The following is a 144,179-nucleotide window of genomic DNA, read 5'->3' on the forward strand; positions in this document are numbered from 1 at the left end:
ACTGTGTTTGAAATGAGACACCAGTCATTTAAGATACATTGTTAGATAGTAAGGAAGGCATCCTTGAAACTTTGGTAACCACAAAACGAACATCTGCGACAGATCCCCGAGAGAGAAGCATCTAATCACAACACTAAGAAATCCATCAAATAAAAGAGAATAAGAGAAGAAGGAGGAATAGAGATATAAAAGCACGCAGAAAGTAAAATGGCAGTCAGGACATATCTATCATTACCTTAAATGTACATAGACTGAAATGCAGCAGTTAAAAGATGCAGGGTGCCCGAATGGAGAAACAAGACCCATCTACACGCTGCCTACAAGAGACTCATTTCAGAACCAAATATATGCAGACCCAAAAGGAAGGAAAATCATGGTGACTAGCAAGGTGGCAACAAAAACAGATATTCAACACACAAGAGATTTCCACTAAAAATTTTAAAAATGACAACCTGAAACTACAGATAATTTTTTTTGAGAGGGCATATCTCATATTTCTCATCAAATGGATGTTAAAAACAATAAAATTCTGTATAGAGGACTCAATGCACAATCATTAATCAACACCAAGCCTAATTCTCAACAGTCTCCAGTCTTCTGAAGCATAACGAACAAGTTCTTACATGGTGAACAAGTTCTTACATGGTGAACAAGTTCTTACATGGTGAGCAGTGCACAGGCAGTCATATCACATAAAAGTCCATTTCGACCACGCATCATGAACTATAAACAATCAAGTCAGATATGATTATTCACTTGATTTCTATACTTGATATATATGTGAATCCCACATTTCTCCTTTATTATCATTATTTTTTTAATAAAATGCTGAATTGGTAGGTAGATACAAGATACAGGTAGAAAACATAAGTAAGTGTTGTAAGAGGGCAAATGTAGATAATCAGGTGTGTGCCTACAGACTAATTATTAATCCAAGCTAGACAAGGGCAATAAAACATCCACGGATGCAGAAGATTTCTCTCAGAACAGGGGGGTGAGGTTCTAAGCCTCACCTCTGTTGATCCCCAATTTCTCACCTGATGGCCCCCCTGCGACTGTGCCTGTCTTAGGTTGTTCCTCCCTTGAGGAATCTTACCCATCTCTGGCTAACCAGTCATCTTCCGGGGCCATACAGGGAAATGTAAAGTTGGTAAGTGAGAGGGAAGCCTTATTGTTTGAAAAGGTTAGCTTTTTAGATCTTTGCAGAGTCATGCACTGTGGCTTCTTTGCCCAGCATTTGTCTTAAGGTATCTTCACCACTTGGAAGAATTATGATACTCAGTAATTTTCTATATGAGGCACGAATTCTACTAAAGAGTTGTAATTAGGAAGGAAGAGGAAAAGCTATATGTCACAGGTGGAAGAAACTATGGGAAGATTGATGATTTCTTTGACATACCTTCTTGTAGAGTAACATAAGCATGTATAGGTTTTAAACTACTAATTAAATTGCGTACACACATCAACATAATAGGAATAAAGCTACATAACAAAAGCAGACCTACAATTACCAGCCATCTCCAGTGAAACCAAGAAAACCAGTTAGGTACCCTAGGCGTTTGTGAAAACTTATCAATGATATGATGGATATTCTCTAACTGAATTTGAATAGTTTGAGAAAAATCACACAAATTAAAACAACACATTCCTGGGAACTGTTCACATCATATATGTTCTTTGAACAGTAGATGGTCTATAGTCGCACGATTTTGGAGCACTGCAACTTGCACTTCTCCTAATTCTTGGTTGAGATCTGACAGTATACATACAGTCCAATTTTTGTTTTACTGTATGCACAGGCCAGCTTAGATATCTCCTTCTTCATTCCCATGGCAAGTCCAGGAACCGGTGGGATGGATGCAGCTACAACTGCAGCATCGCCTGGATCTTTGTTGAAGTATTTGATGAACATCTTCTGGAATGACTCTTCCAGAGGATGTTGATGTTGGAAGTTCTTCTTCATATTGTATCTTAATTCATTTTCTGGGTAGCCAAATTAGGCTTTGATCCACTGTATAAACACAAACAACCCCCTTGCCCACACTTTGATATGACCTTTATACCATTGTGAGGAACCTATTGGAGATCACCACACAGGAACTGCTTTTTATTTTTTTAACTGAAAGGAATATTATCAGAAAAATGTACTTCCATATCTGACCATCTGATACCCTTAAAAAGATGAAAATTAAGAATATGTAAAGCATGCATTAATCATTGATTTGAAGTTAGTTTTATCCTATCAGGGGGTAATCCCCTTTTTCTTTCTCTTTTATTTTGTAATCATTAATCTACAATTACATGAAGAATGTTATGTTTACAAGGCTCTCCCCTATACCAAGGCCCCCTCACAAACATCAGCAGAGCAAAATGTTGTAGAACCACTACTTGTCGTTTCTGTGTTACACAGCCCTCCCCTTTCTCCCAACCCCACACTATGCATGCTAATCATAATACCCTCTTTATTCTTCCCCCCACTTATCCTCCCTACACACCCATCCTCCGCAGTCCCTTTCCCTTTGGTAACCGTTAGTCCATTCTTGGGTTCTGTGATTCGGCTGCTGTTTCGTTCCTTCAGTTTTTCCTTTGTTCTTATCCTCCACAGATGAGTGAAATCATTTGGTATTTCTTTTTCTCCACTTGGCTTATTTCACGGAGCATAATACCCTCTACATCCATCCATGTTGTTGCAAATGGTAGTATTTGTTTTCTTCTTCTGGCTGAATAATATTCCATTATGTATATGTACATATACATTGTGTATATGTGTGTATTCTTTATCCATTCATCTACTGATGGAAACTTAGGTTGCTTCCAATTCTTGGCTATTGTAAATAGTGCTGCGACAAACATAGGGGTGCATCTGTCTTTCTCAAACTTGATTGCTGCGCTCTTAGGGTAAATTCCTAGGAGTGGAATTCCTGGGTCAAATGGTAAGTCTGTTTTGAGCATTTTGATGTACCTCCATACTGCTTTCCACAATGGTTGAACTAACTTACATTCCCACCAGCAGTGTAGGAGGGTTCCCCTTTCTCCACAGCCTCGCCAACATTTGTTGTTGTTTGTCTTTTGGATGGTAGCCATCCTTACTGGTGTTAGGTGATATCTCATTGTGGTCTTAATTTGCATTACTCGGATAATTAGCTATGTGGAGCATCTTTTCATGTGTCTGTTGGCCATCTGGATTTCTGTTTGGAGAACTGTCTGTTCAGTTCCTCTGCCCATTTTTTAATTGGGTTATTTGTTTCTTGTTTGTTGAGGTGGGAGGACTCTTTAAGTATTTTGGATGTCACGCCTTTATAGGATCTTTCGTTTAGAAATATATTCTCAAATGCTGTAGGGTACATTTTTGTTCTATTGATGGTGACTTTTACTGTACAGATTCTTTAAAGCTTGATATAGTCCCACTTGTTAATTTTTGCAGTTGTTTTCCTTGCCCGGGGAGATGTTCAAGAAGAGGTCACTCATGTTTATGACTAAGAGACTTTAGCCTATGTTTTTTTCTAGGAGTTTTATGCTTTCATGACTTACATTTAGGTCTTTGAATCATTTTGGATTTACTTTTGTGTATGGGGTTAGAAAATGGTCCAGTTTCATTCTCTTACCTGTAGCTGTCCAGTTTTGACATCATCATCTGTTGAAGAGACTGTCATTTCTCCATTGTATGTCCATGGCTCCTTTATCAAATATTAATTGACCATATATGTTTGGGTTAATGTCTGGAACCTCTAATCTGTTCCACTGGACTGTGGCTTTGTTCTTGTGCCAGTACCAAATTGTCTTGATTACTGTGGCTTTGTACTAGAGCTTGAAGTTGGGGAGTGAGATCCCAATGACTTTACTCTTCTCTCTCAGGATTGCTATGGCTATTCGGGGTCTTTGGTGTTTCCATATGAATTTTTGAACTATTTGTTCCAGTTTGTTGAAGAATGTTGCTGGTATTATGATAGGGATTGCATCAAATCTTTATATTGCTTTGGGCAGGATGGCCATTTTGATTATATTAATTCTTCCTAACCAAGAGCATGGGATGAGGTTCCATTTGTTAGTGACCCCTTTAATTTCTCTTCAGAGTGTCTTGTAATTTTCAGGGTATAGGTCTTTCACTTCTTTGGTTAGGTTTATTCCTAGGTATTTTATTCTTTTTGATGCAATTGTAAATGGAGGTTTTTTCCAGATTTCTCTTTCTATTGGTCATTCTTAGTGTATAGGAGAGCCACAGATTTCTATATGTTAATTTTGTATCCTGCAACATTTCTGTATTCTGACAACAGTTCTAGTAGTTCTGCTGTGGAGTCTTTAGGGTTTTTTATGTACAATATCATGTCATCTGCAATTAGTGACAGTTTAACTTCTTCTTTACCAATCTGAATTTCTTGTATTTCTTTGTTTTGTCTGATTGCCATGGCTAGGACCTCCAGTACTATGTTAAATAACAGTGGGGAGAGTGGGCATCCCTGTCTAGTTCCCGATCTCAGAGGAAAAGCTTTCAGCTTCTCGCTGTTCAGTATGATGTTGGCTGTGGTTTTACCATATATGGCCTTTATTGTGTTGAGGTACTTGCCCTCTATTCCCATTTTGCTGATAGTTTTTATCATGAATGGATGTTGAATTTTGTCGAATGCTTTTACTGCATCTATGGAGATGATTATGTGGTTTCTGTCCTTCTTTTTGTTGTGGTGGTGGATGATGTTGATGGATTTTCTAATATTGTACCAGCTTTGCCACCCTTGGATGAATACCACTTGGTCATGTTGTATGATCCTTTTGATATACTTTGAATTCGGTTTGCTACTCTTTTATTGAGTATTTTTGCATCTACATTCATCAGGTATATTGGTCTGTATTTTTCTCTTTTGGAGGGGTCTTTGCCGGGTTTTGGTATTAGTTTGATGTTGGCTTCATAGAATGAGTTTGGGAGTATTCCCTCGTCTTCTAATTTTTGGAAATCTTTAAGGAGAATAGGTATTATGTCTTATCTGTATGTCTGATAAAATTCCGAGGTAAATCCATCTAGCCCGGGGGGGGTTTTCTGGGGTAGTTTTCTGATTACTGTTTCAATTTCTTTGCTCTTAATTGGTTTGTTTAACTTCTGTTTTTCTTTCTTGGTCAGTCTTGGAAGGTTGTATTTTTCTAGGAAGTTGTCCATTTCTTCTAGGTTTTCCAGCTTGTTAGAATATAGGTTTTCATAGTAGTTCTTTAATAATTCTTTGTATTTCTGTGGAGTCTGTCGTGATATTTCCATTCTCGCTTCAGATTCCTTTGATGTGTGTTGATTATCTTTTTCTCTTTATAAGTTTGGCTAGAGGCTCATCTATATTTTTGTTTATTTTCTCGAAGTACCAGCTCTTGGTTTCATTGATTTTTTCTATTGTTTTATTCTTCTCAATTTTCTTTATTTCTTTTCTGTCCTTTATTATGTTCCGCCTTCTGCTGACATAAAGCCTCATTTGTTCTTCTTTTTCCAGTTTCTATAATTGTGATGTTACACTATTCACTTGGGTTTGCTCTTCCTTCCTTAAGTGTGCCTGGATGTACTTTCCTCTTAAGACTGCTTTCGCTGCGTCCCACAGAAGTTGGGGCTTTGTGTTGTTGGTGTCATTTGTTTCCATATATTCCTTGATCTCTATTTTAACTTGCTCGTTGATCCATTGATTATTTAGGAGCATGTTGTTAAGCCTCCATGTGTTTGTGAGCCTTTTTGTTTTCATTGTAGAATTTATTTCTGGTTTCATGCCTTTGTGGTCTGAAATGTTGGTTGGTAGAATTTCAATCTTTTGGAAATTACTGAGGTTCTTTTTGTGAGCTAGTATGTGGTCTATTCTGGAGAATGTTCCATGTGCACTTGAGAAGAATTTATATCCTGTTGCTTTTGGATGTAGAGTTCTATAGATGTCTGTTAGCTCCATCTCTTCTAGTGGGTTGTTCAGTGCCTCCATGTCCTTACTTATTTTCTGCCCAGTGGATCTATCCTTTGGGGTGAGTGGCCTGTGAAAGTCTCCTAAAATGAATGCATTGCATTCTATTTCCCCTGTAATTCTGTTAGTATTTGTTTCACATATGCTGGTGCTCCTGTGTTGGGTGCATATATATTTAGAATGGTTATATCCTCTTTTGGACTGAGCCCATTATTATTATGTAATTTCCTTCTTTATCTCTTGTTACTTTCTTTGTTTTGAAGTCTATTTTGTCTGATACTAGTATTGTAACCCCTGCTTTCTTCTCTCTGTTGTTTGCCTGAACTATGATTTTCCATCCCTTGACTTTTAGTCTGTGCATGTCTTTGGGTTTGAGGTGAGTTTCTTGTAAGCAGCATATAGATTGCTCTTGCTTTTTATCCATTCTATTACTCTGTCTTTTGAGTGGTGCATTCAGTCCATTTACATTTAGGGTGACTATTGAAAGATATGTACTTGTTGCCATTGCAGGATTTAGATTCATGGTTACCAAGTGTTCAAGGTTAGCCTCTTTAGTATCTTACTGCCTACCTTAGCTCGCTTATTGAGCTGTTATGTACACTGTCTGGAGATTCTTTTATTCTCTCCCTTCTTATTCCTCCTCCTCCATTCTTTATATGTTGGTTGTTTTATTCTCTGCTCTTTCATGTTTCCTTTAACTGCCTTTAGTGGGTAGTTGATTTTATTTTTTTGCCTTTAGTTAGTACTTGGTCTGCTTTCTTTGCTGTGATTTTACTTTCTCTGGTGACATCTGTTTAGTCCTAGGAGTGCTCCCATCTAGAACAGTCCCTCTAAAATGTGCTGTAGAGGTCGTTTATGTGAGGCAAATTCCCTCAACTTTTGCTTGTCTGGGAATTGTTTAATCCCTCCTTCATATTTAAATGATAATCTTGCTGGATACAGTATCTTTGGTTCAAGGCCCTTCTGTTTCATTGCATTAAGTATATCATGCCATTCTCTTCTGGCCTGTAAGGTTTCTGTTGAGAAGTCTGATGAAAGCCTGATGGGTTTTCCTTTATAAGTTACCTTTTCCTCTATAACTGCCTTTAAAACTCTTTCCTTGTCCTTGATCTTTGCCATTTTAATTATTATGTGTCTTGGTGTTGTCCTCCTTGGGTCCTTTCTGTTGGAAGTTCTGTGTATTTATGTGGTCTGTTTGACTACTTCCTCCTCCCGTTTGGGGAAGTTTTCAGCAATTATTTCTTCAAAGACACTTTCTATCCCTTTTTCTCTCTTCTTCTTCTTTTTGTACGTGTATAATACGGATATTGTTCCTTTTGGATTGGTCACACGGTTCCCTTAATATTGTTTCATTCCTGGAGATCCTTTTGTCTCTCTCTATGTCAGCTTCTATGCGTTCCTGTTCTCTGGTTTCTATTCCATCAATGGCCTCTTACACCTTATGCATTCTGCTTATAAATCCTTCCAGAGACTGTTTCACTTCTGTAATCTTCCGGGTGTCTGTAATCTCCTTTTGGACGTTTGTAATCTCCCCCTGGACTTCATCCCTTAGTTCTTGTATACTTCTCTGCATCTCTGTCAGTATGTTTACAATTATTTTAAAATTATTTTTCAGGAAGATTGGTTAGGTCTGTGTCCTTTTCAGGTGTTGTCTCTGTGATTTTTGTCTGCCTGTAGCTTTGCCTTTTCATGGTGATAGGAATAGTCTGCAGAGCTGGCATGAGTGACGGCTGGAAGAACTTCCCTTCTTGTTGGTTTGTGGCTTTCCTCTCCTGGAGAACAGTGACATCTAGTAGTTTGTGTGGGGCAGCTGCATGCAGACCGGGCTTCTGATTCATGCCCAGCTGCTATGGAGTTTATCTCTGCTGTTCCTTTGGGTGTAGCCTGCCTCAGACTGCTGCTCCGAAATGGTGGAGCTGCATTGGAGAGGGAACGGCTGGGAGGCTATTTATCTCCGTGAGGGGCCTCCCTGCTCCCTGCTGCCCAGGGTGTGAGAGTGCCCAGGGTTCCCCAGATTCCCTACTGCTAGATTAAGTGTCCCAGGATGCTTCCATCCAGCTTTGGGGTCCCTGCCCCTTTAAGACTTCCAAAAACCCCTCGCTTTTCTTTGTCCCCAGGGCGCTTGTTGCGGGGACCCGCTCACAGGTCTTACTGACCTGTTTCCCTATTATCCAGGACCCCATGCATGCACTGTGTCTGCGCTCTGGTGAGGATTGCTAGGGCTGGCTATTTAGCAGTACTGGGCTCCCTCCCCCTCCCCGCTCCAACTCCTCTCCTCCCACCGGGAGCTGGGGTGTGGGGCACTCGGGTCCCACCAGGCCACGACTTATATCTTACCCCCTCGGTGAGGCGCTGGTTTCTTGCAGGTGTGGATGTGTTCTGGCTGTTGTCCTGTGTCTTCTGGTCTCTTCTTTAGGAAGAATAGTCTTTGTTGTATTTTCAAAAATATATGTGGTTTTGGGAGGAGGTTTCCACTGCTCTACTCACGCCGCCATCTTGGCTCCTCTACAGACAATGTTTTATCTCACAGAAGTAACATCAAGTAAGAGAAACCATGGAAGAAACAGAATAGAGAGTCCAGATATATACGGTCAATCAATATGCAATAAAGGAACCACAGACATACAATTGGGTAATGACAGCCTCTTCAACAGCTGCTTTGGGAACAACTGGACAGCTATATGTGAGGGAATGAAATCAGATCACTCTGAAAGCCCATATACAAAAGTAAATTCGAAATGGATCAAAGACCTTAATGTAAGTCATGATACAAAAAACTCTTAGAGAAAATCATATGCAAAAAATTCCTGTACATAAACATGAGCGACATCTTCATGAACATATCTCCCTGGGCAAGAGAAAGGAAAGCAAAAATGAACAAGCAGGACTATATCAGGACACAAAGCTTCTGTACAGCAAAGGACAGCACAAGTAGAAATGGCATCCTACATTATGGGAAGATATATTCATAAATGACAGATCCAATAGAGGATTGACATCCAAAATATATAAAGAGCCCATGCACCAAAACAACCCAAAAGCAAATAAAACAATTAAAAAATGGACAGAGGTGCTGAACAGACAGTTCTCCAAGAAATTCAGAAGGCCAACAGAAACATGAAAATATGCTGCACATCGCTAGGCACCACAGAAATGCCAACTAAAGCCACAATAAGATAGCGGCTAACACCAGTTAAGGATCGCAGCCATCCAAAAGACAAACGGCGAGGTAGTGGAGAAAGGAGAACCCTCCTACACTGCTGGTGGTGGGACTGTAAATTAGTTCAACCATTGTGGAAAGCAGTATGGAGGTTCCTCAAAAACTCAAACTAGAAATAGCATTTGACCCAGGAATTCCACTCCTTGGAATATACACCAAGAATGCAGCAGCTCCGTTTGAAAAAGACACATGCACCCCAATGTTTGTCACAGCACTATTTACAATAGCCAAGAAATGGAAGCAACCCAGTGCCCATCAGTAGATGAATGGATAAAGAAGATGCGGTACACATACACAATGGAATATTATTCAGCCATAAGAAGAAATCAAATCCTACCATGTCGAACAACATGGATGGAGCTAGAGGGTATTATGCAAAGTGGAATAAGCCAGGCGGAGAAAGAGAAGTACTCAATGATTTCACTCATATGTGGAGTATATGAACAAAGAAGATACTGAAGGAACAAAACAGCAGCAGAATCACAAAACCCTAGAATGGACTAACAGTTATGAAAGTGAGAGGGACTGGGGAGAATGGTTGGGAAGGGATGGATGAGGGGGAAACAAAAAGAAAGGGGACATTACGATTAGCATGTGTTATTTGGGTACAGAGGTACGTGGAGGGCTGTGCAAAACAGAGAAGACAAGTAGTGATTCTACAGCATCTTCCTACGCTGAGGGACACTGAATGTAGTGGGGTTTGTGGGGGGGACTTGGTGATGGGGGGAGTCTAGTAACCATAATGTTGCTCATGTAATTGCAGATGAACGATACCAACAACAAAAAATTATCAACGTTGTGCTCATCAAATTTCTCTTACCGTATCTTTTTTCTGGAAAGACAATTCACAAGTTATCATGTCACTTTAGCTTTAAGTAACAGTACTTCCCTGATGAGATCAACTACTTTCTGACTACATGAACTGAGCAAAATAGTTCAAGTGCTCTCATTAGTAAGAAAACACATTTAAAAATACTTCAATACACACCTTTGCGTATCTGAGATACTAAAAATGATACAACTAATGTTAATACATCACATCCCTCAGACAGCTGCGGGAGAATTCTAAAACAGTAGGTGTAGAAACTAACAGTATCTACTGAGAACAAGGAAATACAATCCAGCAATGTCACTTTAGAATGCAAGCAGCAGAAATATACACATCCAGCATAAATCATAATAGCTGACAAAATTCTATGCTCGACCAAACCCTCCTCGTTTCCCACTAGACGTAAAGTGTTAGGCTCATCTGTTTGTGGGCTGTTCAGTTTTACCAAGAATCCTAAATCAATTTATCCAGAATCCAATCCTTGCTATCTCATCACCTGGTGCCAATGGAGTTCATTTCTTACACTCCCCACGTCCAAGGTGTCTGGTACTTATGTCAGCCAGAATCATACCCCTCCCCTTTCTTTTCTCAGTTCTTTATCATCTACTGTCCCCCTTCTGTAAATTAATTCCTACTACTGTGCTGCACAGTTCTATGCCATCTCCCCTCACCCCAACTCTGAGACCCCAATGCTCAGTCCCTTCTGAAGTGTCTTCTTTATCCTCTAACAGTATAATGACTCTAGTGAAGGAAAAAGATGGCAGAAAATTTAAGACAAAGTGTAATCCCCCTCCCCCAAAAACATAAACCGTGAAAAACCACCAGACTGAAAATGACCTAGAGTGCAGAACTACCTATATCTGGGGAAGAGAAGACATTACAGAAAGGGTAAAGTGGCAAAGCTGAGACCCAGCAGAACCTAAGACCTCCTCCCACACCAGCATACATGTGGGAGGAACAAGAACAGAGCAGGGAGAGGAAAGGAGCCCAAATCACTGAATATCTGCTTCAAGAGCACAAGCCCACATGACACGATACTCTGGTGATTAGTGGGGCTGGACAACAAAAATGCAGAGTGCTCCGGGTAGCTGAGATTCCAGCCAGTTGTGGAAAGCAGTCAGGACCTGCCAGCGCCTGACAAAACATCAAGGTGGGTAGTTTGAAAAGACTTTCCAGCAGTGAAGGCGTGCCAGGGGGGCAAGGGTAACGATGAGAAAGAGAGGTGACAGACACCTCCCCAATCTAAAGTAGGTCCCACAGGTCAGGAACTCTCGGTAGGCCCAGATGTTCCATCCGCCTTGCTTGCAACACAGCCCGGAATCTGTAGGTGGCCAGAAGACAACCCACTTGGCCCAGCACTAGTGTCAAGAGTTTTGGGCAAGGTAGGCAGTGAGGACGTCCACGTTTTCTCAGCTGTTTCAGCCCAACTGGGGAGATGCCTGTAGGAACCAGCCCTAGGAGCTCCTTCCTTCCCAGGGGATCCAGGTTCTGCATGCCTCTGCGCAGCAGTCCCTGCCATTGCTGCAGGCCAACTGGAGGTCAGCCCCACCCACAGTAACCCCAGCAGTGACTTGTGTGATCACAGAGGCATGGATGAAGCAAACTGCTCACACAATCAGACCACCACAAGCCATACAAAAAAGTGACCCCTGTCCACTGCACACCAAGAGCTGGGACTCCAGACAATGTTTTATCTCACAGAAGTAACAACAAGTAAGAGAAACCATGGAAGAAACAGAAGAGAGTCCAGATATTTATGGTCAATTAATACACGAGAAAGGAACCACGGACATACAATGGGGAAATGACAGCCTCTTCAACAGCTGCTGTTGGCAAAACTGGACAGATACATGTGCCACAATGAAACCGGACCACTGTGTAACCCCATACACAAAAGTAAATTCGAAATGGATCAAAGACCTGAATGTAAAGCATGATACCATAGAACTCTTGGAGAAAATCATATGCAAAAATCTCCTGGACATAAGCACAAATGACTTCTTCATGACCATATCTCCCTGGGCAAGGGAAACAAAAGCAAAAATGAACAAGCAGGACTACATCAGGCCGAAAACCTTCTGTACAGCAAAGGACAGCACCAATAGAAAAGGCATCCTACCTTATGGGAGGATATATTCATAAATGACAGATACGATAAAGGGTTGACATCCAAAATATATAAAGAGTTCATGCACCTCAACAAACAAGCAAATAATCCAATTAAAACATAGGCAGAGGAGCTGAACAGACAGTTCTCCACAGAAATTCAGATGGCCAAGAGACACATGAAAAGATGCTGTACATTGCTAGTCATGAGAAATGCAAATTAAAGCCACAATGAGATATAGGCTCACACCTGTTAAGGATCACAGCCATCCAAAAGACAAACGGAGACATAGTGGAGAAAGGAGAACTCTCCTACACTGCTGGTGGTGGGACTGTATATTAGTTCAACCGTTGTCAAAAGCAGTATTGAGGTTCCTCAAAAAAACTCAAGATAGTAATAACATTTGACCCAGGAATTCCACTCCTATGAATTTACCCTAAGAATGCAGAAGCCCAGTTTTAATGTCATACACACCGCTATGTTTATTACAGTACTATATGCAATAGCCAAGAAATGGAAGCAACCTAGAGTCCATCAGTAGATGAATGGATGAAGATGATGTGGTACATATACACAATGGAATATTATTCAGCCGTAAGAAGAAATCAAATCCTATCTTTGCCAACAACCTGGACGGTGCTAGAGGGTATATGCAAAGTGAAATAAACCAGGCATGGAAAGACAAGTACCAAATGATTTCACTCATATGCGGAGTATATGTACAAGCAAAGAACCGAAGGCACAAAATTCAGCAGACTCATATAACCCAAGAATGGACTAACACTTATGAAAAGGAAAGTGAGTGGGGTGATGGGTTGAAGGGAAGGATATGTTGAAAAGAAAGTGGTCGTTATTATTAGCACGTATTATGTTGGCAGGGGTGCACTGGGAGGGCTGCGCAACACAGAGAAGACAAGTAGTAATTCTACAGCATCTTACTATGCTGGACACTGACTGTAATGGGGCTCGTTGGGGGGACTTGGTGATAGAGGGCGTCTATTAAACATCAAGTCCCTCATAGTTGTAGATTAACGATACTAAAATTTAGAAAAAACATAGAATATAAATGTTTCACTTACAAAAAGGTACTAACAAAAAAACCAACCATACACTGTCATTTATCCGTAATGCGCTCACCCTGCCCTCTATAGAGATGGGATGTTCGTTCCATCAGGACAGAAAGGACACTGAGATTCTTTACCTTAAAAAAAAGATTTGTAGCCTTTTATGATTTATGTTTAACTGATTTGCTCTTTCATCTGTTAATTGTTAGTGGCTGCCTGCATTAGTGTGTTGTAATAATAGATGATCATAGAACAGAAATAAATGATATTGTGTAGACTGGACACCTATGCCATTTCTGCTGTCACTTAACAGGGTCCATCTATTTCTTGATCCTTAACTAGATCCATGGAATACACACTACACATACGGGCTTTTCATATTTCTGTGACTTACAATGAAGATCCTCTTCTCTATATTCCAACCTAAATTCCACCATCAATTAACCAAATATTAAGAAGCAGAAATGCTTCTGGCTTCGTGAGCTAGCACTATTTCACAAATAGCTTTGGCATAACACCAAGAAATCTGACTTTCAATTCTTCACGTTTAGAGTACAATTTCATTTCTACCTCATTAAGTCACAATTGAAAACAAAAAGGCTGAGTTCAACTTTTCACTTTAATAAAAACAGAATAAATCCAGCACATGCAGTGGTAGCACCTAAAACAAATACAATTAGCACTAATAATCTTACAGTGACATGAAGTCCAATGTCTCCATTTAGAAAGTTTAAATGTTTTACCAACAACATTTGTTTTTAGTTTGCTAAGTTTCACATTTGTTAAAAGTGAAAATATTCCTGGTGGACAGAACATTGGAAAATTCACTCATTATGGGACTACCAAAGATAACCATGTTTGAGGATTGCAAATATGCTAGTTACTAGAAACCAAACCAAACATATACCTTAACAAAACTAAGAGAACCTTTTGATAATGTGGATACTTCACACCAGTGTTCACAAATGTTTCATGAATATTTTAAGTATATCAAAACCTTGGCATATTTTAATTTCAAGTTGCCCATTTGTCCTTAAATATTGTCAAGAAATCATTGGCTAGCTACACTGCCAATGATTAATCTGAGTCAAGCTTAATAAAACTTAACATTAAAAGCTCATACTACCCTGAAACACATTTTCACATACAGTGACGTTCAACATTTAAGTGCCAGTGTTTTTCATACTGTCCTCTGGTCAAGTTTCTCTAAACTTTCTAAGAACACATTTAGGCTTACAAAAAATAAATTATGTTTCAAAATATTCAATGAATATTACACAAACTAGCAACAAAAAGTATCTAAAATCTATTGTGTGCAAATAGATTTCAACGACCACTCTGTGGTTCCAAATAACATTTTAGAATGTATAGTTAACAAGCTGCCTTCAACCATGTCCAAGAGACAGAATAAGATTGGAATTTTAGAACACGCACACAAGACACATATATAAAATTCTCTGACTGCAGTAAGAACTTTGTAGAAAGTTATGGTGAAAATGTACAAGAGTCTAAACCTCTACACTAAGTGTAATAGCACCATAACAAATGCCTATACTACTTATGTTTTACAAGGCACAATATGCTTGAAATCTCCTGCACTTTATGATGTTTTTGCATTATGCCATCATCAAGATTAACTGGTAAAGATTACTGCATTCCAGACACAAAATTAGCAGAGAGTTCAAAGTGGCAGAGGTATTTTTAGGGATGGACAATTGTCTTTGGCCAAGTTAGGAAAGAGGCTATAAATATAATGGAATTGTATGCAACTAAGAATACAACTGCAGTATAGAGAAATGACACCTTGTGCAGTAGAGTACATATTTTCATCCTCTTTGATCTCAAGGATTTGTTTATTACTCTAATCTACAAAGTCTACAAAAGTAAGCCATTTTAACATTTCAGTGCAGTTTTAACAGACTAATGTGAGTCTGTATTAAAGCCTGCTGTATAATCCTGCTTATATCCTCTTGACCAAGAAACATCAACACTAGCATGCGTTAAAGACTAAATTCTAACCCATAAAGAGGACTGGTAAATTGCCATGGGTCAGTCATCTACTATTTAAATTTCATGCATGGCCAGCATCAAAAACATCTAATTAAGATGAAATCCCCTCCAAGCACTTGTTATCAAACCTCTTCACTTTTCCTAATAGTATGCCCACATTTGCCTGACTTTACCCTAAACGTTACAAGAGGAGTTGTATTACTTGCAAAATGCTTGAAGAATGTTTTGAAATATATATGGATACATTTGTACTTGCCACCTCAACATAGCTGCAATGGCTCAAAAGTTCTAAATGCCAAACCAGAATAGAGTGAGCAAATCACTTAGTACAATTTGCCACATTTTGAACTAATTCAGCATTAAGATGTTTTTCTTCCCAGTCTTCCTTTATGAAAATGTCTCAACACAAGCTACTGCCCAAGTTTTTTCCTTTACATTTATATCAAATTGATGATTCCTGCTAAGTGACATCATTAGACCTGTGTGCCAAGGTTTGATTTTAGCCCAACTTCAGTATCTTTATTTGAACGATTGACATTTTGGGCATTAGTGAGCCAAAAGGACATCAAAACAGTAAGTTGTCCTAAGTTTAAGTCACAATTAACAAACGATCCTTAGTCAAAAAAGTATAAATGCAGTTTGGGGTGGGAATAAGCAGGAGGGGGGGTTAATCCAAGCTACATCAATTAAATCTTTAAATCAACTTTATTAATAGACTGTTGACTACTGTTTTCTTCTTGTGTCTTTGAGCTCCGTTGAATTTTCAGGACAATCACAGTTGGTAACTGGACAGCAGTTCTTAAAGCTACACGATATGTTCTGGCTAAGATACATGTGGTTTCCAGATGAGGTTGTTTACAAGGATGACTTTGTTGTAAAGCAGATTCAATTGCCCCAGCAGCTGACACCCTGGAAGCTGTAATTTCCTCCATGTCCATCACTAGTGTAGAAGCCTCCATAACCAGCTGTCAAGAGATATTAAAAAAAAATTCAGCCAGCACTTTTAAGTAAGTTTTCTTCTCAAGTACTTTAAATATAAACGTTGTAAAAGATAGCTACAGAATTGGATTTTGTGTTCTTTAGAAATTAAATTTCTCCACTAATTTATTCTTTGAAAAAAAGAAGTCTTTGCCAAAAATATGAAATGGAAAAAATTATGTTACCTCCACCAAATCCTCTGCTGCTGCTGTCACCACCTCCACCACTGTGGCTGCTGCTTGCATGACTACTACTAAAGGCAGAACTGGTGGAAACTCTACTTTGTTGATAGTCTCTGGCACCAAATCCTCCACTGAATCTACTATTAAAAGGAAGAATTCTTTTAATGAACAAGAAATTCAATAAAATGACAATTCCTGTCCATAGACCCACTATTTCTGATTTTTCAAACCAGTTTCCAATGTGGTCAATTCCTCAAATAGTGTTCCTGAAGACCTGAGCAGTTAACATCAACATTTTTGACTCCATTTCAGCCTTCCTAAGGCCATCCCTTATCCAAGTATGCGAATTGTGCACAGTATTTTACTTAACCCCCATAGAGAAAAATAAGAAGGCTGGAAACAATCCGTACCTCTTAGAATGTCCATGACTGCTGCCCTTACAGTGGTGTTCATGAGCCATGTTTCCCAACCAAGATGGCACTTCTTGTTTAGCTTCAACAAGTAGATCCAACAAATCCTTTGTGATATTTCTATTTCTTTCATTAAAGAATGAGGTGGCAAGGCCTACAAGAGTCCAAATATGTATATAATGCCTGGATTCCTGTGAAGTTGCTCAGTGTTTTTACTTATATGCAGAATAACCACAACTCAAAAATGTGACGTTATAATTCAAGTTAAACTGGAATACAAATAACTGTTATCTGACACCTGATTGATGTCATGTCCAACCTTCCCTTAAAAATAAAGGTTCTAGTATTTCAGATTCTGTGTCAAACTAAAACACTTTACCAAGGTTTCCTACACGTCCTGTACGACCAATCCGATGTACATATTCTTCAATATCACTTGGCAAGTCAAAATTGATTACATGTTTCACATTTGAAATGTCTAATCCTCTTGCTGCCACCTGAAAAATAACTTTTGTTAAAAGAAAGCAATAGTCAAACATGCATAACCCAAAAACAAAAATGTACTCACGGATGTAGCCACTAGAATCGGGCTTTTTCCTGAACGGAACTGGTGAAGGGCCTCCTCTCTATCCCTCTGTGATCGATCTCCATGAATACTGGTACAAGCATATCCTTCACAGGATAAGAAATCCTCGAGAGAACTGGCACGCTTCTTGGTCTGCACGAACACTAACGTCAGTGAATCCTTCCCTGAAAAATTGTATGTAAGATTTTGTTTACTAACAGCAACAGGTGTAATTACCTTTTCTAAATATTAACTGGCTTTCATTTTGTGCTAGGTAAACAAGCACATGGAGCTAATAAAAACTTAACACTTAAGAAGGTAAGTGAAAGACAAGGTAGAGGCTAAGGAGAGCCAAACTGGTCTTTCTTACACCTAGCTGACACTACTTATAATTCACCTTACCTGCTGCATTTAAGAGGTCAAGCAAAAATGACCGTTTGTCTGACTCTTCCACCCAAACTACCTTCTGCGTGATGCTTTCAGACGTAGAGCCAACTCTGCCTACCGTCAGGAAGATATAATCATCCAAGAAATCATGAGCAAGCCACTGAAAAAAGGGAAAAATAAAAGCCTGAAGTATTATTACTCTAACTTTTTAAGTGTCTGAAGACACTCAAGTACTTATTAACAAATACGTTCTAAAAAAGGAAGTTGTATTTTTTCTAAAAAAACAACACCTGTATTCCCTTAGGAAAGGTAGCACTGAACATCATGGTGTGGCGAATACCCTTCCGTGGCATACTGCCTTGTTCAACTATACGACGTATCTGAGGTTCAAATCCCATATCCAGCATTCTATCAGCTTCGTCCAACACTACGTATCTGTTACAAAAAAACACCCAATTTAGGATCTGATGAGAAACTTACAGTTGAATATAGTTGTGTCTTTAATTAAGCTTGATACATTTATCCAACACTCTTACTACACAAAGTAACACATGAAATACACTTAAGTCACACAAGCAAAGGAGATTATTACTTGACTCTGTACCAATACAGGCTAACTGTTATTTTTCAAAGACTATGTAGAAAGTTAAAATCATTCATGTTTTAATCTAAATACTAATAAATCACTACAAAATGACCACTAATATTAAAAAAGCTTCATCTCAGAGGAGGGGCCAAGATGGTGGCGACAGAAGGGCAGCAGAAATCTCCTCCCAAAACCATATATATTTTTGAAAATACAACAAATACAACTATTCCTAAAAGAGAGGCCAGAAGATACAGTACAACAAACAGTAAGGCTACATCTACAGCTGCGAGAACCGAGCGCCTCATGAAGGGGGTAAGATACAAGCTGAGGACCGGCAGGAGCTGAGCACTCCACCAACCCCCGCCCACCAGCGGGAGGAGAGGAGTTGGAGTGAGGAGGGTGAGGGAGCCCAGGTATGCTAAATACCAAGCCCTAGTCATCCTCACCGGGAGCACAGACACACAGTACATGGTGTGCTGGATATTAGGGAAACGCAACAGTAAAACATGTGAGCAGGTTGCCACTGCTGGTGCCCTAGGGACAAAAGAAAAGCGAGTGCTTTTTGAAAGACGTAAAGAGAAAGAGGCCTCACAGCATCCAGCCACACTCAGACCAGCAGCTGGGTATCCTGGGGAACTTCAGGCACCATAAACACTAACACTCTGAGCAGAAGTGCAGTTCTGAAGCCCCTCATGGTGGTTAAACAGCCTCCTGTCAATTACCCTTCCCGAGTGGTCCTGCCACAGCAGGGGAGCAGCCTGAGAGTAGCTGCGCCCACAGCAGCTGCCCAGGGCCTCCTCCACAGCCACCGGGGACAGACTCAGAGGCTCCACGGCATGTGGCAGCCCGGCACAGACAGAGGAAGCTGGGACAGGGTGTGAAGGGTAGCCGTTATCGCAGGAGAGCACACCCAGTGTGCCTGCCTCTCCCCGCAGGGCCCGGGGATGCCCCGATGGCTGCACCGCCTGCAGCAGCTCAGGAAATAAAACCAGAAGCTGCTCCTGGTGTGTGGGTAACCGGCACAGGCAGCGGAGAAGGGCAAGGTGACCAACAAGCAGGAGAGGACTTTGTGACACAAGCGCTACCTGCCTACAGCTTCCTCTACCGCCATGAAAAGGCGGAGGAATTTGGTGCAGTCCAGAATTACTCTTGGTGCCCGAGAGAGGGCCTGGAGAGATAGATTTAACCTAACTCCCTGAAAAAGAATTCAATATTAACGTCATAACCATGCTGATGGACCTGCAGAGAAATATGCAAGAGCTAAAGGATCAAGTTAGGAGGAAGAATACAGAAATAAAACAATCTCTGGAAGGACTTGAGAGCAGACTGGCTGGGGTGCCAGAGACCGTTAATGGAACAGAGAGCAGACAACAGAAACACAGAGAAGCTGAGGCAGAGAGAGATAAAAGGATCTCCAGGAATGAAAGACCATTCAGAGAACTGTGTGACCAAGCCAAATGGGACAATATCCACATTAAAGGGGTACCAAAAGAAGAAGAGAGGAAAAGGGACAGAAGGTGCCTTTGAAGAAATAACTGCTGAAAACATCCCAAAACTGGGGGAGGAAATAGTCTCTCAGACCTTGGAAGACCACAAGGGACCCAGGGAGGAGGACACCAAGACGCATAATTAAAATGGCATTGACCAAGGACAAGGCGAGAGTTTTAAAGGCAGCCAGAGAGAGAAAAAAGGTCACCTACAAAGGAAAACCATCAGGATATCATCAGACTTCTCAACAGAAACCTTACAGGCCAGAAGATAACAACATGATATATTTAATGCAATGATACAGAAGGGCCTAGAACAAGGAATACTGTATCAAGCACAATTATCATTTAAATATGAAGGATGCATTAAACAATTTCTGGAAAAGCAAAAGTTGAGGGAATTTGCCTCCCACAAACCACCTCTACAGGGTATTTTAGAGGGACTGCTCTAGATGGGAGCACTCCTAAGGCTAAATAGATGTCACCACAGAAAATAAAATCACAGCAAAGAAAGCACACCAACCAAACACTAACTAAACACAAAAAATAAAATCAACTACGCACAAAAGCAGTCAAAGGAAACACAAGGAGTACAGAATAAAACACCTAACATATAAAGAATGGAGGAGGAGGAATAAGAAGGGAGAGAAATCATCATCAGACTGTGTGTATAATAGCTTAATAAGGAAGTTTGTAAGACAGGTAGTAAAGACGCTACCCTTGAACATTTGGTAAACACAAATCTAAAGCCTGCAATGCCAATAAATACATATCTTTCAATATTCACCATAAATGTAAGCAGATTGAATAAACCAATCAAAGGACACAGAGTAACAGAATGGATAAAAAAGCAAGACCCATCTATATTCTGCTTAACAGACACACACCTCAAACCCAAAGACATACACAGACTAAAAGTCAAGAGATGGAAAAACATATTTTATGCAAACAACTGGGAGAAAAAAGCAGGTGTTGCAGTACTAGTATCAGACAAAATGGACTTCAAAACAGAGAAAGTAAAAAGCAATAAAGAAGGACATTATGTAATGAGAATGAGGTCATTCCAGCAAGAGGATATAACCATTATAAATATACATGCACCCAACACAGGCGTATCAGCATATGGGAAACAAATACTAACAGAACTAAAGGAGGAAAGAGAATGCAATGCATTCATTTTAGGAGACTTCAACAGACCACTTACTCCAAAGGACAGATCACCACCAGACAGAAACTAAGGACACAGAGGTACTGAACAACACACTAGAACAGAAGGACCTAACAGACTTCTATAGAACTCTACACCCATACACACTCTTCTCAAGTGCATATGAAGCATTGTCCAGAGTAGACCACGTATGAGGCCACAAAAAGAACCTCAGTAAATTCAAAAAGGTAGAGATTTTACCAACCAAATTCTCAGGCCGCAAAAGTGTAAAACTAGAAATAAATTGTACAAAGAAAGCAAAAAGGCTCACAAACACATGGAGGCTTAACAACGTGCTCCTAAATAATCAATGGATAATGACCAATTTAAAAGAGATCAGGCAATATTTGGAGACAAATGACAACACCACCACAAAGCCCCAACTTTTGCGGGACACAGCGAAGGCTGTTCTAAGAGGAAAGTATATAGAAATACAGGCCTATTTAAAGTAGGAAGAAAAATCCCAAATGAATAGTCTAAATTCACAATTATTGAAACTGGAAAAAGAACAAATGAGTCCAAAGTCAGCAAAACAAAGGACATAATAAAAATCAGAGTAGAAATAAATAAAATTGAGAAGAATAAAACAATAGAAAAAATCAATGAAATGAAGAGGTGGATCTTTCAGAAAATAAACGAAATAAGCCCCTAGTCCGACTTAGTAAGAGAAAAAGAAGATTCTACACACATCAACAGAATTAGAAATAGGAAAGGAAAAATCACGACGGACCCCACCGAAATACAAAGAATTATTAGAGAATACTATGAGAATCTGGATGCTAACAAGCTGGAAACCTCAAAGAAATGGACAACTTCCTAGAAAAATACAACCTTCCAAGACTGACCAAGAAAGAAAGAGAAAATCTAAAGACACCAATTACTAGCAACGAAGTTGCATCAGTAATCAAAAAACTACTCAAGAGAAAAACCCCCGGGCTAGGTGGATTTACCACAGAATTTTATCAGACATACACAGAAGACAGAATATCAATTTTCCTTAAAGTTTTCCAAAAAATAGAAGAGGCGGGCAAACTTCCAAACTCATTCTATGAAGCCAGCATCACTCTAATACCAAAACCAGGCAAAGACTCCACAGAAAATGAAAACTACAGACCAACATCCCTGACGAACATAGATGCAAAAATACTCAACAAAATATTAGCAAACAGAATTCAAAAAACATCAAGAGGATCATAAACCATGACCAAGTAGGATTCATCCCAGGGACGGAAGGATGGTACAACATTCGAAAATCCATCAACATCATCCACCACATCAACAAACAGAAAGACAAAAACCAGATGACCATCTCCACAGACACTGTGAAAGTGTTCAACAAAATTAAACATCCATTCTCGATAAAAACTCTCAACAATATGGCTAGAGAGGGCAAGTTCCTCAACATAATAAAGGCCATATATGACAAACCCACAGCCAACATCATACTTAACGGTGAGAAGCTGAAAGCTTTACTACTAAGATTGGGAACAAGACAGGGATGCCCACTCTCCCCATTGTTATTCGACATAGTACTGGAGGACCTAGCCACAGCAATTAGACAAAACAAAGAAATACAAGGAATCCAGATTGGTAAAGAAGAGGTCAGATCAAATTGTCCTGTTTGCAGATGACATGATATTGTACATAAAAACACTTAAATACTCCACCCCAAACCTACTAGAACCAATATCTGAATTCAGCAAAGTTACAGGATACAAAATTAATACACAGAAAATCTACTGCTTTCCTATACACTTACAATGAACTTGGAGACAGAGAAATCGGAAAAAAATTCTATTCACAATTGCATCAAAAAGAATAAAATACCTAGGTATAAAACCTAACCAAGGAAGTGAAAGACCTCTATTCTGAAAACTACAAGACACTCTTAAGAGAAACTGAGGTCACTAACAAATGGAAACTCATCCCATGCTCTTGCCCAGGTAGAATGAATATTGTCAAAACGGCCAAACTCATTAAAGCAGTCTACAAATTTAATGCACTCCATATCAAAATACCACAGCGTTCTTTAACAAACTGGAACAACTCTAAAATTCACATGGAACCCCCATTTCAGCAGTCCTGAAAAGGAAGAATAAAGTGGGGGGCATTTTGCTTCCCAACTTCAAGCTCTACTTCAAAGCCACAGTAATCAAGACAATTTGGTACTGTCACCACAACAGACCCACAGACCAGCGGAACCGGATAGAGACCTCTTCATGCACGTATCTCCCCAGGCAAGGGAAACAAAAGCAAAGATGAATAAGCGGGACTATACCAGGCTGAAAAGCTTCTGTACAGCAAAGGACACCATCAATAGAACAAAAAGGAATCCTACAGTATGGGAGAATATATTCATAAATGACAGATCCGATTAAAGGGTTGACATCCAAAATATATAAAGAGCGCGTGCACCTCAACAAACAAAAAGCAAATAATCTAATCCAAAAATGGTCAGAGGAGCTAAACTAGAGAGTTCTCCAAAGAAACGCAGATGGCCAACAGAGATATGAAAAGATGCTCCACATCACTAGTCATGAAAGAAATGCAAATGAAAACCGCAATGAGATATCACCTCACAGCGGTATGGATCGCCAGCATCGAAAAAACAAATGACAACAAATGTTGGCGAGGTTGTGGAGAAAGGGGAACCCTCCTACACAGCTGGTGGGAATGTAAATTAGGTTCAACCATGTGGAAAGCAGTACAGAGGTTCCTCAAAAAACTCAAAATAGAAATACCGTTTGACCCAATAATTCCACTCCTAGGAATTTACCCTAAGAATGCAGCAGCCCAGTTTGAAAAAGACATATGCACCCCTAAGTTTATCGCAGCACTATTCACAATAGCCAAGAAATGGAAGCAACCTAAGTGTCCATCAGGAGATGAATGGATAAAGAAGATAGTGGTACATATACACAATGGAATATTATCCAGCTGCAAAAAGAAAACAAATCCTATCATTTCCAACAGCATGGATGGAGCTAGAGTTTATTATGTTCAGAGGAATAAGCCAGGAGGAGAAAGACTAGTACAAAATCATCTCACTCGTATGTGGAGTAGAAGAGCTAAGAAGAAACTGAAGGAACAAAACAGCAGCAGACCCCAAGAACCCAAGAATGGACTAACAGTTACCAAAGGGAAAGGGACTGGGGAGGATGGGTGGGAAGGGAGGGATAAGGGGGTTAAAAAAGACAGGGGCATTATGATTTGCATGTATGATACGGGGAGTGGTGGCACGAGGAGGGCTTTGCAACAGAGAAGAGAAGTAGTGAGTCTACAGCATCTTAACATGCTGATGGAAACTGACTGTAATGAGGTTTTCGGCGGAGGCCTGGTGATGGGGGAAGTATAGGCAATATAATATTCCTCATGTAATTGTAGATTAACGATACCAAAAGAAAGCTACACCTCAGATACAGAAATTAACTTACTTGCAGAAGTCTAATCCAATTTTTCCTCTTTCCATCATATCCAGTAGACGCCCTGGAGTGGCAACTAACAAGTGACACCCACGTTCTAAATCTCGAATCTGCTGACCAATATCAGCACCACCATAAACCACACAAGGTCGAACTCTAGACCGGTATGAAAACTGTAAGCAAAGGATTCATTGGGTAGTCAGAAATGTATCACTAATTAAAAATAGCAACAATAAGTAAAATGCATATTTACTTTTCTGGCTTCCTCATAGATCTGTACAGCCAGTTCTCTTGTAGGAGCTAAAACTAAGGAAACTGGGTATTGTTTACGGCGTCCATACCTTCCATTTTCCTAAAAAGAAATTTTATGAATTAAACTTAAAGACCCAAAATTTGTTCATTCTTTAAAAAATTCTTGACATCAAAATTCCCTTTGTTACTTAAAAATTACATGCAAAACTGGCTTTCTGTTGGATTATCAGTCTGAAAACAAAATTTAAAAAATGAAAATAAAGTACACTTGGCATCACTTAGAAAGAAGGGTCCCAACAAATATTTTGGTAAGTCTTCCAATGAAAAAACTTCTTACAAGGATTTCTTTACCTTCACAGCCCTCAAAGCCTCGCCTGGACCATCTGCATAAATCTGACTTAAGATGGGTAAGAGAAATGCTGCTGTTTTTCCAGAGCCTGTAAGAAAAACATTTTATGAAGTATTCCAAACACCCTCTTGTGTTAAGAAAATTTTACTCTACGAAAATTTTACTCTATGCCTAATTTTCTGGAAAACATGGTATATTTACACAGCTAAGCAAAAAGTGCCAGCTGAGGAACTTCTGTGAACATTTTATACAATGCACTATTCAATTCTCTGCATTTTAATTTACACAGAAACAACCATTTTGCTTAATCCTGCATCCACTTCCACTTCAATACTTTTTTGGTATATACACTGTTGGAATGTGAAGCAGGAGTCAGCAATTCCGAAGAGTCCAAAAGAGGGTTCTCAGGGCCAGTATGTCTCTGCCATTGGAAAACTGTAGTTGTTTCAGGAAAACTCATTGAGAAAGCAGGCAGTGGCGTCAACCTAAAGGCCACAATTAGGTATAAAAGATGGGCAAGCATGGTGATATGATTGGGTTAGCCAAATATGAACACAGTGGACACAATCAGTGTGACAAATCAGACGAGGACGGTTGGTTAAAACCTCTCCACCAAGTGGACACCTGAAGCAGTTAGTTTGTGAAATGTGCATTAACTGTTATAAAACTTACTATACACATCGTATAATACATATATGACAGAGATTGAGAAAACTTACATCAACTTTAAATTCAAATGACTCAAAATTTGTAATACATCCAAACAGAAGTTTTAATACTGTTCTGCCATCTTTAACCCAACCTAAATTAAGAATAAATTACTATTCCTGCCCTCCTCCATTCCCCAATTCCCAAAATACTCTCTTCCTTTTCCCCAACCTAATTTTTATGGATCACAGGATCTTCCCTTGTTCTGTTGCAGCAGTATCAAACTGACAATTTGTTACAGACTTCCCCAAGATACCCTGATGAGACACACTGATTTCATCCAAAGGATCCAAAGACACAAGGTAAAAAGAGACATCACCAACTAGCCTTTACCTAGCTCAAAATCAAGCTAATAAACACAGTACTCAGGTACCCCTACACAATGTACTACTTTTAGCGCTAGTCTAGGTAAGATACTGACTTTTAAACTTCATCAAGTGAGCTTACCTGTTTGGGCACAAGCCATCAAGTCTCTTTTTTCTTTTATAATGGGAATGGCATGCTTTTGCACTGGAGTTGGACGAGTGTAACAAGTAAGCTCAATGTTCCCCATGATAATTTCTCCCATCTCAACATCACTGAACTGTAAAGAAATTTAACCAGATCAAATGTACATAAGATGAGAAATAACACTATCCATTGTAATTTGTTTGATAATACAAGAATGGAAGAAGCCAACTGAATGCCTACCTATTCATGACTAGATTACACCTGCTTTCATTTCAGGGAAAATCGTCATGTTATTTTTTAAGAAAGCGGACTAATGTACAAATAGTGTTGGTTCTTCATTAGACACATTTTTTATTTCAGGATTACTGATAATGGTAACATTAAAAAATATCAGTCTCTCCTTTTTCATAATCCAATGAAGTTTTCAGTAGTAACTTTAATAAAGAATTGTTAAAAAAGTAACACAAAGCAACTTACACTTTCAATATGTGGAGGACAGTTATTTCCAGTTGCCTCTACTGGTATATCATCATACTTCTCAAAGTTAATCCCAGCGTTTCTTCCAGAAAACAGTTCCCTGAAACCAAATTATTATAATGCATATTATACTAGCTAGTACGTTGTCATAACAATCAACACCTTTCATAAACTTACTGCTCCAAGCGTTCACTTGGTGGAAGTGGTTTTGACCAATCATCCTCATCTGATCTGTCACCCCAACGACTGTGTCCACTGCATTCAAATTTGCTAAAGCCAGTCCTTTCACGACTGCCAAAACCATCATAGCCACTTCGTCCACGATCATCAAACCTAACCACAAGCAATTTGCCAAAATATGTCATTTATCCAAAGCCATGTTATCATCTTTCTAGAAGTATATATTAGTTAAACATTTTGGTCACAAGGACATTTAAGATGCCAAAATTCAATATTAACATCTCAATTTGTGAAATAAGGTCTTCTACTTAACCAATGGTTATACATAATGGATACATTTTCAGCTTTAGAAAACCAGCATTGTTCTTTCCTTTTTCTACAATTGTGCGGCTTAGAACAAGTCTCACATGCTAAGAATTAAGTTCTACAATACATTTAACTACTATAAACTTTACATCTGAATTTTGAAACTGATAAACCCAAAAATGTAAGATCAGGAAGAAAAGAAGGAATCTTAGTCTTGTTTGTAAAAAATAATACAGGGGCAACCAGATATTAAATTCGTAAGATCAGTTTATCAAAATTGTGCAATCATAAAAAGTGTTTAAACCAACACAAAAAGCCATAAATGATTAAACAAATAAAAATAACACTATCAAATTGCATATTTCTAGTGCATGTAAATTAAAATATTAAATCAGTAAAGATCTTTGAGCTAACAATAGTAAACCAACATTTGCTTAAATTTGCAATAGAAGAATGGTCCATTAAGGATGACTAAAGATCAACAAAATAACACAATAATTTACCTTCCCGTTGATCTACATCCATGATCACTGAAGAAAATGGGCTTTTCTCTTGAATCTCGAGACCCAAAATTGCAGTAGGCATCCTTATCTTTACAACTCCAACCTGACCGGTGTCTATCATCTAATCCCCCCAAACAAACAAACAGAAAAAGAAAAAAAATATGACATAATTCTGATCTTTCCAAATAAGGAGGTTTTCACAGTCTTCTTTTTAAATTTCATCCCTGTAGGACACCAAGGGTCAATGGATTATTCATGAAAATCACTGGAAAAGAACTGAAAGATATAGGTAGTAGGTTTTCACCAGCAAATAGTCATGTTCTTGCCTTAAATCCTCTTTTCTAGGAGAAATTACTGAAGGGAAAAAGGAAACCTTATGGTCTTAACATCAATGTACTAAATGAACACCCCCTTTAAAATTAAGTTTACATGTAACGAAAGTATATTACTTTTACATTGACCATAAAACACACAGTTTATATTCCATTCAAGTGTCATGGTTTGCTATACTCCTAAAACCTAGGCTTATTCCGATAAGATTATTTTGAAAAGACCACAGATAATTCTTCTTAAAAGCTGAGACTGCTCTCTCAGAGAAATTTCAAGTGCCTCTCCCAAATCTTTACCTTCAGAAGTAAGCAAGTAGCTAGGGTAGCTCTACGGAAGCATTTTAGTTATGCCCACCCCTAAATACCTCACAAACCATAATACAAAAGTTGGTAAAATAAAAATACGTATTATTGCCAGACAATATACCCTTTCTGGAATTCCCAGTGTAACAAAAGGTTAATTAGCCTCAGGTCCTGTTAGTGGCCTAGGGAAACAAAAAAAAACGAATAGATACACTACGTGATTAGTAAGAAACAGGTCAGATATACTAGGACAAAAAATTTCAAATTTTATAATGGCTGAAGCACTAAATTCCAGGCACTGAATTATGCTTTGTCTACTTCTTATGGGCTCTCTGTAGAAAATAAGTGGCACTGTGAAAACAGGACTTAGTCAATTAGAAGACTTGGAGAAGGCAACTTGGTAGGAACTTTATCAGCAGCGATATAAATATGAGAAGTCAGTTGAACATCTTCAATACATAAGCACTGTTCTAGTTACTCTTACAAGAAATAAATTAAGTGAATGGAAATAGTGTAAAAGGAGTTTTAATATTTCTATTTGACTCGTAAAAGCAGTTTTGATATTTCTATTTGACTCCAGTGCACTTTTAAATGTCTTCAGACGTACCTATATATAAAATGAAGCTATCTGTATTCAAAAACTACCACTGGATTTTTTCAAATGATCCTCAACTTAAGGAATAAACCACAAAACATTTGCAGCAGGTAGAGTTTTCAGTAAGAACCCTAAATTTAGTAAACATGTCCATTTGTTAAAACTTTTAACACCCTCGGATCTTCCAGAAAGGTTCCTCAATCCATTCTCATGAAGATCTCCCTATTTTTGAATTTACCTTACATGCGGTATTGGTAAGCACCTCCCCAGTTCAGTATTAAAAAAACCAAAGTAACAATTGGTGTGAACGTTATTTGTATAGGTACACTTACATAAACTATTGTCAAATACTAGAATACAACAATGTTGGATCTAGCTTGGGGAGAACACAAATATGTCAAGGAAAAAAGGAGACTCCAGTTCCTCCCTTGCCTAATTTCCTAATTGGACATGTCTCTAAGGCTCATCTACAGACATTGAAAAGTTAAGAGTAAACTTACACCACAAGCTGATAAAGACGAGAATCAGACACTTTATTAAATTTGTAGCTCCACCATTTGCCAGATGGATGAGACACAGCCATTAGCAGGGTGATTGTTGAATTTTTAAGATCTGTTCCAAAAACTCCTGGAGGTACTGACAACTCCCTTTCAAAACACTTAATGTACTCTGGATGCTATGCCAGCAAGATACACTGAGGAGAACTCATTAACCCTTTTCATAACTCTGCAGTTACTTTGAAAAAAAACCCAGCATTAGCTGAGTTACCTTCTGGTAGACCTATACACACTTAAAAGTTTCATTCAGGAAAACCACAGACCTCAAGCTATAGTTTATCTTCTCCCTTCCTAAAACACCTCCCTACCCTTACTTATTTACCAGTCTTTATTCTTCCCTTTCAGCTTTAAATATTTTTCCTGATCTTTCCCTTCTTTCAAAAATTTCAGTCATACAAATCATTCTAACAATATATTTAATAAGCTTTCACCACTGTACATTAAAAAACAAACAGTAAAATATATTCGGGATTTTCATAACATTTTAAGCAAACCTTTCAAATGAAGCAGTTCAGGCAAAAAGCTAACATCAGAGAATCTATCCAACTTACTAAGTGTGCACAAGCTTGTACTCCTGCATTTAACTGTTCTACAGTAAACCTGTATAAGGTGGCTTAATACATGTGCAGTTTTAATATACATATTTAATAGAGACATACCCATTTTCAAATTAAAATCAATCATGTTGTCAATGTTTACAGATACAACCGCAGACTAGTGGGAACTGTTAACAGTAAAATTATACTAGTGAAAGTGGGTGAAAAGAAGTAACTCTGAATTACATAAAATTAGATGAACCTTTTCAAAGTTAGGAAATGCTTGTTCTTGAACAAGAGAAAATGTGTACAGACTTCCCAGGTACCTCATTTTCCCTAAGCTAACTCATCTCTAAACGTACAAAAAGTTGGATACAAAGTTGCTGTTAATCACCTACCTTTAGATGCTTCTCTGTTCCTTAAGTGAGGTGGTATATAACTCCGTTCTAAGAGAAAAAAAAATAAAAGCACATTATAACATCCAACACACAGCTTTTTACAAAAGCAAGCTTTAAAGCCTCCTCTAAACGTTGTTTTGCAGTAGGGAATAAATACCGAAAAATCAATTATTGCTTAAATAATATAATTTTTACCCTAAAATTGAAGGGTGGGAGACAAGCCTGGCAATCTTGGGAACATGGATTAAGAAAAAATTCCTCTTATCAAATTCAGTTCAGTTACTCATAGTTACTTAACAAACATTTAAATAGGGCCATCTCTTAGTTAACTTGCATGAATTATAACATATAGCATGTATGGCCATCACTGTAAAAGCCTAAGAAAATATCCTCAAAAAATACACCATCCAAAAAAAGATATTTCATGCAAACAATAGGGAGAAAAAAGCAGGTGTAGCCGTAATAGTATTAGACACAATAGAATTCAAAACAAAGAAAGTAAAAAGAGATAAACAAGGACATTACATAATGATAAAGGGCTCAGTCCACCATGAGGATATAACCTTTATAAATAGATATACACCCAACACAGGAGCACCAGCATATGTGCAACAAACACTAACAGAATTAAAGAGGAAATAGAATGCAATGTATTCATCTTAGGAGAATTCAACACACCATTCCCTCCAAAGGACAAATCCACCAGACAGAAAATAAGTAAGGACACAGAGGCGCTGAACAACACACTAGAACAGATGGACCTAATAGACATCTATAGAACTCTACACCCAAAAGCAGCAGGATACATATTCTTCTCAAGTGCACATGGAACATTCTCCAGAATAGACCACATACTAGGCCACAAAAAGAGCTTCAGAAAATTAAAAAAGATTGAAATTCTACCAACCAACTTTTCAGACCACAAAGGTATAAAACTAGAAATTGTAAAAAGAAGGCAAAAAGGCTCACAAACACATGGAGGCTTAACAACATGCTTCTAAATAGTCAATGGATCAACGACCAGATTAAAATGGAGATCCAGCAATATATGGAAATAAATGACAACAACACAAAAGCCCTATTTCTGTGGGACACGGCTAAAGCAGTCTTCAGATGAATGTACATAGCAACCCAGGCATACTTAAAGAAGGAAGAATAAACCAGAATAAATAGTCTAATGTCAAAATTATCAAAATTGGAAAAAGAAGAACAAAAGAGGCCTAAGTCAGCAGAAGGAGGGACATAATAAAGATCAGAGAAGAAATAAACAAAATTGAGAAGAATAAAACAATAGAAAAAAAATCAATGAAACTAAGCTAGTTCTTTGAGAAAATACACAAAATAGATAAGCCTCTAGCCAAATTTATTAAGAAAAAGAGAAACAACACACATCAACAGAATCAGAAACAAGAAAGGAAACATCACGATGGAACGAACAGAAATACAAAGAATTATTAGAGACTACTATAAAAACCTATATGCTGAGAAGCTGGAAAACCTAGAAGAAATGGCCAACTTCCTAGAAAAATACAACCTTCCAAGACTGACCAAGTAAGAAACACAAAATCTAAAGAAATCCTTTACCAGCAACGAAATTGAAGCAGTAATCAAAAACCTACCCAAGAAAAAAAAGACCCAGGCCAGATGGATTGATTTACTTCAGAATTTTATCAGACATAAAGAAAAGATATAATGCCCATTCTCCTTAAAGTTTTCCAAACAGTAAAACAGGAGGAAATACTCCCAAACTCATTCTATGAAGCCAATATCACCATAATACCAAAACCAGGCAAAGACTACACCAGAAAAGAAAATTACAGACCAATATCCCTGAAGAACGTAGATGAAAAAATACTCAATAAAATATTAACAAACTGAATTCAAAAATATATCAAGAGGATCATACGCCACAACCAAGTGGGATTCATCCCGGGGATGCAAGGCTTGTACAACATTCGAAAATCCATCAACATCATTCACCACATCAAAAAAAAAGAAAGGCAAAAACCACAAGAGCGTCTCCATAGATGCTGAAAAAGCTTTTGGCAAAATTCAACATCCATTCATGATAAAAACTCTCAGCTAAATGAGTATAGAGGGCATGTACCTCACATTAATAAAGGCCATATATGATAAACCCACAGCCAACATCATATTGAACAGCGAGAAGCTGAAAGCTTTTCCTCTGAGATCGGGAACAAGACAGGGACGCCCACTGTCCCCACTGTTATTTAACATAGTACTGGAGGTCCTAGACACGGCAATCAGACAAAACAAAGAAATACAAGGAATCCAGATTGGTAAAGAAGTAGTTAAACTGTCACTATTTGCAGATAACAGGATATTGTACATAAAAAACCCAAAAGACTCCACTCCAAAACTACTAGAACTGATACCAGAATTCAGCAAAGTTGCAGGATAAAAAATTAACACACAGAAATCTGTGGCTTTCCTATACACTAACAATGACCGAATAGAAAGAGAAATCAGGAAAACAATTCCATTCACAATTGCATCAAAAAGAATAAAATACCTAGGAATAAACCTAACCAAAGAAGTGAAAGACCTATACACTGAAAACTATAAGACACTCTTAAGAGAAATTAAAGAGGACACTAAAAATTGGAAACACATCCCATGCTCTTGGCTAGGAAGAATTAATATCGTCAAAATGGCCATCCTGCCCAAAGCAATACACAGATTTGATACAATCCCTATCAAATTACCAACAATATTCTTCAACAAACTGGAACAAATAGTTCAAAAGTTCATCTGGAAACACCAAAGACCCCGAATAGCGAAAGCAATCCTGAGAAAGAAGAATAAAGTGGGGGAGGGGTAACTCACTCCACAACTTCAAGCTCTCCTACAAAGCCATAGTAATCAAGACAATTTGGTACTGGCACAAGAACAGAGCCAAAGACCAGTGGAACAGACTAGAGACTCTAGACATTAACCCAAACATATATGGTCATTAATATTCGATAAAGGAGCCATGGGCATACAATCGGGAAATGACAATCTCTTCAACAGATGGTGCTGGCAAAACTGGACAGCTACATGTAAGAGAATGAAAGTGGATCACTATTTAACCCCATACACAAAAGTGAATTCAAAATAGATCAGAGACCTGAATGTAAGTCATGAAACCATAAAACTCTTGGAAAAAAACATAGGCAAAAATCTCTTAGATATAAAAATGAGTGACCTCTTCTTGAACATATCTCCCCAGGCAAGGAAAACAAAAGCAAAAATGAACAGGACTATATTAGGCTGAAAAGTTTGTGTACAGAAAAAGACACCATCAATAGAAAAAAAAGGTACCCTAGAGAATGGGATAATATATTTGTAAATTACAGATCAGATAAAGGATTTAGATTCAAAATATATAAAGAGCTCACCCACCTAAACAAACAAAAAACAAATAATCCCATCAAAAAATGGGCAGAGGAATTGAACAGACAGTTCTCCAAAAAAGAAATTCAGATTGCCAAGACACACATGAAAAGATGGTCCACATCGCTAATTATCATAGAAATGGAAATTAAAACCACAATGAGATATCACCTCAGACCAGTAAGGATGGCTACCATCCAAAAGACAAACAACAAATGTTGGCGAGGTTGTGGAGAAAGGTGAACTCTCCTACACTGCTGGTGGGAATGTAACTTAGTTCAACCATTGTGGAAAGCAGCATGGAGGTTCCTCAAAATGCTCAAAATAGACTTATCATTTGACCCAGGAATTCCACTTCTAGGAATTTACCCTAAAAATGCAGCACTCCACTTTGAAAAACACAGACACACCCCTATGTTTATCGCAGCATTATTTACAATAGCCAAGAAATGGAAGCAACCTAAGTGTCCATCAGTAGATGAATGGATAAAGAAGATGTGGTACATATACACAATGGAGTATTATTCAGCCATAAGGAGAAAACAAATCCTAAAATTTGCAACAACATGGATGGAGCTAGAGGGTATGATGCTCAGTGAAATAAGCCAAGAGGAGAAAGACAAGTACCAAATGATTTCACTCATATGTGGAGTATAAGAACAAAGGAAAAACTGAAGGAACAAAACAGCAGCAGAACCACAGAACCCAGGAATGGACTAACAGTTACCAAAGGGAGAGAGACTGGGGAGAACAGGAGGGTAGGGAGGGATAAGGGCGGGGAAGAAGATAGGGGGCATTATGATTAGCATGTATAATGTCCTGGGTGTGGGAAAGGGGAGGGCTGTGCAACACAGAGAAGACAAGCAATGATTCTACAACATCTTACCATGCTGATGGACAGTAACTGTAATGGGGTTTGTGGGGCGTACTTGGGGTAGGGGAGAGCCTAGTAAACATAATGCTCTTCATGTAACTGTAGATTCATGATAACAAAATTAAAATTAAAAAAATAAAAAAACATGCACCATCCTACTATGCTGATGGACAGTGATTGTAATATTGTATGTGGGGGGAACTTAATGATTGGGGGAGTCTAGTATACATAATGTTCCTCATGTAATTGTACATTAATGATACCAAACAAACAGACAAACAAAAAACACAGATCTGAGGGGAAAAAATGCACTAAATCAACTCCAATTACCCAAAATAAGGCTTTGTTTCTATTCTGGTAAATGAAGTCCAAGTTTAAATTAAAGAGCAGGGAAAGGAAAATGACAATAAGAACAGTGTGTGTTACCTCGATTGTTTGTAAGTGAACAGCCTGGTCTATCACCAAGGAATAAAAACACTTAAATCTACATAGTAGAAGAAGAAAGTCAGTTTTATACCTTAAAACTCAAATTTTAATCTCTAACTTTCCGACTGAATTAAGTATCCCAAACCGTTAGAATTAAATTATCCATATAATGGCAAATAACATTACCTGAACTAACCATATACTTAAAGAAGTTTTTTGAAGGGTATCCACTGCTTTCCTGCAAGCCTGAGACCAAGGTGAGATCAGTTGCCAAATGATAAACCACCACCAATTCCTCTCCCTACCCAAACAGTAATGTCTATGAAGTCCTCAAAACAGGAAATCAAGCCAACTCTGCTCCCCCAAAGAACAAAATATTTCAAGAGCTAACAAAAAGATGTAGAAACATTTTAAAGAATTTAATACAGCTGACATTTTATTTGTTTTATTTTGGTGTCATATAATTACATGAGCAACATGGTGGTTACTAGATTCCCAGCACCAAGTCCCCACCATACAGCTGACATTTTAAATTCTCACTACCACCTAACAACCCATACAGCCTAGTTCTATTTGTCTCAGATTCTTCATGGGAAATAAATGGCAGTAACTTTAACACATAAACAAATACAGGTTCTGAACAATATGGTAACAGTTCAGGTAATTTCACAGATAGAACATGTCTTCCACCTCCTTCCTGCTTGCCCAGGAAACAACAATAAAAATGTATTGGTACTACATTAATTTTCTTCTAAACCAAGTTACCACTCAAAAAGAACCACAAGTCTCTTACTGTCCAGGCCTGTCAAAGTAATTCATGTGGAAAACAGAAGGGAAAAAAGCTTCAATTAAAATTAGCAAAAACAATGACATGTGAACATTAAGCTAATGAAGATTTTAGAGAGAAAAAAATTACTTACTGCTTGTTGTAATTCCTCCTTCACTTTGATTATCAGAGGATTTCAGGTCTAGACCAGCAAACTGAAAGATAAGATATTAAAACTTCACATGCTGACACATGCATTACTACACTACTAAGGTAAAAATCAAGTATAGATAGCATTACAAACAAAATACAAATCTCAAGACTTACATTCCCTTTAACCCTATATATAGGCTAGCTGCCCTGTCTGCAGCTGTTAAAAATCTTAAGTATAGTTGATACACAATATACTACTGGTTGCAACTGTACAACATAGTGATTCAATACTTATACCCATTATGAACTACTCACCAAGAAAAATGTAGTTACTGTCACCAAAGATACTAAAAATTACTTATAAACCCTACAAAGGACAAATGCAAGAGGCAGGACGCCAGCACCCCACTACAGATAGTTCAAACACCTTCATTTAAAGCAATTTTCCCTGCAAAAATTTTCCTTACTAAAAGATCTTTAATTATCAAACTAAATCGTTAATCATTTCTCAAAGCCACTGGTTTTCTGCTTGGTATTCTTTTAAGCCTAAAAACATCTACCCAAAAAACGTTTAGCACAATTTGAAATCTCCTTAAATAACCCTATCTCAAGACTGATCAACTATTCAATTCGGTTAATCCCTAAGCAGAAACCCACCCCTCATCACCAACTGGCAGTTAAGCATTGTGGCACTTTACTAACACTGGATCATTCAACTGAAAAGCAGTTATTTCTCACATTGCAGGGATTCTAGTGTGGCACAACTGACATTTCATTCTTGTAAAAGTCTGTCTTCAATCTCAGTTCCTACCTGCCAACACACTGGTGAGATTTCAACACCATAGAAAATGGTTATTCCGCTTTGTTGCACTGTAACTAACCAAAGAAGCTTAATTAAGTTCTATTTAGAAGCAGAACAGTTATATACACCAAAAAAAAAAACCCACGAAGAGCAAACAGCATTGTCACCAAATGTTACTAAGACAATAACGTTTATAAACACTGGAGTAAAAGTTTAAGATAACGTTACCAAATTACACCAAGGGTCAACATTAAGGCATTAAATCTTAATTATCACAACTTTTCCTGGACGAATTTGTTTACTACTTAATTCTAATGAGCCACGGGGTGCAGTTTTTCGAGTTAAACAGATTCCATTTGCACAGGTAATTTTACAAGTCTGAATGCCTTTGCTCTAGATTTATTTTCAACTTTTGTGCTCTTTTAAACACGTCAAATCTCATAAAATTGCAGGCTTTTAACATAACGCATCATTAGCAGGAAAACATCCTCATAAAAGCAAGCGGTGAGATCTATCAAATCCCTTAAATATACATGTAACTAAAATTTAGGAACAATTAGTGTCATTAAGCTTCTTGCACAATTTAGTAGGAGTTCGTCAGTTTGTGTAAAAAGTTATGCTCTATAAATTCCTTCTACTAAATGTGGAAGACATAAGGTGAGCCTTGAAAGTGCAAAACGACTCATTTACTGTTTCTCTGGAGAAAATAGAGAAAAATGAAATAGAGTAGCTCTCCTGGCTACTCAGACTACGTATCCTTTCCCCCATTCCCAGTAGTTTGGCGAAAAATGTATTCTGCTTAATTAGGGAAATCCTTAGCTTTGACTATTTCAAGGTTTCTCTCCTTAGGCACAATAAAGTCAGTAACAAAAACCTTATCTACTCAGCTGATCTACTGTCCGAGTACTTTTCGTCTCATTAACCCCAAAGTTGAACGATTAACAGAAGAACATGAACACCACATTGTACCACACCCCAAATACGCACGGCCCACGGCTAAACAGTCATCCCGCGACTTCACTGATTTAGGAGAGGGAGCAGGGCAGTACTAGCTTCCTAACTTCCCAAGAGTCTTCCAGCCTGCGTCCAGCTTCCATTACCCCCAGTCACCGGTTAAGGGAGGCACACAGAGGCCATTGTTCCCTCCTCTAGTGACTCTTCCGGCTCTCTTGCATCACAAAACTTTCCACTACCAAAACGCGGCCTCGTTATCGGCAGCACCCGGCTATTACAAGGAGGCAGAAGGCCCGCGAGACAAAACTAAATAACCGTTTCATAGTTTATTTTGTAGTCAGTCATTCGGCGGCCCCGCTCCCACCGACCCAGATCGGGTGGGCCTGAGGCTTGTTACCCGACAACAGCGAGGCACAGCCAAACAGCCTAAACAAAGCGGCCGCCGCCATTACCGCTAAGAGACGGCCTCACTCCTTCCCGACGCTCTCACATTCCGCGGCCGCCAACTACTCTCATGCGCACACCAACGACACTTCCAAGCTTTAATCAAGGCCGACCAATGACAACCAAGCCTCTCGTACCCTTTCGCGTACTTCCATCCATTTACTAATTAGTTATCGCAGCACACGTGCACCTCTGGGAGACTGCACGCGCACACATACAGAAGCCGCCACTGTGGGCAGCCGGGTAAGATACCTGAGTCGAGCCTGACCCTAGTAACAGTGAAAGCCGGAAATACTGCCGCCGCCTCTGCACAAGCTTAATAGGGTTTTCTCACCGCCTAGACTCCCACTCACCTCAAGCCACAGTTTCCTTCAAGGCGTCTAGTTTCCATTACGCCATAGGCTACCTTAGGCAGGGAAGGGGGAGCACGCAAACAGCCCAGAAGGCACATTTCTCCTTACCTGCTGGTGGACCCGCTCAAGCTCACTCATGCCAGAAGCGAACCAAGAAACCGGAGCTTTCCACCTTCGGTCCAGCGTTGTCCGTTCTGTGTATTCCTCTTACGTTCTCCCGGCACCACCCCTCTTACGTATAAATGACTAAATCGCGTTAGGATCTTCTGGTTAATCGCGTTTCCCTAAAACTCTCAGAACTCGCGAGAGCTTTATTTCTTCTGTCCTTCGGCAACGTCTTGGACTTCTTGGGAGCTGAGAATAAGCCGTCATTCTTCGAACTATCGCGAGAGCTTAAACGTAGTGCCAAATCCCCTTTAACTCCTCTTCTCCTCCGTGTTTTCGTAGGTTTCCTTCTTTACTGAGCTAGCGCTCTTTTCCTTTTCCCTTCCAGTAGTCAGATTTCACACAAAATGTTTACGTTTTTACTAGCCCTCGCCTGCCTTTGGGAAGTTTTTCCTATGCAAGACTATTAAAATACCCATAGTACGCATTGTGTGAGGGGATCACCGGGAGAACAGTGTAGGACAGAGAAGGCACACAGTGAATCTGTGGCATCTTGCTGTGCTGATGGACAGTGACTGCACTGGGGTATGGGTGGTGACTTGATAATAGAGGTAAATGTAGTAACCACACTGTTTTTCATGTGAATGTGAAACCTAAGTAAGAGTGTCTATCAATAATACCTTAATAAAAAAATACAGAAAAAACACCCAAATAACGTTTGATTCATGTGACCTCAGGTGTCGTCGGGTGCGTGGCCAGTTTGTGCAGAAGTCAACAGTGGCTTGAGTAGAATACTCTGGGAGGGGAAAGAAAAGACGTTGTGGGTAGAGTCTGCAGAGGATGTTCAGGTTGAGGAACATCGGAGGGGGTATTCCAGCTGGCTGTGGGAAGCTGCCCGTCTGAATGGTTTAGGATGCTGGGGTCTTGGGCAGGAACCCAAGGCCTCTCTGCTTTCGCAGCGGCCGAGATGTAACCCATGCTCTGGGGGCCACCCGTTATTTGGTGAGGGGACAATGAAACTACTTTAAGGTGAATGACGATTAGGTAAAGTGCCATCCCATCTCCTCCTCTCCTTCCTCTTGGCAGGAGGCATTTCGTTTTTCTCCGGTGGTGTAGGCTCTGTAGCTTCTACTGCTGCACTGCTGTCCAAAGCCACTGGGTCCTGGAGGTTGTGGATGATACTCTTGGGGCCCAACGGCTTTAGTGCTGTTTGGATGGGCATAATCCACCTGCTGAAAGAACTGTGCTTGTCCACATAGGCTTGGAATGGAAGGAAGTGAGCAACTGTTGTCAGAAGAATCACTTCTCTCTTAGGTTCCTTAGTTCAGATTTAGCGCCATAGGCCCCTCAAATGAAAGAGAACATTCAAGTGAGCAGCAGCTTCTGTGTAAGAAATGCACTAACATTCCTCTTAGGGAAACAATTAAATATGCAAGGTTCTGCACCATCCTCCATGGGTGTCCTGCTGCTGGGATTCATATTACATTCTCAAAACATTTGTCACATAAAAGATATTTCTGCTTTTTCAGTTTTAAAACACTCAAATGTGACTGGATCAAGTTTCTTTACTGCTTTTTCAACTTCTAGCTGGAAAGCTAGCTTACATAAACGTTTTTTCAGCAAGTAAAAAACCAGGACACTTACCATTGTGAACTTAATGCATAAATATGATTAAAAGGTATGATATAAACTAAATTCCCTAATGCATTTCCTCCCCAAAATGATCTAACACAACAAAATAAAAGGAATATACATAAAAATTATTTAATATGTAAATGTCCACATATACAAATACAATGTGTTCATAATTGCTTATGTAAACAGAGCTAATGTTTTCCAAAATGGTGGAAATATGTATTTACAATTATATGGCATTCCTATTCCTAAAAATATCCTAATATGTTGAGACTAGTCAAAATACTTTGTATTTATATGAAAAGCAGAGTTCTGACAGAAAGGGTTTTTGCATTTTCACCCATGTGAAAGATTGTAAAGAACTAACTGTTCACTGCATTTCAGGACATAGGACATGCCTGACCCTTTGCTAACCGTGGCCAGTGGCACTTGTCAGTCATCGTGAAAACCAGATTACACAAATTTGCAAAATGCTTTCCTGAGAAACTAATCTTCCTAATATTAAGGACCTTTTTGAACTCTGAGATTGGTGAGTTCATGCTATGGAGCACTAGGGAGGTGTATTCGCATCATTTCCTTTTCATTTAGAGTAGCACAAAATGTGAGTCTGAGACTTAGAAGATGATGCAGGGGTTCTTGATGACGAAGCCGAAGAATGAGCTTCACAAACACTCAAGGAAGTAGAGCAAGGTACAGGCTTTTATTTAGAGATAAAGTGAAAGGACAGAGCTCTCGGCTCACACCAGGAGAGGACAAGAGAGTCCATAGTGGTGCATTGTCTAGGGGGTTTTATAGGCAGTTGAGGATTTTTCGAGAACATGAAAGAAACTTAGGGATGTGGGATTGCATCACCTGCCCTGTCCTAAAGGTGGGCTGGGACATAGTCTGATTGCTAGGGCTGATAGCAGAGTCCTGGGTTATGCTGATACCCTTGCAGAACACTCAAACATTCAAGGCCAAGTTGCTCCTGGCCATTTGACCTTTCACTGATCTCACTGAAGATGTCTGTATCTTTACCCTAGAGAATTAGTGTGATCTTGAATTTGCAAAGTGCTTAGCACAAACTTTCAGTAGGAACTTCTTTGCCCATTGTTACATGGCTCTGACTGTAAATATTCCACCCTGCTTTTCCCGGAGGCCCTCACCCTACTCTGACTACACCCACCATTCCTGTCTCAAAGCTATGTTTCTGACAGGTCTTATGTATGTATGTGAAAATTAGCCCTAACAACAGACATAAATGTGGGTCAAATTGCAGTATTTCCAGAATCTCTTGCCTGGCCTTTGTACATCTCCATATCAGTAGTGTTTCCAAGGGTGGAGAAAAGTAGTACATTTCCATATCAATAGCTGATTACAAGGTGGGGCGAGCAAGGGTATATACCTGGATTGGGAGGTTTGGTGGAGACCCTTTTTGCAGTTGAGTTCCCAGAGACATGGGTGAGCCAAAATGGATGATTGCTTATACGTGTTAGGAAAATAGATATGAGTGGGGTGGAAAGAGGAAAAAGTCCAGGAAAGCCCACTAAAAAAGACTCAGAGTTAATGAGTTGCTCACTTAAAGCTCAACAAGCCAGGAGTAACTTGGCCTGCAATGTTTGAATGTTACCGAGATAAAGGAACGTATGTCAGCCATAGCCCATGTCTTTATTCTGTTAAACATGCAGGCCCAGATCTTATTAACCTATCTATAAGCTGTTTTTTCTCCTTTAGCCCTTATCAAGTAATTTGAAACCTTCGCATCGAATTTAGCATGCAGGCCCAGCTGTAAACACCATAGTGAAATACAAGAAGGATTCCTTCTTAAAGATAAAATTGCATTTTACCATTCAGGAAAATAAGAAGTAAGATTCTTTATGTACTCTTTAGCAGACAATAACTTAGCCCAACTTGTGGAGCTGGGCAGGTAGTTTTAATTGATATGTTCTCAAACCAAGCTGCTCTCCTGGGAGGTGACCAGAGCAGTAAATTTCTTGTTTTAATTTTATTTATTTATTATTATTTTTTATTAAGGTATCATTGATATACATTCTTATGAAGCTTTCACATGAAAAACGTGGTTATTACATTCACTCTTATTGAGTCGACCCCCCTTATCCAATTGCAGTCACTGTGCCTCAATGTAGTAAGATGCCACAGACTCCCTATTTGTCTTCTTGAGCTACACTGTCTTCCCTGTGACTCCACACAGACACCATGTGCACCAATCATGATACAACACAATCAGCTTCTCTCTCCTTCCCCACCAACCCTTCCACACCCCTACCCTTTGGTAACTACTAGTCCCTTCTTGGAGTCTACAAGTATCCTGGTATTTTGTTCCTTCAGTTTTGCTTCATTGCTCTACTCCACAATTGAGGGAAATCATTTGGCACTTGTCTTTCTCTGTCTGACTTATTTCACTGAGCATTATACCTTCTAGCTCCATCCATGTTGTTGCAAATGGTAGGATTTGTTTGTTTCCTATAGCTGAATAATATTCCATTGTGTATATGTACCACCTCTTCTTTATCCATTCATCTACTGATGGACACTTAGTTTGCTTCCCTATCTTGACTACTGTAAATAGTGCTGCAATAAACATACGGGTGCATATCTTTTTGAATCTGAGATCCTCCATTCCTAGTGTAAATTTCTAGGAGTGGAATTCCTGGGTCAGATGGTATTTCTATTTTATGATTTTTGAGGAACCTCCATATTGCTTTCTACAATGGTTGAACTAGTTTACCTTCCTACCAGCACTCTAGGAGGGTTCCCTTTCTCCACATCCTCATCAGCATTTGTTGTTCCTAGTCTTTTTCCGCCCCTTTTGAAGATTCTGCTCTCCTATAAGAGAAGTGCATGATTCAATTAGCAGATGAAAGAAAAGGCCCAAATCGAGCCAGAAAGGAGTCCACAGCATTACCACCCACCTTCAGATGCACAGTGAGATAAATGCAGCACCTGATAGGGAGGGAAGGACCAGTGATGACAGAAGAGGGACAGGCTTTGCCATGGGTATAGTCCAGAGTTGGGAAGCTTGGTCTCCAGTGACCAGCTCAGTCACTGACTGAGTGTGACTTTGAAGCTCAGTTTCTATGGGATTCATTTTTTTTGCATCCTTTTAATATGGAGATGAGAATATAGATCTTTCTAGTTCTTTAATGAGTAGGATGAGTTGAGAGCAGAAAGAGGAAGGGGGGAAGTTCACTGTGAAGTGGAAAGTGCCCTACGTGCAATCTTTTATGATCACTAATAATGTATTACTTGGAATGGAACTACAAATCCAAATTAAGGGAGGAAAGATGGGAAGATGCAGATCCTTGTTCTTACGTCTTTAAAGATGACATTTCGATAAAGAGTAGTAGTTTGACTTCCCTTATAATCATAACAATAGTTATGGAAGTGATTGTTCGTCTAGAGGGACATTTCCAAAAGTGCAAGATACTCATTAAAGCAAGCCTTCCTTGGCCATATAAGTAATGCACATTGTAATGATCTTTGAAGACTGAATGAACATATTAAAGGTTCTGCAAAGCTCTGCAACAAAGAAATCCATCTGACATTGTTCAGTCCAGTAAATCCTCAGTTTATTAAGCATGGACCCTCCTCCTACCCCACCTAATCTTCTCTGTGTTGGCCAACTTAACTGGTGTGAGGTGATATCTCCTTGTGGTTTTAATTTGCATTTCCCTGATGATTAGTGACGTGGAGCACCTTTTCATGTGCCTTTTGGCCATCTGAATGTCTTCTTTGGAGAAGTGTCTGTTCATGTCCTATGCCTATTTTTTAATAGAGTTATTTGCTCTATTGGGTGTTTGAGGTGTGTGAGTTCTTCAATATTTTGGATATTAACCCATTGTCAGATATCTTTTACAAATATATTCTCTCATACGGTAGGATGTCTTTTTGTTCTATGGACAGTGTCCATTACTGTACAGAAGGTTTTTAGCTTGATGTAGTCCCAATTGTTAATTTTTGCTTTTGTTTTCCTTGCCTGAGGAAATGCTTTCAGGAAAAAGTTGTTTATATTTAAGAGATGTTTGCATATGTTTTCTTCTAAGAGTTTTATGGTTTCATGTCTTATATTCAGGTATTTGATCCATTTTGAGTTTTGTTTTGTGTATGGGGTTAGACAATAATCCAGTTTCATTCTCTTTCATGTAGCTGCCCACTTTTGTCAACACTAGCTGTTGAAGAGGCAGCCATTTCTTCTTTGTATATCCATGGTTCCTTTATCGTATATTAATTGACCATATTTGCTTGGTTTTGTATCTGGACTGCCTAGCCTGTTCCATTGGTCTATGTGTCTGTTTCTTATGCCAGGACCAAATTCTCTTGGTTACCATGGCTTTGTAATAGAGCTGGAAGTTGGGGAGCATAATTCCCCCAGCTTTATTCTTCCTTCTCAGGATTGCTTTGGGTATTCGGGGTCTTTTGTATTCCATATGAACTTTAGAACTATTTGCTCTAGCTCATTGTGGAATGCTTTTGCTATTTTGGTAGGGATGGCATTTAATCTGCAGATTGTTATAGGCCGGATGGCCATTTTGACTATTTTAATTCTATCCTTGAACACAGCATGTGCTTCCATTTATTGGTATCTTCTTTCATTTCTCTCAGGGGTGTCTTGTAGTTTTCATTGTGTATGTCTGTAAGTCCATGGGGAGGAAATCCCAGGGCAAAGTATCTCTAAAAACTGAGATCTAAGGGATAAATAAAGTTTAAAATCTGGTTATTGCTTACAAACTACAGTCCAGCACCATCTCTTTCCCTTGCTCTGGAAGAAGCAACCAAGCAAACTCTTTCCCCTAACCTCTCAGGTTCATACACTCATGGTTGCCCAGGTAATTACCCACTGACAAGGAGATGAATTTCTCTCCAGCCCTGAGGGTATTCGAATGCACCAAAGCCAGGTGAGACATTCTGGAAATATTACAATTTTACCCACAAGGTCTTCTCTTCCATGGATAGGTTTATTCCTAGGTATTTTTTCTTTTTGATACAGTTGTGAATGGAATTGTTTTCCTGATTTCTCTTTATGCCTGTTCATCACTAGTATATAGGAATGCAACAGATTTCTGTGTATTACTTTTGTATCCTTAAACTTTGAATTCAGGTATTACATTTAGTAATTATGGAGTGGATTCTTTAGGGTTTTTTATGTACAACATCATGTCATCTGCAAACAGTGACAGTTAAACTTCTTCCATACCAATATGGATGCCTTTTAATTCTGATTAAAAGGCATGTGGTCTGATTGCTGTTGCAATTTTTAAAAATTATGGAGATAAAAAGCTTACCTGTTAGCATGATGTGTAAGATAGTTGAAAAAATTTGCAATTGTTACCTTTAATGTAGGCTGGACTTATGATTTCCTTTTATTTAGAGTTCTTCAGAGAAACAGAAACAATATATATGAATGTATATATGTGTTTATGCAAGAGAATTACTATAAGGAATTACTTTACCCAAAATTATGGAGTTTGACAAGCCCTATTATCTGCATACAGCAAGGTGTAGACCCAGTGGCTCAATTCCCAGTATGAAAGCCAGCAGCCTTGATCTTGAGACCCAGGAAGACCTGATTTTCACTGTGATTCCAAAAGCCAAAAGGACTAGTGTCCTAGCTCAAACAGGTAGGAGGAATTCCATATTATCCTTTGTGCTCTATTCAGGTCTTCATTTGATTGGAAAACGTTATCTATCCTAGACAGAAAAATCTGCTTTACTCATTTTACCATTCAAATGTTGATCTTACCTAGAAATACCAGATAGTTGACCAAATATCTCAGTACACTGTGGCCCAGTCAGGTTTTACATGAAAACATTTTTCTATCAAATAGAATATGGCCAAAGTAGCAAGGTGTGACTTACAAGGATTGCTCTTTCAAGGAAGTTACTATGTTTTGAGGACACTTAGAAAAACCTTGTGGATTGCTCCATGTGGGTTGCAAGCAAGATCTTCTGTCAACAAATGTTGAACATCAACTTGACATCCATGTGATTGAACCTCCAAGAAGTGGCTCCTCCAACTCAGTGAAGGGTTTACATGACTACATCCCTGGCCAACAACCTAAAACTTCAAAGCCAGAAACTCCCAAGTAAACTACTCCCATATTCCTGTTTCAGAAACTCTGAGGATAATGTGGTATAATAAAACACTATTTATGAAGTATGAGCTTTAGATCATGGTTCTCAAAAATGCCTTGGGAGCTTAAAAAAATTGAGTTGACAGATAATCTGGCAATCACATTTTCTCATATTTTAAGAATAGGCCCTGGCATCTGAAAATTTTTTACATTTAGAGCTTTGAAAGCAAACTGCACCCAAACTCAGCCCTAAGTAACTTGAGGTTTAGTTTGTTTCAGGATGGGACTTTGTTATTTATTTTTTAAACTCAGAATTCTGATCTGCAGTCAGTGTTGGAAATCAGTTGAGCTAGATGGTCTCTATATAAAGTATTAGCTATTAAAGAGTTGGTGCTTAACATACCTGCTTGCACATAACAGGATTTTCTTGTTGGTGCTTATGAGAACCAAGAGTGAATTTGCTCTTCATTTTTGGGCACTTTAAAAAATGAAACTAGAAAAATAAATGTTTATGGACCAAATTTTCCACATACAGATTATAATTATTTTGACTGAAAAGAGTAAGTCCACCCTGGGTGAGAAAAACCATGATACAAAACTTACCTCTGAGATTTGTTATTATCGTAGGATGGTGAAATTTGTACTATGCAATGAACTTACTATGCAATGAATTCAAATCACTGCTGTATCACATATTACTGAGACCTTTATTCTCTTCAAGTCTAACTCTTACCTACAACTTGGAATAATTAAGCACCCACCCCCAAAATAAGGCTGCTTTGAGAACTGAGGTAATATACGTAAAGTGTTTACAGCAAATTGACATTTCAGAAATGCTCAAAGGCTCTTACCTATTCTTTTAATCTGGATTAGTGATAGTAATATACAGGATTAAAAAATTCCTTAAGTGTTGTCAATACCTGAGTCTTCCCTAACTATGCTTTCATTTCTGATTAATGTTCAATGGTTCACATTAACTAAGGGGCTTGCCTCTATTTAAACTCACTGGTTAACAAATTATTTCCTTTCACAAATAACCACTGATAGATGGGAAAGTTACCAGAAAAGACACATGGAAGACCTAGCTATTGGCATCCTAGAAGCTGCTTCCAGGATGGCTAGTGATTATTTGAAAGGCTAAATGCAATCAATTAAATATTCAGGTATGAAAAAAATTAGGGGAGACTAACAGGGTATTTCAAACTTTCTCTAAAAACAGTAGTAGTATTAAGACCCTTAGGGAAAAGGAAATGTTAGCTATTTGGCACTGTATTCCCCCGTGGTTATGATCTTGCAGGAGTAAATAAAATGATTGTCATAATGATGGAAAACAATACAAGGGATGAAATTTATTGTTTGCAGCTTCTGTAGAAATAAAACAGAAGTGTCTGTGTCTTCAAGCTAATTTTGTAGTAAAAATTTCGATAATGAAAAGATGTAGGAATTCATCTTAAGTACTGTGTAGGCTCTTAGAATATACTACTTCTTAACTCTCACACATTTGCTCATTTTACACATGATGAAAACAAAATATATAGGAGTCATATTACTTACCAGAGGTTAATAATGAGGTACTAGTAGAGCTCCTATGGCTGTGTTCTTATCAAATCACTATAAACTGACATTAAAATAAAGCTGTAAATTGTTGGTTTTTCTAGTTGTTTCCTGCCCCGGCCGGCAGGGAGTTCAACAAGGGCTCGAGGGGAAGTTAACCTGGATGAGGGACAAACCAGACACAAAGAAGGAGACCAAGTCGAAAGTCTGATCAAGGTCTCAAAGTTTATTCTTACAAGGTAGATTATATAGGAGCTAGGAGGGGGAAACAGCCCCAGCTGAAGTGGCAAGGATTATCTAGGTTGCTAGGATACCTAACTGAAGAATGTTCTCTGGAAAAGATCATGGGTGGGGGATTACTGAGGAAAGACAGAATGTTTTACTAAGGAGGAGATGTTATCACGGCAGCTGCTTAATCTCTATCCCAGCGGTCTAATCGGTCTAATCGCAAGCTGGGTCAACTGATCTTTTGTAAACAGGGCAGGCTTGAGAAAATAGAGACCTAGGCGAAAAGGGCGAGACCATTGTTTCTATGGCCTGTGGCTCCCGACAGTTTCCTGCTCATAATGACTCTACATGAGAGCAAGAACGCAAGCTAAGGACATTCTGAACGATATCCTGCATTTACTGAGAAAGCACTGTTAAATCATTTATTTTTATGTTCTTACAGAAGAATCAAAACATAGGACCAGTAAAGTTTAAGTGGATTAGCATGATGCTGTAGGGTATGGGAAAATTTCTTCTACCCTTTTAGACTTTTGGGCTAGGTTTGGGAAAGTGATATCCAGAGAAAACTGAAATCACAGTGAACTGTAATAATGCCTATCCATAATGATATGGGATATAAGAGCAAGCACTGATTCTGTCACATAGCCATAGCAAGTAATGCCTTTGCAATCCTTACTGATAAGTTCTATAATTAAACTGAATTGTATATTTACTTAATGTGATACCAGCATAGTTGATAAGATTTAACTACTTTATGTATATAGTACTAGAATTGATGAGATGTATTGGGAAACTGATTTGAAGTCCCTTTAGCATGTTAATATTACAGAAAATGACTGGCTGAGGAAGAAATGGTGTTAACTAGTCATCTATACTAAATAGTTTTACAAAAGTTCATCTGAAGATATACTTAGCAGGTCAAAGGAAAAATTAGTAATCAAATTAGTACAGAAATGTGAAAACCTATGTAATAGGATTAAAGGAAGCATTTATTTTTTAAAATCTACGTCCACCCATACTGGTTCCTTCAAATGTTAGGGATATCTATATTGATAATGTATTGCTGTATATGCTATACAAAAGCAAGACTAAATGTAGATGCTCAGCAAAATATAAATTGTTTTTATGTTGAACAGCTGGAGGGTGGGCTGTGTAGAAAAGGGTCTACCTCCTGCACAGTGGTAAGCCTCTAAGCCTCAGAATGTCTTCCCTGATAAAACCTGTCTTTGTTTTCCTGTTGTTTTGGGGTTTCAGCTGATACTTACCACAGTGAGATTTATTGAGGAGCCTACATTGCAGTATCAAGATTCATATCTAAAAGATTGAGCCAATAAAAACTCAGCATTAAAGTTTATGTGCACTTTCCTGTTAATACTCTATGCATTCTGTTACACATCATTGCTAGTGGAACTACTTAGCATTATCCATAACTTCATGGAGGGAGGGAAACTAGGAGCTTTGACCTAATTTTAACTCCCACAACTCTGCCTCATGTGTCTTTTCAGCTGGCTGATTTTATTCTAATCTGTAGCCTTTTATGTAAGTAGGTTACAAACAAGAACCAATTTCATAGCTCTTATTGAGTTAACATGACTCTTTCAAGAGAATTATCAAACCTTGGGGTCGTCTTGGGGGAAACCTGGGTCATTACAGGTACTTAAAATTCAATTTGAAATTCATAGAACTTCCAAATAAAGTAAAAGTAACTCATGGGTGAGCAGAAAGAGGAAAAATACTAATAAATACTGGGGAAAAACATATTCTGATATTCTAATTTAGTTATTTGAATATGTAGTTATGTTCCCTAATCACTGAAATTCAAATTGAAGTGCCTCCTGCTCTGTGTTTTTTTAACCAATATTAGGTTTAGATATTGTTATGATTCACTTTTAAAAATTAACCATGAAGAAATATTATTTGTGCAGTTCTAATTTTTGTATATAAGTAACTAAGGGAGAAGACTGAGAAATTAAATTTCGATTGACAAGTAAGCCAGTAAAAAACAGAAACTTTTTTACTTTCTTTTATTTTGGCATGATTAATCTAAAATTACATGAGGAACATTACGCTGACTAGACTCTCCCCATCACCAAGTCCGCCCACCCACATACCCTATTAAGACACTGTCCATCAGCATAGTAAGATGCTATAGAATCACTACTTGTCTTATCTGTGCACTATTTACAATAGCCAAGAAATGGAAGCAACCTAAGTGTCCATAAGTAGATGAATGGATAAAGAAGAGGTGGTACATATACACAATGGAATATTATTCAGCCATAAGAAGGAAACGAATCCTACCATTTGCAACAACATGGATGGAGCTAGAGGGTATAAGCTCAGTGAACTAAGCCAGGCGGAGAAAGACAAGTACCAAATGATTTCACTCATATGTGGAGTATAAGAACAAAGCAAAAACTGAAGGAACAAAACAACAGCAGAATCACAGAACCCAGGAATGAACTAACAGTTACCAAAGGGAAAGGGACTAGGGAGGATGGGTGGGAAGGGAGGGGTAAGGGGGAGTGGAGGGAAAGAAAGGGGGCCTTACGAATAGCATGTATAATGTGATGGTCAGGGCACGGGGAGGGCTGTTGAAACACAGAGAAGACAAGTAGTGAGTCTACAGCATCTTACTACGGTGAAGGACACTGACTGTAATGGGATTTGTGGGGACTTGGTGATGGGGGTCGTCTAGTAACCATAATGTTCCTCATGTAACTGTAGATTAATGATACCAAGGAAAAACAGTGGGAGGTTACTGTGGGCGGTGATGGATATAATCTATGTCCTTGATGGTGATGTTTTCACAGGTGTATACTTGTTCCGAAAGTCACTGTCTTGTACACCATTAAGTAAATACAGCTTTTGACATATTATATCCCAATAAAATACTTTTTTAATCACATGTATAAAAAAAGAATCTCTCTGGCTTTATATTTCTGTAGTACCAAAGAAACCCTAAAATAAGAGATTGGTTATGTAGAGTAGTGATTATATATAGTGGAAATAATACCTTCCATTTATATTTGTATTTCTACTTTTTCAGTTCCAAACGCTTTATGTCAAAAAACCGCCAAACCTCCTTGTCCATTAAAATACCATCAAATTCACAGAAATATAGTTAACATTTGTAGATTCTGTATTTACTAATATGTCTGGTTAGTAAAATTCACTTTTAACCTCACACTCAATACTGTGTTGCCATTCACTGAAGTGCACAAAACAGTCAAAAATTTTAGTAGCCTGGTATGAATGTCCCCAGACAAAGCTAAGGGAGGTGAAAATGACCTTCATATATATGTATTTTTCTTGGTGAGTGCCACTTCTACTCCTTTTCTTCCTGCTTCTTGTTGGGCTTTTGCTATTAATGGTCCCCAAGCAAAACACTAAGTGCTGCCTAATATTCTGAAGCATAGGAAGGCTCTGTCATGCCTTATGGAGAAATTACATTTTAGATAAGCATTGACTAAGGATGAGTCATAAGCCTGGTAGACTTGAGTTCAATGTGGATTAACAACGGATATGAAGTAAGGTGTCTTCATGCATATATGAATATAAGACCAGTTAATATATCAATAGGCTGATGAAAATATGATCAGAGGTTTATAGGATCTAACCCTGTATTTCCCCTATGAGCACTGGTTCAATGTTTGCTAACTCAGTGTGCACAATGACTTTATAGAATATAACTAATGTAAATAACAAGAACTGCCTGTAAAAATGTGCCAAAAGTATGATTCTGTTTAATGTGGGAAATTTTTGAAGTATCAGTGCTTAGTTTTCTTTCCTCTTAATCCTTATACACGTGGGCAAAGGATGAATGCGTTTTTAGCACAACAGCATAATGTATTTGAAATACTGAACTCATTGTTATTCCAATGCATATTTTGCAAATAATTAATTTTAATGTGTAGTCCTTAAGAACAAAAGAATAACCAGAACCAAAGCCAACCACAGGACAAAATTATTCTCAAGCCAAATTCTATTTGTGAATTAAGCAAAATAATTTCTATAAAACAAAACAGAAAAATATTAAATAGTACAGAATGGGATGTATCTTTTTTTGCAGGGATATTTGTTTTATAAACTGGTTCCAAAATATTACACACATTCACGAGTTACCAATTCTTTTTAAAATAGAGCATTAACTTGAGTTTCTTGGAATTCTGAGGCAAATGTTTATTCTAAAACAGTACTTCAGAATTACACTTGAGAAGTTTATATTTCAAACTCCACAACAATCGAGTTTTGGAATGGAAAAGGATCTGGGATATTTCTTGCCTCAAGTAAATTGTGACTGACTAGAAAATCAGCCAGACATCTTGGTGCAATGTTGCTTCAAAACACTGTGGAATTCTGATGACATCCACTTCACTGGTCTCCTGTGGAGACAAAATTTTAGAACCTTCACCTAATAATCACTATCAGAAATAAAACACATCAAATACAGTTTCCTATTATGTTCCATACATTCTGACAGAGCAAAGTTTTGCATATTTATTTTAATATCTTAAAATTCCAATTTTTAAAACTTCCATGTTTTTTAATCCCATCAAAAGAATGTACTGTCAAACATTGAAAATAAAGAATATCTATAACTAAAAACTGCTTGTTTGTCACATATCTCCCCTTATTGTATTTTTTCTTCCATAAGACATAAAAACTCTTGGTGAAAAGATCTTTTGGGAGTAAATTTCTGTCATTCAGGTAATTTTGTCCTCAGTGGCTACACAAACTCACAGTGTGACATGCTAAATGTTACCATTAGCATAACTACCCATATTTGAATTATTGAAGTAGTAACAGAATAATAGGACAATGAAAAATACCCAGAAACAATGTTATATACCAGTTTTTCCAGTATTATCCATATTAATTCAAGGGCTACTTCTCAGCCTTAACAAAGCTGCAATAACTAAAAATCAACAAGATACTACTGGCATGATTGATATGGATGAGCTCTTTTGATCCAATTGCTTTGAAGAAGATATACTGGTTGCAGAATGCAGCAGACGTAAGAAAAATTATTTTTTGTAGTTGACTCCTAATCCAAAATTTTTTCTTGCCTAAGAATTAACAAATATTAATATACCATATACCCCTTTGCCATTTACATATTAGTACCAGCTATTTATTACAAAAGACTGTACACTTTCCCTTAAATTGGCTTATATATTCATAGCAAATTTCTGAAAATGAAACAGTGAATATACCCTCTGTGGTAAACAATTTTTCTAGTTTTAAATACAAGCCAGACACAGTAAAAGTTTGGACTGTAAATAGAAGCCAGACACAGAAAAAGTTGGACTGTAAAGCCTGAGTGTGTGGTTAAAGGAACCAGTTAAATACGGGTGTTTCACTGATCCTTCACTTGAGATAAGGATACTTTTTCATTGCCTTCATAATTTTCTTGTGCTTGTTGACCAGTTTGCTAGTAGTTGTTCAAGGTTTGTGCTGCAGGCCCTGTATATGGCTGTCCATGCACATGATTACTCTGAGGGTGAAAGAGACCTGTAGGTTAAACATCTCACATATCACAATCAATTAAAATGCATGAGCTGAAGGTTGTCTAAAAGCAGATATGTCTCCTATTTCTAGGAATTTATCTTTAAAAAATGCAGTAGTTAAGAAATAACTTAGAAGTCAATTCCTGAATTGCTACAAGTACTACTATGATAAATAGTGTTTTGAGAAAAAGCTACACGTAAATCTGCGAGGTTATGATATAATATGATTTTCCCCTCATCAAGGAAGTGTTTTGACACTGTTTTTCACCAATGCCTCTGCTAAGAGCATTGGTTCCTCCAAGTGTGGTCCTTGATTAACACTATCAACATCAGTGGGAAACTTGTTAGAAATGAAAAGTGTTGCAAAAACACTCACTCTGACTGAGTGAAAAATATTGAAGGTGGGACGAAGCAACCTCTATTTCTAACAAATGCTTGTAGGTGATTCTGAGGCATTCTAAATTTAAGAACTACAGTCTTGAAAGATCTGAATTAGTCATGTTTGTGGTTTAAACTCAGAACCATCCTCATAAAACTTGTCCCCAAAATTGTTATTTTTAAATGAACATTTGATCATCTGTGTTTCTCAGTGAACCATCTATTGAAAAATCAAAAACTTAATTTAAAAAAAATTTATGAAATTCAATACTGCAGCCAAACCAATCAAGACATCCCTTTCTTAACATTTATTTGATAGCTATCAATTTTATGTTAATGTAAAACATCACATAATTTTATTAATTAAGGCCTGTGTAGTTGGCAGAGTACCATGCGGGCAGATAGAAACATGCTATTTCAATCCAATACCTCCTTATCAACCTGGCAAGCTATTCTAGATAATCCCTTATTATGTTACATCACAACTAGTAAGTTACAAAACAGTTGAGAAAAATAAATGCTGTTTAAGTAAAGCACAAAGAATTGGTTTGGGTGATAAAAATTAAAAACAAAAATACTCCAACTCCTATTTACCTGCTGATAGTGAGATCCAGATGACTTAGTATGTAATGGGCATCTTCTGGTGCAGGGGACTGATGCTCATCTGGGGCATCTTGGTCTTGTGGATCCTAATTTTAAATATTTAAAAGAGATTAAAAGGTTGATTATAAAAGCAACTTAAATTTATTTTCAATCTACCAGTGAGATATTTTTTTTAAATCCTAAATGCTGCCATGTTTATTTAATGTTTTTTCATTTACTGTGATAAAATAAACTGCAATTAGAGGAAAACATTTAGAGTATCCTAAATATGTTTTTAGATAGTTTTGCAGAAAGTACTTCAAAATAATGAGAACAGAGGAGGTTAGGCTCTGTTGATTTCTTAAAAAAATCAGTCATCACAAAACACTAAAACCAACAAACTGCAACACATATTCTTTACACAGTAACATGCCCTATAAAAAATTACTTTATTTTCTTCCATTTCGATTTGCTGTCCATTGGTGGCTTTTTTTTTTTTTACTTCCTCTGGACAGAATTCACAAGCCTTTTCAAGTGTCATCCTAGCACTATGTGACCTCCCTAATAAATAACCACATGATGATGTTTTATTGCTTTGCACTGGATAAGACCAATTTCTATAAGTGTATTGAGGGTTGCAAGGGTACAGTCTTCTTTCAAGTTCATCTGCAAGCCATTCTACAGCCCAGATTCACTTTCTTGTAAGATCTCCACTACCCTTCAAAAGAAATAAAACTATTTATGAAAAAGAATTTAGAATAATTTCAATGTTAATTTAAAATGCAAATTCCAAATTTTCATGATTCCAGTTACTACAAATCTTGAGGAAAGACTTCCACCTTTAACATTTGGTGAGCAACAGGACAGCGGCTAAACAGAGCTACCACACATTTTATACACTGATACGCTCATTTTTGATAGTGATTTTTAGAACAATTGATTATTATATCAATTAATCCATCTTGATCATCTGGGATTCCTTTAAGAGCATTACAAATTCTAAAAAAGGGGAAGATATAAAAATTTGTGACAGGTAGTAAACATTTGAAGCCTACTATGCACTGTTCAGCATACGTTTTTGGATGTGATGATCTAATCTATTTAACACTCTTAAGCTTTAGTAAACTCATTTACTTGTTGAGAAAACAAGTACAGAAATAAAAAAGCAGCCAATATGCCAGAGTTACAATCAATTTGGTTAGTTGGCTACCAGTCCGACCTGAGAATTTGAAGTCTTAACAAACTGTTATCAATCCAAAATGCTTTTGCTATAAGAATACCAATGCTGCATTATTTTTATTGAAGGTATCTACCAGTATGTCCTACCTTTGTGGCTTGAGAATTGTTTGCTTTGAATCAGATCATTTTGAAAGATTGCTTCTTGGAATGCAAAGTGAGTTTCTAGTGATTATTAAAGTGAATACAAAATTAACTTGAATTATCTTCCTTAGAATACACATATGGTGGGTAAAGCAATTTTCACTGGCAAGAGTAAAATATGGTTTATTTGCCATTGACAATTATTGCACCTCAGTTCTAGCCAAATCTCAACATAACATTTTTCATTGCCAATTTAAAAATCATTTGTTGGCAAAAAAAAAAAAACTTTTTGCTTTGCGACTACCTGGACAAAGTTATCTAAACAAAAAAAATCCTTTAATTTTACTGAATAGAGTATAATTATATTCCCAATCAAAACAAATATGTGTGTATATGTATGGGTAGGCTTGATTCACCACAAGCACGTTGACAATTTCAGTGATTTTTCAGCCTAATCATTTCAGACAAAAAAATGTAACATGTATAGGCACTGTTTATTTTGAAACACATGTAGTATATAGTTTTCTTCATTCTTCAGTTTTAGTTGATAACAAAGTTGACAACTCACTATTTCTGACATAGTATCATCAGTGCAACTGCTTTCATGTAAATTGCAATCAAATTCTGCCTTGCCCTTCTTGTTTTGTTGCCTGTAACAGTGTCTGGCACATAGTAGATACTTTGTAAATGTCTCTTAAATAGGGTTTACTGAATAAAATAAACATTCGTTATACAAAACATTTCAAGCTTGTGCTCATAATTCCCTGTCAATTTGTACCCAAAAGCCCACTGTTTCCCACATTAACCCAGTATTTATACTTTTACTATCACTTCCTTAGTAGAAAAAGGAAAGCCAGGTGTGACTGATGAGTTTTAAAACATATATAAGTTACAGTAAACAATGTAAGATTAGAAGTTCTTTTAAAAAAAAAGAGCTCATTAAAATATATCCCTTAAGACTTATCAAACTGTCTCATAACACTGAAATAGGTACTGAGTAATACATAATGGTAGCTTAGAAATTTTAAATTTTAGTTTCATGGCCCTGGTTTTGGTTAATGCTATTTTTTTAAGGTCCAGACAATACTTGGTGCATCTTTATTTTCTTCCCTGGTTATCATTCCAAAAATAGGTTTCTCATACATATGGTGGAATTTAAATTCTTTATCACAATGTAGTATTACAGTTAATCTCATCACATGTTACTTTAAATACGTATATATATCAAGCAGTTGACATCATTTTAAGTAACATTTAAATTATGTCTTGAGAGCAGCATATTTCATCTTTGGAAAATTATTTCCAACCATGAAAATCAAAGCAAGATTGGTTTAGTCTATAGACATTCCATCCATGAGGAACCTACCAGAAATAAGTGAAGCAGAAGTATCAATATTACATATAGCAAAAACTAAAAAGATAAAGCATATGCAACAAATTAAAACTCAAGGGAATTTTCAGAAAACAAAGTACTGATAACTTTTAGGCAATTTTAACAGAGGTAAAAAAATCTTATTTGTCTGATTTTATTAAAAACTGGTATACAAGTGCCATCCACTCACACACAACTACTCCTCTCAGGAGGGTGTGCACCTAGGAGTCTGCATATAACCTGGGGCTGAACTTAATGCCTTCACACAGGTTCCCACTGCCTCCACATCTTCCTTAGTTCACTAAAATCCTAGTTTCTAAAACTCCTTTGAAGATGACTCCTACAGAAGGAAATATTTGAAGTTTTTAATACAGTCCAACTGGACAGTTAATTGAGAAAAGAGTTTCCCATGCTGTAAGGAGAGTCAAGAAGGGGTAAGACTGGGCTTCTGACCTCTTAAGAGTTTGACATTTAGCAGAGGAAGCCACATGGTGGACACAGATAGCAGTGATAGAGGACCCAGGTGAGAAGTGCTGTGGGAGCCCTCCAAGGGGCACTGAGAGCCCCGGGAAGAGCACTGGGGCTTGGGGCTGACTCCAAGGGAGCTGTGTTTTAAAGTGCGTTTACAGGTCTTTTTCCATCATAAAAGTAAATTATCATTATCAGGTATTTGGAAAACATAGGAAATAATTTAGAAAGAAAATTAGAGAGTATGCAACCCCAGGTCACCGTTATGGTTAATGTTATGTGTCAACTTGGCTAGGTCACAGTATCCAGGTATTTGGCCAAACAGTATTCTAGATGTTTCTGTGAAGGTAATTTTTAGATGAGATTAACATTTAAATCAGAAGACTTTGAATAAAAGAGGTTACCCCCACCCCCAGTAATGTGGAAGAGTCTTATTCAATCCTTTGAAGGCCTTAATAGAAAAGATTGACGTCCCCCAAGATGCAGGGAATTCTTCCTCCACTCTCTCTTTGGACTTGAATTGCTGTGTGCACTCCTTCCTGCATCTCCAGCCTACACTGCACATTTTGACCTTGTCAGCCTTTACAATTGTGTGAGCCAATTCTTTAACCTTCAATCTCTCTCCCCTACCTCCTCTCTTTCTCTTTTTCTTATGCATCTCAATCTTACTGGTCCTGTTTTCTCTGGAGTAATCTAATACATTCATGGTTCATTAAAAATTTTTTTCTATACTTTATGGCTAGGTTTTTGTTTTATTCTTTGAGGGGAATTATACATTATTGTCACCAATTTTATGTTTAATTATGTATTTCCTTATTTTAAAAATTTTATTATGTCTCTATTATCTTCCTTGTTAATATAGTTTTAATAAATGTCAGTTAAGCAGTCCCACAATGTGTATGAAGTATATAGTCCATAATTTTTACTTTGGTTAATGCTATTTTGACAATACTAATTTGCTTGAAATCTATGATGGTGAATTAGTTAACAATTTGAAAACAAATTAATTCAAGAATCTTGTATTTCCAGTCCCCCTGAAATTTAGTGATCTATCTTTTAAGCATTGTGTTCTTATAAAAACTTGTTTTAGTTTTTCCTAATAACTAAGGTAACAGTATGTACACATATTTGTTTCCTATATTAAACTATTTATTTCCCATATTAAACTAGTTTCACCAGTGAAACTTGCAGGCTGAATTTTAGTACAATGAACACACATAGGAGGAATTCTAGGAGGAAGTCTGAGGCCTTTTAGGAAGCTAACCGTTCTAAAAACTTATATTAACTCCTCATATACTAATTAGACTACTAAAATGCTGGGGATTATTTTTAGAAAACAAGTATTACCTAGTATAACTAACTAAGAAAATGAGTGCAATGTAATCCTACAATATTAATAGAACTTAAGTATTTAACAAAAAAAACTATTTGTTTTCTTTAAATAAATTAAAGAGAAAAACTAGTATTAAGTATGAAACAACTAAGAGAAAAGAATTTAAAATGTGCTTATATTGGGATGGGTGCAACTCCTCGTTCATTTTTATGATGTCATCATATTTTTTTAAAGGTAATACATTTAATAGAGCTTCAAGAATTAAGAATATATTTTGCTACTGGAAATTTCATTCATTTCTAGAATCATAAAAAGTGTATTTACTCTGGTAGCAAAGAGTGTGTACCTGAGAGTCTGCCAGGAATCGTCAATCGGTAAAATCTGCAAAAGCATATCCAAATATGGCCGAAGTTCACAGGTGTATGAGGAGGTAACCTAAACATGGGTATAACTGAATTACTTATTTAAAGGAAGAGTGAATCAAATCATAGACATTTGAATGTTTATTTTCCTTGAATCTGTCGGAGAAGTTCACTGAGGACAGTAGATGAGAACTGAGGATTCTCCCAGCAGCAAAAATGAAGCAAGCTGATGGTTTCCTCTGAGTCACTACAATCTTCAATAATTTTCTTCAGGTAACTTGTTCTCACAAATATAATGTCCGCAACATTCTGCTGAGTTGGCATTATAGGCTGTGATAAATTAGGGTCACCAAAAGGATTGGGAAGAGGAGGATTACCTAGAACAGATTTGTCATCAATGAAAAGCCAACTGACTTCTTTGCAAACTTACAATACTGAATTTTATTTCTAAACTGGCAAGTTAAATTAAATTTCTAAGCACAATAAAATGATCAGGCAGAGTTAAGATGATAAAGACACATAACTAAATGCTGACATTGAAGGAAAAAACCTAGTTAAGATTCTTAATGCAACCATTTCACAAATAAGGAATTTTTATCCTAGTAAATTATAAAAGGTTCTCTTTTAAACATGTGAGAAAGTTAATGGTTTAAGATATAATATACCCAAAGCATGGATCTTCACTGTTTTTCGTTTTTGTAAATGTTCAGAATTTTAACTAAGTGCTATATAGGAACGTAGCATTATTTTTGAACTACTGAAGAATGGATGGAACATTCCACTTTACCATTGATTGAAGACTGCATCCTTGATGAGACATTGCAACAGCAGATCAGCTGAGCTACTACTGAGTATAACTCGCCTAATTCAGCATATTCATACTAGATTGGAGAACCTGGCCCTTCATCTAAAGACACAAGCATAAAGGTAGCAGGTACATCCAATTTCAGGATCTGTGTCTTTTCTGTCACACCTGTAAAAAAAGGAGAAAAATAATGTATAGGAAAAACAGAGAAACAAAAACAATTAAAATGGAAAGTGCTGCATTACTGAAAAAAGTAATTAATATAGCCACATACTATTGTTATGATTAAAGCTCATCCCATTTATTTAGATTACAGAGCTGCAGATGGAATGCAGAAAAAAACAGAAAATACATTGACTTAGTCTAACTATGGAGTAGTGATCATGACTCTGGCATTCCAATTACAGAGCCCTAAGGGAAAAGTACCTCTTTTTAGAACTGAGAGTTGGGGGCTATGATAGCAATTCTCAACAGAGAAAGATAAGGTGATAAAAATAAACTAAATACAATGAGAAAAATCTTTAGTAAACCTGCCTCTTCCTCCACCTTCCTTTATATCAAAGAAACTTTTTGAGGAAAAAAAGCACCTAGATTACTATTTGTACTTTCCTTATTTTCCCCTTCCTCATGCCAATTTAATTTGCGTCCCAACCTTGTTGGTTTGAAGTGCAAGAACAGCTCTCACACTTAACTACCTTACTGTTCTTGAAACGCTTTAGCTTTGTATTCCCTTGCCCTCATTTTAATTCTACCTCTCTTTTTTGAAAACTTCTTACTCCCAATCTACAGTAATGAGTGTCTGTATGCAGATTTCAAATTTTGGATATCACACTGTTTTGTGGTCTTCTTAGATGTCCAACACTGACAAAATTTAACCTGCTATTCTTCAAGTCACACCTTGGACTTGGTAAACCTCATTAGTAAAGTAGCCCTTTCATCCTTGGTGGTTAAATTTTAAGACACTCAGTGGGTGCTTGAAACTGTGGATAGTACTGAAATAAAAACCAAAAATGTGCGTGTGTGTGGATATAATGCATACATGCATATCTATGATGAAGCTTAATTTGTAAATATGACATAGTAAAAGATTAACAGTAAAAGGACATAACAATTGTACTGTAATAAAAGCTGTATAATATGGTCTCTCAAAGTATTTTACTGTACTCTTCATTCTTATTTTGATATGAGATAATGAAATGCCTGTGTGATATGAAATGAAGGTGAATGATGTAGGCACATGACATAGTGTTATGCTTCCCATTGACCTTCTGATGCTACGTCAGAAGGAGGATCAAATCACTGGCTTACCTGGCTGAGGTCGGCTTCCAGTAATTAAAATTGCAGAAACTTTCAAAACCACAGATACAGGGGAACCAGTGTATGCTAAAATGGTTCTCAACACCCTCATGGTTAAGCACAGACTGTCTAACAAGGCTTGCTGAGAGGGCATGATTATAGGATTTTGCGAGTCCCTTCTGCGATTTTCAGTCACAAAATGGTTTTCAAAATCCAATGAGCCAGGTCTTTCCATCTACCATTCACTCTGTTTACCAACCAATTCCCACACCACTTTCTCTAGCAAGTCTTTTCTTACTCTCTAAGAGTAGTTCAGATATTCCCCGCTTGTATTTCATAGCACTTTGCATTTTCTGTTGCATCATGTAATACTCGTAATCCATTAAAATTCTTCATATGTTGCTGTATTCCAAGGACCACAAAAAGAATTCACAAAGATTTATTTGACATTCAAAAAGTTCTATGAAGTTTTTTCATAAAGTTGTAGTTATGGCATTTTTGGCAAAAACCTACTTGAGTAGACATGGGCTATCTTTTCACTTATCCATTAACCACTGATTGCCCAGGAATGAAAATTCATTATACATCACAGAAATATTTATATGATTGACTGTAGGGTGCTGATGCATACTGTTTTGGGGATGTCACATGTATGGCAAATGCAGTTTTACCTTCCTAAAATCTAAAAAATTCTGAAACCCAAACCTGTATCTGGCCATAAGGATTTAAGATTAAGATGTTCAATCTATACTCACTTATGGAAGTGAAAATTGGTATTAGATTATATCAGGGGCCAGTTGTGAGCAGCTTATGAAGCAGTATTAAAAATGGAAACTGTATAAAATAGGATTTCTTAACCTTTAAATTTGTAGTTTTGCATTAAAAAAGGATTAAAACAAGGATTTTACTTATATTTGGCATGTATCAGTATGCTAATTCTTCAAAATTTCAACAAATTTCAAATATGCTAATTCTTTGAATCATTTCCTCATAACAACCTAAAATATTAATTGCAAACCTCATATCTAGACTACACCTCAAGAAATTTGGAACTCTGAGTTGCTGGGACACCAACACCTGAATCCCTGACAGTTAAATTTATAACTCAATTATAACACATTTATTCTTTCCTTTTTTAATAAATTAACAATGACTTAAAACAACACTGAAAATACTGTAGAATTTCTTATGTACACTTTTGGCTATCCATTCATTCATTCAGCTGTGAATGAGTACTACTATGCCAACTCCTGATCACAGAATTTTGCAGTCTAGTTGGAGAGGAAGACAAAAGTACTTAAAACTACCAAAATACAATGGTATAACAGCATAACGCAGGGTAATTTTTTAGGTAAGCATCTGAAACCACAGAGAAGAAATGCACAGATGCTGTGAGAAAAAGCAGGTTCCTGTAAAAAGGTATTTTTGAAAATTATAATTTTTAACTGACACTGGTTTCAACAGAAGAATTTAAGAGAATAATGTATGTAACATTATCTGTGATTTTAATTTATCTTAATTTTAGCAAAACATATGTACAGGCCAACTTCATGCCTGACAAGCACAAAAAAGTAGGATCTTTTTAAAAAATACACATATCTTTCCTTAGCTCTAGGAATTTTTATTTATATGTGTGGGATGTGGCCTGGAAATCAGTAGATTTTAAAATGGCATTAAGAGATAAAAATAAGAGGAAGACAGTTTCTGAACTAAGGTTAGAACAATTATCAAGGGAAAAAGTATACCAAAATACTTTACTGTACAAGATGCGAAGTGCCATTAAAGAGTTATATAGAAAGTATGAAATGGGTTAAAAAATTTTAAGTATGGAATACCACTTCTGTCTAGAATATATTAGATCTCATCACTTCAATTAAATGCTTTCATCAAATATGAAATAATACAGTAAACCGAGTGAGAAGTTCTTACCTAAATTGGCATGCACTACAATAGAATGAAATACTGCTGTAAATGATGGCCATGCTCTGAAACTTCCCTTCTCAGGAGATTTAAGACTGCTCTTAGTAAGTGGTCACTCAGGCTTACGTTTTCACATGCCTGTAAAAGACAAAATATTTTATTGGCAACAAGCTCATATATATATATATATAAAGCTGCATTACTTAGAAATGTCAAGAGAAAAATTATTAAATATAATCTCAGAAGGGAATGAAGAACTGAGGATTTCACTATAGAAGCTTTATGATGTTGAAACTGCAAAAAATACCCCATGTGAATAAAAAGCTGACTTGAAGATTTAAAATTAGCCATTATAAAAGTAAACCTTAACTGAACATACAGTCGGAAACCTGACTATATAACAGCAAATAACTGAATAAACAGAAGAAACTTTCCTTATGTTTTAAGTTGCCCAATAATCATTATTCATTAACATGAAATACTTTTAATCAACTCAGTAATACAGGCGTGTATTATGTTAAATAAATGAATATGTTTACTTCTTTGATCTTGATAAAAAGAGACTTTATTCTTATTGCATTATTAGTGAAAAGCTTTCAATTACCTGACTGGAAGGCCCCAGAGTTGTAAAAGATGAAGGGCAAGGCCCATCTTGCAATGAAAAATGTGCAATAAATACTACAGGTTTTGCAAACGCACCCCTCACTTCGGTACTAGGGCACTCCAGAAGATATTCAGAGAAGGGATTCAGAATATTAACAAAACATATTGAGCCCAAAAATGTACATTCTTGCAGTGATGGAGTAGAATGCACAGTGCATCATACCTAAGACAGAAAAATATACGAGTATCACTTTTATTGACATGCTTCTATTTTGATGGCTCAAGTAAATCAACAGGTTTCTGTGAACCAAAAAGATGTTCTTTAGGATTAATTAGGCCTGAGACTTAGTCTAGTCCCACGATTACAGAAATGAATTAAATGAAAACATGTGTAGGTAGATACAAATCTATCATCAGCCTCTTCCTGATTCAGTGATATTTCCTTAACAAGTATTCTGAAAGATGCTGAAAATAGTTGTGAAATCAAGATATCTTAATGTCCCCATTATTTTTGCAATCAGAATCTTAACCTGAAGAGTATAACAATTTTAAGATCTTGTATCTTTATTAAACACAGAATTCCATCAACAAAGATTAAAGCTTAATGCTTTCATGATAAAATACACAAAAGATGAAATAGAAACAGGAGCCAATTTCTGAATATTAAAAGCACATCAAGCAATTTTATTCTGATTTTCTCTCAATATTCCTACTAAGATTTTTATTCTATATTGGAAATTTGAAAAAGGATTCCAATAATAGGGAAAAACAAAGCACTACAGTAATGAAACAAACCAACTCTTAAGTCTAATATGAATACAATGAATAGCTATATACCAATCACTGGCAGGGCCATGGACTATTTTCTTTGTGTGAAACCTATTGGTGACGAGGAATTTAGCTGCAAGTTGAATACTAGTCATAGTTATTTCTTGTGCTTCAGGCAACAAGCAATCTTGTCCTTAAACGTAACACACATATATAAACAAATTTTTGTTTAAATAAATGCTCTATGTTTAAAACGTCTTACATAAAATTTTGTAATCTTTATTGCTTATCTTAGCACTTCAACAAATCATATTTCAAAGCAATGCTTTTGTAACAAAAAGAACTATTCAAAATAAAAGCTGTTTTATATTTGTAGATACTGATAGACACAATTCAAATGTATGGCCACTTAAATATTTGACTCTGAAGTAACTGGAACTGAATATGCTCACATATTTAAGATGAAATGAGATTAATGATTTTATGGGAAAAAAAGGTAAAATGAAACAAAAATATTAAACACATATCGATACCTGATAAGAAATCCTAAAAGTGAAATTAAAAGTATTCTTTACTAGTAAGAAGCTAAATGCCTGACTTACCTGGAGCACAGCTTAATTAAGTAAATACCATTACATGTAAGTAGTTTTTTATAAACTAAAAATACTCTACACTGTACTGCATTTGGTTATGCATGAATTGCACATTTTGTTTCCATACACTTCTCTCAATGGCTGGTGACATAATCTGATGTGATCATGTGAGCTCTGATATGTATCTTATCATTTCATCATCTTGGTCTATTGTGTCCATTCGTTTATAAACAAGTACATAAGCATTCCACCACCTTTTCTGCTGCCTGAATGACACGCATTTCGTCATATGATCAAATACTTGTCTGACGTATTCTCCACCAAAGCACTCATTTTTCATTTCTTCATCATCATCCTTTTTACTCTGTTACGTTTCCTTCATCAAATTTATACCAGCAATTTATCTCATCTTTATCATTCCTTTGTTCGGTTCCCGCCTGGCCACAGCTTGTATCTTGCCCCCTTCTTGTGATGTTGAGTTCTCACAGATGTAGATGAATCTTGGCTGTTGTACTGCATCCACTGGTGTCTCTTTTAGGAATAGTTGTATTGTATTTTCATAAATATATATGTTTTTGGGAGGAGATTTCCTCTCAACTACTCCAGTCGCCATCTTCCCGTGATTCCTACTGTATAATTTTTAAAAATAAATATGATTGTATTTAAAAGAAGTAAAAAAGAATAATTCCAACACTTGTTTGACCACTGTGTACAAGCACACCCACATGTCTGTATTTTGCGCTTACTGTGTCTCACTTTCAGACTGCACATACTGTTTTATCAGTTGACTCTCTGGGTATTATCTCTTTCCAGCTTTGCAACACCGGTACTGTGTAAGGTTCCATATCCAGTTCTTGTGGAAATTCAAAGTAATTATTGAATTTAACTGTACAGTCTCTTTCCCAGTCAGAGCCAAATCGTTTAAATTGGATAGCAAGAACAGGAGGTTATTTTTACATTAGCAAGCACTTTACTGTATCAATCTACAAGAAACAGAGAATATAAATGCATGTTTTTATAATCCAAATAAAATATTAAGCAATAGAATTTAAAACTTCATGATCTATCTACATTTACAAATAGATGACTAAATAATAATGAACACAAAGCCACCTTTCACAGTGACTTATTCAAAACATTTATACTCAACCTAAAAATACCTAGTCTCTCATTTGCTGAGAACTGCAAAAATTATGTGATACAGAAACTAATTAGCATCTTGTTCCATAATGTTACTATCTGTCTGATACATACTGCTATTGGATCATGTTACATTTTGATGTTTTACCTTTATGACAATGAATAGGATATGCTATGAGAAACTGAAGAAATACTGTGAAATACATTTATCATTTATCATATGTATCTTCAAAGACATGTTATGAATTGATCCTACAAACCAGTCAAGTTGCTGGATAAAATTAGTTGACTGGGTTTAAAAATCAGACCTGAGTTTAAAGCTTAAGTGGGTGTGAAAATTTTATGTAACCAAATAAAATTATGACAGCTTTTTTAAACTTCAAGAGTAATCTGAAGTATGAAAGGAGAAACTAATAATACCAACTCTTCAGGTTTGAGTTCACTGGCAATTTTGACTTTTAAAATTAATGGCTCAATTGAAATGGTTTATCTTGACAACTGGCAGCATTTCTAATATTGTTTCTCTGATAAATCTTTGAATCAGTTATCATCTTGAGTACCTCCCTTCTACCACCATTAACAAAGCAGACATAGAGCAGAAATAAATTTTGAGGTTGAAAACAACTTCACATTTTTTACTTCTTTTAAATACAATCATATTTATTTTTAAAAATTATACAGTAGGAATCACAGGAAGATGGCGGCTGGAGTAGTTGAGAGGAAATCTCCCAAAAACATATATATTTATGAAAATACAATAAATACAACTATTTCTAAAAGAGACACCAGTGGATGCAGTACAACAGCCAGGATACATGTACATCTGTGAGAACTCAACATCACAAGAAAGGGGTAAGATACAAGCCGCGGCCAGGCGGGACCCGAACGCTCCCCCACCCCAGAAACCAGTAGGATGAAAGGAGTTGGAACCAGGAAGGAGTGAAAGCTCAGAACTGCTAAACAACCAGCTCTAGAAATCCGAACCCAGAGTGCAGACACAAGGTGCACAGTGTGCTAGATATTAGAGAAAAGGAAAAGCAAAACCTGTGGGCAGGTCCCCGCAACCGGTGCCCCTGAGACAAAAGAAAAGTGAGTGCTTTCTGCAAGTCTTAAAGAGACAGGGACCCCACAGCTGGGCAAAGTCATCCCAGCACACTTAGCCAGCAGCTGGGAATCCTGGGAAACTTTAGGCAGCATAAACCCCGGGGAGGCAGCACAGTTATGAAGCCCCTCATGGCACTATAAGCAGCCTGCCCGTCATTCTTCCAACCAGCACGGACCCCAAAACACTGAGCCAGTAGCAGGAGAGTGGCAGCATGTTCCGGAGGCAGCAGCACTGGAAGGGACTGGGAGCAGATGTGTGCGCCAAAGGCACCAGAGGGGACAGGTAGAGAGTTGTGTGAGCCCATAGCAGTGGCGACAGAACAGCCCGGGTGTGGCATGTGTGCACCAGCAGCAGCAGAGACAGACGAGCCTGGGAGAGGTTCATGCAGGAGAGCCCTGCGCACACCTGCAGTGGTGCCAGAGGGAGCAGGCATGCTCTCAGCAGCCGACCGGAATCCCAGCCCAATGCATAGCCACCCGGGCCAGACCCAAAGGCCGCTGCTGGCACAGAGCTGCTAGACAGGGGTGCTGCTTTCACAGAGGAGCGCACCTGGCATGCCTGCCACTCCCGGCAGGGCTCCGTGCTGCTCTGACAGAGACCCCGCCCACAGCAGCTTAGGGGATTAACCCGGTGGCTGCTCCAGGAGTGCGGGTAACCAACACAGGCAGTGGGGAAGGGCAAGGCATCCAGCAAGCAGGAAAGGACTTTTTTCTCCCAGCTAACACACCACAACCTGCCTAAAGCCACCGCTGTCATCATGAAAAGGCAAAAAAATACACTCCAGTCTGAGATAGTTCAGACAACACTGGAGAGAGGAGCTGCAGAGACAGACCTAACCAGTCTCCCTGAAAAAGAATTCAAAATAATCATCATAAACATGCTGACAGAGCTGCAGAGAAATATGAAAGAGCTATGTGATGACGTCCAGAGGGAGATTTCAGACATCTGGAGGGAGATTACAGAAGTGAAACAAACTCTGGAAGGATTTACAAGCAGAATGGATAAGATGCAAGAGGCCATTAATGGAATAGAAACCAGAGAACAGGAACAAATAGAAGCTGATCCACAGAGAGATAAAAGGATCTCCAGGAATGAAACAATATTAAGAGAACGGTGTGACCAATCCTAAAGGAACAATATCCGCATTATAGGGGTACCAGAAGAAGAACAGAGAGAGAAAAATGGATAGAAAATGTCTTTGAATAAATAATTGCTGAGAACTTCCCCCTACTGGGGGCAGAAATAGTTTCTCAGACTACAGAAGCACAGAGAACTCCCAAGGGATGGGACTCAAAGTGGACAACACCGAGACACATCATAATTAAAACGGCAAAGATTAAGGACAAGGACAGAGTATTAAAGGCAGCTAGAGAGAGAGAAAAGGTCACTTATAAAGGAAAACCCATCAGGCTAACATCAGACTTCTCAAAAGAAACCTTACAGGCCAGAAGAGAATGGCATGATATATTTAATCTAATGATTTGAATTCTTTTTCAGGAAGTTTGGTTACATTGATCTCCCCAGATTCTCTCTCAGAAGTTGTCTGGGTAATTTTGGACTGGACAAAATTCTTCTACCCTTTCAAGACATTGGAGATAGTCACAGGCAGGTGGCATGTTTATCAGCTGGGAGAACAAAGTCACTACCTAATATTTGGTTGCCTTGCCCTTCTCTGCTTCCTGTGATTACCCACACACTGGGAATAGCAATCAGGTAAATCCTTTTAGCCACCACATGTGGGACAGCCTTTGGGGCAGCTGAGAGCACTGCAGGGAGTTTCAGGTGCATCAGGGGTGCTCTCCTTCATGCCTTGCACCAGCCTCATCTATGTGGAGCATCTGCACACTGGCAGCAACCTCTGGGTCTTTCCCTGGCAGCTGCATGCAGACAGGAGACTCTGGGCAGCTGCTGTGGACTCGGCCACTCTCCTGATCCTCGGCTGCTGTGGTGGAGCCACTCCTGTGGGGAACAAATGGTAGGCTGCTTATCACTGTGAGGGGCTTCAAGGTTGCATTGCCACCCAGGTGATTGGGGTTCCTGAAGTTCCTCAACATTCCCAGCCTGCTCAGTTGAGTGTGTCAGGATGACTCCATCCAGCTGTGAGGTCACTGTCCCTTTAAGAATTTCAAAAATCATTTAATTTTCTTTTGTCCTGGTGGAGGCAGATGCAGGGATGCACTCACATATTTTACTTTTCCATTTTTCTAATCCAGTACACCATGCAATGTGTGTCTGTGCTCCCAGTGCAAATTACTGGGGCAGGTTATGTAGCAGTTCTGCACTTCCAATCCCTCCCCCTCTGACTCCTTTCCTCCTGCTGGTGAGCTGGGGTGGGGAAAGTGCATATGTCTCGCTGGGCTGTGGCTTGTATCTTACCCTCTTCATAAGATGCTGAGTTCTCACAGATGTAGATGTTGTCTGGCTGTTGTACTGTATCCTCTGGTCTCTCTTTTAGGAGGAGTTGTGTTTGTTGTATTTTCAAAATATATATGGTCTTGCGCGGAGATTTCCACTGCCCTACTCACATCACCATCTTGATTCCACCCATCTATGGTTCTTTTTTTTATGTAATAGTTTGTGGCTCTACATTTCCCTCTAAGCATGGCTTTTGCAGTGAATCCTCAGTTTTGGTATGTTCTGTCTTCATTTTCATTCATCTCTGAGTATTTTCTAATTTTCCATTTGATTTCCTCTTTACTTTGTTGATTGTTCTGGAGCATATTGATTTCCATATATTGGTAAGTTTTCCAATTTTCTTCTATTTATTGATTTCTAATTCCATTCCTCAGTGGGCAGAGAACATACTTTGTATTCTCTCAATCCTTTTACATTTATTGAGGTTCATTCTAGGGCCCACAGCAGCTTGGGGGACTAAGCCGGAGGCTACTCCAGGAGTGTGGGTAACCAACTCAGGCATTGGAGAAGGCAAGGTGCCCAGAAAACAGGAAAGGACGTTGTTCCACAGCTGACACATGTGCTACCTGCCTACAGCTACCTAAATTGCTATGAAGGGCAGAAGAATTTGGGCCAGTCCAGAATTACACAGAAAACACCCAAGAGAGGGCCTGGGGATATAGAATTAACCAATCCCCACAAAAATATAATTCAAAATAAAGGTCATGACCATGCTGATGGATCTTCAGAAAAATATGCAAGAGTTAAAGGAGCAAGTAAGGGGGGAGAATACAAATATAAAACAATTGCTAGAAGGACTTAAGCACAGACTGGATGAGGTGTAAGAAGTCTTTAATGGAATGGAAATCAGAAAACAGATACACAGAGTAGCTGAGGCGGAGAGAGATAAAAGAATCTCCAAGAATGAAATAATATTAAGAGATCTGTGTGACAAAACCAAATGGAATAATATTCACATTATACAGGTCCCAGAAAAGGGAGAGAGAAAAAAAGGTATAGAAACTGTCTTTGAAGAAATAACTGCTGAAAACTTCCCCAAACTGGGGAGGAAATAGTCTCTCAGATCATGGAGGCCCACAGAACTCCCAACAGAAGGGATCCAAGGAGGACAACACCAAGACATATAATAATTAAAATGGCAAAGATCAAAGACAAGGACAGAGTATTAAAGGCAGCCAGAGAGAGAAAAAAGATCACTTATAAAGGAAAACCCATTAGGCTATCATCAGACTTCTCAACTGAACCCTTACAGGCCAGATGAGAATGGCATGATATATTTAATTCAATGAAACAGAAGGGCCTTGAACCAAGAATACTGTATCCAACATGATTATCATTTAAATATGAAGGAGGGATTAAACAAGTCCCAGAGAAGCAAAAGTTGAGGGAATTTGCCTCCCACAAACCACCTCTACAGGGTATTTTAGAGGGAGCTCTAGATGGGAGCACTCCTCAGGCTAAATACGTATCACCAGAGAGAACAACATCACAGCAAAGAAAGCAGACCAGCCAAATACTAACTAAAGGCAAAAATAAAATCAACTACTAACAAGACCAGTTAAAGGAAACACAGAAGAACACATAAAAAACACCTAACATATAAAGAATGGAGGAGGTGGAATAAGAAGGGAGAGAAATAAGAATCATCAGACTGTGCTTACAATAGCTTAATAGTGAGTTATGTTAGACAGTTACATGGTAAAGAAGCGAATCTTGAACATTTGGTGACTACAAATCTAAATCCTGAAATGGCAATAAGTACCAATCTTTTAATAATCACACTAAATGTGACGAGACTAAATGCACCAATCAAAAGACACAGAGTAAGAGAATAGATAAAAAAGTAAGACCCATCTTTATGCTGTTTACAAGAGACTCACCTCAAACCCAAAGACATATACAGGTTAAAAGTCGACGGATGGAAAAAGATATTTCATGTAAAAAATAGAGAGAAATAAGCAGGTGTAGCAGTACTGGTAACAGACAAAATAGACTTCAAAACAAAGAAAGTAACAAGAGATAAAGGACATTACATAATAATAAAGAGGTCAGCCCAACAAGATAATATAACCATTATAAATAAATATGTACCCAATGCAGGAGCACTAATATATGTGAATGAAATACTAAAAGAATTAAAGGAGGAAATAGAATACAATGTATTCATTCAGGAGACTTCAACATACCACTCACTCCAAAGGACAGATGTAGCAGGCAGAAAATAAATAAGGACACAGAGGCACTGAACAACACACTGGAATAGATGGACTTAACAGACATCTACAGAACTCTACACCCAAAAGCAGCAGGATACACATTATCCTCAAGGGCACATGGAACATTCTCCAGAATATATCACATACTGGGCCACAAAAAGAGCCTCACTAATTCAAAAAGATTGGAATTCTACCAACGAACTTCTCAGACCACAAAGGCATAAAACTAGAAATTAATTGTACAAAGAAAACAAAGACTCAAACACATCGAGGCTAAACAACATGCTCCCTGATAATCAATTGATCAATGTCCAAATTAAACCAGAGATCAAACATATAGAATGTCATAGTATTCTATAATAATTATTTGTATTTGTGTGGGATCTGTCATGATTTTTCCTTTCACGGTGACAAATAACACTGACAGCATAAAGCCGCAAATTCTGTGGGGTGCAGCAAAGGCAGTTCTAAGAGGAAAGTATACAGCAATACAGGCCTATCTAAAGAAGGAAGAAAAATCCCAAATGAATAGTCTAAAGTCACAATTATTGAAACTGGAAAAAGAAGAACAAATGAGGCCTCAAGTCAGCAAAAGGAGGGACATAATAAAGATCAGAGAAGAAATAAAGAAACTGAGCAGAATAAAACAATAGAAAAAAACAATGAAACCAAGGGCTGGTTCTTTGAGAAGATAAACAAAATAGATAAGCCCCTAGCCAGAATTATTAAGAGAAAAAAAGAAGCTACACACATCAACAGAATAACAAATGGGAAGGAAAAATCATGATGGATCCCACAGAAATACAAATAATTATTATAGAATACTATGAGATTCTCTATGCTAAAAAGCAGGAAAACCTAGAAAAAATGGACGACTTCCTAGAAAAATACAACCTTCCAAGACTGACCAAGGATGAAACAGAAAGTCTAAACACACCAATTAGAAGCAAAGAAATTGAAGCGATAATCAAAAACCTACCCAAGAATAAAATCCCTGGGCCAGATGGATTCATGGCTGAATTTTTTTCAGACTTATAGAGAAAACATAATACCCATTATCCTTAAAGTTTTCCAAAAAATAGAAGGGGAGGGAATACTTCCAAACTCATTCCATGAACCCAGAATCACCCTAATACATAAAGCAGGCAAAGACCCCATCAAAAAAGAAAATTACAGACTAATATCCCTGCTGAACATAGATGTAAAAATACTCAACAAAATATTAGCAAACCGAATTAAAAAATACATCAAGTGGATCATACACCATGATCAAGTGGGATTCATCTCAGGGATGCAAGGATGTAACATACCCCAACATTGGATGATCTATCAACATCATCCACCACATCAACAAAAAGAAGGACAGAAGTCACATGATCATCTCCATAAATGCTGAATAAGCATTCGACAAGATTCAACATCCATTCATGATAAAAACTCTCAACATAATAGGTATAGAGGCCTAGTACCTCAACATAATAAAAGTAATATATGAAAAAACCACAGTCAACATTGTACTTAACAGTGAGAAGCTGAAAGCTTTTCCTCTAAGATTGGGAACAAGACAGAGCTGCCCACTCTCTGTACTGTTATTCAATATAGTACTGGAGGACCTAGACACAGATCTCAGAGAAAAGAAAGAAATAAAATGCATCCAGATTCATAGAAGAGAAGAAGTCAAACTGTCACTATTTGCAGATGACATGATATTTTACCTAGAAAACTGTAAAGACTCCGTTCCAATACTACTAGACCTAATATCAGAATTCAGTAAATTTGCAGGACACCAAATTAATACATAGAAATCTGTTACTTTCCTATACACTAGTGATGAATTAACAGAAAGATAACTCGGGAAAACAATTCCATTCACAATTGCATGAAGAAGAAAAAATGCATAGGAATAAATCTAGCCAAGGAAGTGAGAGACCTATACCCTGAAAACTACAAGAAACTCTGAAGATAAATTAGAGAGGACACTAACAAATGGAAACTCATTCCATGCTCCTGGATAGGAAGAATTAATATTGTCAAAAAGGCCATTCTGCCTAAAGCAATCTACGGATTAAATGCCATGTCTATTAAATTACCAACAACTTTCTTTAACAAACTGGAAAAAAACAGTTTTAAAATTCATATAAAACCACAAAAGACCCCAGATAGCAAAGCAACCCTGAGAAGGAAGAATAAAACAGGCGGTATCTCACTCCCCAACTTCAAACTCTACTACAAAGCCACAGTAATCAAGACAATCTGGTACTGGAAAAAGAACAGAGCCACAGATCAGTGAAACAGAATAGAGAGTTCAGATATTAACCCAAACATACACCGTCAATTAATATATGATATAGGAGCCATGGACATACAATGCGGAAATGACAGCCTCTTCAACACCTGACGTTGGCAAAACTGGGCAGCTACATGTAACAGAATGAAACCAGATCACTGTCTAACCCCATACACAAAAGTAAATCCTAAATGGATCAAAGCCCTGAATGTAAGTCATGAAACGATAAAACTCTTGGAGGAAAATACAGGAAAAAATGTGTTAGACATAAACATGAGTGACTTCTTTATGAACATATCTCCCTGGGAAAGGGAATCAAAAGCAAAAATGAACCAGTGGGAGGATATCAAGTTGAATATCTTTTGTACAGCAAAGGACACCACCAACAGAAGAAAAAGGCATCCTACAGTCTGGGAGAACATACCCATAAAGGAAAGATCTGATAAAGGGTTGACATCCAAAATATATAAAGAGCTCACTCATCTCAACAAACAAAAAGCAAATCATCCTATTAAAAAATGGGCAGAAGTGATAAACAGACATTTCTCCAAGGAAGAAATTCAGATGGCCAACAGACACATGAAAATATGCTCCACATCGCTAGTCATCAGAGAAATGCAAATTAAAACCACAATGAGATATCACATCACACCATAAGGATGGCCACCATCCAAAAGAGAAACAAAAACAAATGTTGGCGAAGTTGTAAAGAAATAGAAACCTTCCTGCACTGCTGGTGGGAATGTAAACTAGTTCAACCATTGTGGAAAACAGTATGAATATTCCTCCAAATGCTCAAAATAGAAATACCATTTGACCCAGAAATTCCACTTCTAGGAATTTACCGTAAGAATGAAGCATCCCAGTTTGAAAAAAGAGATGCACCCCTATCTTTATTGCAACACTATTTACAATACCCAAGGAATGGAAGCAACCTAAGTGTCCATCAGTAGATGAATGGATAAAGAAGATGTGGTACATACATACAATGGAATATTATTCAGCCATAAGAAGAAAAAAACCCTACCATTTGAAACAACATTGATGGAACTAGAGGGCATTATCCTCAGTGAAATAAGCCAGGCAGAGAAGGCAAACACAAAATGATTTCACTCATATGTGGAGTATAACAACAAAGAAAAAACCGAAGTTACAAAACAGCAGCAGAAACACAGAAACCAAGAATGGACTAACAGTTACCAAAGGGAACGGGACTGGGGAGGATGGGTGGTGAGGGAGTGATAATGGGGGGTGTAAGAAAGGGGGCATTACAAATAGCATGTATAATGTGCGGGGAACAGGAGGGCTGCGTGACACAGAGAAGAAAACTAGTAGTGATTCTATGGCATGTTACTACACTGATGGACAGTGACTTTAATGGGGTTTGTGTGGGGGACTTGGTGATGTGGGCAGTCTAGTAAATGTAATGTTCCTCATTTAATTGAAGATTAATTATACCAAAAAAAATCCCTGCCATCCACCCCCATCCCATAATAGAAGATGTCCTGGCCTCAAACAATCCTTTATTTTCTTTTGCTAATCATTTCCTTGCCCCATACTCCTGCCAATAAAATCCTTCCATTTTTTTATAGCTCATTGGAACATCTGATTGCTGAATGGCATGCTGCCCACTTAATAAAGCCAATTAGATCTTCAAATTTACCCATTTCAAATTTTGTTTTTTGACATAAATTTTATGTCAAAGGGAATTAAGGTTGCTAATCACCTCACATAAACAAAGGGAGAGTATTCTGGATTATCCAGTTCAGCACAGTATAATCACAGGGGTCTTCAGAAGTAAAAAGTTGAGTCAGAAGAGAGAGTGAAATAGAGACACAGATGAAGCATGGAAAGAATTAGGTGCTACATTGCTCACTTTGAAGATGTAGGAAGCGACCACCAGCCAAGGAATACAAGCAGCCTCAAAGTCTAAAAAAGACAAGGAACTTGATTCTTTCCTGGAGTCTCCAGGAAGGAAGTCAGTCCTTTGATTTTAGACCAGTGAGACACGTTGTTGGACTTTAAACCTTCAGAACCTTAAGATAATAAACTTGTTATTTTAACCCATAAAATTTGGGTAATTTCTTAATGCAGCAGTAGGAAACTAGTACAGTTGGTGTGGGGAATGGTGAAATGTTCAGTTTTCGATGTGTTCAAGGAATCTGAATGTGTTAGATATCTAAGTGGAGATGTCAAATAGGCAGGTGGAAATATGAGCCTGAAATTTTGGGAAGAGCTATGGGCTGGAAGTATAAATATTGAAATTTTTGCAAAGAGAGAATAGTGAAAAGAATGAGTAAGATTAAAAAAGAAGTAATTGTAGATAGAAAAGAGCTTGTCTAAGGACTGAGCCTTGGACCTTTCTTTGGGTAGTATTTCATTCCATGCATGTACCACATTTGTTTATCCATTTGCCCACTGACAAATATTTGGATTGTTTCCAGTTTGGGACTATTTTAAATAATATATAATTGCTCCTTTCTAAAGCAAGAAGAAGAGTGATCCCATCTAATGAAAGTTGAGTTTTATTTTGTCCTCCCAGTAGGGCATCAGTACCAAGACAGAATCCTTTTACTTTTCCACCACGCAACTCTGATGACCGACATATTGTCAGTGGTTAAAAGCTAACAAGCACTCCAAAAACGAGGCATACACCAAGATGTAAATACAGAGCCAAATGGCAGGTCAGAGGCAGATACTTAAGCTAGTCTTGTAAGAACAGGCAGGTATTGGAGGCAACAGTGAGTGATAGACCCAAATACAGCGGACTGGTCTTGGGAACAGGAATTAGGAACTAACCCAAGCATATGCTTGGCAATAAAGGTGAGAAAAGTACAAAGTCTGGATAATGCATTCTAGCTGTCAACCAAATGAGACTGGGGACCTGAGCCAGCCTTCTTCCTTGGGCTTCTATTGCATCCTTAACTTGGTACTAACCTCTGTGGTTGTATCTATAGTTCTCTACTTATCACTTGCCCTCTTTTCCCATTTCTCTTCCTTTTTTCTTAATTGTATGTGATACAAAAGCAAAGAAATAATATGTTCAATTAATTCAAATAGATTTTTTTTCACATATTAAGACCTCTGAAATCAGGATACATCTTGAAATTGATGGTGTATCAAAGAGTAATTGGCATCATTTCTTTCTTTCTTTGTATATAAAATAATGGTGACATTAGATTCAATTGTATCTTAGAGTTGATGAAATACAAATGCTCTATAATTTAAGGCAATATTTTTCAAATTTTGCATTTTATAAATTGGGGGGCTGGCTTTTACTGAAGTATAAATTTACACAAAATTCTACTCACCAATTTTAAGTGTACAACTCAATGAGTTTACATGAATGTGTGCAGTCATGCAACCACCATCATAATCATGGTAAGAACATTTTCATGGCTGCAAGTTCCCTGGAGCTTCTCTGAAGTCACTTGCTTCTCCTCATCCAGTCCCCTAGCAATCATTTATTCTGCTTTCCATCAAATAGTTTTACCTTTTGTAGAATTTTATGCAATGATATTGCACAGTGTATATTCTCCTTGTGTCTGAATTCTTTCACTCAGCATAATCATTCTGAGATTAATTCTCATTGATGGACATATCAGTTCATTTTTATTGCTGAGTAGTATTTAATTCTATGGATGTATCACATTTTGTTTATTCATTTGCCCATTGACAGATTTGGATTGTTAAATTTGGGACTATTTTAAATAATGTATAATTGGCCCTTTTAAAGCAGGAAGGAGAGTGATCCCATCTAAACTCAAGTTAGGTTTTATTGTCTCCTCCCTGTGGGGTATCACTACCATGATAGAATGCTTTTACTTAAAAAAGGGGTGATGAAAACAAATCTCATATATTTTGGTTATTATCACCCCTTTAAGTATCTGTGAAAGTTGTTAACTAAAAAATCTGTGAATTCTAATCCATGGAAGGAAAATAAATTCTAAAGCTTCTGAAAGCACACTTTCACAAATGATAAAAAATATTAGTTGTTTCCCTGGTGAGGCAAAACTTTGGATAAACATCGGGTTTATCTGAGGAAAATGAAGCCCGCAAAATGTATCTTTTGATCGGAAAAATACTAAACTTCCAAGATTCAGAATTCCATTTGCTTACAAATGGAGGTATCTACAACTCCAGAAGGCCCGGCCCGAAATGGGTTACTGCTTTGTATTCCGGGATTTGGGGTTCGCGAAAGCGTCACCCTAATCGAGATGGCTGAGTGACTAAGGACGTCCGAAGAGCGGGCCCTGAGACTCCGGGCCGCGAGCGGATTGGGCAGTGCGATACGGGAGGCGGGAGGTTAAGACCAGAAATTAGAACCTTTCCACAGAGGGAAGCCTGGGCGCCTAGAAGTCTCGCGAGGTCCTGGCTGGGCCCAATGGAACACTGGCCCCAGCTTAGAACTAGGGGCGCTGCTTGGGGGCGCACGAGTGGGCCGCGAGCTACATTTAGGCGCGTCTGCCGGCGTTGAGAGCAGAGAGCCGTAGCAGTGAAGGCGGAGAAGGACCACGGGCCTAAGGAGAAGCGAGTAACCCTCTTGAATCCCCCGCGGGCCACACGCAGGCGGAAGGGCTTCGGGGGAGAGCACAAAAGGGGAAGACAAGCAGGATCGAAACAAGGAGAAGAGGCGCTGAGCAAGGTTCTGGACTGGCTGTTGGCCCAGGAAAGGGCGGGACAGGTCCCACACCCGTGGAGGAAGGTTGGGAGTGGGGCTGTCCTCTTTCCCACCCAGCTTCCCCCTCTTGTTCCTTCACCTGAGTGAGAACCGCATCACCCTGTCCCATCCACTTGCCCGAAATGGGGGAAGCCCCTGCGTGGGTGTGAGGAAAACGGGGGAATCCCAGACGAGACGGTTTAGGTCACAGCTCTGAGATGGCCAATGGGCCGGGGAAGCACTGGGTGAAGAGGACGAGAAATTGAAAGGTTAGCTGGGGAGAATTACTAAGCAGTGAAGGGGCCATCAGGTGGGACTGGTTTGTGTGCATATTAATGGCGGCGGGCCGAGGGAGTGTGGTGGGATTAATGGTCTGGGGCCAGATAGGGTGCATCCTGTTTCGGGAGCAATAAGGGAATTTGGTATTCCTTAGAGTTTTGAGTTCTTTATGCTGAATGAGAGGAAGAATTTTGTTTTCGGATGTGTTGGAGGTGGAGGGGAAATAATCAAGAACTCGTGGCATCCTCAAAAGACCAGGGTTGGTCTACTAATTTCTTAACACTACTAGTATTTATTGAAAGATGAGCGACAGAAAATGCGAAAACCTAGTTAACTGCGGGGCTTCGGGTTAACTGAACCTGAAATTTTCCTTTCTCCGTGCAGTTCTCGTTTCTAAGAGTTTTTAAAAACCACGTTACTGTTATGTTTGACTAGTTTTGAGCATTAAAAGAATATTTTGTCCTAGGTTTGTATAAATGATCTCATAATCTTTTAAAGCCCAGACTTCTTCAGGGGTGGTGATTTCTTTCTTTCAGGTATGACAGAAAATTGCTTTGTACTAATTTTATTTTCCTGACACAGTTTTAAGGTGGTAATTCGGAGATTACCTCCCAGTTTGACCAAGGAGCACCTTCAGGAACATCTTCAGCCTCTGCCCGAGCATGATTACTTTGAGTTTTTTTCCTAATGATACTACGTAAAATAAATAAATAAAAGAGGGAAGAGGGTAAATGAAAAATAGTTTCTCCCATTCTTTTTTATCCCGTTTTACATTTGATTTTTGAGCCTGTCTCTTTAATGTATGTATACTTGTAATTCAGCCAGGTACCTGCGAGCACATTTACAGAATTGCTTTCCTCTCTGCTGTCTTTATCCTCATATGTACACCAGAGCATACATGAACTTTAAAAACCAGGAGGACATTATTTTGTTCAGGGATCGCTTTGACGGTTATGTATTCCTTGACAATAAAGGTGTGTCTTTGAAACTGAAGGGGAGTTTATCATTTGTATGTTTTAACATTGCATTACAGTGTTTCACAGTTTTTTCTTAATGCCTTCATATCTTTTCTAAGATATGAAGCCGTCCAGTACTTTTATTAACCTGCTATTTCTGTAGTTTGATTAACTGAATGAAATTGCTGCTCTTTTCTCTTCTATGACAATTTTTTTGCCCTGGATTAGGTGATCTGTTTACTAGTTTCAGCAATAATACTGATAAATGACTCTCTAAACTTGTATGACAAATTTTAAATGTATAATTCTCATCTTGGTTCAAGGATCAACATTTGTTAACTCAATTCAAATCCTTTAAGCCAATAGTTCCCAGGTGGAATACTGTTTAACATTTTGTTGTACCTCATTAAAACACTGAACCTGGTGATCTCCCACTTTGTGTCCAGGAGTCTGAAGGGTATGGCCCAACTCCTTTTATTTATTATCTGCTGCTTACAACATTTAGCCAGAGAATGTCTAAACTGCATTTTTCCACTTTTCTTTTGGCTTTGCAATCATAGGTGAATGATGTGTCTTTTTGTTGTTTTTTTCAGTATCAATTCAGAGTTTGTAAAAATGAAATCTTTGTCAGGAAACATGTCAATAAAAGTTGAAGGATTGCCACTGTGTTTATCCAGCTTTTATTAATCCTCCCCCCCCCAGTTTCCCCAAACTATCAACTTCTCCACTCAGACTTTATTCCAGTAGACAGTGATTTCCTGGTATTCTGAGCTGTGTTTAACTTTTTCCTCTTCACATTAAACAAATAATGAATCTTTTCATCTTATTGTTTTTTAATATCTTGTTCACCTAGGCTTACCAAAACTTTCACTTAATATTGTCATCACCTAATGATTAATAACCACTGTATCTAAGCTTACGGGATTTTCAATTTTTCCATTTCAACGTAATTCAGTCCATTAAATTGCCATGAAATTAGTCTTTTTGAAATAGTCATTAAATATAACAGTTGTGGGAAAAATATTCAAACTCCTTCCTAGCTTGCTAGGCAGAAGGCTCCACAGTTTGGCCTCACTTTTGTTTTCTCAGCTTATCTTCCACTGTTTTCTTCTGATTCAGTTTGGTTTATCTATTTCTTCTCACGTATATCAGTTATTAAGCTAATCTGATTCTGCATTCACTAGAATTTCCAAAATCATGTTTCTTCCATGACTGCCTTCTGATACCTTCTGGTCAATTCTACTTATTTTATTGTGACTTATTCTGTATGCCAATGATCTGACCATAGCGTTTCATATCTTGTATGACATTACTCTATAGCAGCGATCTGGTGTATTTTTTCCAGTAGTCACTTTTTAAAATTGAGATACAACTCACATATCATACAACTCAGTGGTTTTTAGTGCTTTCACAAAGTTGTGCCACCATCACCACTATATAATTCCAGAGTGTTTTCATCACTCAAAAAAGAATTCTACATCCATTAGCAGTCATCTCCCCTTCTTTCCTCCACTTACAGCTTCAGTAGATCCTAATCTAGCTGTGGATTCTGGACATTTCATATAAGCTGAATCATACAACGTGTGGCCTTTTGTGACTGCCCCATTTACTTGGCATGTTTTCAGGTTTCATCCATTTTATATAGCATGTGTCATTACCTCATTCCCTTTTATTTGCATTTTTAAAAATTGTGGTGAAATACACAAATTACCATCTTAACTATTTTTAAGTGTACAGTTTAGTAGTGGTGAGTACATTTCACATTGTTGTATAACCAATCTCTAGAACCTTTTCATCTTGCAAGACTGAAACTATACCCATTCAACAACTTCCCATTTCCTCTTCCTCCCATCCCCTGACAACTACCATTCTACCTGTGAACTACCATTCTCTCTCTATGAAGTTGACCATTCTAGGTACTTCATGTAAGTGGACTCATATAGTATTTGGCTTTATGGGACTGGCTTATTTCACTTAGCGTAATGTCTTCAAGGTTGATCCATCCTGTAGCATGTGTTAGGATTTACATTTTAAGGCTAAGTAATATTCCACTGTATGTATATACTACATTTTGTATATTCAACCATCAGTGGACACTTGGGTTGCTTCTACCTCTTGGCTGTTGTGAATAATGGTGCTATGCGTGTGGGTGTACAAACATCTGTTCATCTTTTGAACATTGCCCAAAAGTGGAATTGCTAGGTCATATGGTAAATTGTTTTAATTTTGTATGGAAGCAGCATTCTATTTTCTAGAGCAGCTGCACCATTTTGCATTCCCACACAGTGTAATGCATGAGGGTTCTAATTTACCCTAATTTCTCCAAGTCCTCACCAGCACTTGTTGCTTTTTTCCTTCAATAGTAAACATTCTGATGGGTGTGAGGGGATAGCTCATTGTGGTTTTGATTTGCACTTCCCTAATGATTAGTCAAGTAATATTTTAATCTTAGCGTATGCTTGAGCATATGACCATCTTTTCTTATGCTTTTTGGCTACTTGTATACTATATTTGGAAACATATCTATTCAAGTCCTTTGAACATTTTTTAAGTAGGTATTTTGTTGTTCTAGTTCTTTATATATTCTGTATATTGACCTTTATCAGATATGTGATTCACAAATATTTTCTCCTGTTTTGTAGGTTTTCTTTTCACTCAGTTGATTGTGTCTTTACATGCACAGAAGTTTTTATTTTTGATATAGTCCAATTTATCTATTTTTATTGCCCATGCTTTTAGTGGCTCCTGGTGCATGTTTTAATAACAGTTTTATTGAGATACAACTCATATGCCACAAAATTCACCCTTTTAAAGTGTACAGTGCAGTATTTTTTTAGTATATTCGCCGTGTTGTGCAACTCTCACCACTCTAATTTAAGAACATGTGTCACTCCAAAGAGAAACCCTATACCTATTAGCTGTCACTCCTCATTCTCACCAACACTACCCCCAGCTCTAACTAATCCACATTCTATCTACATAGATTTTCCTATTCTAGAGATTTCTGATATATTTTTAAATTAAAATTAATTTGTAGTTTTTCCCCTATGTATCAAAATATCATGCTTTCAAAGTTCAACTTAAATGAATATTTTACTTCCCTGCCGTATCTTTTCATTATGTTATCAGTATGAACTTGGGCTTCCTTTGGTAATATGCTTATTTTAATTATGTGAGTGTTATTTATGTCTGTGGAGAAGTCCTATTAAGATGACCACCACCAAAGAGGCCTGAAAAACAGTGGGTTGACTCTTGTATCCACCTTTGATATTTTCTTTGTTGTAGCAAGTGTGGTATTTTTTCTAAACAGGTCAGGAATATCCTGCTATAGTAGAATTTGCAACTTTTCAAAAAGCTGCAAAAAAAGAAGACTAAGAAAAGAGTTACCAAAGTTGGGACTATCGATGATGGTACAGTATAGTTCTAGTTATGTAAAACTATTGCATTGGGTTTTGAAAATACATTACCTTTGTGGGAATTAATTGGACTCCAGTCTTTTAAATAGTGAAACATGGAATAAAGTTCATGAGAAATGTAATTCACTGATGAAAACTTTGCTTAATTGTTAGAATGTAGGTGGGGTTCCTCTATAATTTCCACTCTCTTTGGCTGGTAGCATTTCATTCCTCCACAATTAAGCAATCTATTGCTGTCTTTTGAGCAGTAAATCAGCTTAGGTATTTTGATTAGAACACAGTGGAAAAATTCAGATGTTTCAAAGTATAGCAACTCCTTAACGCCTTTTATTACCATTTTTATGATAATATTTTTGACTTCTGGTTTCCATTATTCTTATAAAGAGGAGGAATTACCATTGAGAGCTGTGATAGAAAATGTTCTGTACTCAAGTAAGTTAACATAAAGTAGATGAAGTGGCCAGTCCTATTTTCTCTGTTTTAAATATGCAGTTAACTGCATGCCTAGGAAATACATTTAACTGAAATACAGGAACTGAAAAACTAATAATTGCCATTTAAGGTAAACTGGATCCAGATTCTGAGCTCTCCATAATTTGTTATGTTGGATAAGGACTTAGCTGCAGTATTTTTTGTATCACACTGCTATTTTAGAATCATCTAATTTTATTTTTGTTATTTACTACTATAATGGTTATTTTGTAGAAAAAACAAAAGACTCAAGACACCATTGCTTATTGGTTGTATCACAGATTCAGGCCTGGAAGACCAGATCAAGTAACATGCTCCAGAGTGCATAGAAACTCCCAAGTATAAGCAATAGGGTGACTCGGGTTTGTTACCCTTTCTGATGTCAGACATATCTAGGAAAGAACTCCAGGAATTAACATCACCTCCAGTGCCACAGCTAGGACATACACCCAATTTATCTTTTTGCTGAACAACTGAGTTGCATTTGTTGAGTTCACTTAAACTGAGATATACCCATACAGGAATTGCTACATGCTTATACATAGTACCCTCTGAAGTTCCCATAACTGACTTTCAGTTCTCCCGTAAGTGTGACTGATTAGTAGGAATAGTGCATTTTAAAAGCCAACTAACAACCCTGGAAGTTCTGTTTTAATGTGCTGTGTCTCATTTTCCCTGACCCCATGTTAGTCCCACACTCCCTTAGTGGATATCAGGAGTTCTGAGAGTTAAGTGACCAGTAAAGCTCTAAAAGGTTTATCTTGTGGGTATGGTTAGGTTGGTTTTCAATCTTCAGTGAAGTAGAAAATTACCACCTTTGATAAACATCCTAGGTAATATTTCCTATTTTGTTTACTTAAAACAATTATTTAGATCCAGAATATAGAACATTTTTGGAATGTTATGTTGCAGATAATGAGAAAATAACATCTACTCCAGAGACACTGCTATAGGAAATGGAAGCAAAAAATAGAGAATTAATAGTAAGTGGGCAGGAGGAATTAAAGCATTCTTTTTCCTCAGAAGACCTGTGTGACTCCCACTTCCATCCTAGCTTAGCTGTGTGGCCACTGGGAAGGCACTAAGTTCCTTGAAACTGTGTTTCTTCTACTGTAAAATGAGAATGATAATACCTGCCTCACAGGATGAGAATGCATTGGTAAGAGGGGAGAAATTCTCTGTGACCTTTATTTAGTGCCACACAAATGAACATAAGTATAAAAAGTTAAGAGACTCACGGGACCTTTAGATTTTGGTAAGCCTTTGAACATCAATTGGTGTTTTCTTCTAATAAACTCACATTCCTAAAAATTTTTTCTTGACCTGAAAATATCAAAAAATGAAATGAGGTACTGCAAAATTGAAAACCTCTTAAGAAATTCTAGTTTGGATGTTGGTTTCTAATACACTGTTGCTAATGTATCAGCTCTAAACATAAGCATAGCCTCTGACACAGGATTTGTAGTCCTAGGAATTCATCCAAAGGAAGTGTGTTTTCAAAACGCTAGCTCTGAGACTAAATAGCATTGTTCAGAATATTGAAAAATGAAATAAATATTATTCTAAAACTTGGTTTTTATTAATGGATGCATAGTATAAGCTTATCTCTAATGTTACAATGAATTTACAGAAATGGAAATAGGTGTCAAAAGGATATTTTAGTCCCTTCTTCCAATTTCTTCCCAGTTGAACAAATTTATAGTGACATATGAAAAAAATAGAATATCTTTTGTGCTTAACTCTCACACTGGGAATTTCTCTTTTGAAATAATTGTTGTACTGTTTTCATTTGAATTTCTTCACTTTTTCAGAAGTATTTTAAACCTTCACAATTGAAATAGAATACTGTAAGACATCTATTTGACAGTATAGCTGTGAACTTTCTGTTAAGGGGTCTTATTTTCCCACCTTGGTGGTTGTCAGGGAATGTCAGAAAATGGAATCCTTTCTAGGGGTTGATAAGTATTATTAATAATATGTTTACATTTATGTAGCTAAAAAGACAACCCCACTTTTGAGTTTCCTGAAAAGACAAGTAGGTAAACCTTTTGTTTTTATAGTTTTCTCAATACTTTTATATATTGTTTGCATTCTGTAAATGTAAGAGCATTGGGATACTATAGAATAAATAGTTTCTTTTTCTACCATTATTCTGTAAAGATTTAGCTCATTGGCTTCACTCTCTGGCCTTTTCCTTCACTCTGGTTGTTGGACCAGGGATTCACTCTGCAAACCCAGAGAGTCCACTCTCTTGATTTTCTGAAAATTTCTGGAAATAGCACAAGGCAGCAGTAGGAGACTCTGCCACTAGCAGGCCTTGGTCTTAATTCTCTCTCATGTTCTGAATGGGGTGGGGAGGGGGTAAAGGAGATAGAATGCCACTTGTAGAACACAGGAAGGAAAGATGATCCATTTTAGTGGGTGCACATCATACCTTTGGGATTGAGTTTTTGGTGATGATTATCTTGTTTGAAGGCTTGTGTTGATATTTCTTTCTAGAGAATGAGAGAAAAAAAGAAGAAAGGAGGAGACAAGAAATAGAAAGAGAAAGACAAAGAGAAGAAGAGAGGATAAACTGGAAAGAAGAAGAGAAACAAAAAAGGAAAGATAGAGAAAAGTTAAGGAAGATAGTGTTCCAGAAAGGGACAATTTAAATGATGAACCAAAGATTAAGTTATGAAAATAACTTAAAGTGAATGCATGTTGCTGAAAATTGCATGTATTTACTTCTTTATATACGCATGCACCTTGTGTTGGTGTAAATAGTGTTTTGGTTTTGGTTTTGTCTTTTTGGGAGGGGGAGGTAAACCAATAGAAATCTTTCCTATAACATTCTTTTTTTTTAGTTTAAGATAATTTTAAAGGATTTTGTAGTTTACATATTCGGTGCAGATCTGTATTATTTTTACCATTGAAGATACTCACTTTTTGGATTATTGTTCTCTATTCTTCATAAATAAAGGCTTAGGGCTGGCCGGCATGAATTACAGGTTTTTATTCAGCTTTTCCTTCATATTTGATACATGAAGTTGCCTCATCTGTTTGTTTTCCACTGTCTTCAGGTTCACAGGTTCCTGTTACAAGCTGTGAATCAGAAAAATGTAAGGACCAAGTACATGATACAGAGCACCTACTATCATGCCTCACACCCAGGTCTTCGTTAAACCCTTTTGGTGTTGATGGTAGTCTTACCTGTAGAAAACCCATTCAGACTGACTTGAGGCTTCTTAAAGCTTAACTGCTATAAATTTTTAATTTAGAGAAAGCCCAGATGACTTCCTGATGTGCTGTGTACCCAGAAGCTTCACCAATAGACAGTTAGAGGACAACCATGCATACATAGCTCTTTGTCTTCTGTTTATGTGCCTATCATAACTAGCCTCCCTGTGGGAATACTAGGGATAAATATCCTGCATTCCCTGCTTTCCCTTATCACGATTCCCCCCATTATGTTCTTGCATCTACCTGGGAATCTGTGAGCAGCAGACTGTGATTAATGCATTGCACTTAGGAAGGGAAAAACTTGTAGAAAGCTCCCAGCCTTACTGCTTCCCTTCTGAGGGCATGGCTTAGGCAGCTCTTGCTCCAAAAAATTTCCTGGTGAAGTACTAAGACCTACTATGTCAGAGAAAGAAAATGTGCCACAGAGATGGTAACAGGGTCTCCTACCATCTCAGAATATAGTTTATGTGGCTAGGGTTCCCCAAGGCTCTCCAGGACTCATTGGTGGCAGGGTGTGGAGGTTCCCATTTAATTCTTTCTAGCAGTCGCTCTGTCTGCCGTGCCACAAGTGACCTGACTTGCTATTCTTAACCATAGCAAGACAGGAGGTAGAGACAGCTGTGCTACAGATGTTCATTAAAGTTCTTATTAGCGTAATGAGCATCTTGGCTTCTAACAAAGATGTCCATTAGAGAAATAAGAACACTTCCAGTGAAACCTGAACATGGTAGCCTCACTTTACAATGGTGCTTTCTTAGTGTTGGACTTGTCATTTGCAGCGGCTGTGCTGAAACACCTCGTGCTTAAGTCTTGTGTGATTTGCCTTTTGCTTGGTGACTCGTGTGAAACCTTCACCCTGAGATGAGCCTATGTATGTATGAAGCCTTCACTCTGAGACATGAAATTCTTTGATTTTGCCTAAGAATCTCTCTGAATATCCAACACTTGGGGGTGTTCTAGAGAGATTTATAGCAGTAGTGTGAGAAAATGTTTCTTAGCAATTTGGACTTTGTAAACCATATTTACTTTGGAATTGCATTCTGTCGTATCTTTATGACACTGAATAGAGTTCCTGCTCAGTACAGATGGGACTTCACTGTTCCATTGTATGAGGTATTTTAATTTTTAAACCAAATGCCAAGTAATTCTTGCTGTTCACCTCTAATAGTACAATTGTGCCATCATAAGTATGTTACTCTCAGGCTCAAGGCAGAATTATTCTTGCAATGGATCACTCCTTTGATGACCAAGGTATTTGTCATTTCAAGTACAACATAAAAACAATCTCACAGTAGTGACCTGCCTACCCTTTTAAATTTGTGGCATATTTTTGCATCAAGTTATAGAAACATGTTGCCTTGGTACAGAAGGCATACATGGAAGTGTGCACTGGTTCACTTGAAGGTTAGTGCATTTCAAGCCAAAGGAGCCTTGATCCTATTGCCACAAAGTGATTAAACCTCTTCATTTGAGTGGGTAACACTTTCACATTAGCAGCATCCTTTTAGTGCTCTTGTGCACTAGTTGTTCACCTGAAAGTTTGAGTACCTGCAGAGATAAAGGCCTTCAATAGCCTAAATTTAGAATATTTAGTATACTGTTCTTTTTGATGGAGTCAGACGAGAGTGTTCGACCCTTCAAAATAAAAATAAATTTGTTTTTCTTTAAAGCTGCTTAAGTCACCAGAAAAGGAGATGAAAAAGAACTGGACAAAAGAGAAAAAGCCAAGAAACTGGACAATGAGAATCTGTGTGTTTCGGTATTTCAGTTAACTTACATTTTACATTTTGATAGCATTGAGATTAGTATTTAGGATGTGTACTGTTTTTAAAAACTTATGTACTCTAACGAATAGTCACTACATTTCATATATTGGCAAGAAAAAATAACTAGCTGATATATTTATAGGGTCCTATCTACTGTTGATAGCTTTAATCATTATTGCTTTCAAAAGCATTTCTAAAAGCCTGGATTTGAAATTTTTAATAAGAAAAATAACATCCTGTTGAGGTATTGAAATATAAAAAGAGCACCTTCATTTTAATTAATTGCTTTCTGATAAAAGCAACAAAACAATTTTACATCTAGATAAGCTGATTGAGGTTGCACTTCTAATATTCATTGGAGACAGTGGAATTGCATGTGTAAACTTATGTTACATATATGACAACAAAGAACCCTATGTTCATATTGCCTTGTGGGTGAGATTCAAATGGTTTGACTAACTCAAGTGGTATTAAGTGGCCCAGACAACAAAGAACCCTATAGTTCTAAAGCCATGTTTAGAACTATAAACATGAACCAAATTCAGTCTTCAAAGAATTCTGCATTTATACATCCAAACAAATTGTTTTATACAGCTTAAGAGTACCTCATCAGTATATAAAAATGCAGGTTAGAAATGAAGTCTGTAATGTGTATGGCCATCACATTAGACCTAATAACAACTGTGTGATAACCTACTGAACAGGGGTGGCTTTTCCAACATTAGCAGAAAAGTATCCCCAATTACACTCTAACATTTGACCTGAAACAGCCCTAAGTCTGCATTCTGGAGATTAAATTAATAGTGTAACGCTGAGAAGAGTAGGAAAGCTAGTGTCACTCTGTTCTTGTAAATGTCAACAGCTATAGAAATCCATCTAAATTCATGTTTACTTTCTAGTAAGAGAGTGAAATGAATCATTTTAAAACAATGTAAATATGCCCCCAAAACATATTTTTTGACAGTGTAGTTTCTGTTATTTGAATTGATTCTCATTTCCAGCCTAGCTTCATCGACTGATGGTCAAAATAGTCCACATGAAAAAGAGACAAATTGGGCAGGGGTCGGAGAAGAGAGGGAGTTGAAAAATAAAGCTCAGATCTATCCAGGGAAAAGTTATTAAGAGAACAAGCTGAATCAAGACCCATTTGGCAAGACATGGTCCCAAAATAATTTCTTGCTCATATCTGAATGATCATTTATTCAAAAATACAACTTTTCTCTTGCTTTGCTAAGTAGGGCTATCATAAATTCCCCTGACATAAAAAACAGATTGCTTTCCAGAAGGAAGTTTTCTAAAGTAACAGATCCAACTTTTCCAATGGGCAAATTCACTCTGAATAATAAATAGAATCTGGATTACATTTCTAATATTGATGGCACCAAAACCTACTACATGGCCCTATTTCATCACAAGAGAAAGATGAGTCTTTCTCCTGAATGCAATATACTTATGATAACCTAAGTATAATTGTTCTGGCAGCTTATCAACCTGTCAGAAAAGGGTAGCTAGGTATAGTCATGCTCCCAGTTATGTTCTAAAGAGAGAATGTATACAAATCACAGCAGCCAATCTCTACTACTGAAAGAAAGCAGTTCCATATTTCATGGGCAGTACATTCCTTTTCAGATCTTCTCAGGGTTATCTTTGTAACTTGGGCTTAAAACTTCACTAGCTGTGTGGAGGTCTAGCTATGTTGGGGACTGGGCCAGTTAGTTGTTAAAGCTGAACAGCTACTGTCCTAACTTCTATAATAAGAATTGTATAGTCCTTATTGAAAAAGTATTTGATTATTAAGTCATTCAAAAGGCAGAGGGTCTAGACAGTCACCTCCCAGTTATGTTCTAAAGAGAGAATGTGTACGAATCACAGCAGCCAGTCTCTACTACTCAAAGAAATAAGTGCCCTATTTCATGGGCAGTACATTCCTTTTCAGATCTTCTCAGGGTTATCTTTGTACCTTGGGATTAAAACGTCACTAGCTGTGTGGAGGTCTAGCTATGTTGGGGACTGGGCCAGTTATTTGTTAAAGCTGAACAGCTATTGCCCTAACTTCTATGTTGGTGACACCAACATTTTTATTAACTCTAACTCAGTAAAACATAGGAAGGGAAAGAGATTTCTGTTCCACTCTCCACCCTCTGAATCAGCTACTATCAAGAAAGGTATTTCAAATCCAATGCTTAAGTATGTCCTCTGACCCCAGAAAGAGTATGAGCCATCTTGAGAGTAAATTTATATAAACAAAAAATTAGAGCTAAAAGAGAACCTTAAGAGGATCTACTCTATTTAACCTCTTATTTTACAAATAGGAAAAACAACACACCCAGAAAAGCATAATGACTTGCTCAAGTCACACAGCTGCCAATAAATCCAAATCTTCTATACCATAAACTTATACATTAGTAAGCATATATATGTTGTACATAGCAGATGTGGAAATGGGATGACCAACACATATATTTTTGTTCATTTTCCCAAATGCTGTGAAATTCACAAATTTCAAAATGACATATGCATTTAAATGCAAAATTAAAAATGTACTCCACCAAATATAATGGTAAGTGGCACAAAAATTATTTACTCTTTGTCTAAATGTCTATAACATGGTTCACCTCCATTACTGTTGGCTTTATCACTTCTAGACACCTGTATTCATTTGCTTCATCAAAGCCTCCCTGATAATTAGTAAAGGTAAAAATGCTACAAAGAAAATGTCTTAATTATATTAGAAAATGGCCATTGTTAAAATATCTCCTCTACTTTTTTTTTTTTTTCTTCTTAAATAATTATTTTTTATTGAAGGGTAGTTGACACACAGTATTACATTACATGAGTTTCAAGTGTACAACACAGTGGTAGAACATTTATATACATAATTCTAGGTTCCAACTATCACCCTACAAGGCTGTTACAATATCTTGACTATATTCCTTATGCTATACATTACATCCTGGTTACCTATTTATTTTACCATTGGAAGTCTGTCCTTTTTTTTTTTTTTTTTTTGTGAGGGCATCTCTCATATTTATTGATCAAATGGTTGTTAATGACAATAAAATTCTGTATAGGGGAGTCAATGCTCAATGCACAATCATTAATCCATCCCAAGCCTAATTTTTGTCAGTCTCCAATCTTCTGAGGCATAACAAACAAGTTTTTACATGTAGAACAAATTCTTACATAATGAATAAGTTACATAGTGAACAGTACAAGGGCAGTCATCACAGAAACTTTCGGTTTTGCTCATGCATTATGAACTATAAACAGTCAGTTCAAATATGAATACTCATTTGGTTTTTATACTTGATTTATATGTGGATACCACATTTCTCTCTTTATTATTATTATTTTTAATAAAATGCTGAAGTGGTAGGTAGATACAAGATAAAGGTAGAAAACATAGTTTAGTGTTGTAAGAGAGCAAATGTAGATGATCAGGTGTGTGCCTGTAGACTATGTGTTAATCCAAGCTAGACCAGGGCAATAAAACATCCACGTATGCAGAAGATTTCTCTCAGAACGGGGGGGTGAGGTTCTAAGCCTCACCTCTGTTGATCCCCAATTTCTCACCTGATGGCCCCCCTGCGACTGTGCCTGTCTTAGGTTGTTCCTCCCTTGAGGAATCTTACCCGTCTCTGGCTAACCAGTCATCTTCCGGGGCCATACAGGGAAATGTGAAGTTGGTAAGTGAGAGGGAAGCCTTATTGTTTGAAAAAGTTAGCTTTTTACTTCTTTGCATATTTATGCCCTGTGGCTTCTTTGCCCAGCATTTGTCTTGAGGTATCTTTACCACTTGGAAGAATTATGATACTCGGTAAATTTGATATGAGGCACGAATTCTATTTAAGGGTTGTAATTAGGAAGGAAGAAGAAAAGCTATAGAAGTAGCAGGCAGAAGAAAACATGGGAAGATTGATTATTTCTTTGACATATCTTCTTGTAGAGTAACTTCAGCATGTACAGGTTTTAAGCTACTACTTAAATTGCACACACACATTAACATAATAGGAGTATAGTTACATAACCAAAGCATATCTGTAATTACCAGCCGTCTGCAGTGAAACCAAGAAAACAAGTTAGGCACCTTAGGCATTTGTGAAAACTTATTTATGATATGGTGGATATTGTCCAACTGAACTTGAACAGTCTGAGAGAAATCAGACAAATTAAAACAACCCATTCCTGGGGACTGTTCACATGCCATATGTTCTTTTAACAGTAAATAGTTTGTAGTTGTAAGACTTTGGAGTGCTACAATTTGCACTTCTCTGAATTCTTGGTTGAGTTCCAACACTATAGATCCAGTCCAATTTTGTTGTTTTACTGTATGCACAGGCCAGCTTAGATATCTCCTTCCTCATTCCCATGGCAAGTCCAGGAACTTGTGGGATGAGTGCATCTACAGCTGTAGCAGTGCGTGGATCTTTGTTGCGGTTTTTTGATGATCATCTTCTGGCATGAGTCTTCCAGAGAGTGCTGATGTTGGAAGTTCTCTTTCATATCGTATCTTAGTTCATTTTCGGGGTAGCCCAATTAGGCTTTGATCCTCTGTAGAAACACAAACAGACCCTTTGCCTACACTTTTATATGCCCTTTATACCCTTGTGTAGAACTCGTTGGAGGTTACCACACAGGAATTGCCCTTTTTTTTTTTCTATCACTAATCTACACTTACATGACGAATATTATGTTTACTAGGCTCTCCCCTATAAACCCCTTTACAGTCACTGTCGATCAGTATAGCAAAATGTTGTAGAATCACTACTTGCCTTCTCTGTGTTGTACAGCCCTCCCTTTTCTCCTACCCCCCCATGCATGTTAATCTTAATACCCCCCTACTTCTCCCCCCCTTATCCCTCCCTACCCACCCATCCTCCCCAGTCCCTTTCCCTTTGGTACCTGTTAGTCCATTCTTGAGTTCTGTGATTCTGCTGCTGTTTTGTTCCTTCAGTTTTTCCTTTGTTCTTATATTCCACAGATGAGTGAAATCATTTGGTATTTCTCTTTCTCCGCTTGGCTTGTTTCACTGAGCATAATACCCTCCAGCTCCATCCATGTTGCTGCAAATGATTGGATTTGCCCTTTTCTTATGGCTGAGTAGTATTCCATTGTGTATATGTACCACATCTTCTTTATCCATTCATCTATTGATGGACATTTAGGTTGCTTCCAATTCTTGGCTATTGTAAATAGAGCTGCAATAAACATAGAGGTGCATCTGTCTTTCTCAAACTTGATTGCTGCGTTCTTAGGGTAAATTCCTAGGAGTGGAATTCCTGGGTCAAATGGTAAGTCTGTTTTGAGCATTTTGATGTACCTCCATACTGCTTTCCACAATGGTTGAACTAACTTACATTCCCACCAGCAGTGTAGGAGGGTTCCCCTTTCTCCACAGCCTCGCCAACATTTGTTGTTGTTTGTCTTTTGGATGGCAGCCATCCTTACTGGTGTGAGGTGATACCTCATTGTAGTTTTAATTTGCATTTCTCTGATAATTAGCGATGTGGAGCATCTTTTCATGTGTCTGTTGGCCATCTGTATTTCTTTTTTGGAGAACTGTCTGTTCAGTTCCTCTGCCCATTTTTTAATTGGGTTATTTGTTTTTTGTTTGTTGAGGCGTGAGAGCTCCTTATATATTCTGGACGTCAAGCCTTTATCGGATGTGTCATTTTCAAATATATTCTCCCATACTGTAGGGATCCTTCTTGTTCTATTGATGGTGTCTTTTGCTGTACAGAAGCTTTTCAGCTTAATATAGTCCCACTTACTCATTTTTGCTGTTGTTTTCCTTGCCCGGGGAGATATGTTCAAGAAGAGGTCACTCATGTTTATGTCTAAGAGGTTTGTGCCTATGTTTTCTTCCAAGAGTTTAATGGTTTCATGGCTTACATTCAGGTCTTTGATCCATTTTGAGTTTACTTTTGTATATGGGGTTAGACAATGGTCCAGTTTCATTCTCCTACATGTAGCTGTCCAGTTTTGCCAGCACCACCTGTTGAAGAGACTGTCATTTTGCCATTGTATGCCCATGGCTCCTTTATCAAATATTAATTGACCATATATGTCTGGGTTAATGTCTGGATTCTCTAGTCTGTTCCATTGGTCTGTGGCTCTGCTCTTGTGCCAGTACCAAATTGTCTTGATTACTATGGCTTTATAGTAGAGCTTGAAGTTGGGGAGTGAGATCTCCCCTACTTTATTCTTCTTTCTCAGGATTGCTTTGGCTATTCGGGGTCTTTGGTGTTTCCATATGAATTTTTGAATTATTTGTTCCAGTTCATTGAAGAATGTTGCTGGTAGTTTCATAGGGATTGCATCAAATCTGTGTATTGCTTTGGGCAGGATGGCCATTTTAACGATATTAATTCTTCCTAGCCACGAGCATGGGATGAGTTTCCATCTGTTAGTGTCCCCTTTAATTTCTCTTAAGAGTGACTTGTAGTTTTCAGAGTATAAGTCTTTCACTTCTTTGGTTAGGTTTATTCCTAGGTATTTTATTTTTTTTGATGCAATTGTGAATGGAGTTGTTTTCCTGATTTCTCTTTCTGTTGGTTCATTGTTAGTATATAGGAAAGCCACAGATTTCTGTGTGTTGATTTTGTATCCTGCAACTTTGCTGTATTCCGATATCAGTTCTAGTAGTTTTGGGGTGGAGTCTTTAGGGTTTTTTATGTACAGTATCATGTCATCTGCAAATAGTGACAGTTTAACTTCTTCTTTACCAATCTGGATTCCCTGTATTTCTTTATTTTGTCTGATTGCCGTAGCTAGGACCTCCAGTACTATGTTAAATAACAGTGGAGAGAGTGGGCATCCCTGTCTAGTTCCCGATCTCAGCGGAAATGCTTTCAGCTTCTCGCTGTTCAATATAATGTTGGCTGTGGGTTTATCATAGATGGCCTTTATTATGTTGAGGTACTTGCCCTCTATTCCCATTTTGCTGAGAGTTTTTAACATGAATGGATGTTGAACTTTGTCAAATGCTTTTTCAGCATCTATGGAGATGATCATGTGGTTTTTGTCTTTCTTTTTGTTGATGTGCTGTATGATGTTGATGGACTTTCGAATGTTGTACCATCCTTGCATCCCTGGAATGAATCCCACTTGGTCATGGTGTATGATCCTTTTGATGTATTTTTGAATTCGGTTTGCTAATATTTTGTTGAGTATTTTTGCATCTACGTTCATCAGGGATATTGGTCTGTAGTTTTCTTTTTTGGTGGGGTCTTTGCCTGGTTTTGGTATTAGGGTGATGTTAGCTTCATAGAATGAGTTTGGGAGTATCCCCTCCTCCTCTATTTCTTGGAAAACTCTAAGGAGAATGGGTATTATGTCTTCCCTGTATGTCTGATAAAATTCCGAGGTAAATCCATCTGGCCCGGGGGTTTTGTTCTTTGGTAGTTTTTTGATTACCTCTTCAATTTCGTTGCTGGTAATTGGTGTGTTTAGATTTTCTGTTTCTTCCAGGGTCCATCTTGGAAGGTTATATTTTTCTAGGAAGTTGTCCATTTCTCCTAGGTTTCCCAGCTTGTTAGCATATAGGTTTTCATAGTATTCTCCAATAATTCTTTGCATTTCCGTGGGGTCCGTCGTGATTTTTCCTTTCTCGTTTCTGATACTGATTTGTGTTGACTCTCTTTTCTTCTTAAGAAGTCTGGCTAGAGGCTTACCTATTTTGTTTATTTTCTCGAAGAACCAGCTCTTGGTTTCATTGATTTTTGCTATTGTTTTATTCTTCTCAATTTTATTTATTTCTTCTCTGATCTTTATTATGTCCCTCCTTCTGCTGACCTTAGGCCTCAACTGTTCTTCTTTTTCCAATTTCGATAATTGTGACATTAGACCATTCATTTGGGATTGCTCTTCCTTTTTTTAAATATGCTTGGATTGCTATATACTTTCCTCTTAAGACTGCTTTTGCTGTGTCCCACAGAAGTTGGGGCTTAGTCTTGTTGTTGTCATTTGTTTCCATATATTGCTGGATCTCCATTTTGATTTGGTCATTGATCCATTGATTATTTAGGAGTGTGTTGTTAAGCCTCCATGTGTTTGTGAGCCCCTTTGCTTTCTTTGTACAGTTTATTTCTAGTTTTATGCCTTTGTGGTCTGAAAAGTTGGTTGGTAGGATTTCAATCTTTTCGAATTTTCTGAGGCTCTTTTTGTGGCCTAGTATGTGGTCTATTCTGGAGAATGTTCCATGTGCACTTGAGAAGAATGTATATCCCGCTGCTTTTGGATGTAGAGTTCTGTAGATGTCTATTAGGTCCATCTGCTCTACTGTGTTGTTCAGTGCTTCCGTGTCCTTACTTATTTTCTGCCCAGTGGATCTATCCTTTGGGGTGAGTGGTGTGTTGAAGTCTCCTAGAATGAATGCATTGCAGTCTATATCCCCCTTTAGTTCTGTTCGTATTTATTTCACATATGCTGGTGCTCCTGTGTTGGGTGCATATATATTTAGAATGGTTATATCCTCTTGTTTGACTGAGCCCTTTACCATTATGTAGTGTCCTTCTCTATCTCTTGTTACTTTCTTTGTTTTGAAGTCTATTTTGTCTGATATTAGTACTGCAACCCCTGCTTTCTTCTCACTGTTGTTTGCTTGAAATATGTTTTTCCATCCCTTGACTTTTAGTCTGTACATGTCTTTGGGTTTGAGGTGAGTTTCTTGTAAGCAGCATATAGATGGGTCTTGCTTTTTTATCCATTCTGTTACTCTGTGTCTTTTGATTGGTGCATTCAACCCATTAACATTTAGGGTGACTATTAAAAAATATGTACTTATTGCCATTGCAGGCTTTAAATTCGTGGTTACCAAAGGTTCAAGGTTAGCCTCTTTAGTATCTTACTGCCTAACTTAGCTCGCTTATTGAGCTGTTATATACACTGTCTGGAGATTCTTTTCTTCTCTCCCTTCTTGTTCCTCCTCCTCGATTCTTCATATGTTGGGTGTTTTGTGCTGTGCTCCTTCTAGGAGTGCTCCCATCTAGAGCAGTCCCTGTAAGATGTTCTGTAGAGGTGGTTTGTGGAAAGCAAATTCCCTCAGCTTTTGTTTGTCTGGGAATTGTTTAATCCCACCGTCATATTTGAATGATAGTCGTGCTGGATACAGTATCCTTGGTTCAAGGCCCTTCTGTTTCATTGTATTAAATATATCATGCCATTCTCTTCTGGCCTGTAGGGTTTCTGTTGAGAAATCTGACGTTAGCCTGATGGGTTTCCCTTTATAGGTGACCTTTTTCTCTCTAGCTGCCTTTAACACTCTTTCCTTGTCCTTGATCTTTGCCATTTTAATTATTATGTGTCTTGGTGTTGCCCTTCTTGGATCATTTCTGTTGGGGGTTCTGTGTATTTCCGTGGTCTGTTCGATTACTTCCTCCCCCAGTGTGGGGAAGTTTTCAGCAATTATTTCTTCTAAGATACTTTCCATCTCTTTTCCTCTCTCTTCTTCTTCTGGGACCCCTATAATACGGATATTGTTCCTTTTAGATTGGTCACATAGTTCTCTTAATATTGTTTCATTCCTGGAGATCCTTTTGTCTCTCTCTATGTCAGCTTCTATGCGTTCCTGTTCTCTGATTTCAATTCCATCAATGGCCTCTTGCATTCTATCCATTCTGCTTATAAACCCTTCCAGAGTTTGTTTCATTTCTGCGATCTCCTTTCTGTCATCTGTGATCTCTTTCCAGACTTCATCCCATTTTTCTTGCGTATTTCTCTGCATCTCTGTCAGCATGTTTATGATTCTTATTTTGAATTCTTTGTCAGGAAGACTGGTTAGGTCTGTCTCCTTCTCTGGTGTTGTCTCTGTGATCTTTGTCTGCCTGTAGCTTTGCCTTTTCATGGTGATAGGAATAGTCTGCAGAACTGGGACGAGTGACGGCTGGAAGGAGTTCCTTTCTTGTTGGTTTGTGGCCCTCCTCTCCTGGGAGAACAGCGGCCTCTAGTGGCTTGTGCTGCGCAGCTGCGCGCAGACAGGGTTTCTGCTTCCTGCCCGGCTGCTATGGAGTTAATCTCCGCTGTTGCTGTGTGCGTGGCCTGGCTCGGGCAGCTGCTCCAAAATGGTGGAGTCGCGTTGGAGCAGGAGCTGCTGGGAGGCTATTTATCTCTGTAAGGGGCCTCCATGCTCCCTGCAGCCCAGGGGTTAGGGTGCCCAGATATCCCGGATTCCCTACCTCTGGATTAAGTGACCCGCCCTGCCCCTTTAAGACTTCCAAAAAGCATCCGCCAAAACAAAACAATGACCAAAAAAAAAACAAGAAAAAAAAATTTTTTTTAATTAAAAAAAAAAGGTCGTCGTTCGTTTTTCTTTATTCTCCGGTGCCAGCCTCAGGCCTCTGCTCACCGGTCTTTCTGCCCTGTTTCCCTAGTATTGGGGTCCCTGTCCCTTTAAGACTTCCAAAAAGCGCTCGCCAAAACAAAGCAGCAAAAAAGCAAAAAAAAAAAAATGGTCGCGCGCTTTTCTTATGTCCTCTGTCGCCCAGCCTCCAGTGCCTGCTCACTGTTCTTGCTGCCCTGTTTTCCCAGTATTGGGGGCCCTGCACTCTGGCCCGGATGGCTGGGGCTGGGTGTTCGGCAGTCCTGGGCTCCGTCTCCCTCCCGCTCTGCCTGCTCTTCTCCCGCCGGGAGCTGGAGGGAGGGGCGCTCGGCTCCCGCGGGGCCGGGGCTTGTATCTTACCCCCTTCGCGAGGCGCTGGGTTCTCTCAGGTGCGGATGTGGTCTGGATATTGTCCTGTGTCCTCTGGTCTTTATTCTAGGAAGGGTTGTCTTTGTTATATTTTCATAGATATATGTTGTTTTGGGAGGAGATTTCCGCTGCTCTACTCACGCCGCCATCTTCCTGGAGTACCTCTCTCTCCTCTACTTTTAAGTCCTGTGGAACACAAGGGAAAGACTGCAAACTCAAAATCATTTTTGGAAGATGCGAAACTTTACAGGAAGATAAACACTCCAGGTTATACTTCTGTCTGGTTATATGGGAATCTTGGAAATTTTCTACTTCCCATATTCATTTTTCATTCCACTCTGACCTAATTTACTCTATTTCAATGAAGTCCTAAACATCTAAGTATCTCCACAATTTGATTAAACAACTTACAAAAAACTAGACCCTCTGCCTTTTGAATGACTTAAATAATAATCAAATACTCTTTCAATAAGGACTTTATAATTCTTATTACAGTGCAAAACCTCTCCTGCAAAGCTGAGAATTTTGGTGAAAATTAAGTTGATACATTAGCAAGAAAATAAAATCATTTGATGTTCATATTACCTTGTGGGTGAGACTCAAATGGTTTGATTAAGTCAAGTGGTATTAAGTGGCCCAGACCTTAGATTGTTAGCTCATCTGGTAAAAAGTACTTAAGAGCAGATGTATTTTTCCTGTTAAAAAGGACATAAGAAAAATTGATATTATTTTGGTGACAGAGTTTTCAAAACAGTGCTAATAAACATTGCTTGTATAGACATAGCCAATAGAAGCTGATGTGATTGTTCACATCATTTAAATAACCTCATTATACCTACTTGTCAGCTCCCTCCAATCCACGCCCTGTGTCTGGGCCTCAAATTTATAGGCATTTTAGATGGTTTCCTTGGCTTGCTTTATCTAGAAATTTGTTCCAAAAAATCAATTTTGTTGGTATAGAACCAGCCATTGGGAACCAAATACCCAATACCCCAATTCAATGTGGACATACTTTAGTACAGATAAATGCTATCTTCACTGTATTTCTGGTGATCTTTTCCATCAACTTTTCCAACAGTTGTGGGATTTGGTTTGCATAGATTTTTGGAGGATATTTGTAAAAGTGAGAACTCATCCAATGAAACTTGATAGAATTTGGTTGCTCTGGCCATGGCCCTTCATAACTTTTGGTAACTACAAAATCATTTTGAAGGGAGCAGGAGCAGGAATAACTTCAATGGAAAGAAACTTCACAAGATGTGAGGATTTGCTAAAATGAATTGTCATTACAGCATCCCCTGTGGCACAATTGCAATGCTAATATTGAGAGTTCACAGGACTTGGGGTACCTGGTTTGAAGATAAAATGATCATTTAGGTCAGAAGAACCTACCTGTAAAAATATAAATATTTTTGGAGAATTAAGTCTGCATAGTTTAGGCTTACTGCATACTTGAGATATTACGGTATGTATGCTGATATGTGGCCTAGGATTTCTATCTGTATGCTGCATTGTGGTCCAGAGAAAAAGGAGCTGGTAGGGGGTTTTGAAAATGGAATGTTCAAGAAGAAAAAGAGTTATTGCTGCAATGATTTTTAAAAATGGAATGTTCAAGAAGTAAAGGAGTTAATTGATGGAATGATTCAGGCAGCACACCAGGATGTTCTCGTACTTTTTCTTGATACTATGAATCTACAATTACATGAGGAACATTTTACTAGACTCCCCCATCACCAACGCCCCTTCACATACCCCATTACAGTCACTGTCCATCAGTGTAGTAAGATGCTGTAGAATCACTGCTTGTCTTCTCTGTATTGTACAGCCTTCCCTGTGTCCCCCGCCACATTACACATGCTAATCATGCTGCCCCTTCCTTCCCCACCTCCTTATCCCTTCCTTCCCACCCACACCCCTAGTCCCTTTCCCTTTGGTAACTTGTTAGTCCATTCTTGGGTTCTGTGATTTTGCTGCTGTTTTGCTCCTTCAGTTTTTTTCTTTGTTCTTATACTCCACAGAAGAATGAAATAATTTGTTACTTGTCTTTGTCCTCCTGGCTTATTTCACTGAGCATAATACCCTCTAGCTCCATCCATGTTGTTGCAAATGGTAGGATTTGTTTTTTCTTATGGCTGAATAATATTCCATTGTGTATATGAACCACATCTTCTTTATTCATTCATCTACTGATGGACACTTGGGTTGCTTCCATTTCTTGGCTATTGTAAATAGTGCTGTAATAAACATAGGGGTGCATATGTCTTTTTCAAACTGGGCTGCTGCATTAATAGGGTAAATTCTGAGCAGTGGAATTCCTGGGGCAAATGGTATTTCTATTTTGAGTTGAGGAACCTCCATACTGCTTTCCACAATGGTTGAACAAATTTACATTCCCACCAGCAGTGTAGGATGGTTCCCCTTTCTCCACAACCTCACCATTTGTTGTTGTTTGTCTTTTGGATGGTGGCCATCCTTACTGGTGTGAGGTGATATCTCATTGTGGTTTTAATTTGCAATTCTCTGATGACTAGCGATGTGCAGCACCATTTCATGTGTCTGTTGGCCATCTGAATTTCTTCTTTGGAGAAGTGTCTGTTCAGATCCTCTGACCATCTTTAAATTGGATTAATTTCTTTTATTTTTGTTGAGGTGGGTGAGCTCTTTATATATTTTGTATGTCAACCCTTTATCGGATTGTCGTTTATGAATATATTCTCCCATACTTTAGGATGCCTTTTTGTTCTATTGGTGGTGTCCATTGCTGTATAGAAGCTTTTCAGCTTGATATAGTCCCACTTGTTCATTTATGCTTTTGTTCTCCTTGCCCAGGGAGATATGTTCATGAAGAAGTTGCTCATGTTTATGTCCAAGAGATTTTTGCCTATGTTTTTTTCTAAGAGTTTTATGGTTTCATGACTTGCATTCAGGTCTTTAATCCATTTTGAATTTACTTTTGTGTATGGGGTCATACAGTGATCAAGTTTCATTCTCTTACATGTAGCTGTATAGTTTTGCCAGCACCATCTGTTGAACAGACTGTCATTTCCCCGTTGTGTGCCCATGGCTCCTTTATCATATATTAACTGACCATATGTTGGGGTTAATTTTGGTACTTTCTATTCTGTTCCACTGATCTGTGTGTCTGTTCTGGTGACAGTACCAGATTGTCTTAATTACTGTGGCTTTATAGTAGAGTTTGAATTTGGGAAGCAAGATCACCCCTGCTTTATTCATCCTTCTCAGGATCACTTTGGTGATTTGGGGTCTTTTGTGGGTCCATATGAATTTTAAAACTATTCCAGTTTGTTGAAGAATACAGCTCATTGAAGAATGCTGTCAGTATTTTGATAGGCATTGCATTGAATCTGTAGATTGCCTTAGGCAGGATGGCCATTTTGACAATATTAATTCTTCCTAGCCAAGAGCATAGCATGAGTTTCCATTTGTTAGTGTCCTCTTTAATTTCTCTTAAGACTGTCGTGTAGTTTTCAGGGTATAGGGCTTTTACTTCCTTGGTTAGACTTATTCCTAAGTATTTTATTCTTTTTGATGCAATTGTGAATGGAATTTTTTCCTGGTTTCTCTTTCTGCTAGTTCATTAGTGTATAGGAACCCACAGATTTCTGTGTATTAATTTTATATCCTGCAACTTTGCCAAATTCAGATATTCTAGTAGTTTTGGACTGAAGTCTTTAGGGTTTTTCTTATGTACAATATCATGTCTTCTGCAAATTATGTCAGTTTGATGTCTTCTTTACCAATTTAGATGCCTTGTATTTCTTTGTTTTGTCTAACTGCCATGGCTAGGACCTCCAGTACTATGTTGAGTAACAGTGGGGAGAGTGGGCATCCCTGTCTTGTTCCTGATCTCACAGGAAAAGCTTTCAGCTTCTCGCTGTTAAGTATGGTGATGGCTGTGGGTTTATCATATATGGCCTTTATTATCTTGAGGTACTTGCTCTCTATACACATTTTGTTGAGTTTTTTATTACAAATGGATGTTGAATTTTGTTGAGTTCTTTTTCAGCAGCTATAGAGATGATCATGGACGATCATGTGGTTTTTGCCCTACTTTTTGTTAATGTGGTGGATGACATTGATGGATTTTTGAATGTTCTACCATCCTTACATCTGTGAGATTAATCCCATTTGATCATGATGTATGATCCTCTTGATGTATTTTTGAATTTGGTTCAAGGGTGGTTTCTTTACTATCTAACCATCTAATTTAACTCTCTTACTAAGCTATTAGAAACACAGTCTGATGATTCTTTATTTTCTCCTTTACTAATCCTCCTCCTGCATTCTTTATGTGTTTTATTCTGTTCTCTTCGTGTTCCCTTTGATTGCTTTTGTGAATAGTTGATTTTATTTTTTTGCCTTTAGTTAGTATTTGGTTGATCCTCTCTTTGCTGTGAGTTTATTTTCTCTGGTGAAATCTATTTAGCCTTAGGAGTGCTTCCATCTAGACCAGTCCCTTTAAAATATCCTGTAGACGTGGTTAGTGGGAGGCAAATCCCTCCAACTTTTGCCTGTCTGGGAACTATTTCATCCCTTCTTAATATTTAAATGATAATCATGCTGGATACAGTATCCTTGTTTCAAGGCCCTTCTGTTTCATTGCATTAAATACATCATGCCATTCTCTTCTGGCCTGTAAGGTTTCTGCTGAGAAGTCTGATGATAGCCTGATGGGTTTTCCTTTGTAGGTGAACTATTATCTGTCTGTGGCTGCCTTTAATACCCTTTTCTTGTCTTGGATCTTTGCCATTTTAATTATTATGTCTTGGTGTTGTCCTCCTTGGGTCCCTTGGTTGGGAGATCTGAGAGCTTCCATGGTCTGAGAGACTATTTCCTCCCCCAGTTTGGGGAAGTTTTCAGCAATTATTTCTTCAAAGATACTTTCTATTCCTTTTTCTCTCTCTTATTCTTCTGGTACCCCTATTATGTGAATATTGTTCCGTTTGGATTGGTCACACAGTTCTCTTAATATTCTTTCATTCCTCGAAATCCTAGTATCTCTCTCTGCCTCAGCTTCTCTGTATTCCTGTTGTCTGATTTCTATTCCATTAATGGTCTCTTGCACCTCATCCAGTCTGCTCTTAAAAGTCCTTCCAGAGAGTCTTTTATTTCTGTATTCTTCCTCCTAACTTGTTCCTTTAGCTCTTGCATATTTCTATGCAGGTCCATCAGCATGGTTATGACCTTCATTTTGCATTCTTTTTCAGGAAGATTGGTTATATGTCTCCCCAGGCCCTCCTCTCTCAGGGGTTGTCTGGGTGATTCTGGACTCACCAAATTCTTCTGCCTTTTCATGGCGATAGAGGTAGTCGTAGGCAGGTTGCGCATGTGTTAGCTGGGAGAACAAAGTCCCTTCCTGCTTGCTGGCCGCCCTTCCCCTCTCTGCTGCCTGTGTTGGTTCCCCGCACACTGGGAGCAGCCCTCTGGGTAGCCCAGAGCCCTGCAGGGAGAGGAGGCACGCCAAGTGTGCTCTCCTGCAAGAATGGCACCCCTTCGTGCCTCTGTGCCAAGAAGCTGCTCGCCACTGGCAGCCCTGGGACTGGCCTGGGCGGCTGCTGTGGGCACAGCTGCTCTCAGGCTGCTCAGCCGCTGTGGTGGGGCCATGCCGGAGGGGGAATGAACAGCAGGCTGCTTTTGCCGTGAGGGGCTTCGGGGCTGCGTTGCCTCCCAGGGGGCTGGGGTGCCTGGAGTTCCTCAGGATTCCCAGCCTGCTGGGCAAACTGTGCCGTGACATTTCCATCCAGCTGTGAGGCCCCTGTCCCTTTAAGACTTTCAAAAATCACTTGCTTTTCTTTTGTCCCAGGGGAGCCGGCTGCAGGGACCCGCTCGCAGATTTTACTATCCCGTTTCCCCAGTATCCAGCGCACCATGCAATGTGTGTCTGTGCTCCCGGTGTGGATTACTAGGCCTGGTTATTGAGCAGTCCTGGGCTTCCACTCCCTTCCTGCTCTGACTCCTCCCCTCCCGCCAGGGAGCTGGGGTTGGGGAAGTGCTTGGGTCCCGCCAGCCGCAGCTTGTATCTTACCCGCTTCCTGAGATGCCAAGTTCTCACAGATGTAGACGTAGCCTGGCTGTTGTACTGTATTCTCTGGCGCCTCTTTTAGGAATAGTTGTATTTGTTGTATTTTCAAAAATACATATGGTTTTGGGAGGAGATTTCCACTGCCCTACTCATGTCGCCATCTTGGCTCCTCCATGTTCTAGGATTTTCAAGCTCATTATATTTGTTTTATTCCCACTCTAGAGTGGATTTGTATATGTTTTCATTTATTGTCTGTAAGTTGTGGTCTTTTTCTGAAACTATACCATCAGTGCTTATGGTAGTTGAGACATGAACATATTAATAATTATGTTTAAATATAAAGTTAAGTGAAATGCCCTTATACCAAAAGGTAGTTTTCTTACCTGTGAAAAGTTGTGAAAGCTTTGTAGAAGCTTCCTGTTATTACACAAATGAAAGGCAAACAATTTATGTAATAACAGAATGTGCCTGCAACTTTTGACCATTATAATCAACCTTCATAAATCCATGATTGTTGCACATCTGCCTTAGCTTCATCACTTACTGTCAAAAAGACTTTACAATTCTAAACAACCTTGCAGCGCCAAAATAGATGAAATGAAGAGGTAACAATGGCCTGCAGTGTGAAGGTCATTTTCACCAATTTGCAGCATATTTTCCCCTTTGACTTTATCTATGAGCAGTTTTCAGGGCAACCTAACATCCCAGGAGCTGTAACTCAGCACATGCACACACACATACAAAGGCATCGCCCCTAGTGGCACTTCAATGACTGTATGGCAGTGTGACTTTTATTTTAGCATGAAGTGGCCAACCACTTGCACATACATTTAAGAAAGGATGGGCCATTTTATGTCTTTTCCCACAAAGTTCATTATATTCCCAAATACTCACTCCCGCTGGTTGCCTTCCAACCTAGAAACCCTCTTGGCAGTTCTCTGGTCTTATTCAACCTTTAAAACTAACCTTTGGAAGACAAGATAAAAAAGAGGCTTTGGATGTTTGTGGGATAAACTTGAGGTACTTACATGGTGGTAGCAAAGAAACAGAAAAGCTTTCAAAGTAAGGACAAGCACGGATAGGCACTTTAAAAACATAAGGCCACCAAACTGTCAAACATTTTAGCTGACCAAAATGACATGGTGCTTCCCACGGGGAAAAAAATGTTTCTGGATTAAAACATTATCAACATCACTTTCCCCTTCAACAAAACCCAGAAGTGTAACAGTATATTAAAACTAGCTATGAATTGTAAATATTTAGGTTGAATTTCATATCATAGCAAGTTCTCCCCTAGTGATCACATATTCCTTAGTTGAACACATCAGACATATAATACGATTATATTTTAAACTATGAAATATAGACTGGCTTTTCTAAATATGCACATTTGAGCAATTACTGGAAGGATTGATTTCTCCAAGTTTTATCTAATAAATGAATTTGCCAAAATACTTTGAGAGGAAACAAAAGGGAAAATTGGTTGGTATGAGAGAAATCTAGATTCTACATCTGGTGTCATATTTTAGCCTCACATATTTGAAATAAACACATGAAGTGAGGGTATAAATGAGACTGATATTTTTTGATAAACATGCCAGAATTTACACACCCAGATGAACGTTGTTATTTAGAGCAGTTTACCTGAAGCTGTACCCATATTCAAATTCTGGCGTTAGTCAAATCACCATGGACTTCTGCTTTTGGGAGGACTTTCAAAATCCACAGTATAACCTCTGAATATCCTCCATGGTAGAAAATCATCATCTTATATGATTAAATTTCTAGAAATGTTCAAAAGTAATTTTAGATTCATATTAGGTAAAAAATTGGGTGATCAAAATGAGTTCTACTTTTTCTGGCTCAAGTGATAATACACAAAAGGCATTTTGATAGGCACCACTATAAAACAGTGAGACATCCAGTCCTTTTTTTCTCAACTTAATATTGAGAAATCAACATACTTAACTTTACTGGTTACAATTACCTTTACCCATTTAAAAGGGTATAATTCAGTGAATTTTCAGTTATATATATCCCTGGGATCACCACAAAAATCACAATACAAAAATTTCCAACACCCCTAAGAGTCCTTGTTCCTCTTTGCAGTCTGGAATCTAGCTAGTATCAAACATGCTTGAAATGTGGGAGCCTTACCAGAGTAAGTTTATAGCCTCCCAAGGAGGAGACATGAGATAACATGGTATTTAGGTATAGAACCTCCACTAATTTGGGAAGGACCCTGAGTGAACCCTTGAAACATCTGTGTTTAACAGTAAAACACATTCCCAGTTTCAAAGGCTAATGTTGTAAACAAACCCAGAATTGGCAACCCAAAGCTTATTTGATCCATAAGGAATGACACTGTGTGACTAGACTCCAGCAGGAAGAAAAGCCCAGCTATCAAAGAAAAATGGAAGGGAGAGTTTTGGACTCAGGAATCTTTGGTAGCAGAAGTAGGCTGCTACTCTAGTAGGAGGACGGCAGCAGCTGAATTTTCAGGTCATTTGAAAATCACATGTTTGGACGAGGTATTTCCTGTATACGATCTAGTCACATGAAAGTACAGCTTGATCACTCTGTGGTCACACCTTGTAGGATTTCCTTTTACAACATGTATTAAGTGATCAATTTAAATAGCTAAAGCAATGTAGCCTGTAGTCCCAACAAGGAGAGTGGTAACTGTATTTAGTATACTTGGTCAAGAGAGGCAGAATTCTCAAGTGTCCGATAGGACAAATGGAACCAATGGCACTTAAAATGAATGCTGTGTCAGTTCATGAGGAAACCTCGAAACCCAAAGGGTTAACACATTAGTCTGTGGTTTTAATGTTAAAGGCAATCCAACTTGACAAATCATTCATTTAAAAAATTTTAACTGTTCAAATTACTCTTTTAGGATAGTAAAAGTAAAGCTGCATGTTCTCTTATTTCAACCTAAACACAAAGACTTTTTCAAGGAAATTTTAATTCAGACAAGGATAAACAAACACACCCTTCTCAAGTGAATAATTTTGTCCTTCTTATAAGAATGTGCACCAGTGGTAGTATTCAAGAAAATATCAGTATTTAAACTTTTCACAGGATTGTTTCAAATATTTCTCTACAGGGTTGAAATTGAGGATGAAGAGTTTCTTCTTATTTGAAACAAACAATGTAGTTTGGAGGTAACATTTGATAGACAATAAAGCAGAGCAGAAAACCAGTAGTGTTTCATTCACTTTCTTAGCCTAGCTGGAGACCTCAGTCACGAATCACCATACAGAAAATGTTTGCATCAAACTTAAGGCTAAAATTGTATCTCCTGAGCTTAACCATGAACATGGAAAATTTCAAATGTAGTTGTGTAAATCACACTTTGGCTTTGCAGAATACCATTTTGAAAACTAAAACCTCCTTGAGTAACTATAACTTTAAATACTTTCTGTAAAAAGTGCAAATTCAGTGTCATCCTTAAATGTGTTCAAAAATACCTTGTTCAATAAAATGATTTTGTGTATTTTTAGTTTCAGTATAAACAGAAATAGAGCATTTCATTTTTTCCCCTGAAATGTACGGCTGCTCAGATTAAGCTGTTTTGTTCCTTTTCCAATGTAATCATTTATAGCCAACTATTATTAATAAACACTTATAAACAATGCATTTTACACTATCATTGAAACAGCAGAAACACTTAAAGGAGACCTCCCCATTCCAATATATTTGAAAAAATACATGATTGAAAATAAGTATCATTCTAACTTGTGTTTCCCATTAAACCAAGCTGTGACTATTGAATATTTAAGCATTGAATAGCATTTATAAAGAACTTGGAGATGATGATACGACAGGACCAATACAGCTATAAAGCTATAGCTTACAACACTGAGAAAACTTACAGGCCTTCTCCTGGAAATTTCTTAAAAGAGTACCCCAAATATGACACATGTTATACAGAACAGTTTGAATCTGTGGGTGAGAACACACGTAAACTGGATCAAGCGGATCATTATTAAACTAGTATAATTAATAATAGGTGGCTATAAATGGGTATAAATCTAGTATAAACTAGTATAATCTGGGTACATTTGGGCAATATTTTCTCAAGTATGAGTTGACATTTCTTTTTAAGATTTTGTAGTAATAGACTTTTCAGCAATTAGCTTTCCCCTCATTAATTTAGATTCCTTAAGTTTTACTGTCTTTTATTTTTCTAATCGATATTAACTTTTAGGCCACCAGAGCACTGGTTAGCATACAAGAATAGCTTATTTCCCTTTCATTCAAATAACTCACTCCAAGTCCCAGCCTAATTTCTTTTAAGCATGATTGCGTATGTAACATTTATATATTGGTTAGATAATTCAGGACAATTAAAAATTAATATCTGAAAAAGCTCTGCAACCAACATACACAAAGAACTCCTATAACTCAATAATAGAACACAATTTGAATATACTTCAAAAGGGAATATACACAACTAGCAAATAAACAAGTGAAGAAATGCTAAACACAATCAGGGAAATGCAAATTAAAACCATAACAAGATATCACTTACTACACACCCACCAGAATGGCTAAAACCAAAAAAACTGACACAACCATATCTTGACCAGGATGAAAAGTGGAACTGTCATACATTGCTGGTGGGAGTGTAAACTGGCACAACTACTTTAGAAGAATGTTCTGCAGTTCCTTAAAAAACTAAATATACACCTAACTTAAAGACCAAGCAGTTCCATTCCAAGAGGGATGAAAAGAAAAATGCTAATAAAGACTTGTACAAAAAGGTTCAGTTTTATTCATATCTAAAAACTGGAAATGTCCCCAGTGTCCATCAACAGAATGGACAAACAATGGCATATCTTTACAATGAATGCTGCTCAGTAATAAAAGGGAAATACTGACACAACATTGATGAGATTCCAAATACATTATGCTGAAAGAAGCTTTATGCAAATGAACACATACTCTGATTCATTTACATACACTGTGAAAAATAGAAACTAATCTATGATGGGGGAAATATCAGAAGAACAGTGTTTGAATAGGGGTGGGGATCAGGGAAGCAGGGATTGGGAAGGAGTATGGGGGAATTTTCTTGAGTTATGGAAATGTTACCTTGATAAGAGCTTGGGTTTCACAGATGTGTCATTTGTCAAAATTCACTACATCAAAGACCTATTCATGCATTGCAGTGCATGGAAACTTTACAAGAGCAAAAAAAAAAAACCTTTTAACACTGACTTCCAGTTGACAAGACGCATGCTGAAATATTTAAGAGTAAACTGTACTTAAGTTTGCAATTTTCTTTGTAATGCATCAAAAATAAGGATTTATAAGGCAGGTATAGTAAATGTTAATTGTAGAATCTAGGTGGTGGATATACATATGCTCATTGGCAATTATTTCTACTTCCTATTACGTTTAAATTTTTTCAAAATAAAACACTGGAAAATAAGCAGTGAGCAAAGGAAAAGAACTAGGTTAACAAAAGCCAAATCTACATTATGCTTCAAAACAACTAGGAGGAAAACTTTTTGGGTAGCTGAAACTATTTCAGCAGAGCTAAAGGAATGAAAGAAAATTGAAACAAAGTTCAACTGCAGAAGTAAGCAAAACAATTGACTATAAAATGGTGGAGTTCTTTTTGGTAGGGCTATACATGTGATAGAACATTTCATTTCTATTGTGCTAAGAACACATACCATGAGAGCTACCCTCTTAACATATTTTGAAGTGTAATACAGTATTGTTTTCTATAGACACAAAGTTGTACAGCAGATCTCTAGAACTTATTCATCTTACATAACTGAAATTTATCAGGATAAAAATTGTCACTTTGATCAGGCTAATATACCAACAAGGAAACAAAACATTAGTTTTTTTGTTTATTAAAGTCACTGACATACAATCTTATGTTAGTTTCAAATACACAACACAGTGGTTTGACATTTACCCATGTTATCAAGTCCTCATCCCCTCTAGTGCAGTCGCTATTCGTCAACACTGGAAAACATTACAGAATCATTCATTGTATTCTCCATGCTGTACTACTGTTCCTGTGACCAACCTATATTATGATTGTGGACTATTGTGCCCCTTAGACCCCTCCCTTCAACCACACCCCCATGATCCCCAACCCCTCCCCTTTGGTAACCATTAGTCCCTTCTTGGTGTCTATTAGCCTACTGGTATTTTTTTCTTCTGTTTTGCTCTGTTGGGAGTTATACTCCACAAGTAAGTGAAATCCTGTGGTATTTGTCTTCCTCTACCTGGCTTATTTAACTGAGCATAACATCCTCTATATTCATCCATGGTGTTGCAAAACACATTAGTTTTTTTTTTAAGTCTAAAACTTTACTACCCCATTACTAGGACAGAAACTTTTCTATAATTTTGTAAACAATGTGAAAAGCCTGTATGACATAGTTTGAAAAAGCCAAAAGGTCTCCAAGAAAAGATCTGCCTGTTGATTAGGTACAAGGGCTGACCACTCACTTAACCCCAATAAATCAATATTGTTAATCAGTAATATCTGGCTAAAATAGATCTTAACATTTTTATTGACTGGCCTGAATTCATAAGAATTTATTCCGTTTAACTTTAATACTGTTGAAATCACTTTTTTCACAAAAGGTTTAGCCAGTGGCAGGAAAGAGTTAAAATTAAAAAAACAAAAAGCTGTTCAACAGTAAAGGATTGCTTGGTTTTCAAGCTCTAGACTGGCTATTTAGGAGAAAAGTGAACTCAGAGTGGTGGTGATTAGAAAACACAATGAAGCAGTAAAACCTAAAATGGTTTGCTCACTTCAATTAGTTTTAACTACAAATAAATGTCATGGATTAAAAAAAATTAATTTCTACATGTAGCTAGTGAATATTCTTGAGAATTACAGAATTTACCAATAGCTGCCTACAGCATAGGGTTGCCTTAACCCCCAGATATATTAAGAAGGTACCTACCTATAGACATTTCATGTCACCCTCTCTAAAATCTTATGTTTAATTTTTAGTATTCAAACCACCTGATGATGTAACTGGCCTGTTGCTGGGCTGCTGCTTCCATACCTTTAGACAGTAAGCTATCATTGCGTTACATAGAGAACTTGGCCCAGTGCTCTGGGTGGAGGCAGAGACGCTAGTGCTCGACCTACCACCAGAGAACAAGCCGGGTAATAAACCCTTTCACCCCAGAGAACGTTTTGCTGTCAGTTTCTTTGGTCACACTGAATCCATAGTGAACTTACCCAGGGATGAAACCCACTGGCAAGACAACAGATTACCTCCATCTTCCCTACCCCCAAGACAATAAAAGGATCAGTGTATACTCCTTGATTATTTCTCTGAGAAGACTGTAATACATAAACAAGTATAGACTATACTTGGATGATTTAAACAGACCACACATCCTGGTGACTTCAACACAGGTGACAGTAACAATTAAGCTTATCTAGTAGATACCACTGGTCCCTAGTTTGTAATTTAACAAGCATCTCATCAAATTACATTAATTAGGAACAGAACACAGCAACCTACAAATTTAAAATTAAAAACAAACCAAGTGGAAGCCTAAGACAAGTGTGCCTGTCTTAAAACCAGTTTCAAGGCCCACGTTCTCAAGACAAGACTGCAATAATCTAAAACACCCCTTAGAAGCTAATTTAGTGAATCACTGACAGTTGAAGGTACAGGACAATTCATTTGTTGACAGTCATGTGTGTTTCAGAAACATTAGCATAGAAAAATGTTAGACAGAGACTGCTCCATGTTTTAAGCTTGACTAAAGCAAATATTCCCTTGTAACATAAAACAATTTGTACCTGTATAAAACAGGAGATTAGCAGAGAAGTTAAAACACTAATAGACAAATTGTTATGAAGCCAGTACACTCACTGCCTTCCATCTTTCTTTACTAAAGTTGTCACATACTTGTACAAAAGGATTTAAGATCAAGGATGCAAAAACAAAACACAACCAGTTCCGTGTCTTATGAAGCACAAGCCTTAACTAGGTCACTGATTTGGAACTCATTAATTATCATTCGTCTCGAGAATAGCACATTGAAGATATGATACCTTTTTTGAAATGGATTCCAGTCCAGTTCTTTCAGCTGTTACAGCAGCTCAAGTCCCAAAGTCTCAGTATTTTTTGCCTGGGGTGTAACTCAAGGTTGGAAAGGACAAGCATTAATGATCTTAATATAAAGACTTTATAAATATTAAGACAATATAAATAACTTTTGTGGCAAAGAATACACTTTAAATAGATGTTTGTCAGGTGAGAAACTGCAAAGCATTCGTGATCAATTAGTCCTCAGAGAACTGACTCAGAAGAATCTTCTGGTCTTTAGGTAGATGAAAGGGAGAAGGCAGAAAGGCTGATGAAATACATCTCACAAAGTCAGAGACAAGGCAGGCCTGGAGAGATACAAGTCTAAAGACAAAAACTGAAAGATATAACAACAACTGGAAGTACAGGAGAATGAAAAAGTAAGTCTGGATCAAAGTTCCAGAAGGAAGTAAACAGACTTAAAAAAATGCAAACTAAAAAGAAACATTCTCAAGGGAAAACAACCAGATATGGTAGTACAAGCATTGCAGTATCTTACGATCAAATAACTTTTCAACTGGTCCCATCAATTCTTGCCATAAATTTCTTATTTTGCAAGCAAAGTAGAGTGGAAGAAAACACACTTGAACAATCAAATGTCTGTTACTCTTTGCTTCCAGGAAAAAGTGAAATGAAAATCACACTAATTTGAGCAATTTTAAATGCAAATTTTATTCACTGCTAACTGCAAAGAACACCAATTCAGTAGTGTGCAGTAAAACACTTACATAAATCCAGTATTAAACAGAGCATATGGGATAAATCTAAAGCGCAGCACTATGTGCCTTTGATATGTTTATCACAGAACACAACTCAGTTCAGACAATTAAGAAAGAATTTAATACTGCTAGTTACCCAGAAGCAAATGCTCTTGGTTTCATAAAAAAGCAGTTGTTGCACTTTTCATGGTTTAATATGGTATGTAATATCTGAACCAAGGATATAGTTCATGTGATTTATTCTTTTTGTCAGTTGGTACCATCAGCTAATACAAAGTTGACAAGCCTGCTGAAAGGAAAACAGTTGAGTACAATGAAGTATGCTCAGTATGTGGCTAGCTGCACATCCACCTCAATTTCCTTAACCACAACCCAGAGCAATACTCCTTTATTTTAAAGTACTATTTAAACCAGAAGATAAAATAATTTTAGAGACAAATATAATAGTAACCACTCTTACAACCTAACTCAAACACTAACATAAAACAATTTTTAAAAACCAGAACAGCAAGAAAAATGGCAGTGTTAAGAATGCTTCATACTGCTGAATCTTACATATTTTGAGATACATGATGAGAAGCTAATGGAGGTAAAGCAATATAGCCAACTGGCCCAGGTCTCATAGAACCATGAATATGACAAGAACCACCACATGCTGCACCAACTGGATGCCAAGGGACACCGTAAGGATAATAAGGCACAACAGGAAGGCAGGATTCAAAACCAAGCAAAGATGGCTGCCCAAAGGGATCTGACATCACTGGATATTGGACTGCTCCATGAGGCACAGGTGCAGGGTCAGCATTTGGAAAAGTATCTGAAATAAAGAATGTAAACAGTATGCTTTATATACAAAGATACACAAAACAACATAAATGGATGATCTTACAGGTAAAAATAAAATTTATCACTAAATATAGGAAAGATCACAACAATTATGGTGGGAGCACTTTAGATATCAGCGTTGGTAATTTGAGAGGTTATCAGAAGATTGTATGAAAATTTCCTAAAAAAAGTGTGTGTTGTGTGTATATAATGTGTCAAATATATTCTACCTAGAGAAAACTATCTCTCTGGGATCATATAAGTACCAAAACAGACTAGATGCTACTTTCTCTAGAGTCCTTCTAGTCAATTCAATTCTTTTAACAGTCAGTTGCAATTAAGTTATTCAATAGCTTTCAGTGTAATGCATATCATCCAAATAACTATTCTGTATTTCTTAAGCAATTAATAATTCAGATGTCTAAAATAGTGACTGTGGCATCTGCATTTTACTTCACTAATGGACAGTGACTGCAATGGGGTAAGGGGGGGACTTGATAAAATGCGTGAATGTAGTTATGACATTGTTTTTCACATTAAACCTTCATAAGAGTATGTATTAATGATACCTTAATAAAGAAAACTTGGGTGTCTATACCATCTAGCCTACACTTTAAGGTAAAGGTCTAAAGAGCACCCTAAAAGACCAACAATTTAAGTGTCATGTCTTGAATGTCATAAAGATATTAGCCTAAGTTTCATTTTACAGCACTTGAGCTACCTTAAGTCAGTTTTAGTGGACACAGACGCTGTTCTGACCCTGCTATAGTGAGTATATAAATAGTAACAAAAAGGAGTCCTTCATTACTTGGGATAACATAGATTAGCTCATTCTGTGAAATTAAGACTGCCAAGGTCTCATGGTTTACTACAATTGAAAATTTATAAATGGTACATGGTACAAAAATACATTAAAGGTTGAAACTTAAAAATTTTTATTACCACAGGCCACATCACACCACCAGACTAGGAATAAGATTCCATAAGGCTAACGTTCCAAAACCATTAGTATGTTTTAAAATAAAAAGGGAAGGAAGGATATTCATATTCCTCACATGACCCTGACACAGTATACTTATGCGTTTAGTATATAAATACAGGGTATCTCTCTCATTTAGTTCTTAGAACAATCCTGGCAAATCAAGTATTTCCCATTTTACAGATAGTTAGGGAGGTTAAGTAACTCAGCCAAGATCGCCACCATCAAGCGAGCAGTGCTGGATGGGGAACAGATTTGGTTAGGTTAGTCTACATCCTTTCTTCCACCTCCTGCTGACTCTTTCCAAGGGCAGTCCAAAGATCCTGTTCTCAATCCTTCATATTGCCTCCTCACGTTATACTGTGAACTCATAGACAGAGCAACCATCTTTATGGTGTGGTACAACAGTCTGAGGATTCCTTTACATACTTAAAAATTTAGGATCTGAAACAGCTTTTGCTTGTGTGGGTTATAACTATCAATATTTACTGTATTAGGAAATAAACTAAGAAAGTTAATATTATTTAATTCATGTAAAAATAAGCCCACTACTGGTAACACAAAATTTTTTTACAGAAAACGATTTTCCAAAACAAAAATTGAGACAAGTGGCATTGTTTTACACTTGTGCAAATCTCTAAGGTATGGCTGAATATAGACAGCTGGATTCTCTTATCTGCTTCTGCATTTAATCGATCATGATAATGTTGTTTTGGTTGGAGTATTTGAAGAAAATCTGGCCTCATACAGATTTGTAGTTGGAAAGAAGGGAAGTCTTCAAATAACTAGCCTTTCCAGGTAATTGTAGATAACTTCTGACACTACACCCAAACTAGGTAAGTGGTAGTTTTTTAAAGGTCGGTAGCAATGTGGACTTTTTGTACTCTGTCAGTATTAAAATACAGTTTTATCTTGTACTTTTGAGAGATGTTACAAAATCATGCACAGGTGACATTATACATTGGTAAAAGAGAAAATATTATTTCACTGAGATATACCGATATCCCAAATGTTGACACACTTCATTATACAGTGTAAAAAAATGACATTCATTAATAGACCCATCTATCTTATTACGAGAGTTAAGTACTAGGAAGCTGTCAAACTCATAGTGGAAGACAAGTTTTCAAAAATTTTAATTTTTATTCAAAAACTGTAACTGTTACCTTGGACCACAAATACTACCAGTAGTTTTACTTGAAATGACAGGCTCACATTGTTCATTTGAGAAAATGTCTGCCAGAACCCCAAGTCTGAATAACCATAGTCAGTCCATCATTTTTTCAAGTAAAAATAGTGTTCTATGAAAAAAGCTAGTTCAGATCAGAACTCAACCTCACAAATCCTTTTAAGGTAGTCATCAATATGCAGAGTGCTTATTACTACTTACCATTTTGTTACACAGAATAGGTACAATTATTCAATGATAAACATTTAATAGAAATAAGAGTATCTTTGATGAAACAAAAAATAAAACTGGCATTTTTTTGTATTATGGGTGTGGGAATGAACAAGATACTGATTACTAGCACACAGTTTCATTGCTCCCGCCTTAATTTGGGGCTTAGGCACCAGCAGTTTTACCCACCACTGATTTTTGCACCCTCGGTGCAAATACAAGTCAGTGAAAGAGACCATTAAAATCTGTGTATGATGATGAATACTTTGGGCCTCATGGATCCCTTAAAAGGGTCTCACAGACCCTAAAGGACACGCATAGCATGCTTTGAGAAACACTGCTCTGGTATATAGACCTAATGAAATACCTGAAGACTATTATTTACAATAAAATCTAATTGGCTTTCTTGCAGGCAATCTTACTATATACTCACCACTTGCTGATGCTTCTGCCTGTGTGCCATCTTGGCTCTCCACCTCACTGTACAACTGAGAACTGGTTTGGTCTGCCAGAGAAGGTGTCTCAGTATAGCCTGGATAATTCTGCACATGAAGCTGCCGCTGCTGGTGCATATATGGCACATAGACCAAGGAGTGCCAGTAGTTGTGGTGATAGCACTTAGATAAGAGAGGGAAAACACACATACTTTACGGTTACCTTTTCTTAAAATAGTATGGTTACTCACTTAAAAAAAAGTTGGGCCATGATTTTTAGGTGGGGTAGCAATGACTTTTTGACCTAAAAGATATGACATTTAGTAAATCTATTCTCTATTATAACTTTTAGGATATTTTCCAGTGTCCCAATCTCATAGTTGAACCTAGAAATTCTTTTAAGAGAGCATCCTAATTAGAGATACACACAATGACCTGTATACAAAGATGTCTTTTATAGCATTATATTTAAAAGCAAAAAAACAATGAACAACACAACTATTTGACAACAGGAAATGGAATGATGAATTCAAATAGAGGCAATATGAAAATGCTGTAATAGAAAAAAAGTACTCACATTGTTAACTTAAAAATTTGTAAGATTGTATAGCAGCGCGTATTTTGTAAAAAAGGATATAAGCTGTAAGGAAACATCAGTGTACAGTGGTTATAATTTGGCTGTTATAGCATTTCTGAAATTAATGACAATGAATGCTATTACTTTTAATATGAAAAATCATTAAAATATCTATTCTGCATTTATTTGCATTCCCATGATGTAAAATGCAGAATATTTTAAAATGCCATAACTTGTGGAATGAGTTACATTTCCTTATGTGACTATAATAAACTAACATAACCGAAGGGGAAAATAGTTTATTTTTCAATTCTTGAAACTACATTTAAGAAATATAGTCCTGAAGAACAAAACACACTCTACTACTCAATTTAAAAATGTGTGACAATTGGAGAATATAGTTTTCTGGAAATGGTATGTCCAAAGTTTTAGAGAAATCCACGTTTGGGAATATGAACTATTCTGAACATTATCCAGGAGACTGGATCATTCACCAGACCTTAAGATGTATTATTCCTTTTCAGGAAATACGCCATCTTGTTGTATCAGAAGTCAAGTGTATTTCAGGGAGAAAATGATGGCTGAAATGATAAAAGAGGTCTTTCCTGAAATCAGAAACACCTGTCAGTGACATTAACATATCAGTCAGTAACCGCCCTTCAACAATTCAGGGTAGTGAAATCAGTGTTTGGCAATTACGTATGTATATGAACACTTTAAAAATAATAGAGCTCTTTAAATGTCTTTGAATTAGTCTGATTACTTTTCCAATGAAATGCAGAAATAGTCATAAAAATGTTTTAAGTATGGAAAAATAATCCATTTGTTATTTTGAGACAGAACAACATAATGAAGGATTGGCGTATATTAAATGTGGAGGCCAATATATGCCAAAGCTAGGGTGCTTAGAGCCCCTACTCACCATAATTTAACAACTATTTTTAAGAGAAACTGAAGCACTATGAGGCTAAAGTAGAAAACTGACCTGCATCACCTTCAGAGATACATTATGAAAGACAGGAATTAAACTTTTAGGCCCCTGTCAGTATTCTTGGCTATTAAAGTTCAAGAGTCTGCTTATCAAAACAGCTTCATTTTTAATAGAACAGACTTTATCAAAGCAATTTTAACATGACTCTTACCTGCAATCCCAAATTGAAATAGTACTGCAGAACTTCCATATCTAAAATTAAAAATTTTAATTTTAGTGATTACATGACATAAGCAATTAGAACACTTAGAAGCTTTTCTTTGAGTACTAAGGTAGATACCTTATCAACACATTAACATCACCCTCAATTCTCCCTTAGTAAATGTAAATGACTACTTACCTATCACTATAGAGACCATTTTCTGATCCAAAGTTTAATTTACCAAATACGTATTTTATTTCTATTCTTAATATTAGGCAAACATTACAGGAGTGCCACGTTGGCTAATATTTAGAAAAAATACAGTAGAGGTATTTTCATGCTTGTCTCAAGACTAAAATTTTACTTTAATACAAATCTACTACATAAGCAATCATATTGGTCCTCTATTAATGGAGCTCCACACTGTACAAATGAATGCTCTCCCAATGCTAAGATGGAGAGGGAGAAGGGAATTAAGGGGCACTATAATTCACAGTCACAGTATAGGTAGGTCATGGGGAAGGCAATACAGCATGGAAAAGACAAGCAATGACTCTATAGCATCTTACTACACTGATAGACAGTGACTGCAATGGTGGGCGGTGGTGTGGACTTGATAATACAGGTGAATGTTGTGTTCATGTGGAACCTTCATAAGATGGTGTATCTATGATTCTTCAAAAAAATATCATGAGCAGTATTATTCACAATAGCAAAAAAGTGGAAACCCAAATGTCAATAAACCAACAGATAAAAATGCAGCATATCCATACAATGGATTATTCAGCCACAGAAAAGAATGAAGAATAGATACATGCTACAATCATGGATGACTTTTGAAAACACTATACTAAGTCAAAAGAACCAACTTCAAGAGACCCCATATTGTATGATTCTACTTATATGAGATGTCCAAAACAGGCAAATCTATGGAGGCAGGAAGTAGAATAGTGGCTGCCAGGGACGAGAATGAGGAGCGACTAATAATGCAGATAGGGTTTCTTTCTGGGGTGATAAAAACATTCCGGAATTAGTGATAGTTGCACATATTTGCGAATGTGTTAAAGACCACTGAGTTGTAAACTTTAACTGGGAGACTTATATGGTATGTGAATTATAGCTCAAGCTGTTAAAAACAAGTGGCACAGTAAGAACCATAAAAATTCAAAAAAATCATTTTGAAATGCAATGGGGGATTATCATGAAAATGTCTAAGTGGATGGAGAGAATTTCAGTGGAATCACCATCTCAGAAGCAGAAAACCAGGTGAATAGAGTTCTTGTAAAGTAGGTGCTAAGGTTCAAGTTTGGGGAAAAAAAAGTAGGAGGAGATAAGGTTCAACTATTTTACACAAAACTAACAAACACCAATCTATGACCCATCAATTCCACTCCTAGGAATTTACCCAAAGGAAATGAAAACATGCTCGCAAAGACTTTTATGAGAATGTTCATGGAAGGTTTATTCATAGGAGCCCCAAACTGGAAATAGCCCTGATGTCCATTAATAGAATGGACAACCTGTGGAATATCCATACAATTAAATTATACTGGTAAGCAATGGACAACCATTGGTACATATGCAGCAACATGGAAAAACCTCAGAAGCATAATGCTGAGTTTAAGAAGCCTTCCACAAAGGGCACATACTGTATGATTATATTTACGTGAAGTTCTAAAGCAGGTAAAACAGGCAGAAAAAAAGAACAGTGATGCCTCTTAAAGGAAGTGGAGCTAGGGGTGGGGAATGACTAGAAAGTGGCATGAGGGAACTTTGTGGGATAATGGTAGTATTTTCTATCTTGACCAGGATTTAGGTTACAGAGGTGCAAGTATGTATTTGTCAAAACTCAGCAAGTGTACATTTAAGGTTTGTGCATTTCATTATATGTAAACTTTACATCAGAAGAAAAAATAAATATCAAACTCTAGTTAAAGATATGTATGCTGAAGTTTTTATGCAATAGAACATTGAAGTCTACAATTTACTTTGAAATGCACCAAAAATAAGATGGATTGAAGGGAAAGATGGATACATTAAGTACAGTTACATGTTAATGATAAAATCCAGGTAGTGGATATATCAGTGTTTATTTTAAAATTCAACTTTCATGTATGTTTGAACACTTTTAATAAAATGCTGGAATATGTATAATTAGCATTATGTGCCAACTGAGTAGATCCTGGGCAGGGGTACGTAAGTGAAGGGAAGGAGTAAGGGTTTAGATACTGGGTAAATTAGGCGGAAATGACACATTATTAACAAAACAGGAAACCAAGAAGAGTCCATGTTTTACATGGCCTGGAGAGAAGAAAAAGGGAGATAACAATGAATTTCATTATAGACAGACTGAGTTTGAAAGTAAGAAAGCCAAATGTAGCAAGTGGCTAGACACAAGTACCTGAAAATTCAGAGGCCAGGGCTAGACAGGTTTAGGAACCATCTATATAAAGGTGATAATGAAGCTTAAGGTAAAGAAAAAGGAAAGAATGGAGGTGAAGATGATCTTGGTAACCACCATAGGGGCTAGGAAGAAAAAAAACAGAACAGAGAACCAGCTAAAAAAATCAAGATAACGTTACAGTAAAGAAAGTATAAATAAGCTACAATTTTCAACTACAAATCTCTTTTGAAAAACACTGCCAAACAGAGGTGTAAAACAAAGAATTTCCTATGGGAAACTGCTCTTTACTTTGATGGAGGAAACAACATATGGCTGAAATCCACGACAAATCAGACCCCCAATTCCTCCAAACAAAAACATTCTCCAAATCTTTGAAATTAAGTTGGAATTACATTTAGGTATTTAATCCTAAATACCAAAGATTACAACAGTTTCATACACTTATGGTAGGAATTTACGAAATGAAGAAAAATTTGTTATCGACTCCTGCTTTTCAAGAAAAACAGTTGAGAAAGCAAAGATATCCAGTTGAGAATGTTCTTCAGGGAGAAACATCTCAGACCTAAATAACCCTCACCCAAGTCTCAAAATCTACTTACCTTGAGGCAGATCATTGCCACTTGGATCACAGGAATAAGGTGGAGGTGGAGGTGGAAGAGGTGGAGGTGGTAAATTTGAAGCCTCCCCCACCTCAAGAGGATAAAGAGAATAGGAAGGATAGGAAGGATAGGAAGGATAGGAAGGATAGGAAGGATAGGAAGGATAGGAAGGATAGGAAGGATAAGAAGGATGAGGAGGAAAAGGAGGAGGAAGAGGAGAAATAGGTGGTGGTGGTAGATAGGCAGCAGGAATAGGAGCAGAGAGGTATGGACAGGATGGTGAGGTGATCACTAAAAAAGAAACAAAAAGTAGCAATGCACAACCTTAATACCTTACAAGCAATAGCTCATTGTCTACTCCTCCTCCACCCCCAATATGTCGAACAACTCTAATTCTTATGTGTTGACTTAAAATAAAAAACTTGGAAGGTAAGTTGCCCATACTCTCTTAGACAAGCCAGTCAAAAACTAGGATTTATTACAGGTTAGTTTTAGTTTTGTAAATTACTTGAAATTAAGAGGAAAAAAAACTGAAACTGAAGAACTTTGACTACCAAAGACTTTAAACATTAGCTAACAGGTACATAAATAAAATACCATTAAAGCAAAATTTTTACTTAGCTTAATACAAAATTAAGGATGTTTTCAGACATCTGCCACTCTTAGATCATTAAGAAGCTAGTAAGGGAGACTAAATTGCACAGATTACAGATGAAGTAATCCTTGAAGGTTTCTACTTGTAGCATTGGAGTAACATAAGGAACTCTAAATCATATTTCCATTTCTAAGCATGTACAGAATCTAAAACAGGCTAGCTGAAACACCTTATTCCTTTAACTTTCTACACCTGTTACTATGTTTTAAAAAAAATATTCATATAGGAGTCAGTTTTTGACAATTAAAATACAAATATGTTCAAATATGAATACATTTCTCTATGATGATAAAGGAAACAATGCAGTTCCAACCTAGTTAAAATATCCCTATATATACATAGTATGCCAGAAAATGTGTTACATTTTTGACAAAAGGTGAGTGATAGAACCTTTCAAGTTTAACTGAATCATTTTAGCTGACTTAGAAAGTCAAGTACTAAATTTTATCATTGTTACCCGCACTTTAATTTTAATCCTGAGAAGTATAGAAAATTTAGTCTTGTTCTTCAATAAAGGTTTAAATTCAGTTTTAGAACACTTAGTTCAACTAACAGTCCACACAAGCTGAATTTGTTATCCTAGTAATTTAATGAGGAATAAGGCCAAGTATTAGAAGGAACCCACACTGTTTTCATTCACTGACATAAATGTTAATAACACACTTATCTATACTCTTTATACAGTTACAGGCTAATAGTAATAGGAAATCTGTGTCTTAGGGTAATATAAAACTTGATAAACAGCTCTTTAGGGGTGATGAAACTTCTTTTTTGGTTGTGGTGTTATACAACTCTATGCATTGTGAAAACTTAAACAACTGGGCACCAAAAGACAAATTTTATTGTATCTAAGTTAAACTTTAAAAACTTGCTCAACTGTTTTGGAGTTTTGTCTTGCATATAGAAATATCCACTTGTACAGTTTTGGAAAAGGAATCTAATTTTTAGAACATCTCCAAATGCTTTGAAGACCTCATGGATGTTTACTCTTATTCCTCTTAAACTAGCACTCAAATCACACCATTTTAAAAAAGCAAATGGAGTAAATTCACTCAGATGAAGACAGAATGTGGTGATGATCACTAAATAAAAACCAAGTATTAGACACAGACGTAGCTAAGTAAGTTCTCATGGGCCTGAGAGGATCAAGGGCAGAAGAGATATGGAGGTTAACTTTATCTGAACTCACTGTACTTCTAAGTACATAATGTAATAAACCCCCTAAGAAAAAGCTTTCATAATTTCTAGCTACTCTCTAGAGAAACATGAGCATTCTCATGCACAGTTTTAATAGGGCTCTATAGGCTTAAAGGGTATATAATTCAAGAGGTAACTCCAGGACAATGGAACTTTTCTAAAGTATTAGTGGAAACCAATGTAATGTCCTAAAAATACTTATTCTCCCTTGTCTTTGTAGGTGCAGTGCGCTTCAGGACATTTCAGGGGAGAATATGAATATGCATAGTACGATTCGGCTTCTTACAGATCAGGCCTGGACCTAGGTGTAGTGAGGTGCAAAACTGAAGGGGCCACCAAGTTAACACTCAGAATAACTCATGGCAAGTAAAATATAAAAATTCTAAATTAAGACAGGATCCAAGCCTGCACCTGCATGTCCCCCAAGAATGAATGTCTCATTCAACTCACCCTAAGCCTGGCACACAGATTTTATATTTAAAGTTTCAGTACTTTATCATGGATATTTTCTGCATTAACCTTTATTTTTTTAAATAGTGCATTAAAGTACTATCTTGATGATCGTGGGTTTTCGGCACTTCCTTAAATCTTGCATCCAAGGCAAATGAGTCCCTAGTCGCAGCTCTGACAAGCACCTTCAAAGTTACCAAAACTCAGTTGACAGCATTTAATGCTTATGAGGAGACTCATGTTAAATGCAATCATAGCATCTAGTAGGTAAGAAGTGGCTTAAAACAGGATGAAATGGGGTGCCAGAGAAACACGTGAATAACACAATGCAAAATATGATTTGTTTCATCTAGAGGACTGACGGGAATGATAAAGAATAACTAAAAAGCAGCCATGAACTAGTAGACTTACAGCTGAGGTTCCTAAGCGACTCAAAAAACAAAAAGTAAAATAAATGAAGGCAGTATACATTTTTAGAAATACCTACATAGAACACAATTTGGCATTTAAAAAGTAAGCGTTCGATGACTGTAAGTGAGGCATTACAATGTTTAGTTCAGCTGTTACTTCATTTGTTTTTAAGCTCATGCATCTGCTAGAAACAGAGCAGTTTTTCCTTACAATTAGCACAAAGTAGTAAAAGAGGGTCTACATTAACATTTGCAGTGAAAATTTTCTATGGTAATTAACATATACTGCATGGTTTTGTTCTAGGCACTGTGCTAAACAGTTAATTTTTAAGTTCTACATCAAAGAAAACACATCAAATGAATTATTTTAAAGTGGACACTATGAAGGTTAAGTAAAACTTTGCCAGCCATTCAAGAAAAATTCCATGTGCCCCATCCCAATCATAACCCTCCCTTTCCCACCATAATTAACTGTTATCCTTTCATAATATCATTTCCTTATGGTCTTAAGGGTTTTGTTACCCAAATATGTATCCCTAGATAGTTTTTTTAAGTTTATGTCTTGAATCTCTTTTAAGTCTGTTGGTCCTTTCTCCACCTCTGTCATTTCCTTTCAGTTTTTTTTTTTTTGAAGAATCTGGGCCCTTGGACCTGTTAAATTTCCCAGTCTGGATTTTGCTGATCACATACGCTTGGTGCATTTCAACATGTTCTACCACATTTCCTGCAATTGGGCAGTTGGATCCAGGAGGCTGGATCCGACTAGGATTAATTCCTTTGGCACTTCTGTAAGTAACATGTGACTGCCTCTGCAATCTCAGCAGCTATTTCTGCTTAATACCCATCCATTCAGTAAGGACTGCAAAATGATTATGTTCTGCCCCTTTTATTCACTGATCATATATATATATATATATATATATATATATATATATATATATATATATATGCATGTATATTAGTATTCTAACTATATATATATATACATATATATATATATATATGTATATATATATATAAAACACACACACACACACACACACGCACGCATGCACGCACACATTTGCCCCCAACTACTATTTGGTTACACATTGGTTCAGTTCGTATAAGGCAAGCAAGATAAACGCTGCTTTCACTTAATTTTGCAGTGTTCAAGAAAATGAACTGGTTTCCTATCATCCTCTTAAGGTAACAAATTTAAAAACATTAAGTACTTAAAAATTTAACACATTTTATGTGTTCTAACCTACTGTAATTATCATTGCTGAGGCTTAAATTATTCCATTTTTGGCCAGTGGGAACCTGTTCAAGACAGGTCCTAAGTCCTTTTGACGTGAGTCTAGTAACTCTTCCTAGCTATCTGCCATGACAAAATGATCCAGGCTAATCTTGAACATTTCTTGCAGCCATTTCTCCACAAAGGCCCCACCTTTTTTTTAAGTGAGAAATAGTATTTCAAGACTACAAATTGAGTGCTAAGGTTATTCATCATTTCTAGGCCTTTTCTGTGGACAAAGCTACGAAAAATACACATATATTTAAAGATAAAATACCTTAAGTTTATATCGATACTTTCAAATTTAGGACCACAGAAGCTTTTACTCAGCCTCTTTATCACATCTGTATTACCTTTCTTCCATATTGAGACTCCTGGTTTGCTAGGACATGAGGGGATAAAATTAGAATATCCCATACTCACTCTTGTTTTAGCCAAGATTCGTTTCAGAACAATCTGAGTGAACTTGATATGATTCATGAAAGCATTAAAAAATGCTTACCACATGGTCTCTCAACTCTCCCATTTTTAAAAATAGCTATGCTGTATCTACAATGTCTAAGTATAAGGCTGTTGCTATTACACAGTAAATTCTCAACCTCTAGCCTGTTTGTATTAATTCTTCCAGTAATTATGTATTTAATACCATCAGATCTTATGCTGATATTTCTAATTGTTTTAGTAGTCTTAAAGTCAAAGCTCATTCTCTAGTACACTGATGTCCATTCAATACAACTTTCTGTGATGGCAGAAATAACACTTCTGGGATGTCCAATATAGTTGCCTCTATCTCCATGTGACTTTGAGCAGTTGACATGTGGCTGGTGACTGAGCAACTGAAAGCTTATTCAACTATAATTAACTGAAATTTAAATTGTCACATGTGGCTAGTGATTACCCTGCTTGATGGCATGGCTTTAGTAGATTCTCCAGGAAGGGCTCATGCAACTAAGATTCTCTCAATTCTTACATCTGCCTTTAGGCTTGATAATCAGTTTAGTTAGATATAAAATCTTTGGTTTACATTCTTATTATCTCAAATGTTACTCCATTTTCTTCTGGCTATCAAGTTTGATGAATAGCATTTCATTTTTTTATGTCCCATAGGCTCTTTCATCTAGATTACAAAAGGACTTTTTCTTTAAAGTCCAGACATTTTACTAGAATGTTCTGGTATTGCTTGCTCTGGGTCAATATTCTCAGGTAAGCAGAGTGCTATTTCAGTATACAGTTTTAAAGCTTTTTCAATTTCATAAAAGTTTTCTGAATTAAAGGTGTTACTATTTGTTCTTTCTCCTTACTTTGGTTTTCTTCCTCAGGGAGGACTTCTACAGTGTTTAGTCTCCTCTGCCTATCTTTAATACATCACTTTGATTTTTTTAATCTTCCTTTTCTTCATTTTAGATTTCCCTTCTTTCTTATATCTTTCTCTGAAAGCATTATCTGTTGTATATTTTTGGTCATGTTTGTTATAGTTTTGCCTTCATTACTGAAATTACTTTCTTCCATTTCTAATGCTTTCCTGAGGTCTGTCACATATGAGTTTTTCTAACTCATTTGCTATTTTTATACCATTTTTTAATGTCTTTAGCTCATTCTGAAATAGTTAATTAAGTAGTCATATTTCTGACATACCTCATGCCTTTAGGGAGATTATTCTTTTTTTCCCCTCAAAATATCTTTGTACAGAATTTTATTTTGCACTTTTCTTCCATTCATTTTTAAGTGAAATTATTTTCATGAACTTTAGAATGAGTACAGGAAAGCTTTTCTAACTTCGTAGGATTTTATTTTCTTGTGCAGTATTAAAAACCATGAATGCTTTCTAGGATGCCTTGACTCTGTTCTCAACTTTAATCAGGACCTGCTCTTTTTACTATACTGATCAATTTTGATTGCACTCTCAGCAGTTTCTCCTTGGAATGTCAGTTTTGAGTGTTCTTAGGGGCTAAATTGTTCCAAGTCCTTCAATTCCTTTACCATGTACCCAAAGCACTCACCCAGTATTGGAGAGGTCAAATCCCTTCCCAGTCTTAGCTGCTCCTTCCAAATTGGCTGCCTCACTTTCCCATGAATTATTAGCTCTTTAGTAGTTCTCCTGTTCTCAGATCCATCAGACAACAGCCCCAGTGATTCTGTTTTCTTGCACCCACACAGACCTGATAGCATGCAAGTCTTGTGACTTGTGGTTTGTCCCGACCTGTTTAAATCTGGGGGGTTCAGAGTGATGCCTTGGTCACCTAGTTTTGTTGTAAGTATTATCCATGGTTTGGTTTTGCTATTTCCATTTTTATTTGGGGACTCAGATTGAAAACCTATGCTGCTGACATTACCTTTCCAGAATTCTGAGAACTTTAAATTAATTGACTCAATGGAATTCTACATTTGTAAGTTGTTACTATCAGATCAGAAAGGTTCAAAAACTTACCGAAAATTACACAGCTACTATGTTGTTAAACCAAGATTTCTTAAATTCTGGAACCCATAATTATTACAACATTCATGGGAAAATGATTCATTATATGGCAAGTATTTTATAGCAAACTTTTTACAAATTATCTGTGAAGGGCGAAACATCTCTAATTCCTGTACAATAAAACTTGACTCAAAGTTTAAGAAACTTGTGAAGTCCTCTAAACTCTCAGTGGAGTAGCAAAATTGCTACAAAATCATATCAAAGCCAAATCTGCAAGAAAAATACTGAAACTCTGGCTCTTAAATATCATGGTTTCCTCAACTATAGAACATTCTTTATTAACTAGCTTAAATTTAATACTGGTTATTAAAGTAATCCTATCTAATTACTAGAATTGTTGTATGTGCATGTTCGTGAATAGCAAAAGAGGTTTCCAAAGTAGCAACCACTGATAACCTACCTGGCCTGCCTTGTGTAGGTGGAGATACAAATAGAGGCTGCATAACATTCTCTGAGGGAACTGAAGTGGTATTACCAGCTTGATTAGCTGCTGCACAGTTTGATAAGACTGAAGCTGGAACATTACTGGCACAGGAAGCTGCAACTGCTGCAGAATTTACCAGCACCTGTAAGTGTGGAAGAAAGTTTAAAACTCTAAGTTCAATTTTTCAAACAATATTGGTCTCTTACCTGATCCTAAATTTCATGAATTAGTATTCTGACAACTAAAACACCGAGAAGTCAATCTTTATGTAAACCCTATATGGGAAGGAAGTTTTGGGAAGTTTTAGTAAATGACATAGACTTGACAGGTAATTTGTATTAGCTTACTCATTATACAAGAGATCCAGAGTAGAATATGAGTAGTCTAATGCCAGCACACAGAACGGTGTCTTGATCACAATAGATGCTCAATTTGTTGAATGAATTTACTACTCATTGTGCCAGGCACCACAAAGTACAATAATACTTAATATAGAAATAAAAGCAGCTTCTTGAAAGTACGATGAAGGGCAAAGTGAACAAGGGGAAAAAAATGATTCTCCTCTGTACAGACCATTGCAACTGCTTGATAACACAATGAAGATTACCTTCTGGGGGTAGTTGTATGAGGTAACTGTGTCCTGAGGAGACATAGAACATGGTCCTCTGTCCTGAAGAGACTTTAATGAGTACAGAAATATAGTTAAATGAAGGGAAATCAAGAAAACAAACAACACATTAATAAAAAAATCTGCTGTGTTTCAACATCTCCTAAAATTAAGCGAATATGGTATACCCTCAAAGTATTCAAATTTGGAAGTGACTACTAAGGTAATATTCCAGAAGGTATCAATCTGCTGCCTGACTGAGGTGACTGCTCTATTTCTGATCTACAGAGATCCTGATCATATGCAACTCTAGTCCCAACATAGATACTAAAATAATATGGAGGACTGTAATGTAAACACTTTCTTCGTGGCCTTCCTTGCCTTAGAAGCTTCAACATCAGTAGGACCAGCAGCAGTTTTGCTAAAAGAAAGCATGCCATTCGAAGATGTAACTTAGGACAAAGGTAGGTATCTGGTGTTCAGCCACATCCTATCCAAGAAGGATGTAGTATAGTGCAAACACTGCTCCCCTCTGGTTCAAGACCTTGTCTTTGTCAAAGTAAAATGATTTAAAAATGCTCAGAGTTATGCATGGCAAACTGTCATGACAGAAAGAAAAACTAGCAGTGTAAATTGGTAATAATGATAACTCAGAGGGTATCAAGGGAAGTAATCACAGGAAACAAGAGGAATCACACTGTGACAAAGGTGAGTCTAACTTACATGGACGTAAGATTGCACGTTTCTAAAGTCTGTTCAACTACAGCCAAAGAACCTGCCAAAAAGCAATCTTTGGCCCTGGCTCTGAAGATCCAGTATCAATGTTAAAACTCTAGGAAAATATTTAGTTGAGAACTGGGCATGGAAATAAGATGTAAGAATAAATGTTCACAGTTTTTCAGAAGTCCTGTGCCCAGAAATCTCTAAGTTCTGCATTGGTCCTCTCCCCTCAGAATGCTGTGAAAAAATTACTTAGGAACTTGCTATGGATTTGGTGACTAGAGGGTAGAAGTGGAGCACATTATGAAGAGATTGAAAGCTACTGGTGATGTATGATAAAGTAAATTCAGAACAAAAGAGAACATGTGGCAAGTGAAAATAAGTGAACAGAAAGAAATGTCTACTCTTATTATCCCTGATGTTAAGATTTTTTACTTGTTTTCTTCATTTTTTTTGTGCAAGTCGCTATTTTAAGTGAAAGGCTATTTTAAGAGACACGTGATATGAGACTAGTAATGATGGAGGGGGAAAAACCTATTTCTCTAGATGGGGCAAAGAAAGGAAAGGAGAAGTAAGGGGAAAAGAATTACACATCATAGTTTTCACCTTCATAAGATGGCCTAAACAGTAAAAACAAAAATCTTGTACCTGAAGCTATCAAAGTTAGAGAACGGAGGGTAATTATTCAAGTTCTTCACAAATATTCCAGTTCTCCTGGGTACATGGTAGGTTGCTCTTCTGGCCTCATCTAAAGTGAGGTATGGCCATGTGACTTGCTTGGCCAATGAAATACAAGCAGAAATACTAAGAACCAGTGTTCAATTTCCTATCTTTAGCCCTGCCAAGGTGACTGTGAAAGCCCAAGTCCAACAGTCTGGGTCCCTGACTGACTATGATGAACAAAGGCCTGCAACTAACCTGCACTGGACATACAATATCAGCAAGAAAACTTTCCTGTGTGATGCTGCTGAGATTTTCGGAGGTTGGTACTACAGCTAACCTGACTAAACAGTAGCTGGTAACTAGAAGTAGGGTGCTGCTGTAACAAAAACCTAACTTGAGAAGATTATGAACTTGAAGCCATTGGGGGAAGAGATTTAGAAAACAATGTAAGTTTCATATTGTGATTACTAGTAGACGAGTTTAATAAGGTATCCTAAGACAGACATGTATATAAAAGTAGTTTGCAGGCAAAAATGAAGGGAATAGAGTACTTGAATACAGAAACTTGTAGGGTTGAAGAAACTGCTTCAACACACAACTATACACATAAAATTGATAAATGCTCTGAACAACAAAGAACAGTTAAAACTTGGCTTCAAAGCAAGAATCCAAACTAAGGATATAGCACCTAATGAATCTTGAACTTTACCAAAATGGCTCATGAAAAAGCATCCAAAGATGGATCTTCCATCAATTCCTGATAAGCTCAAGGTATCTGCAGTTAGGTAAGAGAGAGACATAGGAATAAGAAAGCAAAGAATTATAGCAAATCTAAGTAGTATATCTATTTAAAAAAAAGAACTAGCAGTATGGCTATTGGCACTTGAAACTAACAGGAACCAAAGCAGCAGCATAGTAAATCAGTCGAAGAAACTGTAACAACTAAAACTGTGCAACTGAGATAAAATGTCCCTTGGGCCCCCAATTTCCTATAAGTAAAAAGTAGGTTGAGTAACGAAGAGTTCTAGAAAACAGTGAACGAGGGAGCCCCTCTGGGGAGCAGTCCCCAGGCCTCAGCTGAGGGTCCTCACAATGTCTGTCTATCATAACACACTTGTTACAAGCAGGTAATGTTTCTCCCATTTTCCCCAAGTGGGAATTTTTACTGCAGTTTTTCAGTCCCCACTCCCCTGTCATAACCTGGGTGTGTAGGAGGTAAATTATTTTGTCTCTTTAATTTTAGGCTTCCAGATCAAGAGGAGCCACATGTGGACACAATACAGAAAGCACTACACATTTCCCAGAAACCTTGGACTGAGTTTAATTACACTGAACATGATTTTGAGGTTGACACCCTTCAGGTGAAATCAAGCATTCTGCCTATAGGAGGGAGTTTGAGCTGAACTGTTTTAGTCCTTAAGTGCTTTTAAAATATTTCCAGCTTTTTGACTTCCAGGCACAGAGAAGTTAGATTCTTCGGTGGGACATACTCTGGCTGATGAAAAAGAAGTGCAAAGAAAGTGACTCATAGCATCTCCAGGTGGAAGCTGTAAGAGGCAGTGCACCATTCACTACCTTTTGGTTCCTGCCTTGGAAATCATGGTTGGAGCTTCCATCAGCCTGAGTCCCTGAGCAGAGCCCTCCTGTAGACCTCCACTGGACATGCAGCATGACCAAGAAGCAAACTTTTGTTATATTAAGTGAGATTATGGACCATTCCTACTAATACAAAAGCACGATGAAATCCTCTAAAATATCATGCCTGATGTTTTAATTTCCTCTTGTATTGACAAGTATTAGGAATATCTGTAAACAGATTAATTTTGGAAAAGGGGTGTGATCTTGAATGAGTTACTTAATTTCTGGATCTCAGTGTCTTCATCCTTAGGATGGGAATGATACCCTAAATACCTTACAGGACTGTTATGATTAAAATATATTTATATGTATAGCTGTTAGAACTGTGCCCTAGTACACAGTAGGAGCTATAGGTGCTGGCCATTACTGTTAAATACCTACCAAGTTTGCTGTAGATTCAGTTGTGCTATGAACATCTGAAGTTTCGTAGTCTGGTTCTAGAGAATATAGCCAAAGTAAAGTAAAAAGTGAGCATTATTTTAGAGTCTGAAATTTTATAAAATAATGATTAATGTCAGATTACATCTAGATCTCACTGACCTGAAGGATACATATATTCTTTGCAATTGTATAAAAGACAGAAGAAGGATGTTCGTGTAGGGCTTTTTAGCTCAGCAGAGCCAAATGGCCAAATAAAACTTGCTTTTTCTCAAGTTTTATTGATACGTGTTCAAAGCCAAAATGTATACATCCTTGAAACAAGTGATTGGAGATATTACAGCCAGAAATTGGCTGTAAACAATACATATCTCTCCTCTGAAAATTCCCTTAGCTCTTAGAGGTCAGGCAGAGGTTAAAAAAAGAAAAACAGCTATGTCCAATTTTTCCAGTGATTAAGTTCATTGCTCTAGAGTTAGGACTGTCTATATTTGAATCCTGATGAACTGTATTACTTTAGGCAGGTTATTTAGTTTGTATCTCAATTTCTTCACCGTAAGACATGGATAACAGCTCATCAATAGGTGGGGATGGGTGAAAAGGACACGGTGCTTGACATAAGAATAAATGGTGTACAAAGTAATCTGAGTATAATCCATAGTTTGAGAAGGTTAAACATTACAGATATGTCATGCCTCATCTGTTTTTTCCACCTGTTTCAGGTAAATAATACATTTAAAATCGGTTTGTTCTCAAAGGATGGCTTAGTGGACTCAGGTACTTTACTTTAAGATTGCTATGCCATTGAAATGCAGAGAAAGTCAATCTTCAACTGGACAGTTTTCCACCAAGCAAAATCCCACAGGTCAATACTGGATTTGATTCTTAAACACATCACTTATCAAACACACATGCATGCAACCACTCCAAACATCAGGATTTAAGGTGAGAAACAAAGACTGTGATTATGCCACTACAAGTGAGCGGTACATCTGAAGGTACCCACCAGGATAAAGGGTGAAGACAAAAGGACCATGCTGAGTAAAAGAGCAGAGAGTACATATCCTTAAGCACATGCACCTACAAAGTCTTCACAGATTGATCCTGTGCTATATGTTTTCTTATTAAATTTCTAGAAATATCTATTTCCTTCTACATAAGTAACAGAAAGAGGAGCATCACAAGAAATTAAGCAACTTGACTATTAAGTCATTCAGCTGCTTTGCATCTCTTTAATCACCCAATTCCTCCAGAAATGCTTCAGCTGTCATGCCACCTTACAGTAAAATGGTAAAAATAAGCACACTTGTGGTGAGAGGCACTGTAACAACCGTTAAGGGCATATATGTATACATTTTAGAGCCAGACAAACCTAAATTCAAAATTATCTCTGCCAGTCACAAAGAACCGCATATTACATGATTCCATTTACATGAAATGTCCAGAATAGACAAATCCATTCAGACAGACATCGGACTGGTGGTTTCCTAGGGCTGGGTGGAGGCAGATGGGCAGAAAATGGGGAGTAGCTGCTAATGAGTACAGGGTTTCATTTTGGGATGATTAAAATGTTCTAAAATTGATTGTGCTGATGATTGGTATGCAACACTGACTATACTAAACACCACTGAATTGTATGCTTTAAATAGGTGAATTGTATGGTATGCAGATATCTAAATGGAGCAATTATTAAAAATATAAATCTCTGTCACTTACCAAGGGTATGACTTTGGCCATGTCACTTACCCTTTCTATCTCAGTTTACTCATATACAAAATAAGGACACCACATCCATCAGAGGGATAAAGTATTTTATTAAATTATCAATATAATTACTTAGTACAGTGGATGGTCAATAGGATTCAATGAATAGTAATGTTCATAAACAAAGCAGATTACTTCGGATGAAAGAGTTATCTCATAGAAATCTCGTAAAATAATAGCTAGTCATGTGAAAAGCCTACAGTAGTTATACAAATTGTGAGGACAACATGAATAGTGTTTTACTAATAAGGAATAGTTGTTTTCCATACTGGAGTACCACCAAATCAAATTCACTAAAGACATATGCAGAGACCTGAAAATAAGTTATAACGATTTAGTGGCCTACAGAAATAGAAGTCTGTTCTTCTAAAAAATACCAAAACATCTTCAAAAACCTAAGCTCTAAGACAAGAACTGGTAACTTTCAAAAACCAGAATATATACCCACAAAACTTTGAATCTACAATGCCACAGAATCATCTTCAAAAAAAAAAAACAATTTATTTAATTGTAACTGACTCACCATTGTCATTCTGGTCACTGCCCTCCTCTGAATTCAAAGTCTGTGTGCCTGAGCTATGTCCTTGCCTTGCAACATAGTCTCTCGAAGGAACAGGCACCATTGTAGAGGGTCCTCCATGATTCTGTACCAAAGACACACACACACATAAACATACACATGCAGTTCTCTGCCTCTGTAGTCAGGAGAAAAGAGTTATAAATATATTAAATGTACTGGACATTAGAAAAATGAAGAAATAATAATCAAGAAAACAGAAAATACTGCCCAAATTATTTGTCCACCTCTATCAACAAATCTCTAAGAACAGCTTAAAAAATAAGTTTTTCACCTTTAAAAGCTCTAAGATGCAAAACTCATGTTTATCAGAAGGGCTTTATTTGGTTGTCTGTGTAAAAAGCTAAAATTTATCCACATAGCCTTTATTTTAAAAAAAAGGAAAAGGGAAAGGTAAACAGCTTTTTGAGTGAAGCTTTGACCTACTTACAGCTATAGTTGGATAAGCAGTCCCACTCTCTTCTTCAACTTCACAAACAGTAATGGTTTCTTCCAAGTCCCTGGGCATCTGTCCATTCTCGGGAGCAAAGCTATTCTCACTCTTCTTATTCACACAATGCATTTGGCGCTGACTACGCCTAAAGGAACTTAAGTATTTCAGAGTATGAGAAGGAGAAAAAAATGACAGAACATGATAGTAACTTGTTTCTAATTTCTAAATAACAATTAAAACATTTCAATGTTGAAACTTTAAAAAAATTTCGATCACATATTTGTTACTTAGCAATGAAGCCAAACTTACCCATTTTCTCTTTCAACACTGAATATTCACTTACCGAGATCTATAGGAGAAGTTATCATAGCTCTGGCAGCACCTTTTACCTGGGCCAGAGTAAAAACCAACTTTAGGGCCCTCCACATCGTGCCTATTTATAAAGCAAGATGAATCCCTAAGAACAGAGGGATGGGAAAATATAATTCTTTATTCAGTAGTGCTTGAGAAGTCAGTTCTTCAAGTTAAACAGAATAAACAACATCTTTCTAAAATCATCCAAATACAGCCTTGCTCTCCTCACCACTGGTATTAGGTCTATCCATCATTCAAGAATATAATGCCACACTTACGGCGCTCACCTTGATAGCATTCTATCACCTAGCATCTCTTCCAACTGCTCCACATTTCCCTAGACTCTGAGAATACTTAACTTCCAATACATCTATTAGATGAGAATTTAAGTATACATAACTTCTATCCTCTATGCTCCCTTTAGGCAGATATTATAAGAGAAATGTAAACTATTAAGATATTTCTAAATTCTACAGTAATTCTGTCCAGGAATGATTTACAGTATTTAAATAGAGATGTACATTATCGTTAAAGTCAGTAAAGCCTTACCTGGGCATCCCATATATCCAACTGGGTCTCTGAGATGAATGTTGAGGATGAGAATATTCACTAGACGTAGTACTGCCAGCTTCCTGTGACTGGTTATGCCCGTAATGCGTACTCTGCTGAAGTCTTGGCGGGAACGAAGTGTCTCCCTCGATGTAAGCCATAGTCATATGAATCTCCTTTCCTCTAACTTTCTTGAACATCTTCTTCCATTGCTTCATGTTCACGTCTGACGTAGCTTTCAGGCAAACCAAGAGGCAGCAAATAAACTTCATAACCAAACCAAAAGATGTAGTGTCTCCTCCCAACTCTCACAAATGCCTAAAACTATCGGATTTTTTTTTAACAAACCAAATAAATACAGGGAGGGAAATTTTGTATTTGGAAGAGCAAAATGAGCAGGTAATCTCTATCAATAGACATCTCAACTCTATCTTTTGTATAGGCAACTTTGGTCCTCAAAAAAGTCATCTCATTGCTTACATTACTATTATCCAAGAAATTATGCCTATTAATATCCCTGGCTGCTTCTGTGAGGTGTTTTTCCTCATTCTTTTGAGAAATCTTTTGTCTCTAAAATCTATATCAGCTTAACTTTATACAAAATCCCCTGGGAACCTGATTTTCAATCAGGGATAAATTTGCTACTTGGGGCACATTTGGCAATGTCTGGAGGCATTTTTCGTTGGCACAACGGGGGAGAGGATGCTACCAGTATTCAATGGACAGAGGCCAGAGATGCAGGTAAACACCCTACAATGCATAGGATCACGTCCCAAAACAAAGTATTATCTGTCCCAAAATGTCAGCAGTGCTAAAGTTGAGAAACCCTATCTTAGAACAAGACTTATGTTATACCTTAAAAAAAATACAATATAGACAAGTACAAGAAGGGGAAAATAATAAAACCTTCAGTATACAAACCCATTTCTGGGCCATAGATCCCCGAAGTTTTCTGGTAACTTCTTCCTTTCTGAACAAGCACAGGATTCCAGACAGGAACAGGTGACACTTGGGTAACTGGTTTTAAGTTAGCCAGTGGAACAACATGCCTTAAAATTTTAAAGATGTCACCATGAAGCCATTGCAACAAGACTCGATTCTCAGTAGTTACACATACCCCAACCCCTCCTGCTTCATTTTCAAGTGTATTCCTCTTAAACCATTGACACTAGCTATCCGTTAAGGTTTTCTATTCAGACTAGAAAATCTAACAATAGTTTGTACAATTTCATAGCTATTTATAGCATGTATCCTGTTCCAGAGGAGAGATTGTGATATAAAGTTTACAAATACTTGTTCCCTCTCCTTGGAAGATGATTATATTTTCCCACCCCCACTGACTTCAGGCTCATCTGTGTAACCCACTTTAGCCTATAAAATGTGAGCAGATACCTGAAGAACATTCAAATGATTTGTCATGGTCTCATTCCCTAACTGTGATCATGGAAACATAGGCCTAGATAGAGACTTTACTGGACTGGGTCCTCTTTGCTGACAGACTGTAACCATGCTAAACAAGAAATGAACATTATTGGTTTAAGCCTGAGATTTCTTTGGTTGTTAGGACAGCATAAACTAATTTAATGTTCTCAACTGGCAGAGGCTCAGTTAGCAAAGCAGCTTTCTAATTCATCTGAACAGGTTTATACCAGAATTCTGTTGTATTAATATTCCTAATAAGTTTGCTAATGCCTAGGATTTGGAAACTTTTATACAAGTACGTATACTGAAACATCATACACTTCAGGATATGCTTTTACAATTTGAAGTAAGTTATCTTAAGCTTCTACCAGATATAACTTGGGTTCTTTTACTAGCATGCTGGGAATTCTCAACAAAAAAGCATCAAGAGCCAAAGATTTTGGTAATTCAACAACTTTTTATATTCTCACTTTTCTGCCAGTTCTTCAATGAAGACTGTTACTGAACTGTTCTCATTTCCAACTTCCTGAATATAAGCATTATAGTATCTTCCACCTGAATCCAAGTGAACCTGAAATGGGAAGAGACAGTAAGAATATATCTAGTCTCAGGTTGGTAGACATTATCTGGCTTCTGCCAAATAAAAAGTTCAGTTCTCCCAAATGGAGTTCAGACGTGTACTTATTAAACCAGTTGATAATCAACACTGGCAGTCTGGTTCAATGGAGGCAGCACATGCTGAAAGAGCCTTATATGTAATCACAAACATGTGTAATTAAAATTTAACACAAACATTAGAAGGCACATTTTTCTAGCACTTTGTAAATTAGTTTTCTAAACTTTATATTAATAACTAAAGCCACAAATTATTTGGAAAAACATATTACTAATTCTTTAAAGAAAGAACTAACCTGACACTTGTCTCCCAAAAAGTACAGTCTCCCAGCATACTCCATGTAATTCAGTTTTTGAAGTTCTATTAAGAGAAAATGAAGATTCAAGCTCAAGTGCTCTACATCATTTGATTTTGTAAATTTTATCAGGGTCTTTGATAATGCTACCACTATAAGCTAAGTTTCTTTTAAAAAAGTTTTAATGAGTCATACTATTCCTCTTCATGGGTTTTTCTCTAAATCAATTTAAGGAGACCTGCCAGAATATTTTTGTTCTACAAAACACAAATAGGTGAAAACTGGAGGTTGTAATCTTAGAATTGGTCAAACACCAAGAAGGTACCATTTAAAAGTAACACACCTCAATTAAAAAATAAAGGTAAAAAAAAGTATCACTACACAGCTTCCTCAAGTAGTCTCTTATTGTTAACAACACTTTGTGTTCCATGAGGTCATAACCTCATTCTAGATTGTTAACAATAGCTAGGTTCAGCAAAGTTCAAGTTGTTGAATATTAAACATTAAGGGCTACCTTGAAGGCAGAACTTAAGGCTTACTTTGATCAACTTAGTTACCTAAAAAGGAGAAAACAATGACCTATTTTAAGGGTTGGCAACCTTTCTCTGTAAAAAGCCACATAGTAAATGTTTTAACCTCTGTGGGCCACAAAGACTGTTCCAGCTACTCAACGCTGTCACTGAAATTTGGATACTGAAATCTAAATTTCATTTAATTTTCATGTGTCACAATACACTGTTCTTTCAAGTTTTTCTGCCACTTAAAAATATAGAGACCATTCTTATCTCATGGAACACATAAAAACAGGTGGCAGGTCAGATTCGGTCCACAGGCCATGGTTTGCAGACATCTGATGTATTATTAATGAGGGAAGTCTTAACAATTTAAATAAGCTTATTTCCAGTTTTAAGTGTCTGGTAGTCCTAGCTACCTACAAACTATCACCACACAGTCTTTGCAAAGTTGATGTCCCAGATAAACATCAGATTCTAAGATCCATCCTCACTTCTAAGTTTATTTGTTTCCTCTTTAGATTTAAACCATGTATTAAGCTAAAAAGTCCCAGGCTGGTTTTTTTTAACATAACAGTACATTGACATCTAATAACATCTCTTGTTAGAAACAATCTGCGAAATTATTCTCCTGGATCTGTCAGGATTCAAAAGTATTCTGTTGACATGTCATTACCTTTTATGCTGTCCAACCAAACATCAAATTCTACATTATGATAGATTTCTGGATCCAGAGCTTTGAGCACCTTGTAGGGGAAGGGCATCTTTGACTGGTTTCCTAGAGACTAAAATAAAAATTATCATGCTACAAACTCCCCATCCTTAGCTTAAGTCTTCCTTCTATGAAGAAGGAAGAATTAGGTTCTTTTCCTTCCTTTTCTTTTTTTAAAAAAAATTTGTACATATGGCTTCCTTTCCTTCTTTATTAAAAGAATAAATGTATGCGAAAATAAATTTTATTTATTGCATCTGAAAGGTGAGGAGACTAAAGAAGCAGTTATGCAAATGATCTAAAAAGACTGCAGAAGGGAAATTTTGTCTAAAGCAGCCAACAGCTCAAGACATGACATATATAAATCAATGCAATACAGACCAGCATTAAAGATTCAGTCACAAATATTCAACGAGTCTCATCTTGATATGCACACAGAGGTGCAAGTGTTTCTATACCCTAAAATCGCTGGGAAAAAATCTGAAAAGTTTGCTTTCATCAAAATTTGTTATGATTTCCAAAGGAATTACCTTCTTCTACTCTTCTACTTCTGAGAATTTCACTATGTTCAATTCTTTCTGCAAATTATCAGCACTTGAAGCATGCACAGTGATTACTGTAATAATGTCCTACATAGCTAGCTTCAAATGGAAGGTTTGCTTGATTTTATGCCTATACAGATGGTAACATTTTTCCTGTTTCTTCAACCATGGTTATCAACTATTTTCTTTGCAGAACAGGGTTATTATATTTTTAATGACAAAAAGAAACCTTAGCATCAGAAGACTGATTACAAACTAATTATCTATTGGGTTTGTAATGTAACATGAAAAGAGCTGAAATTTATCAAGGGTTTGGTTTACTTTGAAAAAAAATCTACAACTCCTGAAGAATAGAAATAGAGAGAACAATTAAGCATGTATTTTACATTTTCAGATTAAGACTTCCACAAAGGAAAACATCAACTCTTCCACCACCCCATTTAACTAGGATGGACTTATTTGACCTTAACTAGTTTAAGTTATGATGCCATATGCCAAGAATATGAAATTTCTTTGCCCTAGAAAATCTCAAACCTTTGCTTCATCTGTTCCTTCACTGTACTCCTCTGGCATATTTTCAGCATCGCAGCAGGCACCTAACTCTTCAGTCCTAATTAAAAAGATTTAGAACAAAGAGCTTTATATAAATGCAGAAGCTAAGAAGTCTTAAGCCTGACATCTGTAGCACCACCTAGCGGTTAAAGTAGCTCAGTTCTAAAAATGAGGCAAATACTTTTTCACCCCAACATTTACCTTTATGCTTCCTTTCTGAAAGTATACTCAGCAGATTACCTCCTATATTTCATACCCCCTGTGGGGAAACACTCTAAAGATGGCCCCTATAATCATGCCCTTCTGTGATTCCCCTCTTCCTAAGTTTGCTTCTAACCAATAGGATGTGTATCATTACATTAACATAAGAATGTAATGACTATGTTGCTGGTAGCTCTATGACTCTAAGAAAACAAGTAGCCATGTTCTCCAGCCCCATGTAGTAAAGAGCTGAGGGTTACCTCTAGCTGACAGCCAGAAAAAAAATCTTAGTCCTACAGCTGAAAGGAACGGAATGCTGCCAAGAACCATGTGAGTAGGGAAGTGGATCCTTCCCCAGTCAAAACTCCAGGTAAGAACTCAATACTAACATCCTCATTGCATACTAGAGTGAGACCCTAAGCAGAAAACCCAGATAAGCTATACCCAGACTCCTAACCCACATAAATTGAGAGATAAGTGTGTTATTCTAAGCTGCTGAGTTTGTGGTAATATTGCTACGCAATAGATAACTAATATACCTTGACTTCCTACTACTGTAGTTTCTGTAAGCCTGAAGCCCTTAAGACAAAATCAGTGAAAAGAAACTTTTACCCTGATATATGGCAGCTACCTCCTGCATTCCCATATAAGCTTTAAAAAAAAAAACACCCAAGAAAACCCTCTTCTACCAAAAAAAGAAAATAATCGCAAGCATTAAACATCCTAGAAATACAACTGTATGACAAAAAGACAATGTGATACCTTACTGGAGCCAAACCTATCTGAATTTCCAGACAGAACTAGGAATCAAGAATAGAAAACTACAATTTTAAATGTAAGTTTTTGACTAAATCTGTTTAATAGCTGCCACAATCTACATCCTTAGGGGTACCAAAAGCAGATACTCAAAAGCTTCTAAAACTTGTGTTAGCCTGAGAGATTCTTTACTAGATGGACGTGTGTCAAGTAACCACTCTGAACCTCAGTTACCTTCTAAAGAACGATGGGGTTGGTTCTGAATCAGTTTTTTGTCAATATGTGGTCCACAGTTTACCTACATCTGAATACTTGGGTGTACTTGTTAAAGAAGCAGATTCTTAACTTCACTCTGACATCAAATTTTGTGAAGGTAGGCCCCAGAATCTGCCTTTCTAACAAGCACCCTAAACAATTTGTATACAACTGAAGTTTGAGAATCATGGGATTTGATAGTTCTAAAGTCTCTTCTAGCAAAAAAAAAAAAAATAGATTCCAACTTGCACCGAACACCCCAAAGCCTGAGCAACTCACAGTACAGGCTATCTTTTTGGTAAAACTTCTCTTTCCCCATTAAAAAAAAATGTATATCCTTATAAACACACATATACCTACATTCATATGTGTTGTCTAAGGCATAAGCTTCCAGGTCCCTTCCACTTTCAAATGATGATGCATAGAAACATGAACATCAACGATCTTGTGATTGACTTCCCCTTTCCCCTTATTACCTATCCTGAGTTGAACTCCTGTAGTCAATAAGGTCATCCTCACTGCCAGTCACATTGT

The 144,179-nt window shown here is 37.4% G+C and overlaps 1 protein-coding gene and 2 pseudogenes across 1 annotated transcript; 1 reads left to right on the forward strand and 2 right to left on the reverse strand.

Moving 5' to 3' along the window:
* Positions 1-15,909: 15,909 nt before the first annotated feature.
* Positions 15,910-26,931, reverse strand: LOC130682161 (ATP-dependent RNA helicase DDX3X-like). The gene is made up of 12 exons (XM_057496310.1): positions 26,612-26,931; positions 26,132-26,267; positions 24,979-25,064; positions 24,629-24,727; positions 24,388-24,548; positions 17,961-18,105; positions 17,686-17,830; positions 17,287-17,468; positions 17,098-17,215; positions 16,719-16,872; positions 16,312-16,448; positions 15,910-16,113 (listed from the first exon to the last, which is right to left on the reverse strand). The coding sequence occupies exons 2-12, from the start codon at positions 26,250-26,252 to the stop codon at positions 16,034-16,036; spliced, it is 1,428 nt and encodes a 475-aa protein (XP_057352293.1). The 5' UTR covers positions 26,253-26,267; positions 26,612-26,931; the 3' UTR covers positions 15,910-16,033.
* Positions 26,932-38,622: 11,691 nt separating this feature from the next.
* On the forward strand, positions 38,623-86,854 carry LOC130682198 (regulator of nonsense transcripts 3B-like; annotated as a pseudogene).
* Positions 86,855-115,412: 28,558 nt separating this feature from the next.
* The window catches only part of LOC130682199 (putative bifunctional UDP-N-acetylglucosamine transferase and deubiquitinase ALG13), a 124,257-nt pseudogene continuing 95,490 nt past the window's right edge, over positions 115,413-144,179 (reverse strand).

The sequence above is a fragment of the Manis pentadactyla genome, chromosome Y, assembly GCF_030020395.1.
Source record: "Manis pentadactyla isolate mManPen7 chromosome Y, mManPen7.hap1, whole genome shotgun sequence".
NCBI classification, from domain to species: Eukaryota; Metazoa; Chordata; class Mammalia; order Pholidota; family Manidae; genus Manis; species Manis pentadactyla.

What these genes read in the sequence shown, in the direction of transcription:
- LOC130682161 (XM_057496310.1), bottom strand. Translation starts at nt 26,252, where the DNA reads ATGGGAGAAATTATCATGGGGAACATTGAGCTTACTTGTTACACTCGT. An exon ending in TCTATGAGGAAGCCAGAAAA is followed by an intron (nt 24,549 to 24,628) that starts GTAAATATGCAT and finishes CTTTGCTTACAG; the next exon opens with TTTTCATACCGGTCTAGAGT. An exon ending in AGTCATGGACATTCTAAGAG is followed by an intron (nt 16,449 to 16,718) that starts GTACGGATTGTT and finishes TCCTTTTAATAG; the next exon opens with TAGATTCAGTGGAGGATTTG.